This window comes from Sardina pilchardus, chromosome 9 (assembly GCF_963854185.1).
Source record: "Sardina pilchardus chromosome 9, fSarPil1.1, whole genome shotgun sequence".
In the NCBI taxonomy this organism is placed as follows: Eukaryota; Metazoa; Chordata; class Actinopteri; order Clupeiformes; family Clupeidae; genus Sardina; species Sardina pilchardus.
This window is the reverse complement of record NC_085002.1, coordinates 9,934,058-10,076,586: the sequence shown is the minus strand read 5'-3', so window position 1 is coordinate 10,076,586 and position 142,529 is coordinate 9,934,058. Positions and strand designations below refer to the sequence as shown.

General features: G+C 41.4%; 10 protein-coding genes across 16 annotated transcripts; 4 read left to right on the top strand and 6 right to left on the bottom strand.

Moving 5' to 3' along the window:
- Positions 1 to 3,302: 3,302 nt before the first annotated feature.
- On the bottom strand, positions 3,303 to 16,745 carry nr4a1 (nuclear receptor subfamily 4, group A, member 1). Of its 2 annotated transcripts, none has more exons than XM_062545670.1 (7): positions 16,540 to 16,745; positions 6,774 to 7,618; positions 6,455 to 6,584; positions 6,151 to 6,314; positions 5,841 to 6,043; positions 5,547 to 5,725; positions 3,303 to 5,385 (listed from the first exon to the last, which is right to left on the bottom strand). In XM_062545670.1, exons 1-7 carry the CDS (start codon positions 16,571 to 16,573, stop codon positions 5,123 to 5,125), a joined length of 1,818 nt encoding a protein of 605 aa, XP_062401654.1. In that variant the 5' UTR covers positions 16,574 to 16,745; the 3' UTR covers positions 3,303 to 5,122. The 2 variants fall into 2 exon arrangements, with proteins under 2 accessions (XP_062401654.1, XP_062401656.1); XM_062545672.1 differs by lacking the exon at positions 16,540 to 16,745 and adding an exon at positions 9,393 to 9,520.
- Positions 16,746 to 24,213: 7,468 nt separating this feature from the next.
- Positions 24,214 to 37,496, bottom strand: LOC134092646 (diacylglycerol kinase alpha-like). The gene is made up of 24 exons (XM_062545669.1): positions 37,435 to 37,496; positions 35,677 to 35,769; positions 35,278 to 35,354; positions 34,790 to 34,922; positions 34,304 to 34,378; positions 34,141 to 34,190; positions 33,859 to 33,933; positions 32,634 to 32,750; positions 32,303 to 32,420; positions 32,008 to 32,096; positions 31,765 to 31,875; positions 31,527 to 31,625; positions 31,102 to 31,173; positions 30,715 to 30,788; positions 30,177 to 30,251; positions 29,540 to 29,625; positions 29,132 to 29,221; positions 28,831 to 28,991; positions 28,100 to 28,164; positions 27,717 to 27,807; positions 27,153 to 27,333; positions 25,862 to 25,982; positions 25,689 to 25,749; positions 24,214 to 25,025 (listed from the first exon to the last, which is right to left on the bottom strand). Exons 2-24 carry the CDS (start codon positions 35,753 to 35,755, stop codon positions 24,945 to 24,947), a joined length of 2,181 nt encoding a protein of 726 aa, XP_062401653.1. The 5' UTR covers positions 35,756 to 35,769; positions 37,435 to 37,496; the 3' UTR covers positions 24,214 to 24,944.
- Positions 37,497 to 38,486: 990 nt separating this feature from the next.
- On the bottom strand, positions 38,487 to 45,255 carry LOC134092645 (E3 ubiquitin-protein ligase NRDP1-like). 2 transcript variants are annotated; one of them, XM_062545668.1, is made up of 6 exons: positions 44,980 to 45,255; positions 44,304 to 44,418; positions 42,078 to 42,349; positions 41,598 to 41,733; positions 41,219 to 41,322; positions 38,487 to 40,285 (listed from the first exon to the last, which is right to left on the bottom strand). In XM_062545668.1, exons 2-6 carry the CDS (start codon positions 44,391 to 44,393, stop codon positions 39,931 to 39,933), a joined length of 957 nt encoding a protein of 318 aa, XP_062401652.1. In that variant the 5' UTR covers positions 44,394 to 44,418; positions 44,980 to 45,255; the 3' UTR covers positions 38,487 to 39,930. The 2 variants fall into 2 exon arrangements, with proteins under 2 accessions (XP_062401652.1, XP_062401651.1); XM_062545667.1 differs by having other exon boundaries at positions 44,985 to 45,255.
- Positions 45,256 to 45,366: 111 nt separating this feature from the next.
- nabp2 (nucleic acid binding protein 2) lies at positions 45,367 to 50,223 on the top strand. 3 transcript variants are annotated; one of them, XM_062545664.1, is made up of 7 exons: positions 45,367 to 45,431; positions 45,969 to 46,109; positions 46,305 to 46,443; positions 46,671 to 46,742; positions 47,746 to 47,821; positions 48,251 to 48,299; positions 48,980 to 50,223. In XM_062545664.1, exons 2-7 carry the CDS (start codon positions 46,031 to 46,033, stop codon positions 49,150 to 49,152), a joined length of 588 nt encoding a protein of 195 aa, XP_062401648.1. In that variant the 5' UTR covers positions 45,367 to 45,431; positions 45,969 to 46,030; the 3' UTR covers positions 49,153 to 50,223. The 3 variants fall into 3 exon arrangements, with proteins under 3 accessions (XP_062401648.1, XP_062401647.1, XP_062401649.1); XM_062545663.1 differs by lacking the exon at positions 45,367 to 45,431 and adding an exon at positions 45,438 to 45,666; XM_062545665.1 differs by lacking the exon at positions 45,367 to 45,431 and adding an exon at positions 45,438 to 45,686.
- Positions 50,224 to 51,545: 1,322 nt separating this feature from the next.
- LOC134092641 (SAM pointed domain-containing Ets transcription factor-like) lies at positions 51,546 to 59,090 on the bottom strand. The gene is made up of 6 exons (XM_062545662.1): positions 58,980 to 59,090; positions 55,209 to 55,643; positions 53,959 to 54,156; positions 52,601 to 52,645; positions 52,316 to 52,453; positions 51,546 to 51,724 (listed from the first exon to the last, which is right to left on the bottom strand). The coding sequence occupies exons 2-6, from the start codon at positions 55,639 to 55,641 to the stop codon at positions 51,546 to 51,548; spliced, it is 993 nt and encodes a 330-aa protein (XP_062401646.1). The 5' UTR covers positions 55,642 to 55,643; positions 58,980 to 59,090.
- Positions 59,091 to 60,406: 1,316 nt separating this feature from the next.
- On the top strand, positions 60,407 to 64,221 carry snrpc (small nuclear ribonucleoprotein polypeptide C). Its single transcript, XM_062545661.1, has 6 exons — positions 60,407 to 60,519; positions 61,097 to 61,139; positions 62,340 to 62,448; positions 62,622 to 62,711; positions 63,109 to 63,210; positions 63,750 to 64,221. The coding sequence occupies exons 1-6, from the start codon at positions 60,512 to 60,514 to the stop codon at positions 63,872 to 63,874; spliced, it is 477 nt and encodes a 158-aa protein (XP_062401645.1). The 5' UTR covers positions 60,407 to 60,511; the 3' UTR covers positions 63,875 to 64,221.
- Positions 64,222 to 66,357: 2,136 nt separating this feature from the next.
- On the bottom strand, positions 66,358 to 101,439 carry ankrd52a (ankyrin repeat domain 52a). 2 transcript variants are annotated; one of them, XM_062545659.1, is made up of 28 exons: positions 101,288 to 101,439; positions 95,549 to 95,632; positions 92,166 to 92,244; positions 91,760 to 91,830; positions 91,230 to 91,430; positions 89,492 to 89,579; positions 89,065 to 89,309; positions 88,504 to 88,716; positions 87,489 to 87,567; positions 86,928 to 87,042; positions 85,505 to 85,587; positions 85,071 to 85,188; positions 83,984 to 84,052; positions 83,724 to 83,864; positions 83,314 to 83,373; positions 83,044 to 83,155; positions 82,602 to 82,673; positions 82,258 to 82,459; positions 81,995 to 82,082; positions 81,758 to 81,875; positions 81,111 to 81,330; positions 80,317 to 80,404; positions 80,124 to 80,207; positions 79,828 to 79,973; positions 79,544 to 79,626; positions 79,260 to 79,342; positions 78,714 to 78,805; positions 66,358 to 78,485 (listed from the first exon to the last, which is right to left on the bottom strand). In XM_062545659.1, exons 1-28 carry the CDS (start codon positions 101,312 to 101,314, stop codon positions 78,268 to 78,270), a joined length of 3,279 nt encoding a protein of 1,092 aa, XP_062401643.1. In that variant the 5' UTR covers positions 101,315 to 101,439; the 3' UTR covers positions 66,358 to 78,267. The 2 variants fall into 2 exon arrangements, with proteins under 2 accessions (XP_062401643.1, XP_062401644.1); XM_062545660.1 differs by having other exon boundaries at positions 89,167 to 89,309.
- Positions 101,440 to 101,955: 516 nt separating this feature from the next.
- Positions 101,956 to 106,372, top strand: coq10a (coenzyme Q10A). The gene is made up of 6 exons (XM_062545657.1): positions 101,956 to 102,126; positions 102,547 to 102,689; positions 103,574 to 103,720; positions 104,216 to 104,408; positions 105,804 to 105,905; positions 106,133 to 106,372. The coding sequence occupies exons 2-6, from the start codon at positions 102,556 to 102,558 to the stop codon at positions 106,298 to 106,300; spliced, it is 744 nt and encodes a 247-aa protein (XP_062401641.1). The 5' UTR covers positions 101,956 to 102,126; positions 102,547 to 102,555; the 3' UTR covers positions 106,301 to 106,372.
- A 7,505-nt stretch (positions 106,373 to 113,877) lies between these two features.
- On the bottom strand, positions 113,878 to 117,020 carry asip1 (agouti signaling protein 1). The gene is made up of 4 exons (XM_062545140.1): positions 116,982 to 117,020; positions 115,744 to 115,920; positions 115,292 to 115,347; positions 113,878 to 114,572 (listed from the first exon to the last, which is right to left on the bottom strand). Exons 2-4 carry the CDS (start codon positions 115,907 to 115,909, stop codon positions 114,405 to 114,407), a joined length of 390 nt encoding a protein of 129 aa, XP_062401124.1. The 5' UTR covers positions 115,910 to 115,920; positions 116,982 to 117,020; the 3' UTR covers positions 113,878 to 114,404.
- Positions 117,021 to 127,028: 10,008 nt separating this feature from the next.
- Positions 127,029 to 140,499, top strand: LOC134092637 (eukaryotic translation initiation factor 2 subunit 2-like). 2 transcript variants are annotated; one of them, XM_062545656.1, is made up of 9 exons: positions 127,029 to 127,187; positions 127,939 to 128,113; positions 128,230 to 128,336; positions 133,913 to 134,030; positions 134,772 to 134,872; positions 135,450 to 135,598; positions 136,228 to 136,284; positions 136,471 to 136,556; positions 140,107 to 140,499. In XM_062545656.1, the coding sequence occupies exons 1-9, from the start codon at positions 127,173 to 127,175 to the stop codon at positions 140,280 to 140,282; spliced, it is 984 nt and encodes a 327-aa protein (XP_062401640.1). In that variant the 5' UTR covers positions 127,029 to 127,172; the 3' UTR covers positions 140,283 to 140,499. The 2 variants fall into 2 exon arrangements, with proteins under 2 accessions (XP_062401640.1, XP_062401639.1); XM_062545655.1 differs by lacking the exon at positions 127,029 to 127,187 and having other exon boundaries at positions 127,900 to 128,113.
- Positions 140,500 to 142,529: the final 2,030 nt, after the last annotated feature.

Sequence of the window (142,529 nt, the reverse complement as noted above, 5' to 3'; positions counted from 1 at the left end):
GGCAAGCCTGTTGAATAAAACCTCCTCAGTTTTACCGATCTGGACCAAGTGTCCACCCACGACTGAAGAGCGTAAACATCTGCTTTTATCCTGCAAGCTGCGACCTGGTACCAAAATGCCTAAGAAAAGCGACATGACTCCTCAAACAGGATTAAAAAAGGTGTGGTGGTGCTTCTACCTTTTGGCCTTTTAACCGAAGTATGAGATGTTTTTATCCAAGACCTCAAAAAACTTTTGGAATTGTGGGATAATGGGTCACATATGTGACCTTCCAACTGAAAAAACAAGACCATTAACCAATCAAGTGTAGTACTGCCAAAGCACATGTAAATTACTTTTGCATTAAACACAGAAGGTCTTGGCTGCTTTCTTTCTACACTTAACCATCTTTATCGTTGTTGACTTCAGACCTGTTACAGTAACATCTTGACCTCCCATACAGAGTATTCAGTGACATCAAAGAGCACAATATAGACCTATGTGCTAATACGTTGCAACCAACTTATTTAATCGTTATCAGTTTTGGAGACCCTGTTTGTCTGCATGCAGTGCGTAATGATATGCATGTAGAATGTTAACTATGACCGGGAGGCTGTTTCAAAGTTAGTGTACACACCGCAGGAGAGATGAAACTCGTGCCCTAGCTGGAACATTTGGAACTCTGAGATTCCCGTGTGCTTGTGCGTGGAACAGTAAGCACCCATGCGCTCACACTTGGTCTCTTCTCGTTCTGATGTCGGTCACTAGAATCGACACCCTGACACGCGACCCACTCCCATGTCATGTGTACTGTAGGTAGCAGCAGCTGCGGTCCTCTGTGTTTAGTGTCGGCTTTAAAGCCTAAGTGTTGCATGACAGGACATGGGGTTAAAGGCCAGACGGCTCGAGATGCTCGGGGCTGGTGCATCTCCAGATTTGGACCATAGGAATGGGAGGGAACGCATCACTAATGCCACAGCAAATCGGGGGGTCCCTTTCAAGCGAATTGTTTCCATTGCATTTTGACTAGTGAATTTATGACAGAAAGTACACTCCAGAACAGCATCCTGTTCTCATCACAGGGAAGTCGCATGTAGGCCTCTCAGGGAACGCTCATGTGACTGACACTAAGGAATATCCTGTTGGGAATGATTGCCTCGGGTTCTGGACACCGGTATCAGGGAAGCAACCATTCTGCATGGAAATCATTGAAAACAGCACAGAGATATTGCAGAGGAGAATCAGCATGTAGACAAGTTTATGATTTGCCATACTTACAGTATATACTGTATCAACGCACAGTGTAAAAGATCCTTCATTACTCCGCTTTAACCCTCTCTGGTGTAAATAAGGCATTGCCATGTTTGTGTTGTTTCAATTCTTCTTCAGTAGTCATATGCTTAAAAGGTGTTTCCTATATTTCCATGTGCACTACACATTTTGTTTCTCTGTTTCAGACTTTTGTTAATGTAATCTTTATGGTAACATGTTGGAACACACACACACACACACACACACACACACATAAATATGTTGGAACCCCCTAAACTGTCAACAACTACCAACAAAACACTGCAAACAAGGATGGTTTCCTGTACAGAAGACACAGGTGCAATTGTCACCTTTAATCCTTCAAGTCTTCGTCACACACTGACATAGGTCAAGGTCCACACTGACCTCAACTGACAGCACCTTTGAATTTAGTCCCAAGTGGAGCACTCATTTGCTTGTTGGTGCTGTTGGAGTGTAGAGGCATAGTTTGGCGGGCATACAGGCAGAATTACGTGTGATAGAGTTTGGTGTGTGTTACAGTGGGATACGGGTCTGGATAAGGCAGCATGGTGGTCAGGTGCTGGAGATGGGCAGAGAGAGAGTCTGACACCAGAGCTAGGCTCCTGTCTCAGGGTGTTTTGGGTCTGGCGGCTGCACCTGCCTCCGTATCGGCTTGCCCCCTCAGTCCAGCCCAGCCCTGCTCAGCGCAGCACACTGCAACTCTGCCGGCTGGCCTTTTCCACTGTCTCTGCCAGGGCCAAAGTCATTCACCTCTCCATATAACCCTTTTTTGTTAAAAAAAAAGATCTGTTTTGTTGTTATTTACTTTTTAAAAACAGACAAACACAAGAAACTGGCTTGATATTGTTGGGAGTCTCGCTCCAAAGAGTGTCACATTTGAATCGGTCATTGGCAAGTCAAATGCAGTATAGCGTTCATTCAAAGAGTATCAAAGAGAGAGTGAAGACAGGTATTGAAGTATTGAATGAGAAACAGAAGAGTTGTTAAGTACTGTACAACTCTACTCCTCCAAAGGTTAGTGATACAGTCTGCATTAGGCGTTTGATTTCATAATCAAAATGGCTTGCTCGCATGTTACCCCTAGTTTCAAACCATTTCACACCTACTGTACGAACTTGAAATTACAGCTGGTCTCTGACACTGCCAGAGTTAACACATTTGCAAGTTGTAGACTTCCAAAAATATTTGGCTCCGTAAACTCCAAACTATCAAGTTTCAGTTTGCTAACACACTCTACTGTATTGTGCTGTTCCACATGGAAAATTGTTCCACTAACCAGCAGCCAATATATTCCTAAATAATGACTCATACGTCACAAAGAACAGCATACGGGATAGAAGCTCCATCTTTGTTAAATCCTGCAGATGGCTGTGGTTTGACTGATGACTGATAAGAGAGAGCAGCTTATTTTAATTGAGCCATGCCGCATGCCCTATGACATCAACCCAAACTACAAAAATGTTCAAAGGTGCAGTCCATCGGATTTCAAGCCCATAATTTTTTTTTGTCAGTGATCCCCTCTTCACAATCCACTAGCAGTCCATCCTGCAAGTAGATTATAAAGGGGGAAAAAAATTGTGTGGGGTTTCATTGGAGATACTGAACATTGTGTGGGGTTTCTCTGGAGATACTGAAGGGAGCGGTGAGCTACCTCTCTGGTGTGTTTTGTTTGGTCCTTGATGAAATTATAATGCACGTTGTTTGGGACAAAAGAATCTGCTAAGAAATTTAAATATAAACATACGCATAAGGAAGCGCTAGATCATGCGCAATTGCTTACCCCACCTTTAACTCTGAATATGCAATGTTTTGCTATTGATACTCCGGTCTACTGTATTACTGTAACGCAATTGTCATGTGTAGCCTACATCATACCAAAAGCGCAATTATTATTATTGTTATTATTATATTATTATTATTATTATTATTATTAGACAGTGAGACAATGACAGTATTACAACCTTTTTTCATTTAAAGATGTGATAATGGATACTTGATGACTGAAGACATTGACAAGAGAGCACCAAATATTGCTTTTCCATCATTTTAATATTAAATACTCTAAACTCAGAATATAATATCTGCATATAACACATTACAAAACTCACAAATATAAAGTATTTCTATTATAAGTATACAAACGTACCAGACAAACACATAGAAAAGGGAGCAGGAATTGTCAGTCTAGGAACACAGTCAGAGTGTAATAGCAAAAAAAAAGAAAAGAAAAAATTCATACCTGCTCACATCTTCACATTTTACAGTGAAATCATTTGAGTAACCTTGCCTTTGAAACAAGAGTTTAACAAGATCCATAGTATGACGCAGTATATCCGCATGACCAAGGCAGATACAGTACTGTAAGGCAAACAGAGCATGTATACATGTATATACATGAGAGTGTGGCACTACCCTGTTCCCTCGCTGGAACAAACCACTTCATCAGTATTTCAGAACCAGTCAGTGGAGACTCCCTAAGGAATTCAGAAGTCCAACCAAACCATAATACAGCTGCAGTAAAATACAATGTCGAGCACCTGTCGAATGGAATAATATCACTGCCTTAAAGAAATGTGTTGGAAATGGCAAGTGATTCTGAACCATGCACATATTCCGTATATCCGCTAGGAGTTCATTTGTTAAACAGTTCTGGTGGATAATGCTCTGCATTTTAAAAATAAAAATAAAACACAAGTGTAAATGTAAGGACAAACATAAACACAACATAATGCAATGAAATACCAAAAAAAAAATGAGCCAAAAAACAATGTTGTGTTGTTAAAGGCACTTTACTGAGGGGGGCTGCCAAAAGTGTTCTGTCCAGATTGATATAGTAGAATGTGATTGTCTATGATTGAAACCACAGTTTTAGTGCAGTAACATCTGACTCATGGCTCAGTAGCTGCCAAATGGGAAGTCTGTGCCCTTTATTCTCAATTGATAATGCTGGCTAGGTAGCAGAGGCTCTGCCTAAGGCGCTTTGGTGCGTGCTGCACTCCGTCAGCATGTCAGGAGAACAATATACACGACAGAGTCACACGACATGACCAGCTCTCCTTTGGTCCGAGAACTTCGATGTTGTGTGACGCGTCATGCAACATACAATACCACACTGTGAAATAAGAGAGCAATGTTGTGTTTGTGTGGTGATTGAGGAGACCGCCTTTATTTTGGTCTTGAAATTATAATGCCTGCACGGGTAGTAAGTTGTAAGCCTCTGTTTTTGTAAGAAACAGCATTTTTTTGTAGGAGGTTTCTTTCTATCCCAATAACCTCCACAAAACCCAATGTACAAAAAGTATACTAAAAGACATTAGCAAATTTTGCATAGCAATTAAGCCACTCTAAAATTACAAACACACATTCATACAAAACAGACAAACAATGCAATTGAAATGCCCTTAGATGCGACTATCTGTTGTTGCGAATAGACTTCTGACAATAGACATCCTCTACACAAAAAAGGATGAATAACAGACAATTCACTCGAGGTGAACAGTGCGTGGAGGAAAATGAACTCATTTGTAAAAAAAAGAAAAGAAAAGAAAAAGTCTAAGTTCACACTTCTTCTTGTCTCTGGAACAGGAGGCATGATCAAACTGACCATCTGTCCATTCAATGTTCTGAAATAAACCGGAGAAGACACTAAAATACTCCATGACCTATTTGGCTGTGTTTGCTTTCTTTTTGGGATTTTCTTTCTTTTCTTGGCAACCAAGTCCAACATTAGTCCTTTCCCATCATAGGGAACATACTATATAATAATATCTCTTGTAAAAAAAACAGAGAACTTTCATGCCTTCTCCCTTTCCCCCTTTGAAATGTTTTTGTTCTATTGTCTGTCAGGCAATCAGAAAGGAAGGGTATCCATGAATATTTTGTCCACTATGGGTGGTGGGGGCACCAAGTCCTCCAGCTTCAGGTAGAAGATGCGCTGCAGACCCTGTATGCACAGAGTCCGCAGTTCCGGAAGCTTCCCTAACAGGCGCGACAGAGAACTGGGCTGGGCTTGGTTAGGGTCCGCATTGGTGGTAGAAACATGATCTCTGAAGCACGCAATCAGGCGGTTCTGAAACTCCTCCACGCGCTTAGGCTCTTTAAGACCATGGCGATCTGAGAAGAGACAAACAGATTTGTTACAATTTTACCAGTGTCTATGTGTATATATATATATATATGTGTATGTGTGTGTGTGTGTGTGTGTGTGTGTGTTTGTGTCTATACGTGTATGAATTTAAAGAACAGACCAATCAGGTAGGGGCTTTAGGACTCACCTGTGATAATGACGAGAGCAGCCAGACAGGAGAAGGAGGACACGTCCAGGTTCATGCGATGAAGGCTTTGGGAGAACTCCATGATGGAGTCGATCCAATCGCCAAAACCACGGACGCATTGCAAGCGATGTAACACCATCCCATTGCAGAAGATCAGCTTGTCTTTCTCGGGACTTGACCTAGTGGAATACATAGAAAGACATACCGTTAGTGCTCTTTTCAAGTAACGACCTTCAAAGATTTCTTCGAGGGTTTCACGTTAAATGTTAAATTAACATGTGACTTGTCGTATACCTGTATGCCAGACGGAGGATGAACAGCTCCACAAATGCTGACTCCAGCAGAAGCTCCTGGTCTTCCGGGCAGAATGCAGTGAACCCTGGGACTGTATCTGCCCATTTCCGTATCACATCCATAGTGCTTGTCAGCAGATCATAGAACTGCTGGATATCATTGGCGTCCTCTTTTTCTGTTAGTCCATCCACTGTCTCCTTGTACTGTCGAGGACAGAAACAAAAGTTTAGATTAAACCTATCCACCTGATCCTCATAATGGCTCATTCCATAATCAGCTAAGGTGATTTACAAACATGTTTGGCGCATACCTTTGAGTAATCCAGCTTGCTCAAGGCGGGGTTGGAGTCTATGTGCGCTCTGACCAACGATGCAATGATATTCACAGGAGGGGTTGAGGTGTTTGAATCTGGAACATTCTTTGGCTTTGAGGGTAAGCGTCCCCGACGACCTTTAAGACTGTCTGTGCGCACCACTGCGGGGAGAGACAGGGTGCTCAGTTTACACGAATATCCTTAACCAAGTCTTCCATCATCACAGTGGTCAAAAGCATGGCCATCTGTTCACTATGTGGGTGACTGTAAATGAGACTGAGACGCAGACAAATGTTCTCACCTTCCTTCACCATGCCAACAGCCAAGCACTTCTGGAAACGGCAGAACTGGCATCGGTTCCTCCGCCGCTTGTCCACTGGGCAGTCTTTGTTGGCTAGGCACACATATTTTGCATTTTTTTGTACCGTTCGCTGTAAATGAAAACACAAAATACATGTCAGTGCGATGCAAAAGAGAAACTGGCCACTGATGGCCGTAACTACTTTTAGATGTGGTATTGAATAAAAAAAAGTATCTTTAAATGTACTACAAATACAGTTAGAGTTTGGAGGATATAACAGAGGCTGACACTTTGGGCTTTAGAAAGGAAGAAGGCTCACTTTGAAAAAACCTTTGCATCCCTCACACGTCCGCACGCCGTAGTGCTGGCAGGAGGCGTTGTCGCCGCACACGGCGCACCGGCCCTCGCTGGACGCGGGACTCCTGGTCTTGGGCGAGGCGAGGGAGCCCTCCATCAGGAGCGAGTTGTCCAGGGATCCCTGCTCCAGCGCCAGGTGGCCGAAGGACTGGGACGGGGAGGCGTGCTGGTGCTGGTGCTGGTGCTGCGGAGGGGGCTGGGAGAAGGGGTCGTCGTCGCCCAGGGAAGCCTGTGCCGCGTCCAGCGGGGACGGCTGTTCCACGTGCGTGTTGAAGGTGAAAAAGGAGGGCGCCTGCGGCAGGCCCGGCTTGTCGGACACCCAGCATCCGGGGCCCGGCGAGTAGGAGTTGAAAGGCGAGTCCCAGGCGGACACGGGCTGCGCCTGGTAGCCGGGGGTGGGCGGCGAGGCCGCGGCCGACAGGGGGCTACCGTAGTAGTCGGAGCCGCAGGAGGAGAGAGTCTCGTCCAGATAACTGAGGGCAAACGTTCCTGGATAGCAGCCATAGACCTGGAGGTCGTCCAGCTTGAGGGGGGACTGCTGGTCGTGGGGGCTGGAGGCCTCCGCACCACCGTGGGCTGAGCTGGTGGTGGCAGCCGCCGGGATCTGGCAGGCGAAAGCGTCAAACTCCCCCGTGAAGTCTCCCACCAAGGTGTTGATACTGGGGAGCGAGGAGGCAGAGAGCTGCTCGGTTTGGCTGCTGAGGTCCATGACCAACTTAGCGGTGAGGTCTGGGTTCAAAAACTCAGAGTTGAAGTAGGTGTTTTCATAAGGCAAGGTTCCATACTGGGTTTGGACGCAGGGCATAGCTGGAATAAAACAACAGAGAGAGAATGAGCGGTCAATTTTTTTTTCCAGTATGTTGTCATTTCAGTTCAGCTATTTCAGCTTCGATCTTTTTCAGCAATGGTTATCTCTGTGATTTTTTCAAAAACATGATTAAACAGAGCGGATGTGAATGAGGTGTTTGTGCTTGAACACATCATGTTAACGCATTTATAAACTCATAAAAGTGAGATATGGGGGTGAGGCATGAGTAACAGCAGTAGCCATGGAACAGCAGATGGTATGAACATCCACTCGTCACATTTTTAATCTCTTGAATAAACAACACGTTCTGAAAATCATCGGCATCACATAAGTAGCCGTTTAGCACCTATGTCTAGCATCTCTCCCTCTCGTCCACCTGCTGTGCACCCCCCGTCCGCGCTCAACCACTTCCCTTGCCACTAACTATGGGCCTTTCTTCTTCAGCCCTCCGAGATTCTGAGAAAAGCTTAGAAAGCCGGCGGTCTGAGGGAGGATAGTCTTGCTGAGAGATATTGCATTACCGCCCCTTAATGCCATGAAAACCCCTTCAGTTATAAACACGGCGACCCAACCCCCCAAGGACTGACAGTACTAAGGAGTGGAAGGAGTTGGCTTTCATTGGTGGGCACGGTGCCAGCTAAAGTGGGGACTGAGGGTGTTAGACAGCACAAGGTGTGTGTGTGTGTGTGTGTGTGTGTGTGTGTGTGTGTGTGTGTGTGTGGCTATAAGGGAATCCTAAGACCAAATGTAGCAGGACTCTTTCAAGGATTACTTTGAAAACTTGGAGTAACTGTGGCACCAGTTCCATTCCGCGGGCAGCTTAATAGATTATATTAAATAAGAAATATCATTATTATTAAATATCAATATTATTATATTATTAAACAAAAGGTGTATGTAAGGAGGTTCTGCAAATAGAATAGTAAAAGCTCACTCCTTTTAATCAAGACTTAAAATGTGCACATTGCAACCACTGTTGTGTCATCTGTCTGATATTATTATGTTATGTTGTCTCTAACAGAACACGTGACTGCCATTTGCACATTCGTTTTTGGAGTGTTGACTTGTATATCTGAGCGAGGAATATGGGAACTGCTGCTGTCAAGACACCTGTTGCACACTCACTAAACTCCAAACTACCGACCATCCTTGACCTACGAGAAAGGCGCGAACATCATGAGGTCACGATTTATCCTCTGCACCCCCACATGGAACATAGTTGCGCACAAATATGTGAACACATAATAAGCTGAGGACAAGAAAGACACGCGAGAAGGAAATTCGATGCAGCAGTGTCCACCTAGCGAGCAGACAGAGAGCCGCCCCCTCGCACCACCTGTCTTCGTATAAGTAGCCTACAGGGGAAATATCTAAAGCTTCAGTGACTGAATGATGATACGACTTTGTTTATCTAATTCCCCACTGCATGTTTTCGGCATAATGATAACAATTCGAGTGCTGGTAATAGGCAAGCTATTACACATGCTGGTATAGGCAAGTTGTAAAAACTTCAGCAGCCAACCCCCGAAGCCAAACGCTATTAAAAGTAGGGTAATAACTTGTAATGGTAGCCTACTAATGATTAAGAGCAACAGATTTCCAGACATTTTGCTACATGATAAACAACATCCATGCTCAGCATGCAGACAACATAGCCTACTTGTGTGGACTAATCAATGCAAACACAAACTACACACGCCCTTCTGTCACGAACATTAACATATCAGTTGAAAACAAATAGACAGCGCTTTTTAAATAAATGCATTTACTAACCTGCTTCATGTATATCCAATTGGGCTTATCAATGTAACTTTCTTTTTAGTTTCCTAAATTCCACGAAGGCAGAGAACATGAATTGTATCACAGGCTTACTCTCATCTCCAAAAACAGTTTGAGCTCCCTGACTGAACTAACCAGTGAGATATATACAGGCGAATTTATTTTGCCGTGACGACACCAAGAGGCGTTTCTCCAACCATATAAGGTGACTGGGCGGAGACATCCGGCCTGTACCACGCTTTCACGTCCTCGTGTATGACGCACAGGGATTCCATTGACGCAAGCTTGTGCGGACTGTGTGATCTAAAAATAGGCACAGAATGACAACGCTACTCGTGGTGGGCTATTACTGCCTGGAATAGACTAAAAATAGTCACACAATGATGACATTTTATAGCTAAATCTAGGCAAGAATCCCACACAACAGACTAAGACATCATTTCTGCCATAAACAAAGAGAGAAATAGAAACTTTAAACTAAAATAGTCTAAATGGGTAATTTACATCTTCATTTTTTTCAGCAACATTTTGGTCTAAACTCGCACACAACCTGATTTGCAGATTAGCACTTTTCCCATTACATGTCTGTGTGTGTGTGTGTGTGTGTGTATATGTGTGATATTTCATGAGCAAGCATAAAATGACAGTGAAACATTACCACGTCAATGCACCAGACACAATGTTTTGCAATATAGGCTACCTCATGGAAACACCAATTGTGATGCAGGATCATCTATTCAGCCCTGACCGCTACATAGCCTACTTCCCTTTTAAAAGCGTATTACCATTTTCGGCTACCAGTAACTCTCTCTAATAATCCTTCATTACGTTGTGTAATTCTGACACCATGGTATGTACTAAGATCTCATCCTTCAGTGCAAAATCTCTGAGGTGTGACAAGGGTGTGGGAGCGCTGCCTCTCTCTTTCCCTCATTTACGGGTAGAGCTTACCAAACCCAGAATCCTGAGGCAGTGTCACGTGACGTTTAAGACTGAAATCTGCCAACACCTGACCTGACGTGACAGGACAAGTTGGCATACAATTATACACAGCAAAAAAAGAGGAGGGAACCTTGCAGAGATGGGACGCAAGTTCCCGCAAGAACAATTATACGTTTTCTAAGCGCCCATTTCCGAATTATATACTGGAAATTATCAAATAGCTTTCACTAGCCACACTTTTTGTATAAAGCACTTTAATAATACTAAAGGTGCTTAAATGGTTCTCTGGATGGTTCCATGGAGAGTCAAAACTCAGTGTTGAACCAGGCGAACTGTTGCCTCGATGGTTCTTTGAAGCACTGAAAAAGGTTCTTCTATGGCATTGCTCTGAAGAACCGGTATTGGCCCAACTATTTTTTAAAGTGCACCTCCGAACTATTCAAAGAACCAAACTACAACGGTATATGAAAGCCATCCATACTGTATGTCTGCCTATCATTGTTCAAACAAATAAAAGAATGCTGTAAAGTGTGTTTCACTGCTCATGCTCAGTACGAGAGATTATCTTGGTGGGAAATTACGCTGATGTTGCATTCAGATATGAACAAATGTGACACAAGAGAAGATAAGTGGGTACAAATCCCGCCAGAGGGAATTTGGCTGAGGGGTTGGAAACACACCTGCCAGGTGTGTCCGTGCAGGTACACCCTGAAGCCTCTAGAGAGAGATGTGGTTCAAGGCAGAAAATATTATATTAATCAATTTGGGCAAATCTGTGCAGGATTTTAAATTGTTTTGTGTGGTGCTTAGGCGTGGACTAACAAAAGGAGGAGGAACTTCACCCTCCCCGTCAACTGTCAGAAGCTCCCCATTATGCAGCAACATTACTGGTATATAAAGGGCCACTGAGAAACAGATTAATTTGCAGACTATATCCAAGTTGGTTGGGGCATAATACATACACACTTTCTGTCATAGCATTAGCATCTGCTCCACTGAGAGTTGTCAGAATGTCGAACAAACACATACTGAAATGTATCTGTCTTGTTTTTAGCTTGTGACAGTGAGGTGACTGCTCACTCCCTTCGCTACATAGCTGCACAGCTGAAGTGAGAAATCACCTCACTCAAAGTGCACACTTGCTCACTATTGTTACTGTCTGCACTCTACTCTCAATTCTTAATATGCCTCCCTGCCCAGGGATTAGTTTGCAAAACCAATTTGTCACGTGTTCACATATTTCTTGTCCTAAATACACAATTAAACTAAACACATTCAAAGGCTTAAACCAGTTGTGTGGTCTATGGCCTACCATCAGATCTCCGCTCTCAGGTTCAGAGTCTCTCACAGTCCTGCCTTAACATAAGATTTAGGCCTAAACAGCACAACAGGAACTGAGAGAAGTTTCAGGACCTTTTTTAAACAAACATTTTCACACATGTCTCATTACCATGTCCATTTTTATGAAACTCTATACATAGCGTGCTTTACAAACAAGCACCACAAGACTGCTTTGTTAATCAAAACAATTAACTAAACGGAAACAACCGGAATCATTGCAAAATAGATATGCTATGTATCGCTGTTTCTTCAGTGTTTCAAAAAGAACAAAAGATAGCATGACACTTTTTTTACACAACCATTGTAATACCAAACAAGTGCAGTAACCCTGAAATGCTATATGACATTATTATGGAAAAGTGTCTATGGTAAACTACATTACAACAAAAACTCTACAGATACTTATAATTTCAAGTAGGCCACAGGAAGTGAATCAATACAATACTACTAGAAGTCTGTAACCCTAATGTTGACCTATGGTGCCCTTTGTATTTTGATAAACTAGAACAGACCCACACACAAAAACGTTGCGCAGTGATTATGACCACATGAACCATATGTTTCGATTTGTTGGTTTGTCACTTTGAAGTGTGGTAAATTTACTTTAGTTGGCTTCTTGAGGCCATGAAATCTCAACTAATTGATATTTTGTATGCATATGTATACGACCAATCATAAATAAACAAATCAGCACATTTCTATCTAGTTCATTACAGTGGCTATTGATTGCATTATGTCACTGCAAAAGTAGTAACAGTTTAGTTGATGCTTGTGACCTCAAGAGACGGTGATCTATGTGAAAAATCGTGGATTTCTCCTCTAAATCAATACAGTGCACAATTTACTGACATTTCTCGTTTCTTCTCAACTTCTTATTTCTAACAGAAACTCAGACCTACAAAAGTGCAAGCTACAATGTGTGCAACATCTACAGTGAGGTTTCTGAGCCACAAAATGAACACCTCTGCATTTCCATGTGGGAGTAAGTTAACAATTGGAGGCTCGTGGCGCGACTGGCTGGGGCACCTGCACCGCACGCCGGCGACCCGGGTTCGATTCCCGCCCCGTGGTCCTTTCCGGATCCCACCCTACTCTCTCTCCCACTCGTTTCCTGTCACCCTACACTGTCCTATCTGATTAAAGGCATAAAAGCCCAAAAAAATATCTTTAAAAAAAAAAAAAAAAAAAGTTAACAATTGGCCATCTAGCCTACATGGCAAAGCCAGTGCTTTAGTTCGGCCTTTCTGAGCTAGAAAGATGTCAGAACAACATGACTGCATGGAGTGAGACCCGTCCCCGATTGATTATGGGCTCATTTTGTTTAATAATGAAAAATGAATAATTAATAATAGTTATGGTATGGTTATGGTTTACAGTTATGGTTGTGGTGTTTGGCAGACACTTTTGTCCAAAGCAAATAACGCAATGATTCTACAGGTAAATACTAATGAAAAAGCAGAACACTATATTTCTAATAATAGATCATGCTAAATCCTCTAGTGTAGCTTAAAATATGTAGCCAACGCACTGGCTGATTGACAGCAAAGGAGAGAAAAACACATACAGTAGTTAAGATACAGAAACCATGAAAGATTGAAAGATTGATATACGAGGGTGAACTGTACAATAACTCCCCTTCAAGCAGATTTCTTTTGTTTTCTTTCATTTCAGGTCCTTACATCTCAGTCAGTCGTCTGCTACTCTGCACCACTCAAGTGTCCTCCACACACCTGTTGCCTACAGTTTGTCAGCAGGTCAACCCTGCTGCTGCTTATGTAAGGGGCCACTTACTACCAATAGCAGGGGCACTAATTGCCACTTCACTCAAGAGAGGGTCCCCGCATGCTGAAGCTGAAGCTGGGTTTTATTTTTGTAGAATGAGGGTCAAGACATCTTACGTCCAAGGAGATGTTAAATATACACACGCAGCGCAAACACGCGCGGGCACACACGTCTCTGTGGTGTGTGGTCTGGTCAGCTGGTTGTTCCCCAGTGGCCAGTGAGGCAAGACACAGAGATAGCATAGCAGCCATGGCTCTGAGGTTGATCCCATCCGGCCGTGACCGTGGATACAGACGGCATTGTTTGCACTGGCCTGTCAGCACGCTAAGCGTAGACAAACACATAAACACACAGCTGCTATAGGACCAACCCTCTGAGGCTACTGAATATCTCTCTCTCTCTCTCTCTCTCTCTCTCTCTCTCTCTCTCTCTCTCTCTCTCTCACTCACACACTCACACACACACACACACACACACACACACACACACACGCGCACAGAACAAACATATACACTCACACACACACAAACACACACACACACACACACACACATGCTGACTCCCACAAACACCACCTGACTTAAATTCATTCCTCCTTGTAAATTTTACTGGAATTCATTCAGTGGTGCATCTAAAGGGCATACATATTGTAGATCCCTCCTGCTCATAATGCACCCAACATATTAATAACCACCAATGAAACATTCCGAAGTAAACTGAGTATGTCACACGTCATGTGACATGTCAAGACACTAAAATAATCACTTTTTTATATTGTATCATAAAAATCACTTTTTATTGATACAATAATCACCAGAGAGCTTATAGGCAGTAGACATATTCACCCTAACAAAAAACTGTAGCTAGACAGGCTACCTATTTTTAGCACAGCGCTTCAGCTATTTTATACGTAGACCAGCCCCTAAATTGTTTCTCATGTCTGCGCCCCTCTGGGATCTTTGTTTTATAATACACTTTCGCCAACGTCGAAGTAACAAATGCAGCGTTATTCCAAACCAGCGGAAGCTGTTAAGGGGGTTACCACCAACAGTCTGGTAGCACACTGCCTCTGCCGATAAACCTGAGCCGCCCACGGGGCCTAACAGTCACATGAAACTTTAAGAAACAAACACGAAGAGGAGATCAAGCCTTGGAGTTGACCCATACACTATGAGCTCACAGGCCTCCCTATGTGTCATCCGGGTGTGTGCCACAAGACAAGACAACCCAAGGCTGAGAATATCCTCTCAGCAACATAAATATGTATAGTGATGTTACAACAGTGTGAGATTGACAGTGTGGTATCCCCTTTTCAGGATTTGTCTATAGCTTGTCTAGAGGTTACCAATTTGAAATCACAAATTTAGAATGTTGGAAACTATGACATTCCAGTAGTTGGGGATGGTTTAGCATGATGTCCATATGATGGGCAAACATGTTGTTGTACACAGTACGATAACCATGGACTTGGGCTTAACCTCCTGGCTTTATGAGTCTAAAAAGAAGTCCTCTACTACTCAGGAGGTATAATGTTGTCATCATCCATCAACTTAATCATGATGAAAGCAAAAGGGTCAGTGAGCCTATTTTATGGCCATACTTCACCACTTTCCTGTGAGCACCTGCTGGGGATGTTTATCCAGCTGCTGCTTCCATACTGGCGCTGTAAATATGACCTTACCAAGGTGATTCATGTAATTTTTTTGATATAATTAGTAGACATTTGTCTGAGAATTACAAACTTTTTAACAACGGGCCTAGCATTTGCATCACACTTTCAGAGTTAACCTGTGGCGTGGCTGTCACAATTCAATAAGATAAAGTAGCCTAGTTGTCATTTTCTTTTTGAACTTTGATGACATCAGCAATAGGTTTGCATCAGTTCACGCACAGCCTTTCAGAGTTAACCTGCGGCTGTCATATAAAGTGGTTGTCATTTCCTTTGACGAAGCCTTGACGAAGTCACACTTCAAACATTTAAACCCAGTCACAATCTCCCACAAGGGGAACAGGGTAATTAAGATAACTTACTATAGCATTGTGATTAATGAGCTGCAGGACAGTGCTTTGTGCAAGTTAAAAGAAGCAAACCCATATTAATACCATATTAACAGCCCCCATATTAAGCTCATTGCTGAAGAAATTGTGCAAAAAAATGCAAAATGTATAAGCCACTGATAGAAGTTGGGAAATGATGGCAACCATCTTGGTACAATGGCACAGGTGGTATGAATATGTCCACTGACAGAGATTTCTACTTTCTTTAGTGTAAGGCAACTTAAGCTTAAGGCCCTCTTCAGTCTATTACATGGTTATATAGTCCTGTTTAAATGCTGCATTTCATCTATCATCTGTTTTTTTTCCCCCCAATTTCGATTGATTTAGCTATTTTTTTTTATTATTATTTAAAATGCAATCTAGCCTACTAGGCTATATATCATATAAGGAACAACTTCACTGTGCGCGATCACACACCTTTACCAAAGAACAGCATGAGAAAGACTTCAGTGAAATCTAATGTGTCACAAAAGCACCTCCACAGCAGTCTATCTGTCTTCAGGGAGAGAGCTGAGAAGCCATTAGTGGGACAAGACTCCCAGTCAGGCCAGCTCTCCTGGGACAGAGAGCAAAGCCTGCGGCGTGACTCAGGTTAGAGACGGCATTTATCCAGGAGGAATTAGTAATCTTTTACCTTAACTTTTTTTTTCCAAACCAAGTCAAATTACCAAAGCAGCTGGCAGAGATGTATGTAAAGAGAAGTGAAGAGAGAGTTATAAACCCCATCACTTTATCTCAAGCATCTTGTCACACCTTCGTATAGGTTACCTTCTTTATCTTATTTGCACCTTTAATATCGTTAATTGTGTAGTCTAAAAGGCGGTGAATGTCTAATGCTTACTGTTTTATATGCATAAACATGCTATATAGCCTACTACTGACACACGAGTGCATAAAACGTCGTTCCACAAACTACTATGCAAGATGGACTAAGATTGTTATTCTTGATGTCATCCATCATTCCACGATCATTCCACGATAATCCGTCATTATTAACAATATAGCCTAAACTACCTACCTGCGTTGGAGACACCTGTCGCACGTGCTTTCATCAGGAGGCTATCCCTTCACGCTCAGTGTTTTGGCTGTGCGCCGCTCGTTCTCAATGGCAGCGTTGTTCATCACCTCACTCCCGCACCATCTCATGCAAGTAAGTTCGACGTTGTGATAATGACCACGTCTTATATGTCTCTCCTTAAATTTCGAGGCCATGGCGATTGGAATCACGGGGAACCCAGCTTACTTACAGAAACAGAGTGGGCTTTTTCTTCCTAGAAGCCCTCTACGCAATGCGATACCCGTTTTCCAGCCAGATCTATCTCCCCCCTTGTTCCACTCGGCTATTCGCTTACCATAGAACAGCCGATGCTTGTCTCGCGCAGAACAACGGAGGCAGGTCCCTCCGATGACGTCAATCAGAGGTACCCATTGACGTAGGTGGAATCCCTGCCAGTGACGTCAGTTCAAAGCCAGAAAACAAAGAGGGAAAGTGGGCTTCTAAAAATAGAAAGCGGAACAAAGAAGAGATGAATGAGACCTGGCTAAAATAAGAAATGACTCTAGATTTTATATAGAGCAACTTTTACAAGTCTGTCCCTAAATCTAGGCCCGGTCGTTTCCGATAGTTGGAGGCTTTTGTCCTGAGCTTGTTACAAACGTGTAACACAATTTTGGTCTTGTAGCCTAACTCAATTTCTGAATGTTCTTTTACATGTAGAAGTTGCTATGGTATAGACACAACGCCTGGTTGTAGCCTACTTCAGTATCTGTCTGCCTTCTGTGAAACCATGCTCTGCCACTTTGAATCACTGTAGGTTCAGCCAGACTATCATAACTAAACCGTTAATTAGGCCTACATGAGATTATTATAATAGCCTCAGTTTGTAACATGCAAAATCCATTAGCCCTAAATGAAAACTAACACTAAATCCAGCATAAACATGTCAGTTATGCACAGCACATGGTATAACAAAGCGGCCTTCCTCTTTTGGTTCTCTCAATGCTTCTGGGCTATGCAAGCTCACCACAAAACAGTTTCATAAAGGATGTTGCTGTGGATGATACTATTGTTGTAGCCTACTCTTGGGGGAACTGAGTGAAGTAAACAACGTGACGGTGGTCTATAATGGAATAAAGTTGCGCTCGTGCTAACAACTACGCACATATAAGATTGTGGTATGGACATGATGTGAGACTGTGTAGAGATACAGTCTACAATTCAATTAAACTCAACTCAACTCAATTCAATTCAATTCAATTCTACATGCATATTCTCATATTGTCCAACTGCAGTGCATAGTCAACGCATCATCCATAATCTACCCTTCCACCAGCTGAATCTGTAAATGTCATACTTTACTCGTAGTCTCCTCCATCTGCCATCCAGATCTGGCCAAAAAAGATCCCTGTCAAAACTTTCAGCCTTTTTCACTTCTCCAATTACAAGACATTTGTACTTAAATCCTGGCACTCTCTGCACTTAAGCCTTGTGGATTGTTTGTGTAGCTGTCATGTGTGTCAGTGTCTCATTTGTTTCTCATCTCTACTGTGTTTTCTTGAATAGCCCAGAACAGACAAAACATAAGACTGGCTCAAAAGATTGCACTCTGTGCTTTCGTAGTAGCCTATCTAATGGCCACCGTAGACTATCCTACATGCCTGCAAAGGATTCAGTTGCAATCTGCAACCTTGTAGATGCCACTAAATCCAGCACTATGCACATTTAAGGTGACTTACCACTCTGAACACCACTTAAATAGAGACGCTGTGACTATAATCCAACAGAAATATTTAAATAAATGTTAAGTTACAAACAAATATTAAAATGTAAAATAACATAGACCTAAAACTTAAATGGACACATTTTGTTGAAGACCGTTTTTGACACAGTGACAGCGTCTTTAAATCAAAGTGCCATTACTACTGAAATGGTTGTGAGTAATGATTGTGTTTTTTTGTTCGATAACCCCTGTGTCTTTTTGACTAGACAAGCCATGATGACACTAGCCTTAAAAATATCCACCTATATTTGAATGCCACTAATAGCCAACCCCTGAAATGATGTTGATTTAACCTTTGCCCTGTCATCCCAGGAGGTCTTGATGGTCTGGTTATTTTAGTGCCATTTGTTGGTCAGCGCCACTTCTCAAATGAGACGTGTTCTTGCAACCAAACGTTCATTTTCTCGTATTTGAAAAAAATGCCCAGATCCATTCATTGGGCGCCACAAATGTCTATCAAATGCGTCTGTGCATAGCTCATCATCGTCTTGCTTTCCCCCCTGTTCTGTGATTGGTCCCCTATCTCAGGCAAAAATTAGGGCGGTATCTCCAGATTGCCTTAGCAGCGTGAATGAAATTGCACACAAGGCAGCATGGGAACACCCAGGCTAGTGAGCTCAGTGTAACATCTTCACAAGCAAATAACATGAATTCACCTGCACAGGCACAGCAGTGAGTGAGGAAAAAACAGCTGCGATTGCACAAATCAACCAGGGGGATATACACCCACAAAGACTGTGAGTTCTCGTGAGAGAACAATTTGAATTTGCTCAGCGAGTCACTCTGGCATGCTCATTACCCATGTCTTTGGAGCCGAGCTGCACGAATCACATCGGTGTATATTGGCAGGCCAGAGGCGAGCTAAACAGGTGACGACAGCGCTGATAGAAGTCCGGAATCAGTCATCAGTCAGTGATATTTTCAAATGCATGCTTGGTGCCGCCCCTCGACAAATAAATACATAAATAAATTGTTTTATATAATTCAATTATAATAATGACAAAGTAGTGTTGTTTTAAAATATGAATTCCATAAATATTGCTAATTTGATGCTGTTTATCTAATTAATAAACAGTGCACTGTCACTTTAAATTGTATCTAGATGTTCTTATAATGATCTTGCCAACTCAGCCTACAGCCAGTGCTGTGCTTGTGACTGTGCCCTCTCACAGTTAATAAATGGGAACTCTTGGGAGGAGCTACTGCTTCATGATTTCCTTTAAAAAGTTTCTGATATAAAAAAGGAGATATATCAACTAAGCACTTTCAAGGAAATACCAGTGTATGAAAATGCAAACATTGTTATGTAAAATATAATGTTTTAAACAGATAATGCAGAGATGGTTACTAAGGTGTTGACAGACATCGCTGTTGCATAGTTTAATGAAAGTTGATAATTTAAAAGAAGACCATTTAAAAGTTGCACAGAGATAGAGTTTAAAAGTTGTTGATAGACAGATCATTTAATGAATAGAAATAGACAGATAGAATAGAAATAGACGGATAGTTTAATGGATGTTGATACACATAGTTTAATAGTTGAATACATATATTTAAAAGTTAGTTTAAAAGTAGATAGTGTAAAAGTTGAATGTAGATAGTTCAAAAGTTGTTGATAGGTTGAATTAATGCATGTTGACTGGTAAATAGTTTAATGGATGTTGACTGGCAGATGGTTTAATGAATGTTGATGGAAAGAATGTTTAATGGATGTTGATAGGCAGATAATTCAATGGATGATGATAGGCAGATGGTTTAATGAATGTTGATAGACAGATAGTGTAATGGATGTGTCAGGTAGATAGTTAAATGACAAAAAATGGAAAAAGAAAATCACAAATATCTAGCATTTACTGAAAGGCACATCATTTGAAGTGACCCAGTGATGTCATATTATGAAAATTAAATGAGTACATTTGAATCCCTTCGTAAACTTTTGATAATACAAAGATTTTCACATTTACAATGTGACTTTATCCCGACCACTTTCAAGCCATGGCCTTTTGAAATGTTGATGTCAAAATCCAGTGTTGTTGTTTTTTTTATAACCCTGCAAGAAGATAGTTTAAAGGTTGAATATAGATAGTTTAATAGATGTTGATAAACAGAATGTTTAATCGATGTTGATAGTCAGATTGTTTAATGGATGTTGATAGATAGTTTAATGAGTGGGTTTGAAGAAGATGGATGTAGAGAAAGTTGGATGGAAGGTGCCTTATCCTTGTATGGAAAGAGAGAGTTGGCCTTGAGCAGCTGGCAGTTAAAGAGACCCTATGCAACATTTTCATATTCATAAAATCACATAGAAATCGTTGTTTTACTTGACTGACCAGTTTTATCGAAAACAGTATATTTCCTCCCACCCCCAGTGTCCCTATCCGCTATTGCAGCCTTGCAGTTTGTCCAGGAGGCGATTGCTCCTTGTTTACATCTGGAAGTCTGAGACGTGTAAGGAACAAGAAGAACCAAGCTTGCAATTTATATAAATAGTGACCACTTTTCTTTTAAATTAGCGTTTCGTATCAGGCTCCTATAGGGTTTCGCCTACAAATCAATATTTCAGACCAGGAAGAGAATGGTATTTAGTGAGTTTTGAAGCTAAATTATTGAAGTAACTTACACTATGTATGTGAAGAGCATTCACTCACCATCATTATCTCAGTTTTGACAAAAGTGGATTTAGAGGCTTTTGCATCTGAACTCTTCATATAGGCTATAGCGTATAAGAAAATGTATTTGATACCATGCTAAAGTTGCCTAAAAAAAGGAATATAAAATCATCATTTGACAATTGATCTTAATGGCTTAATTCAAAAAATGAGTAAAAATAAAACTGCTAAGCACACCAATGTTCTTTGTGATTGAAGAATGTATCGTAAATAAATAAATGTTCTTCCTAAATGCTAGGGGGAAGGAAGTATTTGACGCCCTATGTAACCCCATGGGAATTCAACACATAGGGTTAATAGGGGCAGGCAGATTTCTATTTTTAAAGGCCAGCTATTTCATGGATCCAGTATATTATGCATCCTGATAAAGTTCCCTTGGCCTTTGGAACTAAAAAAGCCCCACATCATCACATACCCTCCACCATAGCTAGAGATTGGCATGGTGCTTTTTCCATGGAGGCCTATTAGCCTGTTTGATGCTCATTGAGCGTTCAAGTTTGATCTGCTGCACGTGTGTTCATGTGGCTGGGAAGTGTGAAGGCCCCCACTTTGGAACTCCATGTAGTTACTCAAAGATAGGCCTACTGTGGGAAGTGCTGTTCCATTTTTTCCCCCAAACATTTTACTATCTTGAGTGACGTCAAAACATTCCCTGGGGGCCATCTCAAAGCTCCTAGGCTACTTCAAAGTCCAAGTTCAGGTAAGTACCCCTCCCCCAAACTAGGCTATTCGTGAGTTTCATCAGGTCCCTTTCCACAGGTGTATACAATCAAGCACCTAGATTATGAATGCAGGCTGCGTAGTGCTTGATTAACCCACCTGTGGAAAGGAACCTGATGAAACCCATGAATAGAATTCTCCCACTTCCAAAGTGCTCATCAACGCACCACCCATGAAGCATTAGATATAATATCTATGGAACCACCTATACTGTATTAGCGCATCGTCATAAAGAGAAATTCATCTGCTTTCTCAACGCCAAAGCCCTAGACTAATCTGTTAAACTGGAAAGAGCAAAAATTAGGACCGCAATGATCACCTTAATCCCATGAGCACACAGGTAGCCAACGCTTACTTACACCAACCTCATTTTGTGCCTTTTATTCACGTTTGCCCAAAGATTTAGTAAGCCCTTTTCGCTCCCCACTTCTTGAATTTCCTCTTGGAGATCAATGAAGTATCTATCTATTTAGCTGCCTATCAATGCTGCTCTATCCAGTCCACACGGTCAGGGGGGCGTGAACGTGCACGGTGCAGCACACACGTTCCATTCCATCCGTTTGTACATGCATGCGTAACGCAATTAATCTTTGTCAGAAGTAATTAACTTTTTTTCCAGATAGAAAACACGTTTCTCTTTCAACCCTCGTTTGATTAGCCCATATCAACCAGTAGAACCGGGTTTTCTGTCTTAACAGGGTAGGCTTATAAACTATGGCACAGGCGGGTTACTGATCGGCCAGCTGACTCTGTCAAGGAAGTCAACGAGATTAAACAACAACGAGCGCCCCCGCGAGGACAAGAGAGTTTATGTGGCATTACCTTGTACAGCAGTTTTTCTGAGGTAAAATGCAGGATTATGTTTTCATATCCATTTCTGCAGTGAAGTGCAAAGCTATAGTGCAATGCAGGTGTTTCATGTCCAGAATATGGCATTTCCTGCATATGAACTACAAGTCATTTCTCCATTTCTCATACTCAGAAAGCAAAAGTTTTGATAGCCTACTTGAAGTAGTCCAGCTGATGAGTATATTATTAAGCATGACATATAGTAATATTGTGGACTGTAACTTTATAACTAGCCTAGACCTAGTTATGTCCACTTTTTGGACACCTCAAGTTTATGAGAAAAACAGGTGACTGATCTAGTTTTAGCCCCCCCTGTAGGGTAGTTGACCTTAGAATAACCGGAGCCTAGATTTGAAATGGGGTCTTGAAAAAAAAAAAAATGAATGAGGAGCCTGACCTCTTTGCTGGATAATTTAAGTGTCAGCTGGTCCTTTGCATGGTGGGCACTGCAGGCAGGCGGTCAAAATCCTGCACACAGAAAGCATGCGAGAGGCAGGCATTGAGTTCATGTGGTACATGTGAGCATGAAGCTTGGGTTACACAACCGGGGGCATTTCCCTGTCTGTAGCCTCGCAAAGGCATGCCAGTGCTCGGCAGTGTGGGGACGGGGGTGGGGAGCGGGGTGGGCAGGGATATTGAGGGAGGTGGCAGGCAGCGGGTGGGGGGATTGAACAGTTGGTTCCACACCACATGATCCCATAAAAGCAGTCCTGGGAGTGTTGGAAACGTTAACCCCTCAGTCAAGCACCGCACTGCAAGATCTGCAAAGGAGTGCATAGGGGCTTATCGCTAGCACTGCAGCGATCATAAGAAACATGTTCCTGCCCTCTAAGAATTAGTTTCTAATAGCAGTACCTACCAGTAATTTCCTGTGTATAAGCTGCATTGTGAATAAACTGTAGTGTTTTATGCTAATTGAAAAAGATACATCTGTGTATTGACACAACTGTGTATTTATTGCAGTGCCCAATGAATCAGAATCAGTGCTTTAATCAGAAAGGAGAATAAAGAAATGTACTCCCAAGGTCTGCCCTGTGTATTAGCCTCATAGTGCCCTCTTAGAGTGTTGGAAGCAACACAAACTGTGTTCTATATCTGGATATGTATAGAGAAAAAAACAAAAACAAATCATCACGTTGTGTTATTTTCAACACTGTACACTCTTGAAAACAACACAAACTGTGCTGTCTCTATCGGGACAGAGATGGAAGAAATTTAGCAAAATCAATGTATAAACCGTTAATAGGCAGGAAATTATTAGGCTACACTGTCATAGCCACAGTATAAGTATACTGTATACACTTTTTGATCCCGTGAGGGATACTCTGTCTCTGCATTTATCCCAACATGTGAATGAATGAACACACACAGCATGGAATGAATACACACTAACCCAGAGCACTGCCCAACAGCGGTGCTCGGGGAGCAGTGAGGGGTTAGGTGCCTTGCTCAAGGGCACTTCAGCCGCGGACTGGTCGGCTTCGAACCGGCAACCCTCCGGTCACAAGCTCGAAGCCCTAACCAGTAGGCCACAGCTGCCTCCTATGTATAATACAAACTGGCACCAATCTTTGATCTGATCATGAACTAAAGAAGACTCCTTAAGTTCAGCGATTCAAAATGATCAGATTGTTTTTTTTTGTTGCAATAAACACCCATCTGTATGTCAAAATGTAATTATCAAAACCACTTCAATATCAATTTATTACAAATGATGAACACATTTCCAAACTGGAGATTAGAACAACACCGGTTAAAACAGAATAAAAATGTAAGTGTGCAAATACAAACAGCAAACACATCATTTTCATAATGTTACTATGTTAATAAATAATTTATAACCACACTGGAAAAAAGCTAGCCTACATTAGTAAAATGAAAACATTGATTTTGCAAATGGATTGTACCACAAAAGAGAGCGATGATGCTGCTTAAGCCATGAAAGCCTCATATGTTTACTAGTCCTAGAGAGAATCTGTTCCCTCCCATTCAATAAAAAATCATATGTGCCATTGCCAAAACGTAAACCACAAATTGTTAAATGCAATTCATCTGAAGGACTGAACACAAATATTTCTCCTTCTTTAGCACAACACAAAGTGGCATAATACAACACCTGTTACTGATAACCAACACAAACACATTTAAAAAGTACATCTGTCATCTGAAATGAACCATGTTCTGTGGAGGAATGAAACTTGTGCACATTTATAAAGTCAAGTCTGATCTGTTTGTCTGTGGTTATTAAGTGAACATGGAAATAGTGACTGATGTGATACTTCCTCTTTGAGAAGCAGTTGGATGGACAGACAGACACAGACAAGCACATGGGGGCAGAATAAGAAGCTAGATGGAAATCAAGCAAAGTTAGGTAGGAGACTTCACAGGGCATTCAAGTTCCGTCTTCATTTGAGGTGGAAGAAGCCAGTCGACTTGAAGGGAGATGCCATCATCATGTTTGCTTGGTTCTTGTGTGTAATTTGGATCTTGGAGAGGATTAGAGATATGAATTAACACAAAATATTTAAAAGAAAATATGTAATTGATCGAACTGATTGGAAAAATGTAATTAACAGTAGTGCAGTGCAGTTTTCTCCCGAAATACCCTTTCTAGACGGGGAACATTTTTGACTGATGCTACCTTTAAATTCACAATTTGACAGGTATGCTGTGCTTACTTCAGACAGTTGCAATGTTACTAAAGCAACACTACACAAGTTTTTTTCTTTCCCTCAGGGTTCCCACACTAAGTCAAATGTAAAAATCCATGACTTTTCCCTAACTTAAAACCTTAATTTCCATACAATAATGAATGGTATATCAATTATTTCAGAAAAGCTGAGTAGCATTTAAGAATCTTTTACCTTGTAAAAGAGGGAGATAGATAAATTGGCATTGAATAAACAAAGTTGGGCTACTCAAGCAAGCAGTAACAGCTAATAACCAGATATACACAAATTCTGCGTGGAGATATTTGCATTGAAGTTATGCAATAGACTTTCCAAAATTCCATGATATACCAAAGAAATGCATTTAGCACGCAAGCTAGCAAACTTCAGTCAGTGCCAACTAGGCTGTTAGTGGCTGGTTTGCCAGGTTTTCACATGCAGTGGTACAGTAGGTATTAAGAGACGCTTCCTTCAACTCACTGTGCATGGCGGCTGCATCCATGGCTCTCCGTCTATCTGCATGGGCAGAGCTTTTAATGTACTGTTGGGGAAATCAGAGACGGCAGAGAGTCAAAAGAGGAGCTTAAGTGAATCCTCAAAGGCAGACCTGCACCGTAGCTGGGAAACGAGCGCCTGCTCGTCTACACACGCACCTGATTGTGATCTGGGCCGTCTGGGCCAGTCTACGGCCCATGCTCTTCAGCCCAGAGTATATCTGGCCCATCTCCAGAGCCCCCATCAGACCAACCACCTCCAGGCGCTTATCACTCAAATCTGGAAAAAGAAATAGACTGTGTGTGTACAGTATGCCAGTATATACAGTAGTATCAGTATTGGGGTTGATAAGGAAATTATGTTCTGATCAAAAGGTCAAAGGTCAAATTCAGCGTGGCATTAGGCAAAACTCTCTTAGAATTCTGTTAGGAAAAAACAGGCAAATGTTCTTGACCATCCAAATCTGCTTTTACCCTTGTGAACTCAATGTTGAATCCAATTTGTTCATACATTGTTGCCACATGGCTGCTTGTTAAAAGTGCATTCTCATACCTGAATGGCCAAAGCATCTGACAGTACAGTATGTGAGCCATTCAGAGACTGAATGCACACAATATCATCCAAAGGATTTACTGTTTTAACTGGGATCACTGGATCAATAGTGTTAATTTATCCTACAAATGTAATAATAATACAATTACTAGAATACAATTATTGACATTACAATTACAGAACAATAATCTAAATTCAATTGTATATCTGAATTATATGAATTTTCTTTGTGTGGGTTGGACAATTTGTGGACTGTGATCTTTTCTCATCTCGTCCATTCATAAAATTGTCTGTTCTCTAAAAGAAGGGCGACAGAGAAGATTGGTGAATCCCATTAAGTGGTCCACTTAATGGGATTCACCAATCTTCTCTCATTGTCTTGAAGTAAAAACAAATAGTTGATCACAAATTTGATTTTATATTGCTTCCTAGATGATGACCGTTGAATTAAACAAGAGCAGTTAGGCAATTGCAGACTACCAGAAGGAAACCAAATTCAAGCATTTGCTTTCTAAGAAAGTTCCAGATGAATATGAAAAAAAAAACACGATATAAAAATGTGATGTCCATCGGACCAGCACTTATGTGGACACACACACACCCACAGATGGACAGACCCAATTACAATACCCCCCTCTACTGGGGGGTGAGGTTAATAAACTGGCAACAATAGGATGTCATGAATACAATAAGAATGGGTAGACTGAACGAGCTGTGGAGTATGATGTGTGCCACGGTCCCTATAGAACAGCCTGAATGCCTCTTGACATCTATTCAGTGACAACAAGTGGGATCTTGCATAAAGTCAAAATCAGATACAGTAGCTTTACTATGGTGACATTACAGATATGTATAATTTTAGAGAATCATCTCCTTTTGATATATTTTCCCGCATACCTTGGGACTTGGTCTTCAGAGTGTCATGATCTACAATGACGTCTGGCAAATCTGTGACACTCTCAGCCTCGTCCTTCCGCGTTTCTCCCCACAAGTTGGAGCCACCGTGCATGCTGGGAATGTTCAAAACAGCAATCCCTTGTAGGTCCATACTGCTCAGGTCCAGCGGTACCCCACAGCACTAATGAGGAACCAGCAGAAAGACATCTTATAGTCTTCGTCTTATAGTACAGTAAGACACTTGCAGTAACATTGGTTTATCAAAAGAAGAGTAAGGCGTGTTTTACTTTTTGTGCGATCAAGCAGAACATCACCTTCTAGAGACAGATATTACAATATAGATACAATGATACTTGCATCAGATAACTGGTTTAAGTTTGTCAAGGTATATCTGCCCTATCAAAGAAACCATAAATAAATTAATACAATGTCTATGGCCATATTTGGTTTGAGTATTCTCACTACAGTACCTGTCTGAACCTTGTGCCTCACAAGAGTATAACAGGCTTAATACAGTAGGGCCAACACTTATGGTTTCAGCATTTATAAACACCAGTTCCTCACCTCAATAGCAATATAATCCGACAGTTTCTTGCAAGAAGCAGACATGGTCTCAGATGTGGCCAGTTCAAAATAATACAGCTTGTTTTTTGCTCTTAAAGACAAAATGAAAACAACAACAATTTATTTAGAGGTCTACATGTAAATGTAATCAGACAATAGCTATTAACCATACTATAGCACCCTTCAAATGATCCCATGAAAAATATTTATCCCACAACTTGTATCTACCCCATTATTTCTGTCACTCTTATGGACCAAAAGTAGTAACATCTGAGACAGACTGAATATGTTTGCTGTATTTGGTGCATGACTTCACTCAATCCCACCCATGTCTTGATCCTCCATTTAGAAACAGGAACAGAATCACAAGCAGCAAGATTTACCTGCTATTGAACTTCTGTGGATTCTTCTCCCTCAAAGTGTGGAACCGATGAGCAATGGATGCATCCTAAACATAGTAATGCTGTATTATTTATACCACAGAACAAATGTAGTTTGTATGACACATCAATCAAGAGTCAAGGAATTAAAACATGATTCTACATCTAGTCTATGTAAATACAGCATGGGTGAAACTGGCAGAGGAGGCAAAAGAACTCAAGCAGAAATAGAGGAAGTCTACCATTTGTAAACAACAAAGTACTGTGAAGGAATATTTTGGCATTTCTTGTCAAAACATATATTCAAAAATATCTCAAATGTAGCTCATCTGTTGTTGTGACTGATCATTTATTGCATAATTGTCTTTTCTAAAGTTGTAAACAAGATCAAAACCTGGTTTAGTTATTTTACATGACAATAGCATCATACAGAACTGAAAGTATCCTTTGACATTTGAAGACTGGTATAGGTTTTGGTCCAAATGCTATTGGCAACTTGTGGCTGCTACAAGTACAAAACAATCCTTTGCTAAAGAATGCTAACGAATGCTGAGTTATTCCTTCAAGCATATGATGAAACGGTTCTTTTTTTAGAACGGTTTCCTACCGAAGGGCACTGGGGTTGGACTCAGCTCAGTGGAGCCGCTACGACTGGGAGGACCAAGCAAATCGTGTCACCTCTTTCAGCTCACTGACGTGTTTCTAGACTCCCTCCTCACTGGGCCTAAACTCACCACCCCAATGGAGAAGTAGTTGTTGATAATCTCGTAGGGCACAGGGTCCCCTTCCTCTTGGGGGTTGTTCTGGGTGACCTGCACACTCCAACGATCCATGGGAACCACAGACCCATGTTCCACCTCCTTTAAGATCTCTCTGAGGTCTGAGCCATCATATCCTTCACAAAGAGATTGAGAGAGAGAGAGATAGACTTTTATGTTATGAAAGACAACATATACCACATTACTGCAGGAGTTAATTGAGTGTAGCATTGGGCAAAAGTTAATACAACACATATAACTCATTGGCATGTCTCACCCCCTCCCCAGCGCAGACAACGGGCGAGGTCGTTCCCTGTGCCAAGGGGCAGAACAGCCACGGGTGGGTTCACTGGAAGTTCTGCTTTGTCTGCCAAAAAACACCCAGCAGTTAGGCATATTGTTGGTTTGCTTGAGGAATATTTGCTGTTCATATTAGCCTGGCCTTCACCACACAATTGTTCAACTGAATCTGCCAGAGCAAATGCAATGACCTCTCAGCAGTTAGTTGATATGGTTGAGGAATGTAAGTAGTTCATACTGTATGTACAGTATCAACAAAATGTTGGCTAGCATGAATTCTAATTCTAATACTAATCAGAGTACCCTCTCTTAACTGCAAGAGTCTGCAAGCTATTACAAGATTTCTGGAATTTTGTTCAGTTATGCTCCAGGAAATAATCCTTACCAATAGCATCTAAGATCCAGCCAACGGTGCCATCACCACCACAAACCAAGACTCTGTACTGCAGAAGGTTTCGGAAGAAGTGAAGCCTGATATTTAAGCACACAATACACAAACTGTAAGCATACATATTAGTGGTACAAATTATAACATATCCCTGTACCCTTTAATAATTGAATAAGAGTCAAATCATATGCATAATTAGTTATGTTCCGTACAGTGTCTGGATTTCTCTTGAGCTTAACAAGTGTAGCAATGATTAACTAAACTCTTGGTATTTGAAACCCTATGCTGCAAAGTGCCTCTGTGTTTTTCACAAAAATAGGAACATACACTATATGCTGGGTGTTAAGCTGTGACTCGTGTAATTAAAGAGTGAAATGACACTGTGATCAGTCGTTTAAATATGGACAAAGTGCAAAGTTGTGCAAAGAGCAAAGTGTCATAGGCGTGACAAAAAGCAATCATGTGGCATGTAGAAGCACTGCCCTGACCCACCCGTATTTGCACTTGATGATCTTGCTTATACTGAATTAGCATATATTTTGTTTGTTAAGCTTTAGTTCATTTTTGCTCATTGCTTGTCTTGGTACTATGCCTATTGGTTAAATGGGGGCCAGGGGGTGCCTTCATGCTTTACCCAGGGCTTGGTCCTCCATTGTTGAGGTTGAAGACTTGTCGTGGATTCAAGAAGTACTGCATCTTCCTCATTACCCTGATTTAACAGCAAGAAACAAACATCAGAACAACTCCGATAAGTGCAGAATTTTGTAATCTACAGCACCACCAATGAAAGAGCAGACACTGTGGTTTAACTATATCTGATATGTAGGTGAATGACGTTTTTTTTCTCTGTGCGTATCCTTTAAAAGGTCCCCAAAGAATGGGTTAATTTGATTGAACTTTGAGCACAGTGACAAGGAGATACAGATTTGAATTGCGTATAACACACATTTCCTGTAGGTGGGAAGGTAACGCTATCTTTATTGGACACAATGTTGTCACAATGTCAACACAGTCACGTTGTCCCAACAAAAAGATTATTTGTAATTTTCTTAAGGCCATGTTTGTTACTGGTAGTTCAACAACACCATGGTCCACAGTAGGGTAGGGTATGGTGTCCTATATGCTTTTGAATGGACACTGATGTGGAGGGTAAAAAAAACATAATTTCTCACCTCTCTCCTTGTTTCCCTCCACTTTTAGGATTCACAAAAACCAAAAGAGGATGTGTCTGTGGTGGAGGAGTGATCTGAAAGAGATAGATCAAGGGTCAATGTGCTTTCCTGGTCCTTGAAAGTCACAAATCAATAAAACACAGTGAGACATTACTAATCCCACAAAATTAGTCGATTTGAGTTCTACAAGAGAAGGCTGCAAGAAAGAAAGAGACATGCTGACAAACAGCCAACAAATAGAAAAGTCTCCAGAAGTACATGAACTGAGATGTAACTGCACATGTACACAAGGCCTCAAGTTGAACATAACTGCATCAGTTAGAGAGGTGAACTAACTAAACGTCTCAAGTCTGGCAAACTAATCAGCGACTGGAGAGGGAATCTTACGTGTAAGTGGGTTCCTTCTGATGTCATATGCATCAGGGGCTTCTCTGCGCATGAGCCGTGGCCCTCATCCTCCTGAAACACACAGACACACACACACACACACACACACACGACACGACACGACACGACACGCACGTACGCATGCACACACCCCCACACACGCACACACACACACACACACACACACACACACACACACACACACACACACACACAGACACGACACGACACGACACGCACGTACGCATGCACACACCCGCACACATGCACACACACACACACACACACACACAAGGTCACAGTTACTTATGTGGCACATGTAATACAATGATGTTGGATAAAGCCAGCCAGATAAAGACAGTCATTTCCTAAAATGCACAACACTGTCATGCGAGAGGATTAAAAGAACACTTATGAGGAATTACCTTGAGAAGGGGACTGATGCACCATGGGGGTAGAATATGATCTCTCAGAGGTCCACAGTCACACTCAGAAGAGCCCACATTCACACACTCATCATGGCGCTGTACAATAACACATGTAAATGCATGAATAAATCACAAGTATTGATCATTAAAGTAGATCATATTGATAAGTAGAATATGCGGTAGCACCAACATCATCATTGATATATTCGTACAAACAACAAGTCTGTTCTCTCACCTTGTGATGACACCACGCACAGCGTTTTCCTGTCAGAGTTTTAATCTTCTTTGGGCAGGAGTCACATTTACTGGCATCACTCTCTGTCCTGATCCAGTCATGCATGGGAACCTGATCACCAGACAGCCGAGCCAGACAGCCAGACACACAAACAATCACAAGGTCATGACCTCGTAAAACCTAAAGCCACCCCATTATTTATTTTTTGCTCTTTTCAACATAAATGAGCTCTTGCAGTCTCACCCCGATCTCAGCCTTGTTCTTGACGTACGTGCGCACACATGGGGCAGGATTCTTGTTGGCACAGCGACTGTGGACCATGTATTTGCAAACTTTTGCCATAAGAGAGAATGAAACACATTAAGACCATTTGGGTTCACCAGCAATAGACCGCAGTCTTCAGCCACTAAATGGAAACGCCATTATCGTAAATAGTTTATCGTAAGCGAATCAATTATTCAAATCAATTTAAATGATGTATAGTGTAGTGATGTTGTGTGGTGTATAGAGACCAAGCCCCCTGCTGGTGGAAACTCACCACTGCAGCAGAGGCCCTGTTTGCGAAGACCCATGAGCATCCCATCACACACGCAGCAGTAGGTGGGCTTGGTGAAGTTCTTCATCCGCCACGTGTGCTGGCTGTCCTGCTCCGCAATCTGACTCAGAGCCAAACAACATGTGGTCACATTAGAGCGCTGTAACGGCTGGCTGGAAGTCAAGACCGGGGCCTGCGGTTCGCTTTAGAAAAGAGCTGACACCACAAACGGCCGGCCGGAAATGCTGAGCTAGCCGCTTCTGGATCTCGAATTTCAATGCCATTTCCTGGCCATGAGAGAGCAGCGTATTAGTCACTTGGAGAGTAAACTTGCCTTTAAGCCAAGCAGCACCAGGAGAGCCACGTTGTTCATCCCTCCAACAATCCACTCCTGCTGGGTCACCGTCCCGCTGCTGTCCGCGTCTATAGCGGTCATTGTGTCCTCCAGCAGCTAGGGCAATAGCAGTCAGCTGTGAGCAACAGGCCTCATCACAAAACAAACAGAGGTCTGAAGAGAGGTCTGGCCAGTGTGACCTTACACGCCATACCACTGACTAATAACTATCTCTTCTCTAAGTGGGAACTCATTCATAGTTTCATGACCATGTTTTAAGGCACAAAACAAGTATATTGGGATGAGATGCATCTGAAGACAGTCTTAAAGTTAATACAATCACTGGTTGATAGAATATTTCACTCTCACTGCCCTACCGCAGGAGTAGAAGCATCTCTTGTAGAAGTATAACATGAAATAAATGTAGCAAACCTGTGAAAAAAAGACTTATATCATAGGTGTATGGAAAAAAACTCAAATGTGATCTGAAATGTGACCTGATGACTTTGTGAACATTAAGGGTACAGTCCAGTCCAGTGTGATGAGAATTTCATAATATCGTAACTTTAGATTCTAAAGGTATCCAACACAGTTTCAAGGTTTTTTTTCTACTGGGCTCGCAGTTGTGGAGTGTCCACACACAGTGTACAAACCACAAAAGCTACTGTAATCTCCAAACAGCCATGTTCACTGATAAGGTACTCTGACACAATTCCATAGTTGTGGAAGTTGTGGACTATTGCTCACTTGCAGTAAAGCAATTTCTGATTGTCTGGGTCGGAGGAGAGCAAGTTGCAAGGCTGGCTGGATTCATAAATGAATAGGCTAGGGCTGCAGAAGACGTGCCATTCTTCCTATTATTAGTAAGTTTACCGTCAAAATGATAGTGATAAGGTAAAAACTGGCAACAACCAATCAAATTACAATTATTTCTTTGTGCTTCTGAAGCAATGTGTTTATTGGTTTATGGCTTGTTCTGAGCCACTATTTAGCCATTTTCGGAGCCAGGACTCCATACAAACACCAGAGTTTATTCAAGACCAAATACTAGAGGACTGTGCACTTGAAATGTATATGGGATTATAACCCCAGACTGGACCTTTAAAATGAACCAATTGGCAACGTTTAAGAGAACTCAAAAGAGAGATAATGTTGCGAGTCACTTTTGAGTGTCTGCTTGGTAGCCATAAGCACAACCAAAAGTTGAAGGAAAGTAGTCCGTTACCGATCTAAGCTCTGTCACGTCCCAACCAAGATAATCTGCCGCGCGCATCATCTGGGTTATTATTGAGTCCACTTCCTGGAATAATTCACAGGTATTTCAAATCAGTGAATCAAATATCAGATAGGATTTGAATATCATTTGCAAAGGTAAATGTACAATCACAACATTAGCTTTAACTTAACTGACCTATTTGGGAGTCTATGTGATTCCAGTGACCAGTAGATGCTATACTGAGCAATATGTTTTGAGATATATTTCATAACATATCAAGATATTACTTACTGATTTATCCAGATAGCCATTGCTATCTTTGTCATACAGCTTGAAGGTAACTATATAAACACAGAAACGTCTGTTAGAAGATGTTACTGGTGCTATGGCCAAGTTCTATTTATTACCACTCAACGTCATATGAAATAGTCATTAACACAATATCAAGACTCACATTCCAGTTTATCCATGGGCTTTCCCTCCTCCAAAACAGAGAAGTAGCACGACATCGCCTTGAGACAAACACCATCTTAAAGAGACACAGAATATACATGCCAGTTAAGGCGTCAGCAACCACTGAACAGACATAAGAATTCTGCAAGATTTATGAAATATTTCAAATGTCCATTAGCTTTTCATTAGTCTGTTAATTTTTCATGCAGTTAATGTGGTAGAGGCTTGATTTTCGTTTACAAGCTAGAAGCACAAACCCATTATAAACCCAGATGTAATCTTTTGTATTGAATTACACAATCAATGCATCTTTTCTTCAATTAATGAATGAGAACAGTTCAGCCATGCCAACGACAAACAACCTTGGCCGCATGCCCAAGGTCTAAGGATTAGAACCCAATTATTGAGGAAAGGATGCATAAAGTGTGTTTTCAACGGATACCTTTCAGCAACTTGGTGGTCAAGTCAAAATGACTAGCTATTGTACCGTCTTTATGTTTTTGCTTGCACATCTCTGACTCCTGGAAATACTGATAGAGATGCTGGCAGAGCTCGCCGGGCAGGTTGTCTGCCTCCAGATAGGTCTTGAGGAAGAGTGAGAAACCCGTCCTGTTGATGCGCTACAGCAGAGTGGGTGAGTGGGAGGAAAGATGACAGACGGAGAACGAGGAGAGGAGATTGGCAGAGAAGGGGAGGAGAGGTGAGGAGGAGACGTCACCATAAATTGATCAGTGACTCAGACCCCAAAAACAGCTCCCCACGCAGCAATTACATTAACATAACCAACTGAGACGAAATAATGCCCGAGACAGAACACGGCAGTCTAGACCTAATCTGATGATTGTACCATGTAATACCCATTAAAACACAATGAACTCGATGCAGTTTCATGACAAGTCATGGGAGAACAGACCGAATCGCATTAAGCACAGATGTTGTTCAAAGTCAGACAGCAACGCTGTCTAATGTACTTACATCTCCAGACCTATGTTGCACCAGCTTGCCCCCAGCATTGAACTCCTTCACCACGTCCTTCACCCTCATGGTGCTGTCTGTTATTGAGACACAGCATAGATGGCATTAGACAGTTTCTTCAAGAGATGAAATCATACACGCGCAAATGCAAACAAACCAACTGTGTGTGGCATCAAATGACTGTAGACAAGCTTGTCACTGGAGGGTGGGGGCGGTTGGGGGGGGGCACTGCACTTTGAGTCATAGTCACCACTAACATACTTGTTAAGCAAACAGTAGGCTACATAACAGCATGCAGGCGTGAAGTGACACCTAGATGAGAGGCCCAACGCCCACAGTACATTCAAGAGTGGCGCAATTATTACAACACGTCTGCGACAGAGACTGTGAAGGACTCACACTCCATGTACTGCTGCAGCTGGATGAAATCAACAGGACTCAACTCGGCCCCGCAAGGCTCAGCTGCCGAAGACGTCATCTTGGATGTCCACTCTGACGGAGCGAAGATAAGAAGAATGTGAGAGACGGAGATGGGTAGAGAGAGAGATAGACAGAGTGTGAGAGACAAAAAATAATCACAGAAAGAAACAAACCCTACAATGACTACACTCCTATTTTACAATCCGACAAAGCAATTGAGAAGAAATGTGTGAGAAACTCAACTCTGGTTTAAAGACTCATGTTTATAGGGATGACTCTCAGTCCTTGACTGACACAATAGTCAGAAACCAGTTTTTCCCCATTCCAGAGGAGTCTAGCCGTCTAGTACCGTATACCATATAAGAGATAACACTTCTATAGAAATAGAATATAGTTTGTGGTTAAGGTCTTGTCCATAGTATTAAATTAAATGATACAGTTAGTCTTCTTAAGACTTTTCACTTTGCCCATTCAAATTAGGGCCCAAATGGGAAATGTCCTCCATAAATCAATGGTTTTGTTTACATTTCCAACAGAAAGAATGAAATTGGGTTTTGCATTGTCAGCTACTGTAAAATGTTAGGGGATAATACCTTAACTGAAGAGGTGTAGCCCACATATGGTCTGTTGGTAAAGCCTACCTAAAAATCTACTTTGAACATTTTATCTGAACATCAGAGGAATCCAATAAGAGATTAGCATCATGACTTTAATTTAAAAACAAGAATTTAAAGTAGTCTATTTGGCATCTCAACATACCACTCTGGTTAAATAGAATAAAATGCAATGTTTTTCATCAGGGACTGACCCGTCATGTTGATTACATTTATCCTATCTCCCAACTGCACAGGTCATCTCTGCGCGCAATGCGCACACACATATAAAATAGTCTTAAAACCAATACCCGTACGTGGTAGTCCTGCTTGTTTGAAGGAGAAAATAGAATTGGGTAAACAGTGTTCAATTGTTCTTCAATCTGTGTAGCCTATTGCGTAGCCAGAACAAATCCTTTTTTACAGTGAAAAGGGTGACTTTCTGAGCCAAAGACTCTGGCGCTAAGCCGCGGCTCGATCATCAAGAATCAGTGGCTGCCTGGGTAGGCCCAGTCGTCAGGGGATTATTGACAGCAATTGACTGCTATTCTCCGACTACATTATGTCAATTAGTATACTAATATTTGTCTTTCAGGCTATAGGCTACCCATTATGGTTCAGGTTTCACAACTAAGAATGAATTGAATCTCACACGCAACCCCCGCGATCTTATCATCAAGAAGTATGCCACCTGATACCTTCCGTGAGCTCTTTGTCAGTGCCCTTTGAAATTGTTATGCATGGACATTTGTCTTACCTCATTAGAATGAATGTAAAAGACCGAAAAGACGCGCATGATTTCACTTGCTACAAGACTGAGTGAAATCAACCGATTCACAAGTTGATGCAAACAAGTTCACGATGCCGAGTAGCCCAACACTTTAAAGTTTGACTCAAACCCTCGGTTTCCATCAACCTTTCTCAATCACTCCGATAATTAGAAGCTTAGTGAATCACTTCAAAAAGCGAAATTCTTACAAGAGTCAACAAGGCGTTAAAGTGACAGCAAAATCAACTTGTTGCAACCGCGTAAAGATGTTGCGCATGGTCGAGCTGAAACACGTTTAGTTTTACGAAACGTTTTCCTTTTCCTTAAAATGAGTTAGAGGCTATTCGAGATAAGCGAAAAATATAAACAACTTACGGACACCGTTGAGCTCCGACGTTCAACGCTGACAGCACTGGCCTAGCCCTAGCGTAGGAGGGTGGAAGTGGATTAACCAAGCATTAAATGGGCGGAGAGAAATAGCAGCAGAGGATCGTCACAGTGAGGAGAGGCGCCCTCCTTCACTAATCCAATTCATTTTAGAAGACTTTGAGATAGCCCACTATAATGAATTGTGTTGAATTTTCAATTAAGTGCGTTGTTTAGAAAAACGACATAATGTGATTGGATTAATCAGAAGTAATGACATAATCCCGTGAACATTATGCTCTGCGCGTTGAAACGGAATAATCGATGGGTGTCTGTCAGAGGTCCATTAACCCACTTTCAGATTGAGACCTGTTTTTCTATACTCACCAGCTGTCACTCACAACAGATGTATAGGCCTGCAAAGCCATATTTGAAGGGACTGTGAATTCAAAGATAAAAATGGGAGTAGGCCTATATTGACTGCTCATAGTTTACAGCACTCAAATCAAAAAGGAATTCTTGACACTGTTATGTCTGGATGGACTGTCACACAAATGTTCTTAAAACATTCCTCTCCTCTAAAACTAAGTCTAGCCAGAGATCAGCTTTGAAATAGATCAGTGTCTTTCCAAAAAAGTGAAAGATATACTTTCAGCATATCTTGGCCTATCAAGCTCCTGATTAAGGATGCTAAAAAAATCTACACTGAAACACCTTCTGAGGGTGAGGTGAAATATTCCACTCTGTGAATACGTCTGGCTCAGAGTAGCCTACTCTGGAGCCTTACACAAGAACAAGGTATGTCTCAAGCCTTAGCATGTAATAACAGTTATTATTAACTCTAAGTGAGCTTGCGAAAAGAAGATGGCTCCCCTTCTCAGTTGCTGAGTTTCTTCCACTATAGCTTCAATCCACATGCTTTGAGAAGTGTAGTAGCAGGACACACAGCAAAAATTAGATTTGAGCCAAGGCCAAACAGGTTAATACAACACCCTACATGCCCATCAAATGCTGCACAGACGCACAATAGTAATTACTATGACTGTCCTTACACAAAGAGATCAGAGACAATAAATATAATTCATATTGGAGTGTTTACAGGGGATATCTTCTTCAATGCGTACACAGACATTATATTCTGCATACAACTTGCAACACGGTCACAAGCAAAAAAATACTGAATGCAAATCACAACACTCAAAAAAAGTAAACAAAATCTTGGATGAGTGACTCACCACTTCCTGAGAGCCATTTTTAAAAAAAACACATTCATGAATCATGCATTAAACATTTACGATCAAATTCTTTAGAACACTTAAAACAGAAACAATACAATTTCAAATCCATTTACAAATAACCCATTAAGAAATTAGACCAAAAACAGCCTTGAACATTCTACTGCTCTCAGTCAAAACCGCTTTACTGTGTATAAGGGTATGAAAGTTCATATATTAATATTGCTTTGATGTTTTGGTTTCATTGGCTCTGAATGTGTAGAAGAATTTTCTTTACTAAAATTATTACAGTACATTGTTCTGTCAAATGAAGGAAATGTGTTGGAAAATATTAAAAATGAAGATTCAGACACTGAAAGGAATGGGGAAAAGCAGATATGGTCAAGCTTATCAGAAGCGGTGTCCAAGGAACTATCATTATAACTATGCTGCCAAGGGATTAGGGCTAAAATGAGTTCAGATTTCTGGGCAAATCCATTCTCCGAAAAAATTGAAAGACACTGCAAAAATGTAGTGTGCCAGCTCCTGCCTCTACTTTCGTAGATGACGAACTGTCCAACAATGACCCGAGGCTATTGTAAAGAAAGTCATAAAACCATGGATTGCATTGTCCACTCAAAACTGCACATTATTTTGACAAACCACACAAAATAATAAATGAGGAATATGTGAGGTATTCTAAAGCAGTGCTGTATTTGTTGTTAGGAGCCAGGCTATTTTATAGATAAACATGACCATAGTCACAGCAGCTTAAAATTCTCAAACCCACCTGCTTTCTTCACAGCACAGCAGAGTTCTGTCAGTCTTGTGTTAATGTCATTAGGGAACCTTACACAAATACAGAAAAGTTGCTGGGGCTATTTATGCGTCTGTGTGTTTTGTGCGTGTGAATGTGTGAGTGTTCGTGTTAGTGATATGTGAACTTCAGTTCAGACACTTCCACCACAACATTTCTGCATTTCATGCTAGCATGGTCGACCAAGTTCTCACCCCATGCAACATAAACTGTTTTCTATACGTCCCCAGTCTATATAAGGTAAAACAACATGAGCATTTACTCTGAGTCAGTCGTTTCGTCTGGTGTTGAAATGGAGAGACAAAGTTAACTGCAAATGCCTCTGCACCACAAAGTTGCAGCATAATCACATAATCAACTGAGTGACTAGAACGTCAGACTGTCCTCCAGTATCTTCCAACACCTGTTAAACTAATACCTTATTCAGTTTTATTCAATGTCCAAGTGATGGCCTACATTACTATTGCACCCAGACTACAAAATGTCCTCCACTCCATGGGCAAAGATCATGACGAGACCAGGCTCAAGGATCATGTCTTCAGCCATGTGTTGGTTCTCACAGGCCAACACCACCACGGCCTGTTTCCCAGGGATGCGCTTAGCCACGTAGAGTTCGTAGTAGCGGCGATTCATCTGCCGTGTTTCCAGCGTGGCCAGTCCCCCGGGCCAGTTCCGCTCGTGGGCGTTCTCGATCAGATCGCCGACGATGGACGGAGGGCAGCCGCTGTCCACCAGTGAGCGTCGGATGACTGCCTGTAGAACAGCGTCGGGCGTGGAGATCATGCCTCCCCATCGGGTCACACGAGCTGGCTGCAATGAACCCACCCACCTGCAGGGGCCAGTGTTGCGGGACAAGTTATTACAAGTCCAATTACACTCATCACAATTCACTAGCCTGGTTTCATTTCATTTTGTGAAGAGAGTCTGGGTACTCTCTCCTTTGGGAAATGTTTGGTAATGGGCATAGACTTTACTTTAACTTTGAGATCATTGGTTCAGTCTAACCAAGCACATTGATCAGAGATTCTTAAAGCCCCCCTTGGTAGTATTAGCTATATTTCCCCCTCTGCTGGAGAAAGTGTCCATGCTATTTCTTATTAACTGTGGAAAAAAGTAACGATAAAGCACATGGACTTGTTTACAAGTCAGCAAAACGGTTGTCATGAGTTCAGCAGAACAATGTGGATGTTGCAAGGTAAGAAACACGATTTCAAATGAGTTTCGGCCTGGGGACGCTAGAGGGTGTGGGGAAAGTCACCATTTTCTAAACCACCAAATGATTTCTAAACGGGTTCAATACGTTGAAATAGTTGCCCAGTCCCCTTTAATGTTACCCCTTCTTCACTTAACCTTTACAAACTGATTGTAAATTGTATCTCCAGTCAGGAAACAATGCATTTACATTTTGTGCATGAATGTATACATTCTTCTAACTGCAATTATTGAGGTTTGCAGACGTTACTACTACAGTTTACCACAGCCACTTTAGATTTCAAAACTAACGTAATCCCATTTCATCACGGACTTGTCCTACAGCGAAACGGAAACACATTGCAAGGAGCCAGACTAGTAACTAGGGCTACACTCAAGTCACTACACTAGGGTCAGAGGGGATCTATTAACTATTTAATCTGATTAAATGAATACTAATGAATGTTGCAATGAATACAACAAAATAAAAATAAAACTGAAAACAGCCCCCCCCCACACACACACACACAGACACACACCTTAAAAAAAATAAAATAAAAGTGATACTCACTCTAGAATCTCATTGTACTCAATGGTCTCCTCCAGGTTCTGTAAGCTGGGGTTGGTCGTGCGAAGAGCTCGCATGTAGGCCTTCAGTAGCTGGATATCACGTTTCTAAAACATAACAGTAAAAGTCCTGATTTAGGTGAAAGGGCATAAGCTGCACATTTCTAGCTGGGCTGTTAGCGGGTCATACGCTCCCCAGCTCTACATGCACCTATCCAAAATACACACACACATTTTTTAAATGCCATTCGAGGTTAATAAAGAAGCAGATAGGACTGTTCTATAACTAACTGCCCCATACTCATGTTTTTATAGTGATGCCACACCGATGATGCGATTAAGAGAAGATGATTTGGCCAGCAGCACAGGCCGTAGGACCAGACCTGCTCAGCCAGTTGGTGTTTGTGTTCTGAGGCCGTTTTCTCCAGCTCTGCGATCTTGCCTTGCTGCTTCTGAACCAAAGTGCGGAGGTGCCCCACGCAGTTGTGTTGGGCCAACTCATCCTTGGGAATTTCCAGCCTGCAAAAAGGTTATGGAAAGAAAACCGATAACACATAAGAACTAAATGGGATGGGTCTCCTTCAAAAGTAGGATAACTGTGTTATCTTGAAGAGAACTACGTAGGCCTTTAAAAAAAGACTCAAGAACGTACCCAACAAAAGGCACCTAAATTACATTAACATCTAATCTTGATCTACTCAAATGTCAACTCCATTCAAATGTCAATACCAGCAAACAGTTAGGGGAGTCCTCCTTGTATGAGGAAATATGAGGGGACTATTTGAGGATCTGCTCACTAATCCTTAAAAAGGTCTTTAAAACACAAAATTGAAAACCCACCCACACACACGCTCACTACTCACCCACAGCCTCGCTCGCACATGACCGGTTTCTTGGGGTTGTGCTCGCACTCCCTGAGATGTGACTGCAGCTGGCTGAGTCGCAGCACGGCCGTGCAGCCGAAGGCACTGTTGTCACAGCTCAGCTGCAGCTTGGACAGCATGTTGCGCATGATGCGGGGCACCGGCTGCAGCTGGGCCAGCGTGACCTGGGAGCGATCCACGGGGCAGGTGCTCTGCTGGGAGATCCATTGGGTGATGCAGGCATTGCAGAAGGCGTGCTCGCAGTCCGTGGCCTGCGGGGGGTGACACCAGAGTCAGCCGTTTGTGTGGACAGAGTCAGCCATTTGTGGGACATTTACGGCAACACCGGCAGTTGGTTTGAAATGCAAGTGCTCCACAGTAAACCTGCAGCAGAAGCAACTCTGGGTGTTTACGCTGTTGCAGTTCTACGTGATAAAGCCTGTCAGTCTTGACTCTTTTAGCAGACAGGGTCTCCATCCAAGCACTCTGCCAATCAATCATCAGAGAACTGCTGTGCTGCGGGTGATCACATCAGGGATGGATAACATCTAGCATTAGCATTACAACTGTCAACATGCTAACCCCTTGCAAAGGTCAGAAGGACGTTTGCACGCAGGCACGCGCCCGCACACACACACACACACACAGACACCCATGTGTAGTACACACTCACACAGTGTACAAATGCGCACACACACATGCAATCACATAGAGACACAAGGTCAGGTGAGGCGCACTGGAGCGGTGAGCGATCTGTATGCGCGTCTCAGTTTCAGCCCATCGCTGCACAGTGCCTCTCCGTCTCTGGAGACTTGAGCATTATCGACTGGAGGTCGGTGGCTGATGCCAAACCCATATATTACGCTCAGCATGTGCACGTGTGCATAAACGGACTCTTTCCTCTTTATTAACTTAAGTGCAGCTATAAAGTGCAGACTGGCCCATTACTTTCTCAGGGAAATGCGACTGTGCTCTGCATTCAGACTCCTGTATGGCTGCCAACCCACTGCGCAAGTCCCCATACAGATTGAACCACAGGGAGACCATGCACACACACACACACACACACACCGTCAATGCTGCTGAAATAACTTCTTGACCTATGCTGACATGACACATTACCAGGCGCGCGTGCACAAAAACAGACTAAAAAAAGAACATAGTCACTCACCTCTCTCTTAACTTATCTCATACCTGTCCACCATCAGGATGTAGAAATATTTCGGAGCAAACATTTCTTGCATCCAGATAGCTCATCGTCACGTCTCATCAAGCTGCTCAAGGACGACTTAGCCTTGCACTCAAATGTGCAAGGGAAAAGTCATCCCCCTACCACTTCTTCTCATCCTCTTCCCTCTCTCTGCAACTCTCCTCTCCTCTCCTCTCCTTTCCTTTCCTCTCCTCTCCCCTCCTTCCCCGTGTTACTGCATCTCTACGAAAGCTGATCTGTCTCCCTCCTGTCCTTCTCGCTCCCTCTTCATGTGGATTCTACTCATCTGTCGGACGACCCGGACATTCTGTTCAAAGCTTAGATACACAGTTATGCCCATTCTGATATGACCGGCATTAAACCCACGAAAGGAGAGCATCTCTGTGTGACAGTGGGACAGAGACACAACTACAGCCGGTATCTAGCTTAAGATATGCTGAGTCACATCAACCCCCCCCCTTCCCATGCACACACACACACCACTTCCTGCAAGCAGGTGTCTGTGTTTAAAGGGGAATTAATATCAATCTGATTTATCTACACAAGATATCACAACACAACGGAAACTGATCAAATGGTTATATTTTAAGGTGTAAGTATAAGTGTATCTGTATAATCAGCTCCTATTAACTCACCACTCAAAATTATGTTGAAATACATTAACTGACATTCTCCTGAAAACACCACCTACACCTGTCTGTACATTTAAGACCAGAGTGTAAATCTGGCTTCAATAAAGATTGAAGCAAAAATCCATCTGTGCAATATTGAAAAAACAAAATCAGATTACGCAAAGTGCAGGCTTTTTTTGGCTTTCATTACTTGAATAAACACTTCATAGTAGTAGTAGTAGTAGTAGTAGTAGTAGTAGTATTAGTAATAGTAAGAGTAGTATCAGCATGGTTCTATGGTTAGACAATGGCAAAACGGCATCAAAAGTCCCAGAATTGGGTTTCACTACACCGAAATCAGCCTCTGCAGAGGAACAGAACATGAGAGTGGATAGAAGGCTATACCTGTACAGGCTCCTCCAGCACACCACTGCATATGGGGCACAACAGGTCTTCATCCACGTGCCCCTGGAAGCGGTTAGTGTCGTACCCCATGGCACATCACTTGGGCTGCCACAGCCTAGGACAGATTCCAGCCATTCATTATTTTAGTGGCGAAGAAAAAAAAAAAAAATCAGGAGGCTGTTCACATTGGTGGCACTAGCACTACTACATCACTATGAGTGGATAGTAAGCATGCAATCAGACACTTCTGTGGCACATGTTACAGCAGATTCAGTAAAACAGAAAGTTTCAATCTTTAAGCTGATCTTTAACACCTCATGAGTGATTATGTCCAAATAAGAATATCTTATTCACGGATTTTCTATTATACATTTGCAATACTGGTAGGCCGAACACTGCATCCACAGTGCTTGCTGTAATTATGAAAACAATGTCATTTCGACATCGTTGCAGGTGTAGAGCTATTCAAGAACACTAATCTCAACCGCAATCAAACCTTATTTCATGATAAGTCACAGAAAGGTGACATTTTAAGTCAGAATACAGATAGGATTAGCCAGGTCATGTCATGTCATGTTAACGTTTGTTACATTAACCGCTGCTGTAATCAGCGGAGATGGGTAAGTCTGGCCATCTGATTATGCAATTTGTAGGCAAAGTTTGAACCATTTCTTACCTTACCTCGTGTAGTAGGTCTTTTGAGTTTGCCACAGACTGTATCAAAAATGCTCTCATCTGCATACTTGGAGGAGGCAGTATTTTTTTTAATGTCATAAACAAAGTAGTGGGGCGACGGCGTTATAAAGACATGGTTAGGGATTACAACCCCTTTGTGAATGTTGTTCACAATTTATGTTGACTGAAATCCCAAGCGTTGAGAGCTCAAACGCGGTTATAATTTCACGTTACTCGCCTGTTTCCAAAGTTATCCCGTTGTGCGCGTATCCTTCCTGTTTGCTGACCACTTATGCACACGTCCCTAAACACATGATCACACTGCACCACTACGGTTGGGTAATAACGTTGATATACATTTCGTTTGACCAATAGGGTGTCTTCTGCCAAATGTTTCCGGTAGTGTATGATGCTATGGAAAAAATAAACAAGATTACATCAACGTAAAATAAGGTTTGCTTTTCATTTCTTCCACACACTGCGCGAGTTGGTAATAAAATAGCCATTAGCCTTATTTAAGTGACTGCAATTTTACCCGTACGCCTAAAAGTTTTAGCATCATAAACAGCTTCAGCTCTTCTGTTGGTGCCCTCCTTGCTGGCTTGCTAGCTAGCTAGCTATCGCTAACTGGTTCCTGATAGAAGATCCCAGTTAGCAAACATTAAGCTGCAAGATGTAGAGCGCGCTGGTAACGTTATTCTTTAACATGTATACTTTCAATACTTACTATAAACGTGAATCAATATCATTACTGCAATATGCATGTGTGTACTTAACCAGAAATGTGATATTGGCAAAAGCATTTGCTAAGTTAATACAGCCAGTCAACGTTAGCTAAACCAGTTGTCCTGCCAATTACATTGATAGCCCCCAACAAGTCAGTTCTGTCAAAGTTGTACTAGCTTATTAGAATGCAATTACTAGGCTATAATAACCATTTAATGCGTTGCAAGATACAGTAAATATTGTTTCCATAATTTATTCCTCAAGGTTTGGCGGGAACTTGATCAACCTCTGTCATTTCAAGCCTGTAATTTAGATGTTCTGCAAACATGACAACCGAGACCTTCGTCAAAGACATCAAGCCAGGACTAAAAAACCTGAACGTATTATTTATTGTCTTGGAAACAGGTACTTGCTTGGGTTATTGCCTCTGCATATTGTGGCATTTTATTATTATTATTATTTTTATTTTTTTTTAAACACATCCATTGTGTTCCCATTTTGATTATTTTGCATGCTGTAACACTCACTCTTGCTGTTGTCCATGCCTGACATGCAGATAGTGTGCCTATGTCAAATTCTGTCTTACCTCTGATTTTAAAGGACGCGTAACCAAAACTAAGGATGGCCATGAAGTGCGTACATGTAAAGTGGCAGATAAGACCGGCAGCATCAGCATCTCTGTCTGGGATGAGGTGGGAGGACTCATTCAGACAGGAGACATCATCAAACTTACAAAAGGGTGAGAAGAAGACGGCCGTCATCTCTTTATCTAGAAGAGTATAAACATGGATCTGTTTCATAACTGATGCACTGTTTGAAATGCTATGCCAAATTTAATCTCAGTCCTCTTTGTGCTGACATCTGAAGTGATGTGAGGGTTTTGTGTGTGTGTGTGTGTGTGTGTGTGTGTGTGTGTGTGTGTGTGTGTGTGTGTGTGTGTGTGTGTGTGTGTGTGTGTGTTTCCAGTTATGCCTCTGTTTTCAAAGGCTGCCTCACTCTCTACACTGGAAGAGGAGGAGAGCTGCAGAAGATTGGAGAGTAAGTTGATCATCTCATGGAATCCCTGAAATGCCATATGTAAATCATACTGTAGTAGACTGTATACATAAAGTATAGTTCTATCTATGATGCAAACATAATGCAACACATGTAAGACAGACACTGGTGCTAGTGTTAAAGGGTCACTGCACCCTAAAATAGGTTTTTTGAGCTGTTGATTGATTGAAAATACTCATAAGTGGTGAACTGTACTATTACCAGGGTTAATATTGACAAAAATCGTGTTTCTCGACAAAAGTAACATTTCGTCTGATTTTGTATTGGAGATATTGCTCTCTCGCGCATACTACCGTTTGAAAACATGCCATGGCATGTTGGTCCAAAATACTATTGGAATGCTGACGTTGTCCTGTACTTCTAGTCCGACACTACGTCACCGGGTCGTTACAAATTAGGACTGAAACGCCCCAACACCTGCTGCCCTGATTAGCCTACCTGTGATAAGCCATGTCTGCAGCACTCATTCCCAGATTGACACGAAATCACCATGGTTGATTGGTTGCAGCAGTGATGCACTCTCTCTCCAAATTTCAGAACGTCTCGCCCATTTTGAAAGCCGTTTTCAGAAATGTGAAGTAGGTGGAGTTATGGGGTGAAGTGACTCTTTAAGACAAACACTGATGCAAGGGCTCAAAATAGCTGGCAGTGGTTACACACCAGGGAAACCACATAGGGAATTTAAAGCAGATTGCTAAGAGGATGACTAACATAACTCTACAAAGCAATCGAAATCGGAGATCTATAACTGAACAAAGAATCATTCACACTCACTCGGACTTGCACGGCATTATAGGCACATTAGTGTTACACACACAATGCCAAACACAACAGGCTCACTGCTCCTTACAATGTATTAAGCATGTACAGTAATTCAACATGTATGCCATTGCCCAGTTACACCAGAAAGGATATAGAAAAAATGACTGGGATTATTGCTTCAACTTTGGTCTGAGGTTGTTAACATGCTGCTGGGCTATTTCAGGTTCTGCATGGTTTACTCAGAGGTGCCAAACTTCAGTGAACCCAATCCAGAATACCTTTCCCAAAGCAACAAAGTGGTAAGAGATAGACCACAGCTGTGTGTGTGTGTGTGTGTGTGTGTGTGTGTGTGTGTGTGTGTGTGTGTGTGTGTGTGTGTGTGTGTGTGTGTGTGCGTGCGTGCGTGCGTGCGTGCGTGCGTGCGTGCGTGCGTGCGTGCGTGCGTGCGTGCGTGCGTGCGTGCGTGCGTGCGTGCGTGCGTGCGTGCGTGCGTGCGTGCGTGCGTGCGTGCGTGCGTGCGTGCGTGCGTGCGTGCGTGCGTGCGTGCGTGCGTGCGTGCGTGCGTGCGTGCGTGCGTGCGTGCGTGCGTGCGTGCGTGCGTGTGTCGGTGGTTTGTGTGTGTGTCTTGATCTAAAACTTCTCTGTAATGTGCGCAGACAGTGTTTGCTATGTTCAATTAGTGTGACCCTCAGTCTCATGGTCTCTCTCCATCCTGTTCTTGTTGCCAGAGCTTGAATGACAATGGAAACAACAGTGCAACCTCTGGTTCCTCCAGTGGTGAGTTGAGTTGCTTGTGAATGCTGTATAGGTCGCTTCATCATTGCACTGTACAATTCATATACTTAACCCTGCTTCAACAACCTCCACATGAGCAGTGTTCATTACAGACCAGTCAGATACTGTACATGGCTCAGATTGTAAGGAACCATATTAGTCAACTTTATGGAGCTTAAAGAGGAGGTTATATGATGCCACTGAGAAGACAACAGTTTTTGTATCCCTTCAGTTCTCAGATACTTTTTAAATCAGCATCCACCTTCACATTCTTCGAAAGACAGTTGAGCTTCATTAAAAAGAAAATTCAAGGCCCCAGCTGTGGTGCAATTGGCTGGGGCACCTGCATCGTATGCTGGCGACCCGGGTTCAATTCCCGCCCTGTGGTCTTTTTCAGATCCTGTCCCTGTTCTCTTTCCCATTCACTTCCTGTCTCTCTAAACTGTCCTATCAATAAAGGTATAAAAGAGTAAAACATATACCAAAAGAAATTCAAGTAAAAATTCAAGAAAATGAGTGGTATGACTAAAAGATTTGTCTCATACAATTATATATGGTACAGAAATGAATTATAATAAACAGTTACTTGACATGTTATAGCTGTGGAAGGTTAGGAAGCTGTGATAACATGCGTTGCCAGGTGATTTCTTTCAAGCTTTTCTGACTTGCTCCTCTTGTTAAAGGGAACGAGACAACAAATGGAAATGGAGTAACTTCTCAGACAGCTGGCAGCTCTACCAACTCCCAGACCGGAGGCCGGGCAGGTGGAAGTAACGGTAATAAGGTGGTCAGCACTGGAGGTGGGGGCAACTCCATCAGCAATGGGAAGGAGACCCGCCGCACAGGCAAAAGATGATCGTCCTGCTAAAGAGACTCATCAAAGCCACAGACTGTAAAAACAAAGCCATCCCAACAGGTTTTAGTTTCTGTTCACCCCATGGATTGGCTTGTACAAAAGCGCTGCTGAACATGTGGAAGGTTTGACTTTGCACATTCAGAACTAAAATGAAATCAGATACCTTCTGAGCAGCTTATAAGATGACCCCAACCATTGTCTTTGGTTCCCTTGGTTACAGTGGATTGACTTTGGCTCGTAGTCCTGGCTATTCAGTCACCATTTTGGCTTGATCTGGCAGATGACTTTGGGAAATTGTGCTCTAGAGCTTCCTTCCAGCTATCTCTTCCCCACTCTTTCCATGGAAAGCATTACACCAGGAGACAAGCACCGCTAAGAGAAAAATACATGCTGTAGCAAGCATGCTAAGGTAAAAGTCATTCAATGTTATCTCACTGGAATGAGATTTCTCTCCTTTTTATATTTGTCCAGATATGTTCTAATGTGTTCACCCGGTCCATAATATGCATATTGAGTATGGTTTGTTTTCATGTTATATGAAGTACCTACTGGCACCAGGTAAGAGTATAATGTGTATAATGTAAACAGTTTGGTACATCCATGTCATATGAAATATTTGTTAAATGTAAATATAACTATGAATCGGAGGAATTTCCTGTATTCTGCTGTATGAATTAAGAGAAGGATGTTTACTTATCCCGTAAAAAATAACAAAACAGCAGACCAATTTATTTTTATATCCTGTTCCAAAAGAGGCTTTTGTCATTTGTCATTTATTCAAACAGTAATTATGTCTGTAAAATATAAACCACTTTAAATTCAAATTGAATGTGATTTGTTTGTTTGTTATATAATGTTATATTAAACCCCTAAGGCAGTATTAGTTCTGCTTATAGTGTAAACCACGAGAAATGTGTAAACCAGCCTAAACATTATGTGGCCAAGTTAATTGGTTGAACACAAAAGAATTCAATGATATATTACTATCTTCACTCACTTTGGAATATCATATTTTCCTCATGTAGCTTGTGTTTGATCTAGGCAGCTAATACAAAGATCCTTGATTACGAACCCTCTCTGACTAATACTTTGTAGGAGGCACAAAACAATACACCCTAAATGCGCTGTGTATGCTACGAGTGGAAATTTCCCAGGGTAGAGCCAGAGTAGACACTTGATACAGTGGTCTATTCAGCTGATGTCCTTTTAATATCAGATACTTGTATGACCGTCATTCATTGTGGCCTTAATTTCACTGCACCAATGGGAACATGAGCCAGTTGATTTGCACCAGTGGTCAGAGCTTAACCACTCTGGATGACCTAGCAAAGATCCTCCACTTCAACCCTCTCTGGGCCTATTGTGGTCTGGTCAAAAGTAAACAAACATGGCGCATTTGCAAACCTCGCAGGTGTATAGCATAGACTGGTTTTCCAAAGCCATTTACTTTTTTCCCCCTTTATTGGAGAAATGTACAAAATGAAGAAAAGCATTTTGATAATTTTGATATTTTCATTTTCTGCTCTTATTCTCAGAAGTAAGCAAACTGCATCTAGTACTCAAGGTATTTAAATACACAAGATTCTACCTAGAACAAGATTATTCATGAAATTGCTTCATAGATCTACTGCACTGCTACTGCAGATTAGGCAATTGTTGTACAAAGTCATACAGTTGGAATGTGAGTCAAACAGGCTAAGGCACGGGCTTTTTTTCTGCCCTCCCAATATAGTTTAATAGTGTATTCAGCTATGTTGAGTTGACTTGCGAACACACGAAAACAACTGTATCAGACGTTATTGCAGCTATGGTGTGTATCTGCATTAGACTAGTGCTCGCTACCATCAAAGACTGGACATTAGGTAATCTCCTCTGTCATCATCTTCTGTCACTATATCAAAATATCATCATAAAACCTTGTTTTCTGCTGCTTGTTTTAAAAAGGGTAACTTGTCATTTGACTACGATATCAAAAAAAATAAATATTTTTTTAGAAAAAACAGATCCAGGGTAGATCCGCCTCAAAATACAAAGAAGAAGAAGAAGAAAAAAAATCAGCGGTCAGTGCCAGTGCAGGCTGAGTGTATTTTCCTGTGGCTCATATAGTCAGTCTCTCAGGAATGGACTCAGACTCAGGGTTCAGTGGCTGTATCATCTCCTCCAACACCCCCACACAGGGGGTGCCTCTCAACATCTCTCCTCTATCCTCGATGCTCGATCCTCGAGGGGCGTTCCCACTGATCTATAACTAACACTGGATAGACTATCTCATTGTTGCCGCCCCATCATTCTTTATGTAGATCAGTGAGGATCGAGGGCCGAGAAGGGAGGGAGGATGCATAAAAGCCCAAATGAGAGGCACCCAGGGAGAGAGCCTGCTGCCTGTGATACTCTCACACCTGGTTGACGAACTGATAGACCAGTCTTTGGGACATGTCCGGCTTGCGTATGATGCCCTTCTTGTAGTACTGCCTGATGGAGCGACTGAGCTTGTCGTAGTTCATGGCTGGCCGGTTCTTCCTCTGGCCCCACAGGCGAGCCACCTGTGCCGAGTCTTCGATTTTGAAGATTCCTGGTGGTGCCAGAGAGGAGAGGTAACAACATCACACATGTTTACTGAATACACCAATCATTCCACAAAGAAGGCATTCCACTATGTTCTATAAATGTTGAACGATTATTTTATTATATTATTATTTCTTAAGTATATTTTTGGGGCTTTTATGCCTTTAATCAGATTGGACAGTATAGAGAGACAGGAAGAGAGTAGGAGAGAGACTTGGGATGGGATACAGGAAAAGGACCGTGGGACGGGAATCGGACCTGGGTCGCCGGCGTGTGGTGCAGGTGCCCCAGCCTGTCGTGCCACGGCTGGGGCCTAAAACATGCCATCTTAACACTTAACTGGGACATTATCAGTGAAATGAGTAGAAACTGCATCCATAACACTGTGGGGCAATGTTTTTGAACAATGTTGCTGGGCAACCACATAATGTGTTTTTGGATTGGATAATACTGATAATTTGCCTGTTGGGGATTACGATTCTCAAGGAATAAGAAGTTGTCCAAAATGGGAACGTACCAGAACATCAAGGAACATTTCTCAGCAACAGTGCCTTGTGTATGTATCATCAGCGTAGTAGCCAGGCGCTGGGCTGCTTACCTTTGTCCTTATTGAGCCAGCGGATGTAGCGGCTGTAGTTGTGGGGCTTGAGCAGCAGCTCCCGGAGAAACTGCCACAGGTGCACAGGCTGGCCTGAGCAGGAAGAGTCCGCCTCCGGCCACGCGTCCTGACCTCCTGCTGCACAGCACAGACAAGGCCTTCAAGACTCTCCATCGGGCTACACAATGTTACTATCGATATTCATTATGGAGCTGAATTAATGAGTCAGAATTATCATGCTGTGAGTGATGCGAAAATGTGAATGGATGGTAGAAAAGAGCCTACCTGTTGGTCTCTCAGTCACTGAACATCTTCCATGCATCCAAGCAGCTGGAAGAGAAAAAAGATGAGAGCTATTTAACAATGACTGGAAAGTGAAAATCTAAATATGTTTAGGCCTAGACGACATGGCCTGAAAGTGATGCTTCCATGAGGAGCAAATACAATGCACATGCATGCTGTGGTCGATGAGACTTGATAAACTACACCACCTCTGGAGGAAGTATTACAGTTTTTCCTCGATCGCTTTGATGATTGTGCCAACTCTGACATCACGTTTTCAAAACAGTTAACACCCATGTCTGAACAAAAGCGCTCTCTGGCCAAAATGACACATTTTGCTTGCAAAAGGCTGTTACTCTCAAAACATCCTGATATCAAATCAATGTGTCATTTCAATCAATAATTACAATCTGTAACTATAATCTCTATACAGTAGTTCTCAAAATTTGTATTTTTGCTACATCTTATCAGTTCCATCTTTTTCTCTGGTATCAGAAAAAAACGGGAAAGACAAAATGTACCGAATAAAAAATAATTGTATTCATTCCTCTCAAGATGTACAGTAAGCACCTAGACATGAAAAATTTCATGTCATTGTCATTTTTAATTGAAATAGACCTACAGTGAACACTTTCTGTACTGTTTTCTTCACCAAATAGGCAATGGAGTACTCTCTAAATGTGCCTTATTCATGACTTGCAAATAGAAACAAAGAACAGACATGGTATCTCTTATGAATAATGAATGATTGCTGATTGAAGAATTGTGTAAAGGAGTTTCACACAGGTATATCAGAGATTCAGACTTGCAAGGAATCTCTACCACCTGTGTGAACACATTAACAAGAGAGGACTTCTGCTGTGCACAAGAGAGGAGTTTTGCTGTGCTCATTAAGTCCTAGTGGATCCTAGCTTCTTCAAGCAAATCAAGAAATACTGTAATTAACAGCCGTGGTGTACTTCCATAAACGAGATGACTGCACATATTCAAAGGCTTTACTAACAATGATGTTGACACAGCACTCCCTCATGCATGTTCCATACATATATTTAGAGCTTGAACAGCACACATTAACTCAAAGATACGGTAAGCCAGGCAGATTAAGCTAATGTGTCGATACACCACAACAACTTTTGATAAATGATACAAGGTATGCAATCAATGCAGTTGCTGGAAACTGCATTGTGTGCATGTTGTAAGTGGGACACAAATTAAAGCCTGTAAATGGATTCATTCAGCAGTCACACACACACACACACACACACACACACACACACACACACACACACACACACACACACACACACACACACACACACACACACACACACACACACACACACACCTCTGCTGTGCCGTACCTGATTTCCATATGTCCAGGTGGGCGTGCAGCGTGCCGCTGTACTCGGGGCTGAGTTTATGGAAGTCCTCCTGGCTCATGGCACACAGGTCCTTGCCGTCCAGCTGCTGGAAGGCCTTGCCCACGGAGGGCAGCTTGTACAGGTGCTCCGTCCACAGCAGCCACTTCTGGACGTTCCCCGTGTTCCAGTCCACTGGATCTGAGGAGGGGACAGACCAGATTGGGTCTTTTACAATCTTCTAATGCTAATTAACAGACTGAGTTCGTGTGTGTGTGTGTGTTTGTGCTCAGTTCACGTGTCACTTCCAAGACATTTTGGCAACGTTTAATAAACACCGTGATTGTTTAGAAAATATCTGAGTAAATAGAGTAAAAAGGGAACAGGGTTAATTACGTTCAGAACCAGATCATTTTTTATGGCCACAAGGCTGTATTTTCTTTTGTTGAATTTCTTAATAATCTATTCAATTACATTTTTTACCTGTACAGTCAATAAAATCAAGAAAATAAACAATTAAATAAAGAGGTTAATTCACTGTTTCGTAAAATTGTTGTGGCGTGATTAATGTTCATACTGTATATATCCGCAGTCCACCACCGATGTAGGCTACTTAAGATTACAGTATTTAAACAGTGTATGCTTCTTTCAGTGTATGTACTTTCAGTCATAACTTTGCTTATAGAGCAGGTTATACAAGGTGAAAAGAGTAGGCACAGAAACATTTGTTTGCGCAAGGCGGCGTGGCACACACTGGTCTTCACCAAGGGCAATTTGCCATAACACACACACACACACACAGGCACAGAAACACATGGAGCATATGCTTAGCGTGAGGCATGGCTTGCTCAGTGTTTACCCTCTTGAGTTATGGCGCATCACAGGCCCAGCTATCAGTTCAGCTTAATACACAACCAATAGTCAAATGTGTATTCATACAGCTTTTTACCTGTCTTGAATTTACTGTGTGTAGGCCTATACATCTCAGTATATTAGTGGGTGTTAACATTTTTGGTTAACCACAACTCTATGTCTCTTTGTGGCAAATGGTGACAAGAAGGAGCGGCATAAAATATATATATTTTTTATCTAAAATGAAAAATGTAGGCCTATATTAACTCAATATTTCGCCTTAGGGATTAGTGAGTATTCAGTAAGTAGTATTAGTTATACTTTCACAGATGCGAGAGATATGGGAGTATACGAGAGATTATGGTAACTGCAGATAAAGTTGAGTGAACGTAATTTCTCACCTGGTGTGATGTTGAGCAACTTGCAGGCCGTCTCAATGTCCTTCAACACTTCCTCCACGACCAGGGTCTGCATCTGCTCCAGGGAGCGCTCCTCGTCCGGCCCTGATGGCATAGCTGGAGCCCCCAGGGCTGAGCTGTGGACCTGGGGACACTGCTCTGGTTCCACTGCACAACGTGTCGGGGAGGCTGAAGCAACCTCAGGGCTTGGGGTGGGGGTGGGGGAAGGTTCCCTGACCCGTCCCAGCCAGGTGGTCTCATCGATAGACAGAATGTCAAAGCTGGGGAGATAGAGGACCTGAAGGCCGCTCCAGGTCTCAGTGATGTCAGGCGACCCGCTCTCTGCCTTCACGCTGATGGTCTCGGTGCTCCCTGCGAGGGTCACCTCAGTCGGGCACTCGGTGCTCTCTGCCTGGCTTTCCCTGGGGCTTGCCATGTCTACATCCCCCGACAGCCAGCGATTGAAGAAAAAAAGAAAAAAAAAAACATTCAATCATATTCAATCAATTTGTTTAATTCTGTCTGCAGTTAGGTCAAGCAATTACAGTCTGTGAGCAATAACTTCAAAATTTAGATTAAGATTTGGTTAGTGTGTGTTACAATGATTAGTACCTTAACCTTGTAAAACAAATGTGAGAGTACTACGATGAGTCCCTCCTACTAAATGTCAGATAAAGATGTTCAGCAGCTGTAATGTAAAAGAATCCAGGTCAACATTGCTTGAAGATAAAGATGATAAATGGATTACACCCTGTATGATCTCAGTGTTTGTCTGTCTACTGTGTAAAAGTTAATTATCCAACATTTTTACCACCCATTCAGTTTGACCTGATACTCAACACTTAGTATTCCTAAAACTGTTCATGCTCAAGAAAGTTCACAATAACTTATATCACTGTATTCTACTGATGGGAACTTTCACAATGCAGTTTAAAAAAAATAAATAAAAAAAAACAATTTTATGATCACCACCAATATCTATAGGAGCACATTTAGTAAAGCAATAGACTGAGAAAAAAAGTATTTACACTACCTTTTACACAACCTGCACTGATGCTGAGCTGACACATACCATACGAGAGTTCAGCAGGACCAGTATAGTCGTGTCCATGCTACGGTGAGCACTGGTCTAAAGCGTTTTGGACAGGGCTGTATATTTGAGGGATCTGTGGGTGTGAATCTGGGGTTTGTGGGTCTGACCAAGAGGAGTCTGAGGGAGTCACGGTGCAACAGTGGCTGGCATGAGGCAAACTGGATTTCCCTGAGTCACTTACTTGTGGGTCAGCACTCCAGAATAGGGTGTGACGCAGAGGTAAGTGACAACCCGACGCCTCGCTCGGGCTTTTGAAAGAGCCGCCTCTCCCCTGGTCTTTGTCAGCGTGAGTTTTTAATAATGGAGGTGAGCGTGATGATGGCGCTCAACTCAAACGCAGCTTGACATCGCCACCTTTGGAGGACAGTCCACCACAGACGAGGAAAAAAAAAAACGTTTGGACTTTTCCATTCAATCTCCCATGAGATGGGCCAGGCCAACACAGGTGACATTATAGTTAAACACTTAGATCTGATCTACTGAAATGGGATAAAGATAATCTCCTCCATTTTTGCTTTTACAGACAATCTTCTAATACGAATTAACAGACAATGTGTGAGTGTGTGTGTGTGTGTGTGTGTGTGTGTGTGTATATGCGTGCGTGCGTGTGTGTGTGCGCGCGCGCGCGTGTACTGTACATGTACGTGTGTGTGTGTGAATACATGTGTGTGTTGACTGGCTGATTGCAGTCCTCCTGGGGTATGGACACACACAGATGGAGAACGATGGAGGCTGTGTAGAGTCATCGCATTGCACATGTTCAGGAAGAGATTCTGGGACTTGTTTGACCACAGCAAGCATCCCTGCCATTCATAAAATCTTACAACAGCACCACACCTTGAGAGAGCAGCTGAAAGGTATAGCACTATCATGCATCACTATTTAATTGCTGATTCGGGCTGGAACACAACACAGGGTGTACCTTTCCGATTATTGTCAGTGTGGCGTGGATCTCTTCCTCATAACATAGTGAAAGGCAAAGGGCTTTGAGGGGTCTACTGTGTGGCCATGAGCAAAGCAAATGAAGTTATCCATACAGACTGACTCCCAGAAAGTCTGAAAGAGGCTCATGGCCTCATGTTATGTTTGTCCTCCCTCCCTCCAGCAGTCTCTTCCACATTCTCACTTTCATCTCCTGATTCCCCATGAAAGGTCCTGGGCCATCCACGGCCTCTGCATTTACCGGGGGTCAGATTAGAGGAGATGTGTGTCCAGTCACACCCCCAACCCCACACACCCCCTGCAACAGCTTGCGCTAAGTCCATTACCCTGGCAAATTTAGTTTATTTCCAGCAGAGAGGAGGCTTTAGAGCAGGGCGCAAACATGCCCCCTTAGCGAAAGGATTTAAAGCTCCACTGATCTCCAAATGAGTTTGTTGAAGACTTCAGGGCTCATTTCAGGAGAATTAGGAAACGGCAACATTTACGGGACTGTTCATCTCATTCATTGAGTAAGAATGTTCCAGAAACTCCCCCTATTTAAAAAAAGAGGTGGCACCAAAAGGTCTGGCTACTCATAAGTGAGGATATCCCTGTTGTCTGAAATTATATTTGTAAAAATCATATAAGGGAAACAAAATGGACTGTATAGTTTTACAGAAAAAAAGCAGGAATTAAATGGTTCAAAGAACAAAAATGAACACCAAAAATGAACAAAACATTTTGGATGAACTCACCCCATTCTCAAATTATTTTTTTGTGCTTTGATTTAAGCGTTATGACTGTTGTGCAGAAAAAGCTTAGGCTATTGTGCCACCTTCCATAAACCCATTTGTAAAGGAAATGCTTGCAAAGGTAATTTTAAAGGGACATTATTCTGTTCTTCTAAAACTCTCAGGCCTTGGAATTCTGGAACGGGAATAATGTTTTGGCTCAGAACGAACGGAAATAAAATTATTATGTTTTCAGTCCATGGAAAAAATGCTTTGCAAATACTCAATGCCTCACAATGCAGGTTTAGCAGCCTTTCTGAACGGCCCGTTTGTAACTGATGTACTGCTCATTAATCAGTCTATTACTAAACAAACATGACAATACGGGTCACCGTGTCTAATCTCCTAAAACTTTCATGCAGTAAAGAGAGTTTAGAGCTCAAGAAAGTGGCTAAAGATTAAGGCTTGAGAGTAAAAAAAAAGTCGGTCAGGTCTAAGTAGTCGATTAATACTGTGAAGCGTAGGCCTACAGTACAAAACTTCAGTGCACCTATGTTACGTCATACCGTAGAGAAAGAAAGGTATCCAGTAAGCCCATGCCGTCTGAAATATTGAGTAATTCCACTTGGATCAATTCCCATTTTAAGTCTCGATTCCTTGAAATTTATGTTTGCTAAGCCACATCTTTGATGATGCAATTTTCCTGTTTGCTTATAAAGAGCTAAACAGATTTTGGGGATATATCTGAGTTCAGTAGGCTTGATGTGTTTGACCTACAACATGAGATGATTTTATAGAAGGATAACATGGGCAGAAGACACCACTCCAACCTTATTTTTCCTCATACTTATTTCAAATGTTAAAAAACCGAGGCATATATTAATTATATTAGCATGGTATGACATAATGCATATCATGCTTAATAATAATAAAGAGAGAGAGAGAGAGAGAGAGAGAGAGAGAGAGACAGAGATAGAGACAGAGAGAGACATTTGTTATTGAGAAATCATAACTGATGTGGGCCCATACCTCACTGGTGACTTGTGGATCCAGTGCTGATTAGTCTCCAATGGCTACAGGACCTCGTCCACCGTAGACTGGCAGTGAAGACCCTCCACGAGCTCTTCCCAGATTAATCACACACAGCTAAGGAAGAAGCAAGCTGCTATTTGTGCTGCCAAGCTTCCTTGAGTAATTTCCTGAAATTCAAGACATTTACAAACCAGTATCCCAGAATTGATCTCTGTCAAAACTCTCTATAGAGGTGACAGGGTTTCTGTCCTAATACACCTGCTCTGGGTGTGTACCAGTACCCAAGTGACTGTGTGTGAAGGAATGTCTGCTCCATTGACCGTGGCGTTATATTTATAAGAAGCTCTCATTTACTTAAGTAAATATTGGGCTGCTGTGTGACCAGGTTATACAGCCTTTGTTTATCGTGCCCACTTAACAACCACTACAGATGCCAATTTTCTGGAACAGGAAACAAATGAAAAGAAATCTATTATTTTGTATTAAGACCAAACATTTTGATTGAATAACGGAATGGTTCCAAAGCCCAAACCTAAACAATGTGCTTGCTTACTGGAAGTCATGAATATCCTACAAGGCAAATAATGACCGAATACATAATAATAGTACAATATAGGCCTAGTCTTTTTGACTGTATAAGAGCACACACTGATAGTGTATAATTACTGACAAAGGCTACTTTCGTCAGTTTTCCAAATGAAGAGAGTTTTCCTGTCTAGTTTTTTATATGCTAATATGCAAAACATGCTATGACAACACAATGTTTATTTGTCATGTCAATAAAGCCATTGAATTGAATTTAATTGAATTGAGAGTGAGAGAGAGAGAGAGAGAGAGAGAGAAAGAGAGAGAGGCTTTTATTCCCCACTTGAGAAAAATAAATGCCTCCTCCTTGATGCTCAATGTAGGCCTACATGTATATTCCTGCCATGAAAGGGCCTGCTGAGTTTTAACTTATACTTTACCTAAATATGAACATACATGATGCCCCCCCCCCCACCACACACACACACACACACACACACACACACACACACACACACACACACACACACACACACACACACACACACACACACACACACACACACACACACACACACACACACAATTTCCCACTGCCATAGTTCATAATTGTAGGCTACAATTATCATTATTCAGTTTTATTTGTGTGTTGCCCCCCTCTCCCCTCCCCATTTGACCCAAATGCTTTAGCAATACTAACGTTATGGTCATGCTGATGAAGCTCTTTTTGAATTTGAGAGAGACGCAGATAGCCTATCTGAAATGGGAATGAAACATACTCAGAGGATGTAGGGCTACATGTTAATTTAGTTACACAGGTATTAGTGACTAGTGTTGCATTATCCAAGATCTCTAATCTAGTACACTCCACCTTGGTAGGCGGCGCTAATATGCCTATCTATTGTTGTCACATTACAGAACAAGAGGGAGGAGAAGGAGAACATTACAACCGGTTATTCATTTAGCTAGCTAGCTAGCTGTGGCAACGTGTGGAGGTGTGGAAAATGCCCAAGTATGTATCTTTCAGTTTATTTAACATACATGAGTGTTCATGAACAAGTGTATATGTTTCATTATGTTACACATTTTTTATGGAGACATAGAGAACATTGTAAGCGGCCAAGACGAGACGTGAATGTTATGTTACTTAGCTAGCGTTTGGTCTGTAACATTGGACTAACACAGATGATGTTTGCTAACGTTAGCGAACTAATTGAGCAAAAATGTTTCTTTGTACAATGGATAGATAAATTCGATCAAATTATGTGTTTCACCTCAGCCGTTTGAAATTCTAATATAAGGTTAATACAAGTGCACTGGGATCAGGGTGGTTGTTAGCATAGTTTTTAGCTGGATTAGCTATTGCTAACAGTTTGTTGCAGTTATTTTACTGACCTATGGCTGCAGGGCGGCTACGTTTAGTTGTAAACACTCGTTTTCATTTGTTTCGTGATTAAAATGTTGTAGTTATGGAAATACCGAAGTATTTTCTACCTATTTAACACATACTTGCAGTGCACATACCCCAATTCAACGATGTTAGCCGATTAACTAACTAGTCTTTGGTGCTTATCTTCTTTTTATCCAAGGTTTTACTGTGACTACTGCGATACATATCTCACCCACGATTCGGTAAGTAGTTAAGTTATGGTCTTCTGCTTTTACCCTTAATGTAGTCGCCTACACCGACTTGTCTGTTGACGAGTGTGAAGTTTGGCTTGGTTTCTTTTCTGATCAATTGTTTTATTGACTAAATTTAGTGATCTATGGTCAGGGTTGGGTCAGATTACTTTGAAATGTAATGGATTACTGACTACAGAATGCATGGCAAATTTTGTAATCAGTAACGTAATCTGTTGGATTACCCAAAACATGTAACGTAATCTGATTCCTTTAGGATTACTTTTTACACAACTTGTAGGCTACACAACATACACAATCTTATTTTCCACTGTCTTTAATTCATAGTGGCGAAGTGTTGAATGTTTTTTTTCCCCCGACTGGAATGGGTCTATTCCCAGATAGCAAGAGACTGGCGGACCACTGTCTGTCAGCCCACCGGGGGTAGACCTGGCACTCCGCTGGCATTTTGCTCATCGGTTCTCTGGCGGTCCACTAGCGAGTTGCCTCAATATTTTTTCACTATTGGTTTTCATTTATTCAGTTAGGCTATAGGCTACTCCATCCATCATTTTCATAACACTTAATGTCTTTTCTTAATATTCATGATAAGTTAATTTCAAGAGATGGTGGTCCAACGGTGAACCACAATTGGCATGCAACTATAGCGGTGCACTATTTGCCAATCTGATTTTGCTATCTGGGTTGGCTGATGTTGACTGTTCCTCCAAGAAACTACACAGGCAATTGGATGATAATGACATCTAGTGCAAACGAATGAGCTGTTTTTGTCAAATTATAACACTGGCTAGGCTATCATTAAAAAAGTTGAATTGATTGCATGATGAAATGTAATCAGGTAATCCCCAACAATGTAACTGTATTCTGATTACACATTTTTGTATTGTATTCTGGGCTGATTACAGTTACTTGTTTGTTGTACTCTGATTACGTAATCTTGATTACATGTATTCGATTACTACCCAACCCTGTCTATGGTTATAGTTCTACTGATGCAATGGCATGGAAAGCTGGAAAGCTTTTATTACTGAAATTGTAGCTCACAGGAGTGAAGTGTTGGTGGTCAAGATAGTTATGCAAAAAAAAATATAATTGTGATCAAGCATGCATACATGTTCCACATAGGAAAAAATCTTTAACATATACATTATGTAGTATGTATGGATAAACTGATGATCTTGCCTTTGACAGCCGTCAGTGCGGAAGACTCACTGCAGCGGACGCAAACATAAAGAAAATGTGAAGGACTACTATCAGAAATGGATGGAGGAGCAAGCACAGAGTCTTATTGATAAAACAAGTGAGTAGGGTTCACGAAAAGGAGTTGGGTTCATTATTCAACTGATATCTCTTCCCCCAGTGGGGAAAAAAAAGAATTGCTGATTGCTGTTGACTATGTATTCTGATAAAGGCTATTGAAAGGCTTTGCAATTCTGTCTCATGTTGATGATGATGAACTGCTTTCGTCTTCAGCTGCTGCGTTTCAACAAGGGAAGATCCCACCCACGCCGTTCCCAGGAGCACCTCCGCCCGGTGGCTCGCTGCTTCCTCATCCAAATATTAGTGAGTTCCCTCATCTGCCCTTTCTGAGAAGTCCAGTGTATTTATATTAGCATTGTTGAACCAGACGTGAAGATGTGGTCACATCATAGTGAACGTTAGTTAGTGGCGTTAATGAAGCATAAGGACAGGGTGCCTACACAGGTCTGGGAAATGGTGGAATTTTGAGTTGCTGTTTTTCAGTCCTGGTAAAGTATGGAAGTTTTGCTTAGAGTAATACACACACTAATTTGACACTGCTCAAAAAATACCGAAGTTTCAAAACCCTAACAAAATTACACTTCTTTAGAATAATGATTGGTTTGGAAAAAAAAAAAATGTTTGGAAAAAGAAAAGCACTGTGAAGGACACTGAAGTGACATCGTCAAACTAACCCCCCTCCCTCCCTCCCCCCTCTCAGGTGGACCCCCTCGACCTGGCATGCTACCCGCTCCCCCGATGGGTGGGCCTCCCATGATGCCCATGATGGGTCCGCCTCCTCACGGAATGATGCCGGGACCAGGTCAGTGGCCAGATGGCAGATTTGTGGAAATGAAGGCCTAGTCAGATCAGTACTTTGCTCAGTAAAAGAGGCTTCTACAAGGTGGGGTGGGCTGGGCTGGGCTGGGCTGGCTGTTGGATTCAGTGCAGAATAGAAGTAGCAACAGCGTGCCATGGTAAAAGTTTAACAACACAAGCTCACTGAGTGGTGAATAATTGGGTTCAGAGCGCCACGGTGCTGTTTTCGGTGCATATGGCAGAGCTGTTGTACCAAGTTAAATTGATGGATGTGGTTCTTTGTAGCTAATGTTTGTTGTGTTTTATTTTGTCTAATAATATTCATATATGGTAATTGTATTACAGATTTACTATAGGCCTTTTATCCTAATTCTATATGATTTTTTATCTCTGAATGTCTTGAATGATGAGGTTCAGCGAAACAGCTAGAAGCTGTTGCAACTCACATTTCACTGCTATTGTACCTTTTACAATTGTGTGTATGACAAATAATACGTTCAGAATCTTGTCTTTAACAAATCTACTGCACTGCCTGTTTAACAGGTCCTGGTATGCGCCCCCCCATGGGTGGACACATGCAGATGATGCCTGGGCCTCATATGATGCGTCCTCCTGCCCGCCCCATGATGCTTCAAGTCAGACCGGGCATGGTGCGGCCAGACAGATAAGAACAAACTTCAACTCTTTGTGGACACATCTTTGCCCCTCTACACCCCCCCTCCTTTTCAGATAATGCCATTGCTCAAAGTCATGCATGGGGAATTACGGATCAAAAAAAAAAAAATGTTGGTGGGCTGTGAGATTTTGGAGGACTGCTTTTCCCCCATTTTGTTTTTATTTCGATTTGTTGATTTTAATTCACAGTTGGCCAAACATTTTTTCTCTCTGTGTATTGATGGCACTGGTGCTTATGAGGATTTGCACCTGTAGATTTTTGTTTTTCCCATTTGTGTTTTTTTCTTTTTGTAAACTATTGTATGTTGACATTTTATGAAATAAAATTTTAGAGAAAACAGTTTGTATATTTGTCGAATGGTGTCTAGTCCTAGTAGTCTAGGCAAACATACAATAAATCACAATCCATAGGGTTTAATATGACGTTGGTCCACCCTTCGCAGCAACAACCTCAACTCTTCTGGGAAGGCTTTCCACAAAGGCAGTGTGTTTATGGCTGTTTATGACCATTTTTGGCCTTTCTTCCAAAAGCACATTTGTGAGATTACACATGTTGGACGAGGAGACTGGCTCTCAGTCTCTGCTCTAATTCGTCCCAAAGGTGTTCTATTGGGTTGAGGTCAAGACTGTGCAGGCCAGTCAAGTTCAACCACACCAAACTCTCATCCATGTCTTTGCGGACCTTGCTTTTGCACTGGTGCACAGTCATGTTGGAACAGGAAGGGGCTTTTGAGATGAATTAGAGCAACATCATCACAAATGTGCTTCTGGAAGAATGGTCAAAAATTCACAAACACACTCCTAAACCTTGTGGAAAGCCTTGCCAGAAGAGTTGAAGCTGTTATAGCTGCAAAGGGTGGACCAATATCATATTAAACCCTATGGATTAAGCATGGGATGTCACTTAAGTTCATATGTGAGTCAAGGCAGGTGACCCAATAGTTTTGGCAATATAATGTATAGACCAGGTATAACCAAGACCTCAAGTCTTATCAAGTAACAATTGAAAGATTTATATATATTTATATATGAATATCTTTTGCATTCTGAACAATTTTGTTTCCATGTTGATTGAGTGGTGGTGGTGGATGTAAATGAGTCTTTCAGTCGCCAACATGCTTTTGTCTAAATGGCAAAACAGCAACGCCTGAAATGCTACATTAAAAAGGTTGATAAGCATTTTTGAAAAAAAGAAATCATTGACACATTTAGAAAGTATCAAATTTGTGCAAGGGGCACACACATCCCAAAAGTTAAAGATAGGTGCTGGACCCAATCAGACTTAAATGAGCATGAATAAGTCTCCACACTGTTCATGTCTGAGGAAGGGCAAGTTGGCCCAAAACGTCACACCTGTGGTGATAAAAACATTGCACATTGGAGCTCCAATGTGCAGACTTTTTTTTAAATTCATGCACAGACTTCTTTATGCACATTTAGAAAGTATGAAATAAACCAACCACAGCTGATTCCATATGTGAAAGTTTTGTGGATCCCTGCTATCATTTAATTTCATGAAAGACCATTTTACAGTACAATTCTCATAGATGTTTTTAAATAGCTCAGGAGACCTAGATGATCTCACTGATCTCATTGTTTCATTCATGTATCTCTAACCACTGATATTTCAATTTGATGGAACAAAATGAGGCTAGATCTACCACAATTAGAAAAAAAAAACACAGGCTAGTTACAGCACAGTAAACACACTCTTGAGAATGTATACAGAATCTAGGGTTGTCGAGAGATGAAGAAATTATCTACGGTAATAGAGATATCCTAAACATTTAGGCTACATTTAAAAATGCCATGATTTGTGACCCTGCTGATATCTATCCATTCCTGGCTGTATTTTGAAAGTTGCTGTGCTACATAATCGACTACATGGATCAAGAACCTGCTAGTGTTTTCACAGAATGACTTGATTTTGAGCCATCTTTGGTCTTGGTAGAGTTAAGGCCACCGCTCACTGGTGACAACGTTTGCGTCCGGATTTGACCGTCTCCGAGAACAATTTTCTAACCTTTTGTGTCATCGCACATCAGGCACCGCCAGTGGCGCCATCAAAAGAGATGAGAGTTCTAAACTCTGGTGTCACTTGCCGCCAGTGAGCGTTGGCCATAAGTGTATGGACAGAAATGTTGTTGTATTTTGAAATACATTACATTAGTTTTCTTTTCAAAATCACATTTTGTTCAGTAAATACCAACTCTGCCTAGAGTTGCTGTGTTAAGAAAGTTTAGAAATTACATTTTAAGTATACTGTAGGCAAATGCTTGCTAGCATTATAAGTGAAAAGTTGCTGGGCCATCATTACAACTTGAATGACTCAATGTATTAAGGCAATATTCTTTCATATTCTTAATTATATAAAACTGTAGACCAAAACTATAGCCCAAATAGCAATTTCATATATAAATTCTAGCCCCAGTGAGGAAGAAAAGAAAGTTCACAATCAAACACAACAGGACACAAATAGATATTAAGCGATAGCACTTTATTTAAACATAACCAATTCTAAGCCACAATACTGAATAACAAGACTCAATGGCTGCAGCATACATTGTAAAAAAATCGATCAGATTTGAATGCCTTAGTTAATGAAGTTTCACTTGTCCTGTACTTGGAGGTCAATGCAAATTTGAATAATTTTTAAATGTCTTAATTCATCAAATTATAGTTCCTCTTAGATTTTTTTTTCTCTTTAAAAACACAAATGTAACATTTTGCAACATATAACCATTCACTAGCACACGTTAGGATTTTAACAAGGCAAAGTGCTTTCAGAGATTGCATTGTCACAGAAAATCATGTACGGCTTTTCTCTTTTCCCATTTCTTTTAGGTGGGCTGAGACTTGGGAGGGGAGGGGGGGGCGGGGAATGGGGAGGGGTCTGTAGAGGTCCTCTGGTGTAGTGGGAGCCCTGCCTAACAGCTGACCTCTGTGGTGGGATGCATCTGGCGATTTAAGGCTGGATACGATAAATGTGTTTCCTTCAGACGGAGCGCAGCATGCACCCTAACTCAGCCTGAATTGAACCAGAGCTTCTGTCGGTTTGTTGCTTTTGGAGTTACATTAGTTTTAAGACGCAGACACATGGACACACCATCTCCACACAGTCGAGAATATTTTCCTATCAACACGACAGCTGTAAACGTGGTATAACATATGGCTTGATGCACACAAACACACAACATACACAAACACACTGTCAGGATGTGGAAAAAGGTGACGTCTGCTCACTGAGTAAAGGGTGCTTTTGAGAGGGGCTCATTGAAGCGGATCTGTTCTCAATAAAAATTCAAAGAAACTGCTGCGCTAGGACCCAGGAGATTTTGTTGGTCTACCGACAGCTTGGCTTAGACATTCCTGTCGTTGGTTACAACTATAATCCTCAACACTTGAATATGACAGACACAATCACTCAATTTTTTTGTGAAGATAGAAAAAACAAATATTTTTCCATCTTTTTTTTCTTTCTTTTAACCTACAGAAATAGGTGGCTATGCGCTTAGCAGACAAAGATGACCTGTACATAATGGAGGTAGGCACAACAGAAAAACGATACTCAGTATTTGTAATACTAATAACTTTTTTTTCAACAATTTCCCCAAAATAGCATGAATTTGTGTATTACAAATGAAGTGTAAATCCACTTGAAGATGAAAAATGTGGTCAATTCTGTATTCATTTCTGTCACTGACATTTTGAGGTAATTAGGGTTTCATATTGGATCTACTACATCGCTGCTTTTGTCCTCTAAGCCTTAATAAACACCTGCTTTCTCTGACACCAACCACACACATGCATACACGCACACACACTCACTCTCTATCAGGTGGCAGTAGTGGAACGCCAGTGTGGGTGGGGAATAGGGCAGAGTTACTGCCAGGCTTCAGGTGTGCCCTGTAGGCTAACGCTAACCAGTTCAGCTCTCCCAGGTCTCCACAGACCGCAGAGAAGAGGGATAGGGGAGGCCGGTGGGAGAGCTCTAAAGCTCACTTTCCACGGCTCTTTTTAGAGGACTTTTGAGAATGGGTATTTAAGGCAACCAACAGCCTTATATTCCAGATACAGATTTTGGAAAAGAATTCAAGCGTTCACTCAAAACAGTGTTGAGATATCCTCTTCAAAGGGTTAAAGTTCACAAACATCTTAGACATCAAAACAGTCTATCAAACTAAATACAAAAAGCCCACACACTTTTAAAGACTAGAAGTACCATGATCTTACCATCACTAGAAGGGAATGTATTTTTTTTTTTTTAAGGATTGACTAATTGGAGAGCAGAATCCTTGGGCTTCTGGTTGTGTAAACTAGTCGAGTGTAAAGTATGCCAAGACATGGAAAAATACAAATTTCTTTACAAAATATTCAGCGCCACGCAGTGAGGAGCAACACATCCTCAATCTTCAAATGGGAAATGCTTGAGTACATCAACTCATTCACGCTCACACACACACAAACTCACATAGCACATAGATACGGATGTTCTAGTACCATAAGGTAGTGATTGCAAGGTGGTTTCCCTTCATCCTGCATTATGGTATTCCACTGCAAGACTTCTCTAGCAGATTCAATACCAACACATCGAAGTCCAGACACATCCGCAAACATATGAAGCTATGCCAACTGCATCAAACATCTCCCACTTGTGATTATCATAATTCACTTTACTTTGCTGTTAATTCAAGTTTAGTTTCCAGGTTTAAGGGAAGTAGCAGGCTGCAAAAAATGTCTTAAAAACAATGTTAAACTCCCTTCGCTAGTCACAGTTAATCAGTCAAATTTCTGGTTAAGATCAGATTTAATCCAGATAAACCCTGCGTTAAATTAAACAAACATGCCATTCCACTAACATGCAACAATCCACACCTAGGAGAGCTACTCTTGATAAATCAATAAAATCTATAACACCCTTCCAGTAGAATGCATAATGTTTCTTTATTGGTGAGTTGAAACAAAATATCTTTTCTTTATGCTACTTACTACATTCGAAATTAGTCATTGTTTTTGATTTTGGGATACTGTAATGTTGCCAGTTCTTTAGTTGTAATAGGATATGTTTCCAAAGCTGTGCACGATCTTAGGGGCAATCTTAATTACAGCACACAGCTTTCTTTCTTTCTTTCTTTTTTTAAATATATATTTGTGCTTTGAACGAGTCAAGGTGCACTCACAAATGGAAATATTGCTTAACTGAATGAACTACTGATTATTTGGCCATGGATGAACTTCTGTCTCCACACAAGGTTGTTTACCCAATTGGAAATCACCTTGAAAACCAGTCCATATTCAAGCCAGGAGGGCTGGCATGTCATCATAGAAGGTCACTGTGAACACAACTGGCATAACAGAATTTGGGGACTTGGTGTCAAGAACTTCCTCTTTGGACTTGTGCTTTGAAAAATCTGTCAACACAAACTCTGTACACAGCTTTGACAATCATGTCCACAGACATTGCTGTGGCGACACAAAATTAACTAGCAGGTAAACAAAATGGCTTCCAGTTCCTTGGGATTAATGGAATTTGCGAAAGCCTAATGCTACAGGTGGATGGACCCATTACGGACCCTGTGAAACGGGACTACTCAGCGGTAATTCGTAAGGCTTCAGATTGGCTTGAATGGAAGACCATTTACAGAGACTAAATAAATGACTAAATATTTTGATTCAATTTAGTAGCTCTTCAGAAATTATGTGACCATCTCTCATGAACTAAGACACTACAATTACCTGTAGAAATGAACAAAATCACCAGCAAATTTCTAAACTCTAATGCATAATCAATATTCTTGGTGAGTAATGCCACCATGCCATAACCTCTTCTACAATTCAATGGCGTCTAACTCATCTCAGTGTGGTTACAACTGAGAACACCACATTTCTATGGGGCAAGAATGCTCAGTAGAGTCTATGGTTTGAAATGAATCTAAAAAGAAGTTGCAAAAACTAGGCAAATCATTTAAAATAGGTCATACAGGTTTTAACATTCCAACTGCACAGCAATGCTCTCACCCCATAACTCCATCATGCATAACATGAATTCCATAAAACATGGGTATTTGCATAAGTTGCCATACATGACCTCAGCGTCCAGTTGGGTCCATCTGAGAGAAATTATTTTGACACCTTCAGCCCTGAATATGCAGCAACTGTCCCTTCCAAGTACAGAAGACCACAGAAAGATCACAAGCGTTCAGAGGTCCCCACTGGTGTCAAAGAAACCTCAGTTGGAAAGTGCTCTGACCAAACACAACAATGAACTGTGGGTAGATTGGGTGAAAGGCATTGGATGTTCAACTGGGCTGAAATCCTCTCTAAGACTCCAAAGGATACTGTGGCACACGGACAAACATCTCTCAGGTCTTAAGGACGCTAACCACACCACCTTGAATGGCTTCTTCTCTCAATCTCCACTTCGCATCCTAAAAACCCAGAGAGGTACCACAGAGTAGTGATCTCTAATCACTGAGAATAGCCTTAAACATTATCAGAGGACATGAGTTATCAAATGAGAGAAGGTCACTAATATTACTTCCATGACACAACTGCGATATATAACCATGAGGCCAGAGGGCACAGTACTATGGAGGCAACCTCAGGCTAGTGACAGACATCAGTCTACTTTCCATTTGTCTAGAGCTGCTAAGGAAGGAGGAGGGGAGGTGCATGCAAAGGGTAGGATCTTCAGATGGATTTGTCACAGACAGCTCATTCACATGGGTCGGTACATTTAAAATGACAAGATGTACAGCTATCAGAGTCCTGGGGTTAGCGGAGTCCCTGCTATGCCCATTTAGAATCTGAGGGTTGACAAAAACTTGAAAAACACTTTTTTTTTTCTTACATAGATGCATTATTGTTTTTACAATATCAACATAGACTTTGTTATATATTAAACAAGGTTATCTTCTATAACTGCAGCCACTATTGATATGAAAACCTGTACACCAATTATCACCAGTAAGGTAACAAAGACGTTTTTTTTTTCTCCACTTTTACGTTGAGGGAATTCACGTGGTGTACCCTTAAGTTTAAGGCATGCTTTCTATGGGGGGCAGGGGGGAAGGTGAAAACATAAAAGATTCTCTATTGCCTTTCACCGATGCTTCAAGTAAAGAGGGACACTGGTGTCCTTGGAGGTAAGGCTCAGGGGAGATGTTGCTGCACAGATGCTGACCTGGGACCAGCCTCTCTCCCCTCTATCGCAGTCTGAGCAGTAGAATAGAACAGGTCCACAGTCAGCACTTATCAGGAGCAACTTCTACCAACACCGGAGGTAAGTGGGAGATTTCCCAGTAGACCGTGCTGTGGACAGTATCACTGTAGTTAATGTGACACGACAGCTATGATGACTATAATATAAACTAACTTTAAAAAAAAAAAAAAAAAAAAAAAAATCCAGCTTTCCTACAAACCTTCTCAAATAATCACCAACATATATTTTACAAAAAAACAAATACTATCATTCTCACAAAGAGAGCTGTGATTGCTCACCAACAAAACTCATGAGGCGCTACATGAGAAGTGAATCACCACTCCTGTCAAAATACAGATGGACTTCCTGTACGAGTTCAGATGAAGAGCCAAGTCCACAACTAGTATTTCAGTACCCTGAAGAAACAACAAATGAAAACAAAACTCACAAATGTACAAAATCACTAGTCATGCCCATTTTCTTCAATGCTTGTGTGTGTGATTTATTTATCCCACTGGTGCTCCGATGTTTTGTATGTCTGAGTCTGTCCACTGCTACCATCTCCACAAGTTTGTGCAAGTCTATCTCTCCTCCCTTCTTCTCAAACTGGCCGACTGCAATATTGCTTTTCAAAAACTCAAAACATATCTTACAACAACAGAGATCTGTCTGACAAAATGCACATTCGCTATGGGTTTGATGCTATACAGATGAGCAGAGGCAAAACAACCCCTTCAATCTTTCTTCTAGGATACTCAATCATTCTGGGAAACATAGTCTTACCCAACATTTGAGCCAGTTAAGGATCTTATTTTTGTGAGGAAATATTTCATTTCACCACCTTGAGGAGTGTAATGAACTGGGTTTTTTTTCATGAATCCTAGCTGTCTAACGGATACAACTTGCGCTATTTCCCTTTCAGTGAGAACAAAACGAGACTAGTTATTTGCATCTTAGCGATGGTCTTAGGAGAACAGCACTAGTAAAGAGTTTCACTTGTGATAAGGACTTTGGGAATCAAGCACTCTGGAAAAAAAACAGAGATGGCCTTTGATGAGACAAAGGCAAATGAAAAGGTGAGAATCACTCTTTGAATCCCTTTCCCCTTCTTTTGTGCTGACCTCCACTGGAGAAAGGATGCCCAACGGCCCAGTTGCTCTCTCAAATAACCATCAAGGACAAACAAGAGAGACGGATATTGCTACGGCACTTACGGGTCTAGGTAACAGCATGGGGCGTCATTAAGGTTGAATGCTTTTTGATATGCTATCAATATGAAAGAAAGATGTACACATTCCAAACAAGTACAAGAGTCGATGTAGGCTTGTGCATCACAACACAGGAAGAACATTAGGAGGTAACTGTAAGGCAATCGCAGTAGAGATTATGGCTGCCATTTTGAATGAACAACCACTTGAGTTAGGTTGCTTCACAGGACAGTGCTGAATGGAGGGGCCCTGAAGACAGGACCACACGAGCAGTGCTATAGATTACATTGGTGTGGAATTTGTGCTGAGAACATAAGGCATATGCACTGGCTAAACCTATAACCCGCTTCTCTGCCAAAAATAATATCCAAACACTGGCTCAAATGATTAGACTGTGTTTCAAACCGTATCCATTTGTTCTGCAGATGGAGGCAGTGGTGGGAAAAAATGAACAGCTCCCAAAAAGGGTGTCAGACTTGCATTAATTAATCTATTACTTTTTGTCATTTTGTCTAGAGACAGTGCAGAAATGTCAGCTTCACGACTCTTATCTCCTCAAAATTTAGACCTTACATTCACTTTTAGTCAGCAAATTACTGTACTATGGCTCAGCAGAGATGTCTGTATATCTACGTATAGCTATACATAGTTTGTGTTCTTCATCAAATGTCAGTTTTTGTCCTCAATTTTATTTTTTTTACATCCTTGCTCTTTTTGGCAACTGGTTGAATAAAGGCAGTGCAAATAGTTTTTTTTCTGTTTGAAATGGACTTTGTGCTACACATGTGTGCACATACAGGTGCAAGCTTTTCTTTCACTGCTACCAAATAGTGATCCCGACAAGAGAAACCATCCCTCCTCATATACCGCTGCTCATACGTAGACACAAACACACACACACACACACAAACAAACACACACACAGCACACCTGCTCACTAGTGAACAGTGAGACACCCTTTCACCTCTTTTGCTGAAGTAAAACAACTGTAACCCCTAATGTTAATATCTACATAGGTAACATGTATACATAAATACACACATACATATAGATATTTTAAATATACAAAAGTGCGTATTCATTCGATAAGTGCTTTGGGTCTGGACTGAGCCATGTCTTATACAATGAGCCAACGCTTGACAGGGGGAATGGGGTTGGGGTGGGAGGAGGGCCTTCAAAACCAAAAGCCAGGCTTTTGTTTTGTTTTTGTTTTTGTTGTCTAAGCAAGCCTGTTTCCTCCATCACGGGCCCAACTCTCAAACCCTCTCACAGGACTGAAAGTCTGGCCAGGGGGCGGGAGGAGGGTTTGGGCTGTCAGTACTTCGTACAGCTCTTGACAAGACAAGATGGTTCACATGGGGAGCGAGTCCCCGCACTCAGGCCAGCCAATCTGTGGCAATATATCACTTGCACTCATCCCCAATATCCAAAATAAATGTAGTATGGTAGTCCAATTTTGAGAATCTAAAAAAAAAAAAAAAAAAAAAAAACCCAAACAAACAAAACAAAAAAAAAGTTTTGCGGGTGTTAGAGCAGGATGTGGTTCTCTCTTGCTCACTTTCCCACTCTTTAGTTTGAACAAAATGTACAATTTCAAATAAAAATCCCTTCTCCTATTCAGCTGAATTAGATTATTATTAAATGGCTTATTTGTTGATGTGATATCTCCGCACCAGCAACACCCTTGTCTGACATCATAGAAAAAGGCCTATGTAAAATGCCACAAAAAGTTCAGGTAGCTTAATACAATCATTTCTTTCAGCATACTAGTACAAATATGAGAAATAGCAACTACACTGGTTTTGGCATTTGCTATTCCTGCATATAGTAAAGGATATTGACTTTTTTTTCTTAAAGGCTTTAAAATGAAATACCTTGTGGAACACCAGTACTGGCCACATCAGGGTGCAAGATTAGCATTTGCTTTTTTTTCCAACTTTCCTTTTTTTGTTCTTTTTTCCTTTTCCATTTTTTTTTTTTAAATATGATACCTTCTTATCCCTATTTTAATGCACCATAGACCTGACAATAAAATCTCAGTCTGCAATGAACTTTGAATTTGATGCATAAAAGTATGTTAATATATATATGTATATATGTATATAGATAGATATATGTAACTACCAATACCCCAGGAACATTTGTGGTAAGTTTTCTATATTCTATTAAAAGAGAACAATTGTAGGTATTGTGGAATTATTTAAAGAGCAGCAACTAATAGTTCTGAAGTTACAATCTGAAAGGGATTTTTACACTGTAAATTTTGCTAAAGTGACTGGGAAGCACAACATAATTATTTTCCTCCCCCCCAAAAAACAGTAAGCACACATACCAAGCAAGTGCACACTCTGGCCATGACAGCATGCATATGCCGGTTTTTAAAAGGAAACTTGTTTGGATGTCAAGATATTTGCACAAGTCCCCATAAAAGTGTTTCCTTACAAATAAAAAGCCCTTAGTAGACTGATTGTCATTTCAAAATGAAAAACAAACATAACAAACAAAACAAAAAACAAACACAAGAAAAAAGCGAACACAAAGAAACATAGCAGTCTCCCTCTTCAGCTGCTCTTTGAGAATTTCTATCCTCTGCCACCAATCCTCACCAGTACTCCCCCAGAGTTACACAGAACAGAACAAGGTTTGAAGTGAATTGTGTTGCCTGATCACCTGGAGTGCAAAAGTCAGTCAATAATACACTTTTAAACTTAGGCTTCATACATTGCTGTTTGTTTCACGACGCAAGCCATAAGGCAGAACCCTATGGTACTCATTCCTGCTTAAATGGTCAAGTAAAATTGTGCAAATCAAAAATTTAAATAAAAATGCAAACACACCAAATGCTAGTTTGGATTTCACTATGTCTCCCGGTAACTACACAAACAGTTAAGGCCAAGGCAGCTGGCACTAACACTCAAGATTTTCTAGCAACAAACTGACAACACACTACATAAAAACTACCTTACACAAAAAAAGCTTAACTGACTGATATAGCATTTAACACTTTTAACTATGGAATAGATGGCCAGCTGTGCAAAAAAGCATGGAAGATTAAACGCCTACACAAACTGTTTGCAAACTAATATGTGTAAAGGAAAAAAAAAAAAAAAAAATCAGATTTCTTGTTTCATAGCACCACGCGGCCTCTTTCACCATCATTCAGGAGCACCTTATTGAGTGTCTTACTTAGCAGAGCCCAAATTGGTTAAAGAAATGAAATCAAACCCAGCCTGTGTACTATCAACAGCTACAGTAAGGCCAGGAGGTAAAGAGAGGAAGAGCAGCAGCTACCGAGGCTGCATCCTACTAGCCAACAGACAGGAGAAGTGGAGCACAAAGCAAGTACATTCAGGGAGAGGCAACAGCGTTTTAAAGGTTGATATGAAACAGGTCGAGGACGTGCTCCAACAGTTAGCTAGCGAGCTCGATAAGAGATTAGCAAGAACATGGAGATGATTATCCAGGTCCAAAGGAATCATTAGGGCACAGTGTGAAATGCTGGCAATTGGCTGGATGAGATTACAAGGGAGATAAAACCATCACTGTGATGCTCTGTGTGACACCAGGGATGCGGGCCTAATTGTCTGCTGTTGTTTTCTTGTAGCAGAGCAATCGTCATTTTGCATGCAATGGACTTGGGAAGCTGTGGCCAACACCTGTACTCAGGGACGAACCTGAATGACCAGGACTGGAGGCCACAGCCCAGGAAAATATTTGGCCGAGCCCACAAACCCTGGTTACTGGACAAGTCTACAGTGATGCCGTATATGAGGTCATTATGTTGTAGTTTATATGTTTTTAAAGCTTCAAGTGCATTGGACCTGTAGATGCATTCAATTTTTTTAAAATATTATTATTACTTTTTTTTTTTTTGGTGAGCTATGATTTGGTGGCAGTTGAATACATCTAGCATGCAGAAATGATATGTAATCTTCATAGCAGGTGATGGGCAACATGTAATACCAGGCAACGGTAACGGGGGTTCTTAGCATTCTGTGTGGCTCTGAGGGAGTAAATATCTTCGCATGAAACATGTAACACCTTTGGTGGTAGCTTTCTTACAACAGTGCATATTTCAGTAAAAGTGTAAATATATTTTAGCCTTGAACTGGATAACCGTGCTAATTTCTTAAAACCAACTGCTTTCTTGGCAGCATTCTAAGGAAAGTAAATCAGAGGAGTATTAACATCCAAAGCCTTGCAGGATCAAGCGAAATGTGAGGTAAGACATTTTGAAGGCTCTCTGAGTATTGCTCTTAAATAAGAATGAAGGGAAACAAAACAAAACAAAAAAAGACCCGCTTTTAAATACCATTAATACAATCTACTAAAAACAAAGGCAATTATATTTTAGCAGCTATATTGAAAACATTTTTTTTTTAAGTCCTTGACACCCTATTGTGCAAACATCAACTTACTCACATAATGGATCATCCAGACAGTTGTCTGTACTGGAAAGCAATGGGAGGTGGAGAGAGGAGCAACATTTGAAAAGTCCTCGCTTTGGTATGGGTGCTTGTTGTTTTTTTTTTCTTTTGTAAGAAAATTGCATTGAAAAATGTTCCTATTTTTGTGTGAAACTCCTAGAATTGTTCTCTTTTTGAAGTCTCGAAAAAATCATTCCACATAGTTTGGGGAGGAGTGCGGGATCAAGGTGGTGGGTATATATCACTGAAGGGGGTACTTAAGGTGGGTCAGGTGGTGAGTACATCACTGAAAGGGGTACTTAAGGTGGGTCAGGGGGGATCTTTCCCACGCTGTGATTAGCATGATCAGCATCATTAGCTGTTTGAGAGATTTAGGCACAGCACTGTAAGACATCTGGATATTTCCAGAAAGAGAAGCCCAAAAGATGGCCATATATTTCTTGCACTCAATCGCACATATTTTTTTCCTTCATCTTCCACTTCTGTTAGTGGAAAGGCTGACAATTCCTTCATGTCTGAGCTTACTGTGGGGCAGGGGACCGGTGCAGACAAACCCTAAATGCTTCTCTTGGTCAACTTTACTCTGTAACTTTCTTTTGTTTGGGTGAAAAAATATTTTCTTTTCTTTTGCAACATCCACTTGACGGGTAAACTTTGTCAAAAACAACAGCAAATTGCTCTGACATAATTTATCAGGGGAGAAGCAAAGCGATCAATGTGGCTATTACTGTGACTGTTCAAGCATGTAAATAACTGGAGTGGTTGGGTAGAGTGTTATCATAAATGGGCCCCTTCATGTGAATGCATCATGTGAGGTTTGTCTGCACGGGAAACGGTACCCCCACCCCACTCCATCCTGTGGCTATGCAGTCAAACCTGTTGGTTCCTCTCCTCTGCAAGTCTCCCATGTGGCCCAGACTGGATAACTGTGCCTGCCACTTGACGCCAAATTTTGAGGCAACCGTTTCATAGCTCTTAACTTCGGATACCAATTTCATTGGGCCAATGAAATTGTTCAATGTTTTTTTTTTTTCATACACCGTTTGCTTGTTTGTTTTTAGGCATTGTGGGAAATGAGAGAGAGAGAGACAATGGAGACCTGGAGACAGAGAGAAGGGAGTGGGACAGGAATATAGATTTCGAGTGACAGATTTGCATATAGGTTTGACTGCATCCATCAGGCTAAATTCTGCGCACTCTCACACGCACACACAATTGTAAGCATACACACACACACACACACACTAATTAGTATATTCCTGCGTGTCTACAGTGTGAGGTGAAGGGGCTGGGGGTGAGGTGGGGTGGGGTGGGTATGGGGCATGGTTGTCAAGGTGAGAGTACTGGGCTAAGGAGGGAGGGGGTTCAGAGCTAAACAGGGAGGCATGACTGAGACTTCCTGTGTGTGTGTGTTAGAGCAAGGGGGTTGGTCGGTGTGCACACACGCATGTATGTATGTGTGTGTGTGTGTGTGTGTGTGTGTGTGTGTGTTTGCTTGTGTTTGAGTGTGTGTTTGCTTGTGTTTGTGTCTGTGTCTGTGTGCGTGTGTCTCACTCGGTGAGGCAGCTGTCCTTGGCATAACCATGGCGCAGACTGCCGTTGGCAAGTGGTCGGTGGGCGGCGGCGATGCCGCAGTGCTTGAGCAGGTTGAGGCCGAAGTGGGCATTGCTGGACTCTTTGGGGGGAAAAGGCTTCATGGTGGACAGTATCAGAGCCAGGCAGTCAGCCACGTCCTTGTTGGGCGCACACGCCAGGGCTGGGGTGTGGCCTGAGGGAAGAAAACAAAGAAAAACAAACAAACAAACAAACAAGCACACACACACACACACACACACACACACACACAATTAATCTACCAGTCAAGTACCATGTGAATGCTTCTGTAAACAACACTTTCAAAAGATTGGTTGGGTTGAATTAGATTGTCTAGTGCGAAAACTATTTAGTTCTAACCAGTTTGATTATAGCCTAGGCACTGTGATCCGACTGGCCTTACCCTCTTCATCCACTGCCAACACTGTGGCTCCACGACTCAGAAGCACCTCCACCACTGTGGCCAGGCCATTGCGAGCAGCTATATGGAGGGGCCTGCAAGAAGTGGTACAAGGCTGGTTAGCAACACTGAAGGATGGTGGCTGATTAGATACACAACACGACTACCGGTATGTGCAGAGACATGTATGTCTTAATTAATGGGCTAGTTAGCAATGGAGCAAGTAATATGAAGAGGGATGAATGACTTCATATAGGATTATGACAGAGCGCACCGCTCGTACACTTACTCTACTACAAGGATTAGTTAGCAAATTAGAAACCGAACAGTCAAACAACCACACATTACTTTCAATCAATGTTCTGTAAACATTCTGGTGTGCCAATTTGGCTGTGGCAAATCAAGCAGATCTCCTAAAGACATCCAAAATCCTCCTAGATGTAAGAGTTTTGCCAAATATGACCATGTGAGGTGCAAGACCAAGCGTTCTGACTTGACATTGACTGCGCTTCCTCTCACAATAAAGGACAGAAGAGAAAGAAGACTCACATTTGTAGTGCGCTGTTGGTGGCGTTGATGAGGGAGGGGTCGTCTATCTCAGCCAGGATCAGGAGGGCACACATCTCATGGCCCTGGAGGAAACACACACACTCCGTGTAAGCAGAGAAACAACTCATACAGACACTGCTCTTCTGATGCAGATCATTTCAGTGTGTGTCTGTATAAATAAGCATGCACACTAGCTTTCTCCCTCTCTCTCGATATCCGCACGCGCGCACACACACACACACACACACACACACACACACACACACACACACACTCACACACACCTTGCTGCAGGCCAGGTGAAGCGCAGTGTTGTTGTTGACGTCCAGCAGCGTGAGGTCTGCTTTGGCCTGGTGCAGCAGGATCTCTGTAGGGTATACGAGAGCAGAGAAACAGAAGCCTTACAACACATACCTTTACTGTATTGTTACTTTATGTCTATGTAGTAAAGCCCACCGACTAAAACCAATGTGCAATATAGATGAATTTGAACTTTAATATCATTTAAATCCATTTGAACACGGACGGAAAGGGTACACAACATAGTTCTATCCAGAAGACAACGCACCAACGTGGGAAGTGTGTCCATTATCGGCGGCAACCATGAGGGGCGAGTGTCCGGCGTGATCAACGGCGTTGACCTCTGGCCCCTGCACCAGGACCAGCTGTAGCCCGGCAACACTCTCGGCATGAGCCGCGGCATGCAACGGAGTTCTACGCACACGGGGACAGGCGACAGGTTAGGTCACACACTGGGTCAAGGTTCAAAGGTGACAGTACAACCAGAAGAGCTGTACATTTGAAATGCTTTTTTACTGAGTTTTGTCTACTGAGACACAGCATGTCCTTGTTCAGCGCCCTCACCTTCCTTTAGCGTCTCTAATGTTAACCAGCTGTGTTCCCAAGGTCTCCACCAGCAGTTCAGCAGCACCATCATGGCCATTGATTCTGATGGGGACAAGCGACATGGTCAGCATCATCATAGACACACACACACACACACACTAAATGTTGATATCAAGGTCACTGTGGAGGTCATGGTGGTGGGGATACTCACAGAGCACAGTGCAAAGGGCTGAAGGGGTTTCCCTCCTGGATACTAAACGGTTTGTGTTCAAGTAAAACTTCCAAACAGTCCTCATGCCCTAAACACAGACACAAACAGAGACCAAACAAAGCAAATATTCAATGACAGGGCAGATAGCTACAAAAAAGGGGCCAATAACAACTATTTAGTCAGTATTCCAGTGTTCTGTTCAAGCATAAAGAGCTCATTAAATCAGGGTTATGTTTTTCTGTGATGACCAGACTCACTCATTAGTCACAGGCTTGTAGAATGTGTTGTGTGAGTGTGAGCGCATGTGCACACACGAGTGAGTGAGTGCATGTGCAAATGATGCCGCGCATGCGTGCCTTTTCTGGTCACCCCTATTGTACACCTTGTGTGTTTTGTGTGCTTACCGTGGCAGGCAGGCCAGTGTGTGGGCATGTAGGATGTGCTGTGTGAGTGTGGGAGCATACACTGATGGAGGAGTCTGAGGAGTAGGCATATACAACACACACATGTTGTGTACTGACAGATAAAAGGACCTTTTGTTATTTTTTTTATCCAGTCTCTCTCTTTCGCTCTCGCTCCCTCCCTCCCTCCATCCATCCCTCCCTCGCTCCCCCCTCCTTGTGTTCTATATGTGTTTCTGTGTAATACCGTATTGTATTGTTATTAACATTTTTTGAGTGTGCCGTTACAGCAACATAAGTTTCCATAAACTTAAAGACATTTAATTAACATTTAATAATTGTTTTTTTAAAATGGCGTTACTGCCATGGCAGCTGTTGGCTGGGCGCGCTCACCGTGGTAGGCTGCCCAGTGGGAGGGCGTGTAGCCGCTGTAGTCCAGCATGGAGTCGAGCGGGTCGCCGTGCACCGCGGCGGCCATCATGAGGCCCAGCAGCTCGCGGTGGCCACGGGCGGCCGCCAGGTGCAGCGGGGTGCGGCCCCGCACGTCACGGCACAGCGCCAGCGCGCCGTGCTCCAGCAGTGCACACACACACTCCTCAGCGCCCACCGCCGCCTGGTGGAGAGGGGGGGAAGTGCGCGTCAGTAGATGTCCGCCAAAGCCGTAAAGCCAAAGCCGCATACAGTTCAGGCTACATCCACATTCATGTGTTTTTGTGTAGTAATAGATGTCTTTCCATGTAATGTCCACTGACATTTAGGAAATGAGAGTTTTGTGTTTTTGGCATCCTTATTCAACACACACACGCATACGTTTGGTTTCCAAGGCTACAAGGAAGTAAGACATTCCACATATACCTCAAATGTCACCCCACCACATAAGTTAATGTCAAATCAATCTCTTCAAAAACATAATAAAACACTGACTGTCTTCATTCAGTTTCAAGAATATTAGAGGACAGGACCCTGAAACACATTCAAGTATTGAGATGTTAACACACATGCACACACACACACACACACACACACACACAAACACTTACGGCTCGGTGCAATGCGGTGCGACTCCACTTGTCGCCGATGTCAGGATTGGCTCCTCTCTCCAGCAGCAGGTGCACGGAATCAGTGTGACAGCCCAGCGCCGCCAACATCAGAGGTGTCCTACACGCACAAACATGCCATTTTAGGCAATCACCAACAACAACAACGACAACAACAACAGAGTACTCCGGGCCACTGAGCCCGACTGTGTAAATCCACAAAGGAAGAGAAGCACTTACTGCCCCTTCGCATCTGTGACGTCGATGATGTCAGCGGAGTTGGCGCGGTTGACCAGCATCAGTAGGCAGTCAGAGTGACCGTTGACCGCTGAGGACAAACAGAGCACAGGTCAGATCAAATACCTATTACTGGTTACCGTATGGTCTCGTTTGTGAGCGATTGCTCATATATTTCAACTCAAGCAGGAAATAGCACTGAAAGAACATACACACACACACACACACAAACAGACACAGACAGACAGACACACACACACACACACCTGCCACGTGCAGTGGGGTCCACTTGCGTCCGCGGTCCTTGAGCAGGCTGGAGGCCCCGTGGGCCAGCAGCACCTCCAGGCAGGCTGCGTGGCCCCTGAGGGCCGCCAGGTAGAGCGCCGAGCGCCCCATGGTGTCCCGCACGTCCAGACTCACCAGCGTCTCAGCCAGAACCCACAGGGCTTCACAGTGACCATAATACGCCTGCAGGACCAAGGACACACACACAGGCGTTAAGATCCAGGACTTACCGGGTCTTCTGCGTTCCCAATGGACGTTATTGGTTTGACTACCAAAACCAGATCTAGACAAACTAGATAGAATGTGAATGGAAGTTCACACTCACAGATAAGTGCAAAGGGCTGACAGGGACACTACTCTCCACATCTCCCAAACAGTTGAAAGACATCTCTAACAGCTGAGGGAGGGAATCAAAAACAGAGGTCAGTCTGAAAATGTGTCCACTTGATGGGTTTAATGGCAACAACAGACAGGCTAGTGGATGGTGTGGTGATGGGCATCATTCTGCAGCATAGTGAATGGCACTGACATTGGAAGCATTTTACTGATTTCAACTTGCGGTTTCTCGTCTGTGTGTGTCCATGTGTGGCTGTGTGTGTGTGTGTGTGTGTGTGTGTGTGTGTGTGTGTGTGTGTGTGTGTGTGTGTGTGTGTGTGTGTGTGTGTGTGTGTGTGTGTGTGTGTGTGTGTGTGTGTGTGTGTGTGTGTGTGTGTGTGTGTGTGTGTGTGTGTGTGTGTGTGTGTGTGTGTGTGCTTTTGCTCACTCACCAACTCCAGATTCTGCTTGTTTCCATAGGCAGCTGCATAGTGGACTGGGCTGTAGCCTCTGCTGTTGCGCAGGGATGGGTCAGCCCCATTGTCTAGCAGGTACTCAAGACACCTGCACAGCATAGCACAGAACAGAACATTAGCTCATACTACACTCCACGCTGACACTCAGAGATAAAAACGTACACATGAGCCACTAGGCTAGGGTTAGGCTTAGAAATTATCTCCTGAATAACTATGCTTGTTCTACTTCCTAAAGGGGACACTCACAGCAGGCCTTCTTTATCCCTCTCTTCAGTCTGGTTCTCAGCAGAGTAATGACGGTCCACTCTGAAATTCAGAACACATTCATCAAGGAAAGCTGTAGAGCTTTTAACAGTAAGGTGTGCACACACGCATGCACGCACACACCAATTATACTTTCTCTTGAATACATTTTTCAACGCTCAAAAATGATAAATGATCAATATACGGAGTTCGAGCTCTGGTTCATATAACAACACTCTCAGTGACTTCATCATGACACAAGTGAAGACTACATTATCCAATGCATGGTCAGGGAGCACCTGCAATGCCTTCATGGACCACCAGTGGGCCGAAGACACATTGGTCAAAAATCCCCGTCGAAGAGTGTGTGTGTGCAGGAAGTCAAAAGTGACGACGTCTGACTAAGTGCGTACCTGCGGAAGGTCTGGGATGCAGCAGCAAAGTGCAAAGGGCCACAGCCTTTCAGGTCCAGCTCATTGACCTCTGCCCCTGCACTCACTAGCGCCACCACACACTGGTAGTTGCCATTAGCAGCCGCATAGTGCAAAGGAGTCCTGGGGGAGGGGGTGGGGGTGGGGGTGGTGGAGAGGAAGGAGATGACTGGGTGTACCGGCAATGCAGGGATCAGTGTGAACATCTTTATTGCAGGAAATCAAATAGGATTGGATCTTACCTTCCCAATTTGTCCTTTTTACTCAAGTCAGCACCACTGCTCAACAGCAAATTAAGACATTCAACATTCCTGTGAAGAGAAGGCGCATCATTTCAAATATTCTAGAACACAAATCAGATGCATTCTAGAGAGCATCAGATATGATTTCTGATTCAGGCCTACGCATATATGCATAACCATTTTTAAAAATCATACAAACATGGCATGATGCGGGTTTAAGACTAACAGACTGACTTTCCAAAATCTTTTATTTTGACGTAACTAACAATTGAAACACTATGAAACAGCCATTTCTTTCTTTGCAACAAGCCAATATATTTTTAGTTGCGGAAAAGATCAGTTGCAGACTCAGATGTAGCAGGGTGACATGAGTAGACAGCTAAAGTAACAGATTCTCAAAGTTTAAGCGAACTGGCTTTGTGAGATTAAAATCTGATTTGAAGTGGATAATCCAAAATTCCACACAATTTGTGGTGGATAATCCAAATTCCACACAAAATTCCATCCATATTTTTGAGTTTAGGTAGAATGTGCACACACTGGGGCAGCCTGCTAATGGCTCCTGCTCGAAGAGGGGAGGGGGGGGGGGGTTAAAGGGGGTATAAGGTCAGGGGTGAGGTGTGAACGCTGGGGTAAGTATGTTATGCTCTGGGACAAAAATACCCAAGACAAGTGAGGAGTGGGGCTTACTTTACCCCCCAGGCTTAGCAGCTTGTAGGCACGTCCTATGGTCACATGAGCAACACGGGAGGGTGACATAGCTCCTACTGTAGCTTGTGGTTACCAAGTTACCAGAACAAAACAAGCAGGTTAGACACGGCCGCTCATTTGTCTTAGCAATGCATCTCGCACTGCCATCTCTAAATGGTACAGTCAGCGGGTCACATTGCTTAGTATTGGCATAAAATAAACCTGTAGCTGTAACCCTTGTAGCTGCCAATCGACAAGTAACAAAGCATTTGACTTCATTTTCCAATTCGAATTGGCGATGAATGGAAATTGCTTGTTTCTTTCTAGCCTCTCTCCCTCCTCTCCCATGTGACCGCGAGGATGAGCTCTGGGGCAGAAGGCGGTGAAGTCTCCTTACCCCCCAGACGCAGCAGCGTGTAGGCAGGTCCTCCCCAGGCTGTCTGGGGTGTTTATATCGAACCCCGCTGACAGCACATGCTCGTTACTCAGCGACGACACAATGCTGTACAGTTGACCTGAGGAACAGGATATATGACAATGTTAAAAATGAGATCACCAAGAGATCCAGAGCAATTCCTTAATGGTCAGAGAACGCACACATTCCACAAACTGGTTTCTGTTTCGGTTCTGTTTCTTTTACATTTACACACTATTCCGCTGACGCTTTTTAACCACAGCGACTTACAACATGGATAAAAACATTTCAATTCTAACAACAATTTTACAACAATAAACATTCCTGTGAAGAAAACACTCGACAATTGCAAATATTCTTGAACACAAATCAGATGCATTCTAGAGAGCATCTATTTCTGTAATGACGTGTCTCACCTGAGGAAAGTAACTTTCGACAACAGTCTGAGAACCCGTAGAGCACAGCCAGGTGTAGAGGAAACATACCATGGATCCCTTGCCTGCAGGCCCAGAGGAAGACACATGAACAAGGAAGCACACAGTGTACACATTCAATACCGGCTATCTATTGATGTGGGTAGACAACTGATTGCCATCCGCTCATTCTCTCTCTATTACTAACAGACGCAGTGACGCACACTATACGCATGTAAGCGTTGGGTGTCGTTTTGGCTTTATCCGATACCGATGCTATATTGATACTTTTACAGTGCCTGATACTTAAAAATGTGATTGCTCAAACCATAAGTTGACAACATTAAATTGTTCTGTTTAATAGATAGTTGCATTGTTCCTAGGAATAATTGTATGTAGTCTACTTGAAATTGCTGTTTTACCTGGGGGCTTGCCATAACTTAAGTTTAACTATTAAAATGGCTTCCTGTACACAATGCCAGCTCATGGGCAAGCACAAGTAATCAGACAGATGCCTTCCTCTGCTTTCAAGTTTACCTCATGTGTTCCTAAAGGCCTTTGATGTTTTTAAATCATGCTACACACCCCAGTGTAGGAATGTTTTGGATCACAGCCAAAACATATTGACCTATAAGCTTCAGGCTGTTTAACAGTGTTTGCCTGCAGGCTACCTCCTGACAGAACAGGTTAATTAACCACAGCATATATAGTGATGCTTCTGTTGCCTGTAGTGGTCTCTGACTGCTAAGGGAATATCTTTATGCAAAGTATGTACTACTTTTAGTGTGATCTTCATGTTTGTGATGCTACATGGGCCTCATGTGAATAAAACATAAACGCACTTCACTAGTTATTACACAGTTTGATACTCACTGTGAAAATGCAAAAGAAAAGTGTTCACACTGCGGACAACATTTCCACTAGAGGCAAGTTAGCTTTTAGTCTAAACTGGGCAGCTTATGATGTTTGTATACAGTATACGGTATGTATACTGTATGTGGATAGTAGTGATAGATTTATACTTTTCTAGACAAGTTCGGTATTGTTCTAACGTGGCATAAGGTCACACAACTTGTCAAACACAATCTACACGGTGCATCCCATTGCTACTTTAGGCAACCTTAAGTGTTCATGATAGCCAACTGTAGGCTCTGGTGCTATCACAGCTAGAGACAGAGATGGCACATGACATGGGATGACGCCTCTCTTGCATGCAATGTCAAGGACATCAAAGGGAGGTTTTTTTCCCAACTAAATGGCTCGGGCCACTGAAATCTGCCTCGTCATTCGGTCAGGTGACTACCGTTAGCACTGTCCGCACTGCTACCATATTAGGTCCACAAGCAAGCACGCAAGACACACACACACACACACACACACACACACACACACACACACACACACACACACACACACACACACTCACCTGGCCGTGTCAGCCCCGTTGGTCATGAGAGTGCTGATGAGGAGCTCGTGGCCATGCTTAGCAGCTACATGAAGAGGAGTATTGCCATATTTGTCCACACAGTCTATCTCCCCACCTGCACCAGGAGAAGAGGAGAGGAGAGGAGAGGAGCGGTGTGAGTAGACAGAGAAACAAATACGCAGGCATTTGAAGAGCCGTCTACAACTCATGCGGTCAGTTTCTCATACATGGATTTAGCCTAGTCCGGAAGTGAAAGGTTTTTAAAATGGATATTTGATGGATAGTTTCATTCTAGAAATAGGTTTTAATCCATGTACAAGAAACCAGTCGTCAGAGTCTAATTATGATGTGGAGACATAATACCGTGTATGACTTCAGGATCAATTAATTAATGGAAATAAATGTTATATTTTGGCCCATATGCCAGAAACGTGCACACTAATTTGCAATTTGTCTGGTTAGTGTAATGATGTATTGGCAGCGCCGTTGTAAAATGGGACCAGAGATTGCTGGTCATGAATTGCTCAATAAGCTCAAGATTGTGTGGCTGCATTATCTTACCATTTTGAATAAGGATCTGGGAGCGTGTGAATCGCCCATGGATGGCAGCCATGTGCAAGGGGCTCTTCCCTTCTTTGCTCTAAGAAAGAACAGCAGAAAAAGAGTGGACTTGTTCACAACACACTTGTTATTCACATGGCAAAATCGGCCTGCACGGAAGGCAATCAAAAACATCAGGTTCCCACACCATTCGCGAGAGAAAACACCTTTTCAAGGCTCCTTAAGAGGACTTCAGTTTAACACTTCTGTCTCTGAACACACAAATACCCTTGCCCAATGACCTCTCTGTTCTTGGTAGGAGCTGATGCTAACCAGCACTAGGCCAGTCACAATAACCATTTTACTGTCCGCGAAAAAATCGTGATAAAATTATATTATAGTAATGTTTGACCATTTTATTCTATCCACATGCTACTGTAATTGCAAGCACTCTCACCACCCTCAACTGCATTTCTTTGTTCCCAGCTCAGAAACAAGTTTGTTCACTTAAGATAGTTATATTGCTATGCTTCCTTGCTCTTATCAGAGACAGAAAACACACAGGCTACTTATGCAAACTATTTATGAGGCTATTTATGTATGTGTAGGCAAGTTTTCAACCACTAGCACCAGTCAAAAGACCTAATCGATGCTAATTATTCTTTTAACAGAGATTTGCATGCACAGGGATACATATACATCCCTGGAACTATGGCAAAACACTGAAAAATAAACAGGCAATTGGATTATAGCAATAAGCCAGGTAGCGATTACTATTTAGATTGAGAAGTAAACCAGTTATGAAGAGGTACAAAGAAAAATATTAAGATTCACACAGAAACGGTCTTTGCCGTAGATTTGCGGGACACAGATGTAGAATTTTAATCAGTAATGGGTGTTGCGGCTTGTGTTGCTGGGAGATATATCCGCAAAAAAACATACAAAAGAAAAAAAAAACAGGGAGACCATTCTGGCTTTGACTAATATTGCTTCATTCATATTATTCAATTGTTTGGCTGCACGAAAGGCAACTGACCTGCATGTTGACGTCGGCTCCGTTGTTGACGAGCAGCTCGAGGCACAATGCCCCATTGGTCGAGACGGCAGCAAGGTGCAGGGGCGTGCAGCCACGGTGGTTGGGCTGGTTGACGTTGGCGCCGCGGTTCACCAGCTCGTTGGCCACCGCCTCCTGACCCGTGTAGCATGCCATGTGCAGTGCTGTGTTGCCAAAGGTGTTTGGCTCGTCAATCTGCCACAGAGAGCAAAAGAGGAGAGACCGTCAGAAAGGAGAGAGTGTGGCACACAGCAGTGAAAGATGGGAAACATAGTTAACAATTAACAATCTCCATCTGAAAAAATTGCATGAGATCACTGATTATTCAGTCAAGAAATGTACAGTTATCATATATGTATTTAATTTAAACTAATGTACAAGATACCGTGTACGAATCACAAGTGTGAGCATGTACATGCTATTGGGCTGTACAGATGTGTTCTGAGCAAGCTATCCACTCTAGTGTAGTTTGCTGCATCATTATTCATGCCACAATTTCACTGCAAGAGCCCAGCTCAATCAACTGCAGTGCAGAGTACAAACCGCAACAGAGACGTCCAGCAGAAATGATTTGATCTTTGACACTATGTGGGAACAGGAGGGTGAGGATGAAGACCGTGATAAGGAGGACCGCTTGTGTCCTACCTCTGCCCCGAGCCGCAGCAGGTACTTGACCACGTCGATGTGTCCGCTGGCCGACGCCGCATGCAGAGGGGTGTAGCCCCGCTTGTCCCGGCAAGCAACATCGGCGCTACGAGACACCAGCAGCTTGACAACCTCCAGATGCCCTGGATGGATGAGGACATGGAAAGTATTAGTTTCAAATTCCAAAGCGATGGACCGTTCCGTATGTGTTGGCCGACATATTCAATTGAACGGATCCCTCAATGGAGCGGACACGATCGCAGCGCCACAAACACACCACACTGACTATGCCATGTGGCAGAGGGCAGCGTGTTGGCCAACTCACCCAGGTAGGCGGCCCAGTGGACGGCCTGACGCTCCTTCTTGTCACTGGCACTCAGATTGGCCCCGTGGTTCAGGAGCAAATTCACCATCTAACCAAAACAAAGCACATGGCATTCATTACCATGATACACTGATGTTGTTCACATTTTGCAATGGAAAAGCTATGGCAATTTTGCTGTAGAGAGGCAATAAGGAAAGAGACTACAATACTGAAAGCAAAAGTAACGGAGTAAAACACTGTGGCTAGGCTCATAGTCATATGTGGTCTGGCCAAAGTTCTGACATCGACAGAGAGCAAATGTGTCCACTGCCTTTTTGTAAAACAGCCACCACTACAAAAACGAGTTCAAGATAAACCACAAAATATACTTCACTCAGTTCTTGCTTTGTGGCCTTGTATTATGTCTGGCCTTATGTAGAGAAGATCAGCAAAAAGGAAAGGTTGGGAAAGTGGTAGATGTGTTCACGTTATAGGCTATGGATTCAAAATCCAACACACTGCACAAAACCTAAAAGTTCTGGAATCTGGAGGCAAGGTTACATCCAAGAATCAGAAGTGATGCACCTATCTCACTTTTTCGGTCTTGATATCGATAGCTGGGCTTTTGGCATCAACCAATACCGAGTAGCAATCCAGTTACAGCATATAATGAGCATTTAACACCCCTCCGAACATTGCCTTTGCAGAAGTAGCCGTGGAACTTGGCGCCGCGAGTGTGAAATACCTCTTAACTGCTGACCCTTTGTTTTAAGCTCCTTGACCTAATGCTATGCTAGAGTCTACGGCACACTGCTGACACAGGTAGTGTGTGCACATAAAGATATGCGCTAAACAACATGGAATTGCTTTAGGTGCTGTGTCCACCAAACGCGTTTTTTACAGCCAGAGCGCCCTCAACCTCCTTTTCTCGGCGCTTCGATAAGTGTTTATTGTTGCTAAGTTACTAAAACCAGAGACGGTTTATAACGAGAAGTGACATTGACGAGCCCGGCGCTGTTCTAAAAGTTGAACAGATTTCAACTTGAGCGCTCTGAGCGCTGCGGTAAAAAACGGTCAGCGCTGAGAGCTTTTTTCCACCGAGGGCGCTCAGCGCTGTGAACGCTGAGCTACATAGACTTTATATTGAAAATTGTCGCCGTCGGCGCAAAAAACGCGTTTGGTGGACACAGCACCTTAAGCTGTACACAGCTGTTTGAGCCAGAATCAGACTCCCATCAGTGTCGGTATCAGACTGGTGGAATCCCTAAATTGTTTCGTAAAAACACATTTTGTGAATTGATTGTTAACCTATGATCCTCGTGGATCATCTGAGAACACCAAGAACACTTTAATGGTAGACTCGTATAATTAACATTAACTTTAAAGCTACCAATGCGCACTGCTGTTGTAGAATGCATTATAAAGTTAGCATAATTGCACAGGTTGTGGTGTATAATGATCAATTTCATCATAGACGATTTTAGCAATAAAGGGTGCTGGTGCAACAACATAAAGAGCTACCATAAATAAACAAAAGTTCCATGAAAACAGAGCAAAGAAAAACAAATAACAAGGAAAACAGCTGTGCCTGACGTTATCAGAAATGATCAAAGTCATATATGTATAATGATCTATTTTCAAATCCTACAAGGCCTAGTCCACCGCTGGATTCTGGCACAGTGCTCGGGAACTCGAAGGCCTGTAAAAAACACTACTTTTATGTGGGCAGAGCGTTACGGGTCACGTGCTGTTGTCTGACCTCAGAGTGTCCACTGTGTACGGCGTGGTGCAGGGCGGTGCGTCCGGAGCGGTCGGCCACGTTCAAGCTGCTGAGCTGCGGCAGCAGCATCTCGGCGCAGCGCGTGGCCTTGTTGGCAGCCGCCACATGCAGTGGTGTCTGCCACAGCTTGTCCCGTGCATTCACTTCTGCTCCCTGCCGCAGCAGCACCCCCACGGCCCTCTGGGAAATGGAGGCACAAGAGAGACTTGCTTGGCAACACACTCAAACAAAGACATAATATAGAACACTCAGAGTGTTTGATCTTTTCATAGGAATTCTAAACCTAAAACTAAAACTAAATTCTATAGACCTCCACTTGTGTATTTTTTGTTGGGAATTTGACTGTTGATTCATTGTGCATTATTGACTTTTTTACGCATTAATTAGTATAAACAAGACTCATGGTTCTCAAGACTTTCACCCAAAGTTCTGTACTTCTCAATGTGTGGAAAACAATCATTTGTAATTTTGTACTGCTCCTGTTCCCTGAAGGTACTGGTGACACTTACTTCATTTCTGGCGGCAGATGCCCGGTGCAGAGGGGTCAGCCAGCCTTGGTCCTTTGCGTTGACACTAGCACCTGGGAGAGAATGATCACGAAAGAAGCCCAGTGTTAGTCATACTGAACACAATGGAATCGAAAGCACAGTTATCAACCCATAATTATTCCTAGAATCGGCAAATTTGGATTTAATCAAATGTCTTATTTAACCAAGAAAAGACAGACGTAGTTTTTACATTTACATCTCCAGCATAATGTATTGCATTTTGTCTTGAATTTATTTTCAAACCGAGGAAGGCTATTGGTCAAACAAAAGATCAAAATAAATCAAAATTTCGCATGGGCATGAATCATTTGGGGCTTAACTGTATAGTGGCATCACCATTGTGAACACAGTCAGTGCATCAGCCTACCTGACTTGATGAGGAGGTCCAGGATGTGAACATCTCCCATACAGGCAGCAGCATGCAGGGGGGTGCGGCGCTCTTGGTCCTGCACAAACAGAGAGCACAGCCATTTCAGTCCCGGGGCTTTCATTTGTGGCCCTACTGTCCACTTTAAACGCTGCCTTTCAACTGCCATCTACTACTTTTGATTCATTTTGGATGGGTGAAATGGTGGCGTAGTGACTAACGTTAACTAGCATTGTTCTCTAAAGGGAGAGAGATGAGATCAGTACAAAGCTCTGATTTTCCCTTTTTTTTAATCCTGGGAATACACAATGGACCCCAATTCAAATGATGAACAGTGAGATCAGTCAGACAACTGATGACCTTCACCCTGGCCCTGACACCCAGAGTTAAACCAAATTCCAACATTTGCATTCTGAGCTGGATCCAGATGGCCGTGTAAAAGAACCAAAATGTAGTACATACAAATTCAGTGCGCTAGCACTTTCTACATTGTGTGAGCAGACACGTACACACAGAGGGGTGGATGGACCCGATTACAGAACCACCCATTATAATATGAACTAAATGTTACAGCAGCCTTTCTTTGCTCTTCCACCCCTCTTTCTGTTGCTCCATCCAGGCTGCGCTACACCTGGCTGCCAGGTGAGGTGCACCTGACTGGTTGGCAAGGCAACAGCTCAATTCTCCAGGCTCCTGTGGCAGAGGGAGAGGCTTCTGGCTTGGGGGAACTACTGGTCTTTCTGGCTCTAATACAGCATCTCTGTAGCCTTTTGACGACTGTTTGTCATCTAGATTTAGGGTTTCAGTTGATTTATATGTCATTAAGCTAATAAATTCCCATAGATTTGGTGGATTTAAAGCTGTTTTATGTCACTGATGTTGACAGTGGGGGACTGTTCTCCCCAAAGAGCTGCCTAAGGGTGGGGCAGAACAATTGGCAAAATAAATTTGTACAATGAGCAAGGTCCTACAGCACAAACCTCTTTATCTCATGCACAGAACACGTACTGCCTGACTTTGCTCTCTGACAATCTTTTAGGGCCTTTGAATCCTTTCCAAGATGCAACAGAGTGCCAAAGTGTGACGTACAGTTTCCATGACTGCAGTTTCACTGGATCTAAACAAACCTTCGAATTGGCGTCGACAGCATTACATGTAGACGTGTGGCATCATTTTGGCCTCAACATTTTTCTAATTGTAGGATATAGCGGTTTAAACACGTGTTACCTGCTAGGAAGCAACTTAGCCACATGATACAGATTTCATGTCAGGTGTAATACTAATATTTCACATCTCATCAAATACTAGCAGCTGTTAGCTGTTAGATGAGTGAAGTTTTACCACAAAAGTAAAGGCAAGTCACATCAGTGAATTTAAGGATTTTAAACGCACATAGTGAAGTTGAACGCAGGAGGAAAACCATGCTAAAATAAAACTCCCTAGTCACAAGTTTGATTGTGTTGGTATGAATGTGATGAAGTATATGATTCCTACAGTGTAAAAAAATACACTACTGCCATAGTAATATTATTAAGAAATCCACAGCTATGGTCATCACTACATTGATTTGTTTGGACCCAGTGAAATTGCTACGTATGGCAATGCCACGTCATGGCATCGGTACTTGCATTCAATACATATGAATATAAACATACAATGCATAAAACCAAATAGGCCTAAAGGAAACTTCAGCATCATGAATACCTGACGTCAGGTTGAAGAAGTGGCTTTCGCATTCCAGGCACTGTCAGCCTGAAACTATTTGCTGCCAAAAGACCAATCTCATTAAGCTACTTAGTCTGGCTACTGGTCAGTGTGAGAGTGCTACTCAGAATAGGGGAGGGACAGTTTCGGGATACGGTGTCACACGATCAGGGCGCAATCTCCTCACAATGTCCGACTTCAGGAAACTCTCCTGAAGCACGTGTTACACTAATTGACTCGCACTGACTTTTAAATGGACTAGATGTCAAATCCTGTCATTACACCACTACCCAGTAACAAAGTCATTCAGTGGCGACTAGTTTGTCAAATAGGCAACCTCACAATTTATCATGGCACAATAATATGTGCAGAATATGGTCCATTGAGGTTATTTTAATACTTAAATTTAACATTTAGAAATGACACGCAATTGAAAAAACATGACAAAAAAGATCTACATGGTCTTGTCACCCATACAAGAATAGTCAGTTTCTTTGCCTCAGTTGGGATTAATTTGTGTGTGCATCTTGCGGTGTCTGTATCTGTGTGAGTGAAACAGGTGAGAGTGAGTGTAATTAGCAGAGGGATGTATGAAAACACAGAATGCAAGAGCGGATCTGCTAATCCTGTCAGCGAGCAGTTGGGCAGATTAGAGAGTTAAGAGATCAGAGAGGCAAGAGGTCAGGAGAGACAGAGCTTTGGAAATGTGAACATATTGGACTACCATCCCTATTTGGCAACATGCCTGCAGTTGTAAATGCTCGCTGGCTGGCTAGCTAGCTAGTCGGCCCGCTCCCTTCAGGTCCCACACAACGTGCAGGTAAGCTTCTTAAAGGGATAGTCTGGTGTATGCACAATTTAGGGTCAATTTATGGATGATATAACGGGTTCAAACTTTCGTTTGGAGCAAAATTATGCTATTCAGTGGAGTTTTGAGCTGAATCGTGGACTGAATTAGCAACTAAATGGCTTATAGCCTGTAGCAGCAGGTTTAAAGCCATGTCAAAATAAATCGCTATTTTCAAACCACGGTCAAGGCTTAAAATAGCCATACACTTTGATGGCAGTGTGGAGGGTCCCTATAAAGAAGTTGAAGTATTGTAAACTTACAATACAGAGATGTTATAAAGGACTGTTTTTGAAGGCAGCGCATTGCCCTGGGTCATGTTCCGGAAGTGTCAAATCAGTGGGCCCATCTGATTTTTGCAGTGTTGAGGAGATCTGAATGTGATGCATGTTTGCATTGTGACATTCACCCAAATCTACAAAGCACTGCAAGAAGGCACAACAGCGTGGCTCAAAACTCCTGCCATTAACATCATTTTGCTGCCAAAACAAAGTTTGAACTTGTTATCATCCATAAATAGGCCCTGGGCTGTAAGTTCACTAGACCATTGCTTTAAGAGCACCATGTTGTGGCTTAGACATCATATGGGCTTTGAGTCCTATGAAAATGGCTAGTTATGAAAAGGGCGAAAGATGTGGATGAAAAAGCAGCAACAAGCACCCAGGGCCCTAAGCTCAATAAACACTCACAGAAGGAGCCTGCAATTGTTAGAAATCAGTCCTGCTTGCCAAATGCAGCATCTGAGGCACTTAACAACATTCAGCAGCTCTTCAAACACAACCACACACCGTCAGCCACAAAAGGCAGAAAAATACCAAGATCATTCTCTTACCAGTGCATTGACTTCTTCTTTCTTGTGCAACAAAAACTTCACTTCTTCTACATTTCGGCTAAATATAGCCTGGACCAGAGGTGTCTGAAAGAAACAAGAGCAGAATTAACATTGAGCCGTTTGTACATCGGAAGCTACCTGTTAGCCAGGTACCTATTAGCCAGGTGAGAAATCTAGAACAACTCAGCTGGAACTCTTTTCAGGCCACAGCATGGATGACCAGACTGTACCGGTACATGATTTTCATATTTTATTTAAATCACTGACATCACTAGAAGACCATTTAACATGCCTCTCACCCTAATAATGGCAATTTTACACTGTAAATGCACTGTAAATGTAAATGCAACTGATGTGGGAAGTCCATTCATTTACACAGGCCTAGAGAGAAAGGAGCTATCCCAGTATTCAGCTCTTGAGATACAGAGGGGACAGGCTGCTTAAACCAGACTGAAAGAAGGGATGCATTCATGGAGGCAGGGTTGTGGTTATCCATGTCCTTACCAACACTGCTAACACCATGTTCACACTGTCCACGTCCGTCAACGGATCTCATTGACTTTGCATGGGGCGGACTCAAAATGAATTGTGGGTCCGTCCGTTCCTTCAGCTCCGCTGCCTCCGTCAAAAAAAGTTGAGAAATTTTCAACTTTTCCGGCAGCGACGGATCCATCAGCCAATCAGATAGCGTGTATGCAAATATACATACGGCAGACAGGCATTCCGAGATCCGTTGACGGACGTAGACAGTGAACGCGGTGTAAGGGAACGAGCTTGAGATTTGCATGGCTAAAATAAAAAGCCTGGTCAGAGTGCTGGGCTTTACAACTTCACCATTCAGATTTTTACAAAACACTGGTTTGGTTCAAAACATTCTGCTTATGCTATACTCAATCTACATCTCCTTTAATTGATAACTTAATGAGCAAACATTGTACACACTAACAGAGATAGACAATAGGGCGATACAGATGATATGATGATACATCACATGATATTTGGTCATGGTTTTGTGTGTAACTCTATAAATGAGTGTGAATCATACCATTCACCACTATTGCTTTGGCCACAGGTCACGTAACAGTCTTCAGAGCCATGCACAAACACTGACCCAAAAGTAAAAATAAATCTAATTATTAGCAATTAACTCTAATTAAATGTTTTTGTTTATTCTGTGTTCTGGTGAGCCAAAGACAACTTTCCACCCAGGTGGACAATTAAAGACTTATTCTATTATTCTATTCTCATCCTCCCGGCCTACAATTTGAACTCTGACTTCTGTCATGCTTGTTTTTATTCCACATGAGCAGACCACGTCGTATGTACACGTAATCAACTTTATTATTAACATCAAAGAATGACAAATCCTTGTCATGGGAAATAATTCGGGAAATAAATCGGTTTATCGCAAACAATACAATACAATATGGCACATATCATCAACTAAACTTTTCTACAAGCAGTACTTTAAATACTGGCTGCCCCATTTGATATCAGATTTTCATATGCATATCACACAATTGTACAATTTATTTTAAGTTTGCATGTAAGCTACATGCATGCTAATATGCTTATCTTTCATTTTGCGGAGGAGTAATTTTTGTGATTTTAATTATATTTCCAGCAATAATATGTACACATATTTTCATAAGGCCTAATGCTTTGCTCAGTGCTATCATTTGTCTGTCTGTCAAGATTATGCAAAAACAAACTAGCTTAACAACTAGCTTTCATGAAACTTTGTGGAGGACATAGGTTTTGGGATTCCCCCGCTTTCTTTAAAATTGAGCTCAATGCAAATCAAACCAGCTAGTAGGTTAGCTAAAAAAAACATACAAAAAAAGGCCAAGGATGCATAGTATCCTGGATCCATGACATGCCTCAATGGGAATTTAACATAGGGGTAGGTATACTTGTGGCCACTGTATTTTAAGGAAGAACATTTATTGAAACAATATTCACAAAGAAAATGTGTGTCCTTAAAAGGTTGGAGCTTTCCCCATTTAAAAAAAAATAAAAATACACATAACACAAACACATAAAGATCAATTTCCAAAATATTATTTTTTATACCTCTTTTTAGTCAACTTTAGCATGTGTATGTAAACATATGACCACAACTGTATGATTGATTGACAACAATGCAATAAAGAGCACACAACTTTATGATGGCAATTTCATTCAATCATTTGCTGGTATGGGAGACTTCTGATGTAGGCTAGCTTAGCTATGATACTAGGCCATAATAACCAGGAGAGACATTCCCCCCCATGTGCTGGAGGCCTCATTAACATGTCTTTAGCTACCAATTGCAATTGCTTGTATCTGATGCTTGCAAATGTATCATTTCAGAGGGTTAAGGGGACAGGAAGGACGACGACGTGTAATTTTCATGCAGTCTATCTTCCTTTCTTTTCTGAACTTTGCTAAATCTACATGATGCACATCGCATCCTGAATTTCCCCTTATATAATAGCCATCATCAGGGTTCAATTCATTGTTTCAATCCTGATGAATGACGGTTATTGCTGTGGCTATTCAACCCGTGTGATAATGGCCATAGGGTTAGTGCCTATATTAGCCTACTTTACTTGCAAATGTATCATTTCAGAGGGTTAAGGGGACAGGAAGGACGACGACGTGTAATTTTCATGCAGTCTATCTTCCTTTCTTTTCTGAACTTTGCTTTTTCAAGTGCACATGCTAGATGCATATGTAAAGTTTAGAAGAGAACATAAAAAAGACTAAAGCGCATTAAACTGACGGTGAACTAGTAGGTTACACGCCCAGGTAATCATAAATTCTGCTCGAACTAACGGTGTATCTGAACGAACAAGGGTACATAACTCAGTTGCTGTTAAATCGTGCAATAAATTAAAGGGGAAAATGTCAACCGGCGATAACAGTCACTCGTTCAGTATTGTTAGTTACCTGCAGCTAGCTACACTCAGCAACCATTGTCATGTTGGCGACACACTATGCTGGTGTGCATATTATTTACACCAGTATACATTAACGCCAAGGTGGTAATGTCGCTAACCTTAATACTGCGTGACATTATAAAATAGCTCGTACGCCTGGAATAGCCCATCAACGAAGCCAAATTATGTAGCTAGCTAAAGCGATATCGCTACCACTAGACAAGGTAGAACTAGTGTACGGTAACGTTAACGCTGAAATGTACCAGCATTCGTCCAGTATGTCCAGTATGAGCCTCAAAATATCAGCAGGCAATCTCTTAGCAACATTTCAAATAACCAATTCGTCAACGCCAGCCGTGCAAATAAACGTTGAAGCCACTGATCTACAAAAATCTACGTTTGCTGTTCTAGCCGTAGGGAAATCTTGCTACAAGATGTGTTTAGATTGCTTCATATTCTGTGTTAGCTATCTAAGTTAGCTGCATCTACTGGCAAAAACTGAAACGGGCGCTAATGTTAGCTGACGTTGTTGAGCGTCGCAGATTCATTCACTCTGCAATCCACATAATAAAAACCTTAATTAGAGCATTTTCATTAGAACCTTTTGCAGAAATGAAGTGGATGTGAGAATAACTGTGTGTTTATGAGTCCAAGTATCTAAGTATGCAGTTAAGCTAGGTAGCAAGCTCATCGGGGCGTGCTACGAAGCACGGTAACATTAGCACCATCCCAGCTAACAATTTCTGGTTAGGAGAACGTTTTTAGAACGTTTTTTTCCTGGTTAGGAAAACGTTGCCTGAAAGTTGCGAAAGTTGCCACAAGGTTCCCCAGGAAAGTTTTCTTGACGAAAATACTACGTTTTTTTCTGGTTGTTTATTTTGGTTAGCAGAACGTTCTCCTACCCTTTAGGGAACTTTACTATATTTGGTTGCATTAACGTTCCCCTAACCTCCCAGCAACAAAGTGTAAAGGGGGAAAAAATATGTAGAATTATCATGACATCGAGGCATGGCTCCGCTGTACACTTGCCGACTGCGGCGACATATTTGCAAGCTGGGAGAGCGAACGTCTCTGAGGACTAAGGCAATGACATCATAGGTTAGGCTACTACACACATGAAAATCACTTACCAGGAGATGCTTGCTGAACTACGACGAATTCGGCTTGTTCTCTTAATTGAGTGTCAGCTAAGTATTTAAATGCGGTTAGGTCTAATACTTTCTTGTCTACGGTGTCTTTTCCTATAATAAACGATTAGTCAGATCAAAACATAAGCAGAGCAGGCGCTAGCCTAACACACTGTTTCAACATTCAAAACAGGCTGTTTTTATTGCATCGTATGCCATTAAAAGTCCTCGGTTCAGAATTATGATGGATTTTGGTTTATTTTGTTTTAAATTGGGACTGGGAATTGTGGGATAGGCTGAGTGAACAGCACAGTAACATAGGCTATAACTTGGACTACGTGTTAATATAAAACAATTCTCCCCCGGGAACATTGTGCTGTTTAAGATGCAGTCTCAACGTTTGAGAAAGAATTCATTGGAGTCCTCATCATCATATTTTCATAACAAATAAAGCTTTAAAAACATGAATGCATTTCAGGTGCCACTCTAATCGATTATGGATTAATTCAAAACTATTCGTCAGATTAGTTAGCATGAAATCGTTGTGTGCCTGCCTGGGACTATGGCTAGCTAGCTCTTCCACCCGGTTTACCCTGTACAGTGTTTTTAAAAGGCTGTTGGACTTAATGGAACAAGTGCATGGAGAACGATGTGAAGAATGTGATCGATACCATACAGCCAGCCTACGTGAGTAACTTTATCTCTGTGTTATCCAAATGTCTTAAAGTTAGCGAGGTTGAGTCTGCTTAAACACCAACACCCCAGTACGGACCCGAGATGGAAGTTTCTCAACCTAGCTTCTCGCGCTGGCCCCTTTAGCTGGGCTGGCTTTGGTCGGCCGAATATCAATCCAACAGAGGGGGGAAGAATAGAATACGGCTATATGTCGATTTTGCAACAAATTATTCCGACTTTGCAGTGTGGCTGCTGGCCGTGTTCAATTGGAAACTCATAGAAACTCTGGGGCGATTTTCATCAATCAACCCCACGCACATAACCAGAGAATACCGATGGTTATACAAATAAGATACCTAAAAACAACTAAGTAGCAACGATGTGTGAAAAGAGAAATGCAACCAGAATATAACGTTTTTTTCTTTAGTTGTAATAACGTTCGGGAAACTTTGATAACCTGGAGCTAACGTTCTCTCCAGGGTATTAGAAGGTTACTGATAAACTAACCACAGGAGAACCAGCGGCTAACGTTATTTGCTTGCTGGGATTCAACCAGAATATAACGTTTTTTTCTTTAGTTGTAAAAACGTTAGGGGAACGTTATTTGTTTTGACAACCTGGAGATAACGTTCTCTAAACGTTATTAGTAGGTTGCTGAAAAACGAACCATAGGGGAACCAAAAGCTAACGTTAGTGAAAGTTAGCAGAACGTTAATTGTTTGCTGGGATGTCGTAGTTCAATACGACACTACAATGCAAATTATAGCTGTCCATCCAAGATACCAAGTTGTTCTGCAATGTATGCCTTCTTCGCCATTAGACTTGCACTGCTAAACAGAATCATGGTAGGTTGTTCAAAATGCATTGCTTTATACACGGATCATGAGGCCAGTTAGCTAGATTAGGCCCTGTAACGCTATGGTAGCTAGCAATCAAACCCGCCCTCATTTGGAAAACAGGATAAAGAAAGCAGCGATATGTAACCTTAGCTTGCTAACATTAGCTATTTGACCTACCTGGTCGGTTATATTTAGTATTCCCATCTCCCTTGGTCAGTCAGGGCGAAGCTCCTTCATTAGGATTGGGTAGAGAGGTAACAGGGATATTTTTGTTTGATTATGATAATTTTAGGGGAAGGGATAGCTCTGTGTCCGTGTGTGGTTCGGCGTTGTTTATTGCTCTGATAGACAGGCAGTGCGTTGAGCTGTATCCACCTACAGGAACGGCGGCAGTACGGCATTGAAAGGATGAGGAAACAGCGGCACGTGGTGGTTGCGGGGTGACGCCGCAAGATCATACAAATAAGCACACGCCACGGATTTAGATTTTTCTACATGACTGGCACAATTTGTAATCAAGGTTTTGTCTGGTTTTTGTGTGTGTGTGTGTGTGTGTGTCTGTGTGTGTGTGTGTGTGTGGGGGGGTGTAAGTGTAGGATTTTGCCGACCGAAATATGTCATGAAGATTTCCGTCCAGGCAAACATACAGCATTTGCCGTTATTGTGCAATTTTATGATTGGACAATTTTATAACTGTACAATGTTACAATACTATACGATTTTTAAAAAAAAAAATAAAATAGAATTCTTGCAGAATTCTGATACTTATTTTCTCGCGATAGTTCGATATGACGTGTGGCGCTCCTTCAGCCACGACCCTGCCAGTGCTATCTGCTAAGCTAAGCTACATTCCCTGCAATGACAGGAACGGCAATACACTAACGTTAAACACATAAGAACCAGCACTGTGCGTTCGAGTTGACCTGTTACATAATACAACTTCACTTGCAAATCCTTTGGACTAGCAGGTGGTCTTGTTTGGATTACAAAACCATAGGATGGAGAAATGATGTCTGGTAACCTCTTTTATAACCAGAGACGGTTGATGGATCTTTGTTAACGTGAAATGAGCTATGTCAGTTGGCTAAATGGTAGCTAACTAGCTGGTCGGCGTTAGTTTATCGAACCTGTTTTAAGTGTGCATGCTGCTTGGCAGTTACTTTCAGACAGGCTTAATAGATGCACATGTCGAACAAATGCTTTCCTAGTCAAATATGTGGCTAGTTTATTTAACGTGACGAATCGCAGTGTAATGCTAGCTAGATAACAGTTGCTTGTTAACCACCACCCATTGACCCCGAAGGCGGCTGGAGCTAGCTAGCGACAACTAGCTAAGGTATCACCAGAGTTTGGCCAACTTGTCAAGCTAGCTGTACGTTAACGTTACAGCAAGCTAATTTTACTTGAAACATTACTAGACATTATTGTTGGGTCAGGTCAGCTCGATGGCTGTTTCTCTAGCCGCTCGTCGGCTACCGATGGGAGTACGAACATTCAGTGATTTTATTGAAATTGTGACACTTGGCTCGACCCATTCCACATCTGCAAGCTCAAGGGTACTACGGAAACAACCAATCAGGTGAGCAAGTAATGGTCGAAAACTTAGAAACAACCTTGTTGTTTGACCCTCATTTGTAAATGTTAACCATCCTAAACGGTACACAACCATGACGTTAGCGAATGTTATGAAAGTAGCACTAACGGTAAGGTTAACTAATCTGTTAGGCTGACTGCATAGCCTACTATTCAGGTAACATTAACTTCAACTTTAATTGTTGTAAACAGAGCTGTAGTGTTGCTTGGCTTTGTGAAAGAATCATAAATGATTTTATGTTGTAAATGGTTTTATGTTGTTTGTTCTGTTCTGTGTAGTTTAGTTTTCTTGTGCACCAACAACCTACGTTTCGACATGTCAAGGGACTCAACCATAGACATAATAATATACATATGGACTAAACCTGTCTATGAACTCAATGGTCTAGTTAGTGAGATTTGATATAGGCCTACTGAAACTATTCCTAAATCGCTCCAAACTTCTTTTACATAATGGGTTGTATTTGTTTTTTGGAGAGTATCAGGTAATTCTCAGTTTGCCTAAATATGGTCACTTAAACGTTGATGAATAGGGTGGCAATGTCATTAATCACCCAAATCCTGATAACTGTTATGGGTTTGGTTAGTCTATGTATTTGTCTGCATTTGCAAAACACATCCTAGACAATGGAATGATCCCAAGCTCAATTCAACAAAGAGAGAAGAGGGGTTGCTCTACATAACAGTGTGCTACTCCCCTGAAAACTTCTAGAGACAATGTTTGGATGCATGGGGTGATTATTTGGATTCATCTATTCCAAACACACCTCACCAATTCATTATTTTCTATTTAGGGCTAAACTTGGTCTAATGCCTATGTCTCCTGTACAGTATAGTCGTTTAACTTAAAGCCATGGTCTCCTCCCTCAGGTACCTAGCATCATGCGGCATCCTTATGACAAGACACCCCAGATTGTGGTACCATTTTGACAGAAACCCAGTACCCATACCTTCAAGCCGAACCTTATTCAGTCTGACCAATAAAAGGAAACAGTACTCAGAGCGCAGAATTATTGGGTAAGTAGGCTACTACTTAAATGTACTCCAGGAGCTCCGTAGCCCTCAATGTGTTCTTTGTATCTCTGCGTCAACTATTACCGATTAGGGGTGTTATATGCAGAGCATTCCTTTATGGATTTGATAGTAGATCTGAAGTTTATTTTTGCACCATTTACTTGTAGTCTTCCTACATTCACTTTTAAGGAGTTTAACCCTTGGGTTATGGTGACATGGTGGTTTTTGTAATGGGGCTATGTCATCCATAGTATTCGTAGTACTCTTTGTTGCATTGTTTGCCTGTTTTTTGTATTCTCATTGTTGTATTTTCTTGTGTCTTCTTTGTTTGTACTGTTTTCTCCTTACTATGTAAAGCGACCTTGGATTTGAGAAAGGCGCTATATAAAATAAACGTATTACTATTCTGAAGCGTCAGTTACCATGACCCTAAAATGAAGGCAAAAAAAAAGACATCTTACAAGTGTTGATTTAAGTGTTTTCCTTCATTTTCCCCAGTTACTCCATGCAGGAGATGTATGAAGTGGTGTCCAATGTGGATGACTATAAGCACTTTGTCCCCTGGTGCAAGAAGTCCCAGACCATTATGAAGAGGGCCAGTCACGCCAAGGCCCAGCTGGAAGTGGGGTTCCCTCCTGTAGTGGAGAGATACACATCCATGATCACTAACGTCCGGCCTCACCTGGTCAAGGTACGCATTGCGCATGCTGAGAGTTTTTCAGCAACTACCACTATGAACACTGTTCCTGACATATTTAGGGTTCACAATTTAAACTAAAGGGCATTTGATTGATATCCTGTGTCCTATCCACGATAAACAAATATTCGGGTTAAATTTTGGATGTCACGTTTTCGATTAATTCGACAGTATACAGTCTACACACTTTCAAATCTTGAACACATTTCACAGAAAAACGTAAGTTTAGACTCTTAAACTCGGTGAGGATTCAACACGTTATCAATCATTCCCGTTGTCCACACTGCTGAAAAAGGTGATTTTTCTCCTCTTCTGGAATGTCGTAACAGGAGAACCATGCCAACTTTGAGTACAGTTATCTATTTTATGATAACATTTGATGAATTCATAAAATTCGTATCATTCTTATTCATAATATGAACTATGAACTACGCACAGACGCATTTGATAGACATCCGCAGCCCCCAATAAACAGATCTGGGCATTCGTAAACCATGCCTCAAATATGAGAAAATAAACGTTTGGTTCCCAGACCACATCTCCTTGAGATATGGTTCCGTTAGCCAGGCTACATTAAAATCATGATACTACCAAATTTCTAGGAGGATTTGCATTCCAAAGAGGTTCTAAGGTCCACTTCCCAGACAACAGTATTGTGGCGAGCCTCATCCACCACAATAAAAAGATATGTTCTCTGCCTATTAAACCTGTTGAGGGGTACGGTCAGAGAGGGTTGGTTAAAGCGGATCTTTGGTAATGAAGGATCTTTGGTACGGTCACAAATATGTGATTAGAATGTTCGGTGAACTGAGAGTTCCGCATTATGATGAGACAATTACCCTCCGAGATTTTCCCCACAGACTGTATACAGAACACTGAAACTTGCATTGAATTCTAGAAGGAACTTGGAAAATAATTCATTCCTCAACAGGTTAAAGCAGCACTAAAGAAGATCTGCTTTCGGAGGGGTCCCCCCACACTTGAGAAGCGCGAATAAACAAACTTTATGCGTCTTTTGTAACAAAGTAAAACATAACTCCGATACAGTATAGAGGGAATGCACCAACAGTCTGTGTAGACAGAGATCTCTGAATTCCTGTTGCATAGCAGCTCTTTTCCATTTTGATTCCAAAGGGGGAATAGCGTTCCTACCCCGAACAGCAACTTCCTATGGCTGTTTTACAAGCGATTAGACCTGCTCAGAGTGCCACAGAAGCGCTGTTCACCTTATGAAGAGTTTTATGTGCCATTAAAATGATTTTGATTGGAATAAAACTGCTGATCCGATTAGAATAGATCAGAATAGTTTAATACGAATGAGAAAAAAACAGTGCATGTACTGTAAACCCTGTATAAATAATGTGCACATTTCTTTTGTTCCCCCTATAGGCTATATGTTCAGATGGCAGACTCTTTAACCACCTGGAGACGATATGGAGATTCAGCCCGGGTATTCCTGGGTATCCCCGAACATGCACAGTTGACTTTTCTGTAAGTGCAGGCCTGTGTCATTAAAGCACAAGCAAGCAGGGATATTTTTGTAGAGATGTTTTCTGCATTGTATAATCAGAATTATGTTCATTTGGCCAAGTGAGTCGGCACAGCACAGTCATTGTGTGCACTCACTTGTGCAAATATACCTGATTCTGCTTTCTATATCAGATCATTCCATTCTGTGTTCTACCCTGCTAGTCTGACCTTGTACTCTTGTTGCCTAGATCTCCTTCGAGTTCCGCTCCTTGATTCACTCGCAGCTGTCTACCATGTTCTTTGACGAAGTCGTCAAGCAGATGGTGGCCGCCTTCGAGCACCGCTGTGGCAAGATCTACGGCCCCGAGACACGCATCCCCCGAGAACTCATGTTCCACGAGATCCACCAAACGTGAGCTCTGCATTGGGACCTACAGCAGGATGAGCACTGTCATGTGCTGATGTGTGTATGTGTGTGTGTGTGGGGGGGGGGGGGGGTGAGTATGTGTGTGTGAGGAGGTTGGGGGTTCTGTGAATGGTTCTTGCCTATCTGCATCACGCCACCGGTCGACAGCAGCTGCAGCTGTGAACACTAGCGAAGTGACTGGATCACGGTTTTGGCTTTGGAGATACTGCAAGCTCGGTGCTGACTACCTGGTCTGACAAGGTCCATCACCCTTCAGGGGTGCCATACTGTAGCTTCCACACACGCTTGTAATTTAGCTGTTCTATTTATTGAAGCAGACAAAAACTTTTGAGACACATTTAAAGAGGTGTGAATATATAATGTATATATAACCTTTTTTTTAGTCACACACACATTTTTGGGGTGTTTGCTGGGTTTCAGTTTTGGGCATGCATTGAACAATGGACATTTTTGGACACTTTGTGTTCAGTGTGGGCTTTTAAATTTTAACATTAAACTTAATGTCATAGGTAATGTGCCTATTTCTACTTGGACTTGAAGGAAGTAGAGAGAAGATGCGTATAAAGACAAAAGTGCAATAACTTCACCTAAGCTGAAACACTCTCTTTTCCACACATATTGCTCTGATATAGTTAATTCATGAATATTCTGTTCTACCTTGTGGCCTAATTCTTTGTTGCACAATTCAGTGTAAGCTGTGAAGAACTTATGCCTAAAAGGATTCACAAGCATTGAGTATGAATACATAACAGATTAAGTATACAATTAAAAAGAACATTTCACAAATATTACACTGTTTTTTTTTTAAGTCTTTGTTTTAATTTAGATCATCATAATATATTATTTAACAGAAATATAACACTTTGTAAAAGGTGAAAGATTCTGTATTTTTATTCAACTTGTAAAAAGTCTCAACATGTCATGAAGACTGTTCAACCTGCTTGTTCAAAAGGTCACATAATTATTTTTTTCCCACACAATCAAGTTACAAGCAGAGAGCAGTAGTGTGAACATGTGCTTCTGGTTGCTTTTATTGTTCTGCATGGCCAAAGAGTGTCAACAATTTGAGAGAATTTAAAAATCTGCTTCTATTTTTGCCAGTTTTGCTGCAGAAAGGCCGTGTGTGTGTGTGTGTGTGTGTACGTGTGTTTGTGTTTATGTTCTTGTATTTGTGTCTGTGTGTATGTATGTATGTATGTATGTGTGTGTGTGTGTGTGTGTGTGTGTGTGTGCACGTGCATGTATGTGTGTGAGAGAAAAAGTGAGAAAACATATATTTTATCTTAAGTCACTGTTCTCTGTGTGTCCTCCTGTGGTACTCTAAAGGAAATGGTGTAATATGTATGCTGTATGAGTCTCGGATGTTTTGTCTGTTGTTTCTGAGGTTGAAAAGGTAACTCACTATCTGATCTATTATCAGGTGTGAGCAATGTGACGTGACGGATGCCATGAGTGGTGATGATGCGCTGCTAATAAAGATGATTGTGTTTCATGAGTTGGTCATTGCATAGCCGTGAAGGTCACGTGACGAATGAGAGATATTGGAGCACGTTTCATGCCCTGTGCATTACAGGCTTGCTAAGGTAGACGTTTCCTTATATGGATGAGCATTCTTTTTTTTCTTTTTTGGGGGGGGCTTTTTATGCCTTTAACTGGACAGGACAGTAGAGTATGACGGGAAGCGAGTGGGAGAGAGAATCGGGGCGGGATCCGGAAAGGACCACGGGACGGGAATCGAACCCGGGTCGCCGGCGTGCGGTGCAGGTGCCCCAACCAGTCACCCAACGGCTGGGGCCTGGATGAGCATTCTTAATCCTGGGCATGGACGTTGGTTGTCCTCTGTATCTTTATTTATGCTCCTGTCTACAGCTTGTCTCATTCAACTATGACAATGTTAAACAGCTAAATCAACAAGTTGTTCCAAGAGTGTTATTGACAGATTCAGGGACTCCTGTATTTTGTGCTTGTACAGTCTATGGTATTCTCTTGGATTCAAGTTCGGTTCACTCTTGACATCGTCACACTCTGTTCAGGTTTTGAAAATGACTTGATTGCGATGATTTAGGATACATGCCAAAACATTATTAATGTATTGTCTTGTTATTGGAATTAGAATAACATGACCTGTTCTGTTGAGCTGCCTTATCTTTTTAGTCTGTAAACTGCAGGCAATGAGTTGTGTTTTTACCACTATGTTCAACCTCTTTCTATGTTTTTATGTCATTCAATCTGGCCTGTCCTTGATTGAATATACCAGACAGGTGTCGATTTGAAACATCAGATTGCTCTTTGCTGCAATGTGTATTCATGCTCTTCTTTCACCTGCGGCACACATTAGAATATCATGTAGCAGCCAAGCTATGTGTAAGCCTATTTAAAGAGTTTGAAAGTAACTAGATTCTACTGGAAGCATGACGAGACCTATTTATAGCAATAGAGGGAGCGTGGAAGAGAGCAATGGCAATACGCGTTGTCAAACACTGGGAACCGTTCACGCCATTCATGCTTTTTAAGAGCAGTAAACCAGCTTAACGACTCACTGTCCCAGTTGTAAACATGTCAGAGGTGTTGACAGGAAACACTTCAAGCTCTTCATTTGTTTCCTATATATCTACAAACAGTTTTAACCCTTAAGCCGGTAAGAAATATTAGAAATTGAACGTTCTAAGGAATATCTGGGTTCATTGAATTCAACAGAGAATTTCAGAACCTTGTTGCGTAACAGAATCTTCTGTTCAAAACTCCCCTGCGGGTTAACGAGAGAAGTTAGAACCAAGCAGCGGGTGTGAACTGTTTGTCTGTCTCTGATAAATTTGGTTGAAAGAGAGAGAAAGAGTAGGATGTATTGGACAGATTTTAAAGTCTTGAAAAAATGGCTTCCTGGTAAGAATCGACGGACTAAAATGTGATAACTATTAGGCTGACAGATGTCATTCAGAGGCAAACTTGAAATGCTCAATCTGATGCACAGTACCTTGTCAGATATATCTGAAAAGGGTTTGTAACGTGTAACAAATGTTAGTTTATATTAATGCACATGTTAACATTACATCAACTAACCTATCTGAGAGAAATTTACATGTAGATCAGAAATGATACTGTGTTCCTGCAGAACTCAAAATCATTACATCACACATTACATTACTGAGTTTAATTTTTTTTTTCAGAACCCGATGATGTAATAATTTTCCAATATTATAATAAGTTGCCAGCAATAACTGGGCCATGCAGAGACTCAGAGTTGATCATCATTGTTCCTTCCTTTTCTTTTTGGGGACCAAGCAATTGCCGTGTTTCAATATGTACTACTGTATTTGGGCCAGGAATTAAAGTTATAGGGAACCAATTATGTTTCTACTTATTCTTATTAGGGAAGCAGCTGTGATGCTGCAAAGGCACCTATTGTGGGGGCCAAACAGCCAAGCTGAGTGGGAACCCATGGCGTGTCTTCCTTTTAATATTAGCCTTATCTTATTATGCATCTTCTTAACTCTTCTACCACTGGAGTCAGCCTATTAAACAACTTTGTAAAAATGTTCTGAAATTTAGCACACCTATAGACATACCAGGATAACATCAAGTGTCCTCACCCTGACATGGATGATTTTACATCAGACTTTGGATTTTTCACATAACACAGATTTTGACTATAGATAATTAAACCAATCCTCTAATCTAGATGTATTTTAGATTTTAAGAATTAGTAGCAAAACATGAATTTCAGAATGTGTTTGAATGAAATAAAACAGTTTATAATTACCTGACCCACTTGGGCCAAACAGGTAATGAAGGGCTGATTTTAGCATTAAACTTGGTCCTAGTACTTATTGGCCCACATGGCACTATGCCCTGCTGGACTGCCTCCTCCGTTCTGTTTGCACTTGTTTGGCACGCAAATATCCAACATTCTACATCCACATGTAGACATGAAGTGGTGAAGACACTATTTGCAATGTGTTTCTGTAGAATTCAATGGCAGAAGATAAAAAGGGGCATACAAAGAAGATAAGGCAGAAAAGAAAAAGTATCTTCCCGCCTGGCCCCCAATAGCTAATATGAGATTCTATGGGTGCCTACGTAACTTCTCCACTTGGCCCTCATGAGAAAAGATAGACATACAACTGAAACAAACATTTATTATAGTATTGGGAAGTAGAATACGATATTTTTTTTTATTAGGCTACATTATTTGGAGTCATTACATTATTGGGATATTTTTTAGTTCTACATGCCTTCAGGTATCCATCTCTCTTCTTTGGTGAGAATTTCGGACATGCCGTTCCTGATAAAGGCCAGCAGATGGAAGCACTAATGTGCAGAGGTGATTCACTCGCTCAGAAGGCCAGTTTGGTTGCCTACATGTGTTGGATACAGCCATAGATGAAAAGAAGAATATGTCAAATATTGAGTATTTTCTAAACAGCTAAAATCAAACACGAGACATATGCTTACCAAATAACGAGTTACTATTTAGAAAACAACACACAATTTGGTGTATAAATGATAAAAAATATATGAATGAAATTCCTTGCAAAGTGGCTAAAATGTCATTTGTATTTTAAAAAGCTATCTACAGAAATGTATTTTTATAGTCATCCTTTGCAAAAAAATGAAAAATAAAATAAAAATATGTAGTAAAAGGTGTTTAAAAGTTTCAACATTTGATGTGGGAACCCCTGGTAGACTTGACATGGGCTAACTCATATGCATGCATTTGGCAATCTGGTCGACCAAAAACAAAATTTGAAAAAGAAAAAAAAAAAGAACACTGAATGTTGTACACTCACAGAGACAGCTAGACGAGAATTGAATCTAAATTTAAGCAAATTAGTACCCATGAACATACAAAACAGCTGTTCAAGCCATACAGTTATGGTGTGAGGAAGGCAGCCATTAATTAGTAACCATGGTGATGTGTTTGAGTGAGCTGCAAAGGTTTCCAATAGTTCGGCCAAAGATTGTTTAGATCTAGTTACTTGCTTTATAAACCGTCTCTGGTTTGGCTCTGCACCTAATACCTTTGGAAAAAGAGTGCCCCCCACCCGGCTTCATGGTGACATTCTGCCATGACACTGAATATTTGGTCCAGTAGGCCTATTCAACGAGGTCTTAATCTAGATTATGGCTGTTGACTATTTTTCCTAAAGGCTCTGTCAGTTTGCCACAATGTTTGTACAGGATTAGTCAATAAGATCTTGGCATACAGCCAATGTATAATTGTTCAAGACCAGAAAGGAATTCTGTAAGCAACTGATCCAATAAATGAAACAACACATTATCACTGATTTGAAGCAGTGCATTTTATGTTAAATAATACAAAATAAATAATAATAAAAAAGTCAACTAAAATAAAGCAAGGTCTCAAAATAACTGGGGCAATGTTGATAGTTAGTAGTCTATACATAAAACGTAAAACATGTAGATGATATTATTGTATCCTTCATTAATTAATTTATTAATGTTCAATTGTTAATAGAGGTATATGCACATGTGGCTTTTAACACTTGCTGCCAGGATTAGCTTGTAGGATTATTAAGAACATGTTGTATCATTAAAAAGTGGTATTAATGAAAATAACACAGTAATTAATTACCATTAATTGAAAGGTTCAGATGAGGGAGCTGGACTTTAAGCACAGGGAGTTTTAACTTCCCAGTGAGTACATACGGCTTCCTAGTTGTGTCACAGGTCCATGAGATGGGACATTGCATTCAGTATTGCCTGTGGACAATTAAACACAGCGGAACTTTAAAGTGTGAGCCAGAAACCCTCTCCTGAGACACTATAACTACTCAATTTACGTTTTGATTGTTGTTTTTTTCTCTCTGAACTCTGAATAGAAACCAGCTGTAACATCTGGTCCCTAATGTGTCACCGTGTTTCTGTGAATTCTGTATGCGCCACGGCCAGGTTTATTGGCCATGTTGAACGAAGCTTGACCCATGCTTAGTGCCTCCTCATTACCAGATCTCCGGTTCTGAGTACTCTTTCTGGAAGGAATGAGACAGTTTTCAATCTAACCATTAACAGAGGGTCCTATAGTTCAGTCTAGACCTCACTTCTGTCTTCTTGTGCACATCTAAAATTGAATGTAAGTGTGCTGGATGATCCACTGCCTTGGATCAAGAGCCATGCTCTTGTGTAGGGAAATCATCATAGCAACACATTTGTGTCATTGCGTGTATTAATGTAGCCTACTCTTACAGTATCTCAGAGTGTACATATCCACTCTCATATGTTTTCTCAACAGTTTATGCGGGTGAAGCGAGGACAATAACTCTCATTAGATCATTAACAGCTCATTGAAATAACATGGCAGATAATGAAAGTATAAAACAGACCAGTAAAATCACAGAAATAAAATATTGGGCCGTAATTTAAACGGTGGGCAAATTGCAAAATATAAAAGTGTAACTAATGCTCATTTAATGACAATAACATTTAATAAAATGTTTTTGCTCAATGCGCCCACACGCCACACAACAGCTTTAGTTCATTAAACGACTTCTATTTGCCTGTCAAATAAAAAATATTCGGAACTGTCTCCACTGAGAACCTTGACTCGCTGACCTCAATGATCATTATTATCGTATATAACCAATACTATTGTATACATAACACACTCAACTGTGCTTTAAATAACTCAATTTACTGAAATTGACCGATTGCTTGTTCATAAATACATTTGTAGAAGACTTGCTAACTGATTAACAAAAGTTCACAGACACTTATGTGGGCTTTTCTTACTCTTCTGTCTTATGTGGAACTCAAGGCCTCCTACACTTAAGCCAAATTCACTCACAACAACAAAATTGCAATGGATTTTGCTACAGGCAGTTTCAGAGCAGCACTCGTGGAAAGCAACATCTGTGGAGGTACATCCACTCGAGGAGATGCTATTATTGAAGGGATGCTGCTTTAAAATGTTTTCCCCACAGTGCCAAGAGAGCACAGCAGCGGCTAGCGTTGATATCAGAGGCCAGGAAGCCATAGCTTGGGGCTTCATACACTCTGTCATTTTTACAACACACAGTTGGCCTCATTCATGGCGAGGACACAAAAAAGAAAGGAAAACATTTTGAAAAAAATTCAGAACAGTTCAAAAACACCCTTCACTCTCACAACACGAGGTGCAGTATAAAATAATAATATACTTGGCTCTCTGAATCATTAATTGAAAGAATATGTACATTTATGGACATGTACATTATGAATAGTTACAAATGCAAACAAATGGTGGTCAGCACACCTCATTTCAACTGCCAATCAATCCACTTTTGGGATTTTCTTCAGCAGGAATGTCTACTAAACAAACATATGGATGTGTGTGTGTGACATGTATATGAGAGGAAAATCATCTTGACTGTGTGGGATAGATCTAAAGAATGTTAAGCTTTCTTTCCTGTACATTTCATGACACCTTCATTTGTGGTATATCAATCACATCAGGCTAAGACTGAGGAATGTGCGATGTATTTCAGATGTCACATAATTTAGATCAACCTATAATAATGAACAGATAATTTAATTAAATAACATTTTCCAAAACTATTTCAGTTGGGATCATGCAAAAACAGTTAATTGTTTTCATTATTTAGTAATAGATTGCCCAAATGATCTCAGTGCTTTAGCATACTGTATGTGACATAAAACATGGCTGCCATGTTATAGTTTACTCATGGTTAAACCTACTCTAAACCAACCAAATCCTGCAAGTTTATCACATGACCTGACATTCCTTTCACATACTTCGCAACATCTATTTTCATACGGAACATAGTGTTGCATATGGATTCTTATGAATAGTGCTTTGTTGATTAAAACGCTGCAATGAGATTGATAATAAATAAAACATATAATAAATCTAGTTTTGTGCAGGGGAAATAAAGTCTCTGTTATCATGTGCAATTCTTTTTTCTTAAATAAAAAAGCCTTTTTATGTCAACTGTCGATCCATCAGAGGTCCACGTAATCCTTCACTTCAGTTGATTCCAAGCGGGCATTCCACTTGTATGTATACTGTAGAGCCACTCAGTCTTGTCTCTGTCGAAAAACACACACGTTTCTGTGCTGTTGAGTTTGTTCGGTTCTGTTCAGCAGCCTGGGTAACCCATGCGACAGTAGCAGACGGTCTTGAAGATGCGACAGTGGCAGTGGGCGCAGTATTCGCAGCAGACGGCGTTGGGCGTCTTGCAGCTGCCCCATAAAGGCACACAGTTGGCCGGGGGAGTGGGCCGTTTGCTCTTGGAGCTGAACTTGTTCTGTTCAGAGGAAGACACCGTGTCTGAGGTTTGTCCAGCAAAAAATATCCAAAGTCGCATATGCTTTCAAGGATGTATGCTATAGGATAAGGTACATCTCATCTTCAAAAATGGAGGTAAAATGGAATTCTACATAGACTACTGATATAATCAAGTGTCAATTGCAGATGCTAAATAAATTACAATTGGACCAAATGGCCAAGACAACAAGCAATTTTTGATATATTTCAGATGCCACAGCATTTAAATCCACCTATAATCATGGAATACTGTCCAAAAGCCATTTTAGTTAAGATTATGCCAAAATGGCCATCTGCTTAAATTATTAATTTGGGAGTTATCCATGCAAACTCAAAAGTACCAGAATGATCAGATACATGATCATATTAAGTCAAAACAACCCTAAACCAACCAAATCCTGTACGTTTATCATATTCCATTCACAATCTTTACAACGTCTATTTTCATGGGACATAGTATATCTTACACATGGATTCTTACAAATGGTGCTTTGTTAATTAGAATAATAGTAAACATTTCAGATGTAAAGTTGGATTTTTTACAGGCTGATGATATAATCAAACTAATTGAACAATAACATATTTCTATGCTTAAAAATACATAAGATCAAGGATCTTTGTGCTTAGTGGCCTACAACATCTGCACAATTACCGACAATCCGCTAAGCAACATGAGAATGAAAGTACAGTGCAAATTACCTTCTTTGGTCTCTTCTCTGTTTTTGTTTTGTTTTTCTTTGCATTTTTTGGTAATTCTGAAAGAGACAGACACATGTTTTCAGAACATCCTTAGTGTGTGGACTGGCCCTAAAAAAAAGCAGCACTGGGCTCGCTCGCAAGCGGACGCACGCCTAATACGAAGAATATGAGTGTTGACCCGATAGGTCGCTCTGAGCTCACTAATAAGAAAAACTCCTCTCTGAGTGCATACTCCCCTCTTCCTGTGTGTGCACGGTAAAGCTAGTGTCTGATTCAGTTGCTACAAACGAAAGGGGTTACAATGGATCAACGCCGTACTTTTTGCTCAACCTAACCACACAGCAGTACCTACTGTATCTATTTTTTTTTTTCACAACAAATTAAGCGTATCTGTGAAAATAATGAAATGTGGAGCCACGGCTGGAATTTGAATGGACATTAGCCAGGATTACCGACGATGAGGACTGGGGGAGTGTGGGACTGAGCGTGCTCCTGCAGGGCGTCCATGGGAGACTCGTTGGTGTTCCTGACCCGCTCCTCCAGCACCATGTGTGCGTACACCACCACGCAGCCCGTCGAGCTCAGGACCAGGCAGCACAGCAGAAATCTGGAGTCCATTTTAACAGAGTCTGTGGGGCAGATGGAGAATTATTACAATGATTACTATATATGTGAAATATAAATGTCACCAAACGACTCAGTTTGAAATTGTGCATGTTTGAAAATATAAGACTTAACTAAAGGCAGATTTAAGAAGAGGTAGGTGGCAGAAAATGGTTGCTGGTGATTTTCTGGCGGAGGATTTCGACATCCACACTTTACTTATGTTTTGTTCCACACATATCAACATTTTCATATATAATTATGATGTGAATTTTGACAAAGGCAGATTCTTCCCACATGTGTTGTGCTTTAGCGAAATAGGTATTTTGAAAACAAGAGACTATTTATTTGAAAATTTGAAAGCTATATTTTGAAAATATAGTAGACTATTCTATGATCGCCAGCTTGCTAAAACCATATTTTTTCTGTTTATGTCGGGTTGTTTTTTATCATTTATAATATGGTGTCCTTTACATTTAACAGTTTGGAAAGAATCTATTTATGATTACATTTTCTAATTTCTTAATAGATATGATTTCAACTTTTGCCTTGTACTGTATATGAACAACATCAGCAGTTTTATTTTTTAAAGTAAACCTATTAAAACTTTCCACATTAATCAGTGAATATTGAGACTATGAACATGCTGAGATAGTGTCACTTTGTAGCCTATACATTTCCTTCGATTTTTCAAGTTTCAAATCTTCTGAATAAAAGAATTCAGTTAAAGATGATAAAAACGAAACGCACAAGGCCAGAACAAAAAACAATTATTGGAAAACATTTTCTCAGATTGAAAACATAACATTAAGGCTCTTGAAGTTGGGAATATGACAGAAAATACAATGAAAAAAGAACAGATATATATGATTTCACATATATTTGACACACAACCATTAATCAAATAATATACTACATGGTTATAGAAACATTCATGCAAATGTAAATCCAGCATTTCAGAGGTTTTGTATCTTAACAAACAGCATACAAACAGCATTTATAACACACGTATACCACTAGACATGAAGAACGTTCCTAGCACAAACTGAAAAGCAAGCATCAAGATAGATATTTCTTTCACAGGTACCTGTGGCACAGATGTCAAGCCAGTTCCTCAACTGCTTTCTCCCCAGTGTTATAATCAGACGCTCCCACCACTGAAAGGAGACAAAAATGTCAAAGAGACAATATAACCCAGTGATTCAAGACAAGAATCAGCTTCATCAGAATGGGCGGAGAGAGAAAAAAAAATGTTGAGTTGTTTCGGGAAGAACAGATTTTCATCTCTCTCCAGACTCCCACAGCCTGAAAAGGAGTCCTGTAAATTTGTGGGAGAGATACTGAGTTTGTTTAACAAGGGGGCAGATACAGAATTGCCCAAGAAGAAATTCTGATCTGAAGTTTTCAAATTAATGTGACTCTGAAATGTTTATGTTTATTGGTTTATTTGGTAGGGACCAGGCATATTTATGAACATTGTTGTATACAAAATACACCCATGTAAATATGCCAGAATTAGTCAAATGACTACTTTTCATCTGTGGTCCCCTACAGCTTTGACATTTCCTGCAAACTTCTCTCTATCCGATGCCAGAAGAAGACATCTTAAAACAGTATTTTAGGCATCATTGCTCTACCTTATCTTCTATTTTGCTCAATACAAAATAGCCATAGATACTATGTTCATGTACACTACATGTTGAGTATAAACAACAAGGTCTCCTACCTGGTGAGGTCAGAACAATGATGACACTATGATTTTGTTAAAAAGCAGTTTACCACGAAGGAAAGGAAAAGGTGTTGCTTTGAAGGAAGTCATTTGAACTCCCACATGATTAATTAATACTAAGACATTCAGCTTCTTAAATTTGAACATGTTCTGGTTTACCTAATGCTCTATGACAAAATGGAGCATGTTTGGTGAGTAGACAAATGAGGCATTTGAGGACATCATTTTAGGCTTTAAGAAACACCAATTTTCCAATGCACAATTTCCTGACATTTAGAACAACTAACCGATCTATTACTCGAGAAAATACAGATTATCATAATAATTGTCAACAGTAGCCTGCGCATGGACACACGCCATCATTGTGCACACCCACTCATAGTTACACTTGTGTTAGCGAACATGTTAGCGAACCATGATTTTGCCATGAACCATGAAGTTTTCGAATTTGCTTAAGGTCATGTGTGGCGGACTTTGCATGTTGTTAGCCACATTGTCCATCAATAATATAAGGGGCCCTTGTTGTTCATTTTGATATCAGTTTCCCTTTGAGGCAATAAAAACTTCAGCCTATCCAGCTATAAAGCAGAGGTGAACAGAAGAATACGGGTGAAGAAATGACCAATGATTGCGACTTTGTTGAATGATTCATCAAGATTCATGATGAAATGAGGCAAAGAGTACTTTGTACGAATCAAGAGTAAGGGCGTGTGAACTTCAAACTAGTTTGGATGGCCATTGCATCCCACGGGTTGTTACAATTAAGTCCCATCATGTTTCATATGATTTACTACCATCAGCCAGCCTTTCATCATCACTCATAACAAAACCACCGCCCTGATCTCTGAACCAACCAAAGCAGGGACTGCCCTCTTTGCTAGTACTCGGATAGGAGACTGCCTTGGAATACTACGGTCTGTAAGCTTTTTTAAGAAAAATGGATGAAGATCCCAAGTTGGCAGAACTCTTGAAAGCCTTGTTAAGTCCAAAATAGTAGTCAGTTTGAGAAAACTCTCCAAAAGTCTTGCACCTGATCAGATCACAACTGAATAAACTCTGACATTGTTTATCCGAAGACCTTTATAAGGAACTTGTCTGTGCCTTGACTACAAACTGTTTTGTCTTAAGTTTGAACACAAAGTTCATAGCAGTGCTTGAAGAAAAAGTTAATTAGCTCATGTGTGCATTTACATCCAATAATTAAAAAATGGATGCGAGCAAGGCTGTATATTTCATTTACTGATGTCAGTTGTATTATAACATGAATGTGAATTTATGTGCATGGGTGGATTAGGAGGCATGTAAAGACCCCGCCCTCCCCTAGCTGGGCAGGTATACAGGTTGATCGCGATGCATATACAGCGTCACTTACAAAGGGACTTACAGTATGCATCACTTGATTCAGTTACCCTTTATGGACAACCCTGGCAAGCAGGGCATCATTCTTTTGATCTTACTCAGAAGATAATGAGGGCATCAAGCAGTACTTGACTAGTGCCCTAGCAAAGCTCTGGAAAAATCTTGAATGTTCTTGCGCCTGAGGAATGGGATATGGTTTTAAAAAGACACATGGATAAGATTAGACGGGGCGGCGTGTGTGTTGAGGGGGGGGGGGGGGGGGGGTCATGAGAGATGTGAAGCTGTCCTAAGTTAGTGAGTGTTGGCATGGCACATGGCCTATCTCCACCATAGGATGAGCGCAAAGAGCAGAGCTTTGATGTAAGCACACCCCATGCTGGGAGTGGACGGGGCCCAAGACAAATTGCTTCATGCTGTGAAGGGGGAAAAAAATTGAACCTGAACGACTGAAGACCCTTCCCCTTATTTTCGGAATCTCTCTCATTTGCTTTTATTCAGCAACTCATAAAATTGGGAATGTGTGTGTCTGGGAGTGAGTTTTTGTTTGGTTTTTAAGAAGGTCACAACTCAGTGATGTTCAATATCACTTCATAATCATCTCAAATAGTTTGTATTTCTATGCTAACACGGATAACATAGATCAAGTTAAGCTAATATTGATTTTATAGTCCATAAAATGATGACAAAAATGTCAGTATTACATTTGCGAGCACTGTTGGCACCAACCTCAAACAAGTGTGAAACGCTTTCCCAGACCTGTCAACATGGTAAGAAGTCTCCATGCTGGGAGGAGAGGAGAGTGCTTCCTATGGTTTGGGGCCTTCTGTTAGCATACACTGTAGAGCACAGCTGCAGAGAGCAGCGCAAAGAATTTATGTGAGATTTCGATGACCTCACAGGTTGCTGACAGACAGGAGCAGGTCCAACACAGCGAGCTTCCGCCCTCCTGTTGTGACAAAGGATGTGCAGTAGCACATTTGCAGCCAACATGTAGCCTTCCCTCTCCTCCACTGCTTGTCTACTCGGTACAAATCAATCTCACGCTCTTGTCATAATAACAGAACTCCTACGGTTGTAAAACTATACCGAAGGCCGACACAGGACAAAAAGCTTTCGTCTTGTATGGGACAATAATAGTCCACTGTGTTTATTTTGAGAACTAGAACTACAGTAGTTAGTTTACTAGTCTACCGTAGTCCAAATAAAATTAGCTTCAACAGTAACAGTGGTTCTTAAACTTCATTCTCCATTCCATTCTGTGTGCTTTGAGAGATGGCCGAGTATAGTATGGAATTAGTCATATTCATGATGATTTACATAATCATATGCAACAGTATGCTTTGGAAATGTCTTGTGAAACAAGGTCAGAGCACCACTCAACATGCTCTTTTGACTGAGCAGTTAACATGACCACAAGCTTAGTGAGGAATATGTTCAAGTAGAAGTGTGCGCAGTAAACAGGCAGTCTGCAGCTAATGGAAACATTTGCCATGTGGAGAGAGAGAGTCACATAACTGATCCTAATCAACATCTAACATCTGCAGTTTTCCGATTTTCTGCATCCAGTTAAGATTATCAGAAGTTATCTTTAAAACCTCTTAGGCTATCAGTGCATCATAAGATGAAATTCCAAGAAAAACTATAGGGTTTAGCTGGAAGCAAATGAGACTTTTATTGGGGTTAAAGAGAGTTGACAACCACACACTAACAGTAGTCTTACAAAGCATACCTTAAACGCAATTCATAATATTGGCAGATTTTCCCTTTTGTCTGGCTTGTATCAACACTTAACCTCTGTTTTGCATTTATGCTCGACCAGTGTCACAGTTACGTAAGTTGTAGCGATTTACACGGTTCAGTCAAAAGGATAATTATTTATCTATTGTCTGCAACAACCACATTCAGATTTCATGTCTTATTTGGTCTCATTGAATAAGTATGGTTTTAGTTTTCCATGCCATCCAATGCATCACTGAGAAGGTTGTCTCCTTTAAGAATTCTTCTCATTTTTTTGCTGGATTTGTTTGTCAGAACAAATGCACAGGGATCACGACTGAAATATAAATGTTTCCACTCCAGGCATTCAAATACTACAGTTAAAAAAATGGACACGGAGAAAAAAGAAACAGTGCATATGTTTCCGTTTTAAGTAAATAGGTGAAGCCCATTATGTAGTTTTCCTTTCATACACTTTCAGAGAAGAAGCCTACGCTCACAATATGTTTTGAGAGTTTGGTTTCAAGCCCAATGCATTATCAAGTTTCAGGCTCACAGATAATTGACTAATTCAAAGATAGTCCATGGGAAAAAAACACATTCATCTCAAGTATAACTTCCTGAGTATAAAATCATTTTCCACCAACTGTTTTCAGCTGTTATTGACACAGGCACCATTTTGAAACCCAAGATACTGCTTAGTGGAATGGATTACTGATTTATATTCTGTGGTTTGATGATTACTGTTTTTGAAACACTATACAGCCAGGAAATGAAAAACAGAGTGGACAGAGCGATTGTTTATGAGCAATTGCAGATACATTGTGATGGTGGTGGGGGGTACAGCTTTCTGACGGCCAGTAGGACAGCTTAAAGGCCGATAGTCTGCGCAAGCTACACGGAGACGCTTAACAATGCAAGACTAACACACATATTGAAGAGCCCTCTCAGCTATACAGATGATGGCACTCACGCTTCTGTCATGCTACAAAAACCTGTACATCAAATTTTGCATGCAAGTATACAGTATACAACCCTCCTTGCGTTGCTTGATGCATTTGTGTAGACTATGAAACAGCCCTCAAAGGAGACTTTGCTGCAGGCATTGGCCTCAGATCAATGTAAGGGACACCATGCATGCCTGACCCTCCAATTCCATGAGAAAAAGTTACACCCATTACGTTTTCTCAATTAACAAACTCGAAGCAGGATGCAATTCAGATAAAGATTTGAAGTCACCAAATACGCAACCAGACACGACCATACATGACACAGCTGCCTTTGCGAGGCTGAAATTCGTTGCGCAACACAGATTTCGGCATCATTTTGTCGTCGCGCGACAGGTCAGTACCAGTGACTGTAAATACCCCATTACAGTGTCCTGATTGATGTCTACCCTGTGCTTGTCTGATGTTAGCATTCAGAAGCGGGTCGCAGCTGCACCCTTGGAGAGTGTGAGCATTATGTTGTTGCCTATCCAACCCCTAAGGGCTGACACTGGGGGCTGAGGCTGGGGGGCCACAGGCCGCTTATAGAGATTGACCTATGCCTGGGTAGCGTACTCGAGCACAGCTATGCAGTGGACCGCTCAACTGGGTCCACCTTGCATGCACTGAGCGACTGTAAAGCTGTCGCATCCATCATAGCGCTCAGAAAATACTCAACATGAAAAGGTCGTCAGGGCAACACCTGGAGTGTTGGGTTGGAGTGAGCGTTTGCCACATTTGCCCACTTGCATTTAGCAAGGCTTAAAGCAAGATAAAGCAAAACATCGTGCCCAGAGCACTAGATCTTGTGAGTGAACTCCAGGAAGCCCAGGGGTGGATGCTCATGCTTCGAGGTGCGATCCCCGAAGAATCGGCTATTGATCTACAGGCAGTAGTGCTTTACTATATACTGTATGTCTGATTTGAGTCTGCAGATTTCAATTCCAAACCATATTTCAAACCTGTTGAGGAGTACTCTTAAAAAATTTCACTCCTCAACAGGTTAAAGGCTGTATCCATAAAATTAGCTTTTCCACACATTCTGCATTTACCTATCAAACTCATCAGATGTATTCCTAGGCCTATCTAATTTATATTGAAGGCTTTTACACCAGGTTTTGTTTATGTCATAGCTTAATAATACATTTAATACTATGCTAACATAGAACTACTGACAGCATTTTTTGATTTGATGAATGATGAAAAGAGATATCCAAAATTATCCTTGTAAAATGTTTGTATCTAATGTCAACAAAACAAAACATTCATTTTGAAGTTGTTCAGATTTCAGTTTTTGTAAATGTATGCAAATTAGTGCATATACTGTACATAGATAATGACACCTTTCCATATATGAACATAACATTTCAGAAAACTTCTGAAAACTTACTTGCGTTAATGTAAGTAACAAACTAGGAAAGTTTTGGTATTAGCTATAAGTTTAAAAAGTTACCCTATTCACCTGTAGTGTCTCACAGTACACATATTGTTTCAACAGTGAAGCCTTATTTCATTGCTACTGTGGATTCATATTCAGAAGACATTGAACTTTCAAAATATCATGTATGAAGGTGTTCCCATACATGCTGAGCAGCACTTATTTGCTGCTTTTGATTGATTGATGCAAAGCAGTCATGATAAACAGAGGCTGAGATATAGAATCTGATTCATGAAACATAGTTTTCATCTGTTAAAAAACATGCTTAATGTATCAGATTTTTCAAAATAGCCTCCATTCACCTTCATGACTGTTGGCATCATCAAAAAAAGCTTTGTGAAAGAGTAACCTGGAACGCTTTTAGATGAATAGGATTTTTTTATTTTTTTCACTTTTTAGTCTGATGCCAAAAATGTAATCATTTAACATGGTCCACTTTTTCGTGGGATGAAAAATATCCTCTTATTTCACTGAATTCTTACTCTCTTTCGATATGTAAGCCTCATAGTGTTGCACCCTATATGGTCTGTATAGTTCTGTAATGGTTCATGTACATTTAAAAATGTAATATTATCAGTGAGGAAGATCCCACTGTAGGATCGAAACGTTGCCTTAATAAAAAGTGTATTTTTGGAGCTTACCCAGTGTGCGGACCAATCAATTACAATATTATCAGTGAGACATGAAAAACCAAGCTATGCATCTGCTTTATATTAAGCCAAAATAGTAACTGTGTTCACCTGCACATTCCCCCATTTCACTGAAAGAGGACAAATACACCGCAATCAGACTATGAGATTATGAGAGTAAGACAATGATTCAATTAGGTAGGCTTACCTGCTTAATTGAAGAATGGTGATACCTTCGCTGTTCTCCACTTTCAGAAAAGAGTGCAAAAACGACAGCGTCCAGTCAGCATGCAGCCGTCAGCAAGTTTGTCTGCAGACAAGGATTAGCCTACTGATTCGGTTGCATTATAGCAATGGGCTTCATCCTCTTCTGATCAGAAAGCCCTCAGTCCATCTAGAAGCAATTGAATGATATTACACAGAGCAATAGTGCTTCTTGCCAGATAACTCCCCCTTAAAATAATCTACTGCAATATTTTGCCAAAAAATAAAATAAAAAGCCAATGAATTGAAAGTGTTGCTGCCTCTGAACTCTGACAAATAATTGGATCACTGCAGAGTTTTAAAACCAACAAAAATCATAGATATGGACTCCTGCATAAACCATTTAAAGCAAACTAACACCTCACGCAATGCATAAAAGAGAAAAACAGCAATGTTACCAACACATCCATAGCCTGATGACTAACAGACCAAAGCAGATGCACCCTGACAAAACCAAGAGCAACGGAAATGGTGGATTCCAAGATTTACTTGAGGAGCCGGTTGTCTGCGGACCAAAAATCCCTCTGCAATTTTGAACAGATTAATGGCTCCATGAGGCCAGGCAAAACAGCAATATTATGACGGGAACATAGGGAAAACATGCAATAGCACTGAGCCATAAAGAAATTCTTCATTTATATGAGGGCCAACTGGATATTAATCCTCACACTATAGTTCTTACCCTACCAGTTATTATTACTATTATAATTATGATTATCAATAATAATAATAATAACAATAATAATAATAACTCAATGTACCACAAAGCGGTACAAAATCTGACTACCGCGTAACACTGTGACAGTGTGTATGTGTGTGTGTTTTTTTATGTGTGTGTGTGCAGGTGCATGTGTGTGTTTATGTGTGTGTGTGTGTGTGTGTGTGTGTGTGTGTGTGTGTGTTCACTTGTATCTTTATATGTGTTAGTGCATGCATGTGCTTAGTCACTAACTGTACACATATATTCATTTATTGTATGGTCCCGCATGCATGTGCGTAGTGTACAGTCACTAAATGTACACATATATTAATTTATTGTATGGTCCCCCATGAACCAAATTACACAAAACTTGGCATATATTCAGAGGGTGTCATAATGATAATCACAATGAGTTTTGAATCTGTCGACCAAAGATGTCCTGCGATTATAATGCCTCATTTTTGCTTTTTAATTTTTGACTAGGTGATTACATGAGTGGTTATGGGAAGGGTTGACATGGCCCCTAGGCCCTACGGTTCACGAAATATTCACATAAAACGGTCTGGCCCTCTAAAGGCCAGTTGGTGCAGTAAACCTAAATTAATTTACTGTATGGCCCCCCATGAACAGAGTTCCACGAAACTTGGCAAGCATTCAGGGGGTGTCATAATGATCCTGCACTTCCAATTTCGTGCAGTTCCGACCATGTCAGACAGAGATACCTGCGACACTTTTGCTTTTTCATTTTTAACGTGGCACTATACAGTACATGACATGAGTGGTTATGGGATGGTTTGACATGGCCCCTTAAGACCAACATAGTAATGAGGTGGTCCTCCTAGGCCCTACTGTTTTCGAAAACTGTGTCCGCCCTACCCTCCTTTCGGGGGTCCAGTCCGGCGGGGGGGTGACGGATCAAAACGAAAAACAATGGTTCCATGCTATCCTTGTGGGGCCACATGCCCACCAAGTTTCCTGCACCCCAGTCTTTCGGTGTCCTGGGAATCCTTCACGGCCAAATGCACATGCAAGAAAAAAATGTCATAAATGTCATAATAATAAATTATATTTGTAATGCACTCAACATTAAGCCCAACATTTCCCAACCTTTTTTCCTTGAAGGCCCCCTTGCCTGTGTCAAAGACAAGCCATGGCCTCCTACCAGAACTCCTACCCGCATACACACACAAGACATTGTTTTATTCAACAATCGGGGTCCGGGGATGAATTACTAATGCCTAGCCTATAGCCAGACCAGAAGGTTGCTTACACAAATTCAGAGGTTGAGGGAATAAATAGCTGCATGAATTGAAATGTGGAACCAAGATATGTTTTAATTTGGATTATACAGAGTTTTGATTATCCAACTGGGTGTGCTATTGGGATTTTTGTGCGCAAATATGATTTTGGTAATCTCATAACCTCAGCCCAGACAACACTGTGCGGAGCTTTCTTTTAGGTCTATGGGGCGGACCCCCTGCAATCTCTGGTGGCCCCTATGGGGTCCCTGGACCATAGAGGTCAGTTGGATGGAAGATTGGAATTTCCAAACATGATTGAAGTTAACATGAATGGAGAAGTGATCTTCAAGTAACGTGAAGTGCAGTTACTTAGCCTATTAATCATTTAGATAAATTAAGGGTATCGGCACACAGAAGTATGACTTTTAAAAGATATAAAATCAAAACACACAGAGAGACTAATCTGCAGCCTGATGCGCACCTAGGGTACACGGTTAGCAGTAGCCTGCAGTAGTTTAATGGTCGAAAAAAAGCAATCTAACTGCAAAAATACAAACGCCCTGAAAAGAAGGTTGCTAGCATGCTAAGTCCATTATCCATCGAGCACGTTTTAGATCTAATGTACAATGAGAGGAGTCAGTGGTGTGAGTGTCAACATCATTGAAAGTGGATCATGATCTTCTTAAACTGTTTTCAAACTGTGTCAGAGACAAAAAGCCACACTCATCAGTCATCTTAAACTGAACCACAGTGGATCATCAGGTAAGGAAACTGAAGTATCCCTTACTCACCGACTGACAACCACACATTTTATGCCTTAGCCCCTGCCTGCACAGCTCACCTGATCCAAAAGCTGTTTAGCCAGTGAGGCTTCAAACATAAAGTATTAATGAACATCTTGTTTAAACATTTTCACTTGCAAGAAGTTACGACTTGCATTATCATCCTACTGATAAAGCAAACGTATTAATTGTATTCTCAATTATTAATCCCATCATAGGTGTCTTGGGTCCTCGGGTCCTCCTCCTTCTTGGTTCACGTGGGAGTGGACCACGCCACACCGGAAGATTTCTACGCATGCGTGAAAGAATTGCCGGGTGGCATCATTCTTCTAGCGAAACTCGTAAGGATAGCTAAAGCAAAATAGAACGAGGCATCTATCAAGCTAGATATAAGAAAATTCCTGGATTAGAGTGTTACACCACAACCTATAAAGATGTCGGACGATGAGGTATGTTTCTTTTTGGTCTGAATGAATATGCTTTGATTGTAATTTGAATTGAAACAATTGTAAGGCCTAGTAGCCACTAAACTGGTTCACACGTGAGCCGCTATCGAGTAGCTGTTACGATGAATACGGCTAATGCTAGCTTGCCGTGAAAGCTAGCTACAGGTCATTGTCATTACATTAAGTGCCATTGCCAACGCCTTCACGCATAAATGTTGTTGTCCAACACTGTGATTTGTGTGACTACAAATCGCTAGGCATTGCTAGGAGTGAATGTCACACACTAAGTTGACTAGTTGTTGCTATGTTGCCTGTTATCTTACATCAGCTTGCTAGCCAGCTAATTGCTAAATTCACGTTAAATTGCATCAGCCGACACTAGCCCCGTCTCTAACTCAGCCAGTGGACCAGCAAATTATTGATATTCAAAGGATTATTTTTATAGAGCCGTGCACTACTACTGATTACTGTATATGCCGTTACTAGAATAGTGATATTATTGGTCTGTCTAGTTGTTCCGTATTTTTGAATGTTGGGACATTTTATTGAATCAAATAACTCTATACGTTATGTACTGATTCATAACCAGCCTCTAGTTTAAACACTTAAATATTTTTTCCTGATGGGGCTAGTGATTATCAGTAGTTAACTTTGTGTGTGCTCCTCACTATAGACCTCACTTCTACGAAAATAACTGTTTTTAACACTTTTAACTGTTTTTGACAGTAAAATGTATATGCTTTGTGATACACAGATGATATTTGACCCAGCAATGAGTAAGAAGAAGAAAAAGAAGAAGAGGCAACCCTTCCAGGAAGAGGGAGGAGATGGAGCAACTGATGAGCTCCAGCCTGAGACCAATGCGACCGAGGGAGATGGTGGTGATGAGAAAGACCTGGACCTAGATGAGGATGAGGGGAGGAAGAAAGGTGAGCTGAAGATGTGGGGAATGAAAAGATGCGACTATTCAACAACCTTCTGTTTTATATTCCTGCTGGAAATCCTCTTGACCAACTTCAGCAACTGCCTTCTCTTTTGATTAAAGATATGTCTGATGACCTCGATGACCTCAATTTCTTCAACCAGAAGAAGAAGAAAAAGAAACAAAGGAAAGACAAGATATTTGATAATGAGGTGGAGGAGGGAATGAAGGTAAGAACTGTGGGATGTTCTGGAACCTTGTAGGGTAATTTATTCATATAGGCTAGGGATGCACCGATCCGACTTTTTCAGTCTCTACCGATGCCTGGGCTCTGCGTATCGGTCGATATCCGATACCGATCCGGTAATTAATAAACCGTATACCTCACCATGTGGAAAAGACTAAAGGCATCAGGCTTGACTTAAACATTCTTTCCCTAACTAAACATTGCTTTCCTAAGAAAAAATCTAGCAAAAGAACACTTAGATATAAAGGTTATGTATTATTATTATTGTTACTATCATCATTATTGATTATATTACTAGTATTAAAAATAAACAGTTGTGCACCAGCAGCAACTTGGAACAGCATTCAAATTCAAGTTCAGTTGTTACTAAATAATAAATCTAACTAGCTGACATGAAACTCAACAAATGCATAATTGTCTCCCATCAAAACAATTTTACAGATAAAAATGCCATATTAGTGACATACATTGAAACACCCCTGCCAAAATGGTGTCACCCGTGAATTCCCTCTATTTACTCATAGTGGTATGGTCCCTCAGTCAGAGGCGATTCTATAGCCTGTGGGGGCCCTAAGCAAAAAATCCTAGGGGGCCCTACTTATGAACGTGCCTTGCCATAGAGAAACACATGATGCAGTTGGATTATGAACAGCTATTATGGCACACAAAGACATAGGGTAAGTGGAGGTAAATGAAGTTATTATTTTGCTGTCACTTGGTCTGTTTTATAACTTAGAAGTAGTGCTGGGCGGTATGGGCAAAAATTTATATCACGGTATTTTTCAAAATTCTGACGGTTTCACGGTATATGACGGTATTTTTTTCCCCATGCATAATCAGGTGTTCACAACATTTTGTACTGGTTGAGAGAGGAATTACTGTAGTAGACTTAGGATGGTCTATTTTACTGTCATGAGTGAATATTGTAGAATAATTCCACACTAGTAGTAATACAGGTTTGCATAGCCCCAATGGACAATGATGCTGTTTACAAAGAGGCACTCATGATTCTACTGGGCAATTGCAGTCAAAATACAGAACTTGTATTATGCAAATTTCACTAACGTACTTTAAACCTACACAAAAAGTAGTGCAACTTGCAATAATTATACTTTTGCTTCAAGTTCAAGCCCAGGTACATTACAGTTTTCAAGTAAATATAAAACAAGTGTGACTTAGTGAAGGGACTACTCCGCTAATGCTTCCTCTGTCAAATAGGGCCATCAGAATCATGCCGTATTGTTATTGTGTGGTAGACTAACGTCAACAGGATGTCTGGTTAGCCTAGGCTACCAAGCTAGGCAAAACGTTAGCAAAAAAGTTCGTTTTAGTGCACTGATGACTGTCAAGATCATGACTAACTGGCCAGCTAGTATTGTTCAGTTCATGTTTGTAACATGCTTTGCTACTTGGATAATTTCAGCGAATATTACTAAGGTAAGATTAATTATAAGATCATTAAGCTTCCCGTGTTCGGTGAGTTCACCTCCTAGCCAGCTAGTTACAGCTGTTGAACAATCTTTTTTAGCTTACTGGAAAATCCCCTCCAATGTAGGCTATTAAGTCCTATAATGCTTTTCCTTAACTAAGGGAACAATTTAAGGTATTCTGTGTAACACCTGTAAATAAATCCCTTATCAAAGGAAAAAATTAAGCCTTAAGCGTCATACTTAAAGGGAAAAACGTGAGGTGTCTTGTGCCACAGGCTCCACTGTTTACTTTTTCCATGCGTGTTTAGAGGTGCAACATTGAACAGGGTCCCGTCCGAAACAATGTCGCGCGACGCAGCATTCCACCCACAGTGTAATCAAATACACCGGTATGGCGGTATATTAAAAATTCATATCATAACGAAAATATACACCGGTATTCGGTGTGAACCGGTATACCGCCCAGCACTACTTAGAAGGTTGCATTTGGTATCTGTGGATAGCTCTAGCTCTCCTCTTTCATCTGACATGCGTGTCAGGCTATCTTTCTGATCGCGGTTTCATGAGTAAATCAAACGAGAGTAGTAGCCTAAGCTATATGACATTATTATTTGTTTGTCACTTCGTCTGTTTTTATAACACAAAAGGATCGATGTATTTGGTATCAATGGAAAGCTCTGTTTCCCCTCTGATATACGTAGCATCTCTGTGCGATGCCGGGTTTGCGAGTAATTCAAGCGAGACTGGATATGCGGGTGAACACAGCAATATAGACTGTAAATATGATATACTTTGATTTAACTTCATGATTTTCATTTGATCGTACAGACAAGTGCCTAGTCTCGTTGGAAAGCCCCACTTCTGCTCTTTCGTGCAATATAGGTCTCATATTGCTGCGACTAATAATCCCGGTTGTAATGTAACAGAGAAGAATGGGTGTGTTTTTTGATGCACTTTGCGTCAGTCGGGCTCAATATGTGTGGATTGTTTGAACTCTTTTGGACACAGATCCACTCTTTATAAGCCGATAGCATACATGTAGGCTACTATTTGTAAGACAGGACAGGACAGGAACACACAAAATCACGTAACCCATCATTATAACCCATCACGTAACCCTCTATTGACGAAATTCTCGCTTGTCCCACCGGTAAACACTCTGAGGTCTCGGGGCCCCCTAGCGGCTCGGGGCTCCAAGCAGTTGTCTGCCTTGCCTGTTGACAAGGTGCGCCCCTGCCCTCAGTTTCCCCACGATAAACTAATTAGTTCACACGGAGTTTGAATGGTGGTAAACGGTACTTTAAGTTGTACGTTTTATTTAATAAATGAGTTTTTAACAGCCAATTTGAACATTGCATATCTTGATACCAAGAACAGTTTATACAGATATGAGATGAAAATGACAATGAGTTTGAGTAGCCTATTTTGTGTTGACTTGCACATTAAACGTGTTGCCTAAATGCAACAAAATGCATTGATCGTAATTAATCTATGACAAATGGTGGTTAGTAGTGATGCGCGGTTCAGCCCATTACCCGCGGATATCCACGGGTTTACCCGCGGGTCGGGCGGATTTGGGTAGGCCTAGTAGTTTTTTCTAAACATTGCGGGTGGGTCGGGTCAAAACAGTAAAAATGGACATTTCTCACTTGGGAACTTATTACATATTAGGTGCATCGAATTAGGCTAACATTTTGCATTACAGACTTTCTCAATGGCATGCACAACGCAGGAGATGTGGTCAAGCGCAAAACATAATTTCTCCTAAATTCAGCATCCAATTGCGCTATACGTGACTGACTGAAAAAAGTCAATCGCGCATACGTGGCTATTTTATGGACATGTAGCCTATTGATCTGGGATATGGAAGGTTGTGCACAATGCGAGAACACCTTGCTTCTGTCATATGCACAAATAAACAGCTGTGCTCATGCAAAATGTGTTTATGCTTGGCAGCGTTTCACGCAAAAGTAGCCTATGAAGTTGCAAGGGGAAATATTAATGGACAATCGCTATGTCCATGAAGATGATTTAACACTATGTCAAGGCTGCAGATTCCAATGAATGGCGTGGACGAGCGCAGATTGTAAAAATGACAGATCATTTTAACTGCTGTCCTCACATGGGAGAATTAGACTAATTAGGCTACGAAAGACGTTAGGTGCGTTTTTTCTCTCCTCGGGTCGGGTCGGGTCGGATTTGGGTCACGATTCGAACATATTTTTGCGGGTTGGGCGGGGCGGTTTGGATCTCCTGAAGAGTCGGGTTGGGTGCGGGTTTTAAAAAAAGCCCACCCGCGCAACACTAGTGGTTAGTATAGATATTCTTTCGATCCTATGACATACATTTGGTATCTGTATTTATCCGTGTATCCGTGAATTTAAACACTCAGAGCACACAGTGAGGTGAGGCACACTAACCCGCAGCAGTGAGCTGTCTGCTACAGCGGTGCTAAATGGCTGGTTGCGCGTCATGGCAGTGTTAACAACCAAGGCGGATTTGATGCGACTTTAAGCCAATCTACGTCGACGTTTGGCACAATTATGCGCCGGTAGGAGTTCACTGATGCCATTGTTATTGTCCTGTTGTGCATGCGGGTCAGTTCACAGCTCACAAACAGTTCACACTGGAATCATATATATGCCACATTTTAAAAGGTAATGTGAACAGCTAAACAAGAAATCAGATCTGGGCAAAAATAAATCAGAATTGCCTCTGCCTCCAATGTCTCATTGTATGAGTACTGTGCAGACCCTATTTGTACACTGTAGCAGTTTGGAACCATTCCGGGCATTATGTAAGGGATAATGTATAGAACGCCGGTCATTATCGGAAAATAATTCCCGACAGGATGAACAGAACCCCGACGCGCAGCGGAGGGGTTTTGCTTCGTCCTGAAGGGAATTATTTTCCGATAATGACCGGCGTTCTATACATTATCCCGCTTATTATATGGCTACTTGCCAAAAAGAGAAATGAAACTTAACTCAATGTGTCTTTAGCAATGACTTTGCTACCGTTTGGTGGCTTCCGCTAACTTCTAGAAAATAAATAGTTCGCCACAGTTGACAGTTGTTAGGTGTTGCCTGGCAACATACTCGGTAACTTTCAATGAAATTCCATTGCAACCAGCGAACGGCTTTGTTGCGGATTGATATGAAAGACGTGAATTAGAAGCACAAAACCCGTTGCCATTGACAGCGGTCATTATATACTTTCACCGGTGATTATACATATTAATCACCGGTAGAACGTTGGGGAGGCCCATTCAAAGTGTATGGGAGCTCTCTCAACATTCTAGAGAGCCATATAATAACTAAGGAATAATCTATAGAACGCTGGTCATTATCGGGTTTTAAGTCCCGTCGGGATGGATACATTGTTTCCAGGTTTTTTGCAAGATAAAAAGAATTTTAGTTTGGCTATGATTCTGAGTTGGTAAAGGCTGCCCTTTAACACACTACTAACCTGTTTATTATTATTATTATTTTGATTGCTATTCTCATTTCACTGTTTTATTTCTCATTAGGTTAGTGCTTAAAATTATTGTTTTACTGATAATATTACTATTCTCCCTAGTTTGTAATTGTTCACTGTTAATTTAATTTGTATTGTTATTTATTTGTATGTCGCTTTGGACAAAGGCGTCTGCTAAATAACCATAGCCATAGCCATAGCCATAGCCATATTAAATGTCAAGGAAGTATCAAGAAACACACCAATATAATTAACTATTCTGTGAAAATATGAAGACATGACCAAGTGTGTTTTTTAGGTCTCACCAACCACAGACCGGGTGAGGCTGTGTCAAGGCTCTCATCCTGAAGTCAAAATACAAGACTTTAATTTAAATTTAGATGACTTGTTCAAAACAAATACTTTTATTACTATTTTTTTTTAAATTCTGGCCTCTTGGTGCAAAGAGGTCCTCAGCAGAAGTTTATTTTTTACTTTACAATCAGAAACAGTCCTGAGTCTTGAACAGTAATTGATACGTTTAGTATGATTACTGAGAGTCAGTGGTCCCTGTGCATCTTGTCTGGTGGTTCATTATACTTTTGGTGGCACTGTCCTTTTGAGTGGTCTTTTTTTTTTTAACTCTTGTGTGTGCGTGTGTGTACACTGACAGGAACTGAAAATTGAGGAGGAGCCTTCTGAGGCGCTAGATGATGATGACCTGTTGCTGCTGGGAAAGAAGAAAAAGTCAAGGAAGGTGGAATTTCTGGACGACATAGACATAGAGAATGGTGAGTGAAGCTACGACCCCATCCCCATGCCCTCTCCTTAGCCGCATTCAGACAGGAAGAGGCTAGCAGCAATGTAATGTCGAAAGCATGCAACTGTGATGCCATGTGTTGTAATGATTATAGTTGAAATAACTATCATGGGCAATTCCACCGCTAAATCTGTGGCATGTGCGTTCCATCGCTGCTGTAGCACATGTGTGTATTCACACCAACAGCGTCTACAATGCGGGACTGCAGAGGAGTTGCTGCTATCTTTCATGGTAACAGGACATGCTTGCTTTGTGTGTGAGAAGCAAGCTAGGGGACTCGCAGTTGCAGCATGTCTCAAGCTGTCCGTCTCAGAGGCAGTATAAATGCTCTAACCCTTTAACATGAAAATCGACAGGTAACAGAGCTGACTTGCACGCATCTGGTGTGATGGACAGCTTAGGTTTCGAGTTAACGATGACTTCATTTCTCAGAAATAAAACTTCAAACATTTTCTGCTTCACTTAATCCTTTATGACCGTGATATCTGTGAATCAGTGAATATCTTTCCTGTGTACAATAAGGAATTTGGCAATGTGAGAAAACACGGCTTAATATTTTCAAGTTTTCTTTTCTTTTTTTTTTTTACATTTTATAGACCAAAAAACTACTCTGTTAATCGATAAAACAATTGACCGATCAATTGATAGTTGTAGCCCTAATATCATAGCCTGCTATGGTCCTTGTTGAACTTCTTTTGTCTAATGTTCTCAGGCCAGGAAGATGAGGAGAGCAAAACCAACGACGACATCATGTTCAGCACACAGACGGGTCCAGATTGGGCCGGTTCAGAGAGGGACTACACGTATGATGAGGTACACGCATTCATGTTGGAGATCTGTTTGAAATAATCCAAAACAAATGGAACACATTTGCATGGCATATAATATAGGGCTGTCCCAAACGGATTATTTACCTCCGCCAAGGAGGTATATGTTTTCATCGGGGACCGCCGTTTGTCTGTCTGTCTGTTTGTTTGTTTGTTTGTTTGTCGGTCTGTTTGTTAGCAAGATAACTCAAAAAGCAATGGATGGATTTCAATGAAATTTTCAGGGCAGGTCGGTCATGTCTAAGGGTCATTATTTTCTGATAGAGGACCTCTGAAAAAAAATAATGACCGCTGTCAATGGCCTCTGCTTCGCGTCGGGGTCCGGTTCGCCCTGTCGGTACTTATTTTCCAGATAATGACCAGTGTTCTATATTATCCCTTACTTAGAATTTGTCCTTTGCTCCTGGACCTGATGCCGGCGTGGATTCACTCGTAATGCCTGATTAGGATTCAACTACTGAACATGATGCTAATGACTGACCCGTAATGTCTGATTTGTCCTCAGCTGCTGAACATGATGCCAATGTGCCTTCCTTGACTTGTAATGCTTGATGTGTCCTCAGCTCCTGAACCGGGTCTTTAACATCATGCGTGAGAAGAATCCAGACATGGTTGCTGGGGAGAAAAGGAAGTTCGTCATGAAGCCGCCTCAGGTAGTCCGGGTGGGCACGAAGAAAACCTCCTTCGTCAATTTCACAGACATCTGCAAATTGTAAGTGGCCACAGTTGTACAGTATGTGACTTGTGTTTTTTGTTATTGCATTATTGGTGTGATGATTTAACACTTTCTCTCCAAAACTGAGCTTCTGGGACTCCCAGATAATACATCTATGCCCCAACAGATCCGTTTGGCCCATCTTAACTGACCCCAGCTAAAATGGCTTGTAACTTAGTATAGGTGTCACAGTTGATTACATACTAAGTTTCTCTGATAATTTAGCTCCAGTCTAAAAGACATGTTGGTTTAAAAGAATATTGTCTGTTTCCGGAACTTACTTTTATATTGCAATTCATGGATAGCTGGTCTACCTGATTATTGGCCTCCCATCAACACTAAGAGGTCACTGTCAAGACTTGTTTTATGATCCGGCGATGGTGGAATGATTTACCTGCTGACATTCTTTCTAGTGATGGTTAAATACTAATCTATTTACCTTGTGTCTAACTACAACAAATAATGAATAAATAGATAAATATATTTATATATATATATATATATATATATAACTGATTTATTTAATACGTGTGACTTTTTAATGTTAATGTAATTTTAATGTTGGTTGATGTTATGAAGTCATTTGGACAAAGTGTCTTCTAAAGATAATTTCATTTTCATTCCAGATTGCATCGGCAGCCTAAACATTTATTGGCGTTTTTACTGGCTGAGTTGGGAACATGGTAATTATCTCTGTTTTTTTACATTCTAAGCTTGGTGCAGTGATTCGTCATGCTTTCAGACAGCACAGCTTTGCAATATGCTAGGGTTCTCTCATATTGTTTTGTTGAGTGAAATTGTTGAGTATTGTCTCATTGTGTTGTTATGGTGGTTGTTTTTGACTCACTCGAGTTTGTGTCTCCTTTCAGTGGATCTATAGACGGAAATAATCAGCTTGTCATCAAGGGCAGATTCCAACAGAAACAGATAGAGAATGTCTTAAGAAGATATATAAGTAAGTGTCTTACCTTTTTTCCCTGATAAAATGTATTAAAATAAGTAAAATTCTTATCAAATAATTTTAGGAGGTACTATTATATTAAAAAACAATATCAATTAGAATGTTTTTCTTAATATGAGATTAATAACTCTTGGTCAGACAGGCCTCTGCAAGACTCATTTACTCTTTTTGCAAAACTTTTGCACATTTTCACTCACTAAAAATATTTTGCAATGTTATACTTGTACGTAATGAGTAGCAGAAGTAAAGTTTGGCTCATACAGTCAGTCTCTGTCAGCGTATGTCCTAAATTCACAGTTAAACAACCAGTCATGGCACTATAATTGCTACCAGTAAGCTGTGGGTAGTTCGCTAGCTTGCCTTTGTAAGTTAGCTAATATATAAAACTAGGGATGCACCGATCCGACTTTTTCAGTCTCGATACCGATGCCTGGGCTCTGCGTATCGGTCGATATCCGATACCGATCCGATACCATTGTTAATTTAAAAAAACACTTCACCATTTTTTCATATTAAACTATGTTATTCCCTTAATTAAGACAAATTGATACATAGCTCTCATGTTTCAATGCGTGCACTCACTGGCTCTGGCGCGCGGCGCAACTTTGATAGCATTTAGCATTCATTAGGATCCAAACAGAGATGAAGTTAGAAGCGACCAAACACCTCCATGTTTTCCCTATTAAAATACAGTTACACGACTAGTCACAGAGGCCAAGTATGGTGAGACAAAATAAAACGTGGTGCATTTGTAAGCAAGTAAGAGGGATAACTATGTAATAATTTGAAATAGATTCACGGTTGGATACACAACTGATTATGGTTTGAATTAAACGATGCAGGTAAATAGCTGGCTGAACTAGTAAGGCACCAGAAGTAATATTAGAATTAACAAAGCCTGGCTGCACATGACAAATCATCACGGCAGCTGATATAGCATTGCTTTTTAAAGCCAAGTCTAGGCTCAATCCCATTTGTGCCCCTTGCCCCTTCCCCTTCATTGTGCTCGTTCATGTGGGGAAGGGATATCCCTTCTCTTTTGGATGGAGAAGTAAGGTTAAGCGGTAGGGCTACATAGCCCCTCAAACTAAGATTTATCAGGACCACCCTTCAAACTGAAGGGAAAGAGAAATTTCCCAGCACTGGATATGACAATGACCGCAGAAACACCCCGAGAGACTCATCAATGTACAATTTTGGCATTTATAAGAATTTAATGAAAACATTTTTTTTTATGATACATTCCATCTTGTGGGCATATATGTAGCATCCTGTTCTTCATAAGAAAGTTTGAATGTTAATGTCACATCATTATCGCTGATTTGCAGATCTAGGTTACTCGTGACAAAATATTAGCTTTCAGTGATGTAACGATGTCTTTGTAAAGTAACTAGTGGTGTCTCATTTCCAAGGGGAATACTTACACCCCTATGCCTCGCCACTGTTTCAAGGGTCAAGGGGTGGGCGTAGACAAGGGAATAGGGGTTAGAATGAGATATGACTTGGTTTAAATGCAATTGTGATAATGAAAAAAAGATTAATCTATTTGCTTAAGATATCAAGATATTAAGTTAAATTTGCATAATAGATTACTGGGATGTAACCATGTTAAGAGCGAACCACATCCGCGTCATTGCAAACCATGCCTTTTGATCCAATATTTTTGCTGCCTTTTAGAAGTGTATTCTGCTTTTTCTGGTGTGTGTGTGTGTAGCTCTACCACTGCTGCTTTTAAAATACTTTTATATAATTTATATTGGTGGCAAAGGCCAGCATCACTACCCTTTTTAATGCATTTACAGTAATTTCCCGTATATAAGCCGCATTGTGTATAAGCCGCAGGACAGTGTTTTATGCAAGTTAAAAGAAAGAAAACCATATTAACACCATATTAACTGCCCCCCTGTATTAACCTCATAGCTGAAGAAATTTTGCAAAATCAATGTATAAGCCGCGGCTAATAGTCGGGAAATTACGGTAGTAATTTACACTATAAATACTTTATGATATTTATGATCTGAACTGGCGGTCTCACTTTCTGCCACATGCACAGTACTTTTAAATGAAGAAAACTGGGCTTTGCCAAGTTCAAAGTAAAGACATCCACTTTCACAAAACTTAAATGAAAGATCCAATAAATACACAGCCAGATGAACACAAAAAGGCCTGAGCCGGGTTTCCCAGACTCGTTAAGAAGCTCTTAAGTGCTAAGAACTTCTTAGAAGCGCTATCAGAACGTGCTAACAACGCTCCTAAGAAGTTCTTAGCACTTAAGAGCTTCTTAACGAATCTGGGAAACCCGACCCTGGTCTATAATTCTCTCTCCCCTCTGTGTTGGCTGAAGAGCAGCTAGAGCATAGAGAAAGCTGCAGTTTTGACCAGGTCTTGTCAGGGGAAAGTTACAATCGCACATGATGACTTATTATTATATTATCGATTCCACAACAGTGATGAACTTGAACTGCAAGTAATTTTCGGAAATAATCTACATCATATAGCATTTCAAAATGTTATGACAAAGCAGTTAGAATTCAACAAAATTTTGTCAGTGTCAGTGTTATTATGAAAGGTGTTTTTTTTTTTTTTTGTGCGTGTCTGTCTGCATGTGCTTGTGAGTTGTGGTCTAATCCAGATTAAAAATGGCTAATATCCATGCAAGGGTCAGTGATAATATACACATTCTATCAGGAAACCACAGTGGATTGTAAACATGTTTTTAATTTGGTGAAATGCCACTGCTTTCGAGGCATTCTGTGCTTTTAAAAGTTTCAAAACGTGATCATTCTAGCACATAATTAGCAGTAATAGTAAAACTCCTGGATGTGGTCCTGCTGTGTTTTGCTGTCGAGTGGACACGCTGCGCTGTGCCCTTTTTTTCCCATCGCCTGAGAGTGTGAACAGTTTGAGTGAGTGGTGACCACAGCACTGCAGTAATAGCTTTTCTGCTGTCACACAAGCGTATGCCTTCCAGCCCCTCGTCAACAAACAACTGCAGAGTGTCATTAACATAATATTCAGTCTTTTTCTGTAATTTTCCCTTCTCTGGGGATATGAGCTTATTGGCTGAATTGAAGTTAACTTCAACGTTGACAGTGATAAATCTCCTGTTCTTTTGGGGCTACTGGGGGAGATTTCAGTGATTGACACATCTACTTTTACAGATCTAGTGTATATTATCAGTGTACAACCAAGTTAGGTTTGTGGTCCAACAGGGTCAGGGTCATGGCCATGGCCAGTATGTTTTGTCTTATGAAACATATTGTTGTCTTTTAGAATGTATAGATATAGATATACTCCATTCTCAGAAATGTATACTTCATTCCCTATATAGGAATTCAGTATTTCCATGATTGTTTTTTTTTTTTTTTGAAAAACGTTGAATAAATCCAATTGGCACCAAGCTATATAAATGTTTTGTACAGTAGAAAATGGCTGCTCCTCTCAACTCAATATACAGTATACTTTTCCAAACTTTGACGAGTGTTGTTTTTAATAGTGTGTGTGTGTTTGTGTGTTTGTTTTGTTTTGTGTGTGTGTGTTGCAGAGGAGTATGTGACGTGCCATACATGTCGCTCTCCCGACACCATCTTGCAGAAGGACACTCGGCTGTACTTTCTGCAGTGTGAGACGTGCCACTCCCGCTGCTCGGTGGCCAGCATCAAGACCGGCTTCCAGGCAGTCACTGGCAAACGGGCACAGCTCCGGGCCAAAGCCAACTAACCCACCCATCCCCCGTGCCCGTGCCCCTACTCCCACCCCCTCCCCTGGCCGCCTCTTTTCCCTCCATTACCTCCAGGTGTGGAGGAGAGCATGTGGCAGGGCTCTGGGATTTTTATGGACTGTTGATGGATTCATTACCACTGCCTTGCCTACAACAACAGCAAAATAATGCTTAAAAAGAGAGAAAGCGGAATCAATAAAATGCTTATAAATTGGACACATGTTCTCTTTTGTGCCAGTTTGTTCTGTCCACAATAGCCTCCTTGTTTTGGTTCATCCGACGTTATAAAAAAACGTCCCTTTTGGTTGGGGTTGTGCATTCCTGTGAGCCTCTCCCATCAGCCATCTCAAATGCACATGCTGAGAAAGTTGCACATCTGCGCATAGTATACATTCTGTCTCAGAGTCTCTGGGAACTGTTAGTTTTAGGGAAGTGGAGTCTTAGGAAAATACACTTACTGTCCCCTTGGTAAATGCAGTGTTTCTTGAGGTGTTGGGGGACTGACCGCCACCCCCACAATGTTCAAAGCCCATGCTGATCAAGCATGGAGAATTGACCGTTTTGGTTAGCCAGACAAAATATCTATGTTGTTACACATGGAAATGGGTTCTGCACTTGGGTGACAAGTCTTTGAAGTAGATGCAACAAACACAGCGGCTTAGGAAAAGCAGAGTCAACTTTAACCAAATTGTAATTGTGAAGATGTGCTGGTAGATTGCTGTGGAACAAGGATGACCAACAGAATATATTTGAGCAAAGTGATTGTGTTGATCTAATTCACCACATGAGGGTGTCATTAAATGGCCCGCTGAAAATCAAATGGGCATTTTTTTCAAATATGAGAAACTGAATGTTTGGTTCAGACCACTCCTCACTGAGAAGTGGTGGCGCTAGCCAGGCTAATGGTTATTACAATATGCAGGAGTGCATTGTTGAGAAGACTGTATAATTTGTGTAAAATAATTTTATATTCATATAATTATATTCAGGAATCCAATAGCCATACAGATTAGCCAAAGCGAGTCGCTAACGAGAGAACCAGCCAAGAATAGTCGACCCTAATATTGTCTTGTCAGTAGATGTAGCTCTTTGGAGACAGTTTTTGACTGTTGTTAATCCTTCGCCACCACAACAAAAGCATTTTCATTATGTACAGGGGGAGCAAGGCTATTTACAACGGCAGAGAAAAACACCTGATAAAATATGTTTGTCTGCCAGTGTGTTAAGCAAATTTAGTTCATTTATCTTAAGACTTCTTGAAAGAAGTCAAACTCTTCTTCAATTAAGTCAATGTAGTTGTTTTTCGAGAAAACAGTCTCGTCATACTTAAAATAATAGCAAATAGATATGTTGTTCTTAGTATAAGATGATAACACTTGGTTAGATTTAATTTGTGTTTTTAAGTGTATTTTTACTTAGCCTGGCTAACGCCTACCACTTCTCAAATGAGACGTGGTCTGGCAACCAGACGTTCATTTTCTCGTATTTGAAAAAATGCCCAGATCCGTTCATTGGACGCCACGGATGTCTATCAAATACGCATAGCTCACCCAACTCGTTCGTATGCAACGCTAAGGGCTGCCGTAAATCCTTTGGCGTCGAATGTAGACGCAAGAAGGCAACGGAAACTTCTCGGATGTTCTGTGATTGGTTCGCCAACATCAGGCGAACATTTGGGCGTTAGTTTCCAGACTGGCTTAGCAGCGGGATTGAAATCACCGCGCAAGGCAGTATGGGAAAACGCTGGTTACGAATGTAACCGTGGTTCTATGAATAGTGGAAGACCGCCAGAGGCGATAAACATAGTGGAAGAGATCATGCGCTCGCGCATGGTTACGAGAACTTATTGATTGGTTGTCATCTCGTGACATCATGACGCTTCGATGTACAGTATATAAGCCAACAGGTTCGTCATGATCTGTCTCCAAGGTCATTCTCGCAATCCGAGTGACCAAGGACTCTGGCGGTCTTCCACTATTCATAGAACCACGGTTACATTCGTAACCAGCGTTCTATTTCATAGTTACAGACCGCCAGAGGCGATAAACATAGTGGAAGACTTATACCACCAAGTCACGAGGAAAAACTCCAGACACCATAGTTAAAGTTCAACAACTTTATTGAAAGCACACAGGTAAACACAACAATCCTAGCTCTCACTAGGAAGTACTGCTGCAGAGACCGGAGGAAGCGGAACCACGTTCAACCGGTAAAACCTTGAAAAAGTGCAGGGCGTAGACCAGGTA

Bases quoted from the DNA above. Each gene is read 5' to 3' on its own strand.
- nr4a1 (XM_062545670.1), bottom strand. From the start codon at position 16,573: ATGAAAGCACGTGCGACAGGTGTCTCCAACGCAG. The intron at 6,315-6,454 runs GTGAGAACATTT...CTCTCCCCGCAG, and splicing joins TGTTGGCATGGTGAAGGAAG to TGGTGCGCACAGACAGTCTT. The intron at 5,386-5,546 runs GTGAGTCCTAAA...GTCTCTTCTCAG, and splicing joins TGCTCTCGTCATTATCACAG to ATCGCCATGGTCTTAAAGAG.
- LOC134092646 (XM_062545669.1), bottom strand. From the start codon at position 35,755: ATGACGTCTTCGGCAGCTGAGCCTTGCGGGGCCGAGTTGAGTCCTGTT. The intron at 34,379-34,789 runs GTACAATAGCTA...TGTCTCTTTAAG, and splicing joins CAAGCAAAAACATAAAGACG to ATGGTGTTTGTCTCAAGGCG. The intron at 29,222-29,539 runs GTAAGGATTATT...GTTTTTTGGCAG, and splicing joins CTGGATCTTAGATGCTATTG to ACAAAGCAGAACTTCCAGTG.
- LOC134092645 (XM_062545668.1), bottom strand. From the start codon at position 44,393: ATGGGGTACGACACTAACCGCTTCCAGGGGCACGTGGATGAAGACCTG. The intron at 41,734-42,077 runs GTGAGTAGTGAG...ACCTTTTTGCAG, and splicing joins ATGTGCGAGCGAGGCTGTGG to GCTGGAAATTCCCAAGGATG. The intron at 41,323-41,597 runs GTCTGGTCCTAC...GTTATGTTTTAG, and splicing joins AACACCAACTGGCTGAGCAG to AAACGTGATATCCAGCTACT.
- nabp2 (XM_062545664.1), top strand. From the start codon at position 46,031: ATGACAACCGAGACCTTCGTCAAAGACATCAAGCCAGGACTAAAAAAC. The intron at 46,110-46,304 runs GTACTTGCTTGG...CTGATTTTAAAG, and splicing joins ATTTATTGTCTTGGAAACAG to GACGCGTAACCAAAACTAAG. The intron at 46,444-46,670 runs GTGAGAAGAAGA...GTGTGTTTCCAG, and splicing joins ATCATCAAACTTACAAAAGG to TTATGCCTCTGTTTTCAAAG.
- LOC134092641 (XM_062545662.1), bottom strand. From the start codon at position 55,641: ATGGCAAGCCCCAGGGAAAGCCAGGCAGAGAGCACCGAGTGCCCGACT. The intron at 52,646-53,958 runs GTACGGCACAGC...TTTCTCTTCCAG, and splicing joins CCTGGACATATGGAAATCAG to CTGCTTGGATGCATGGAAGA. The intron at 52,454-52,600 runs GTAGGCTCTTTT...TGTGCTGTGCAG, and splicing joins AGTGACTGAGAGACCAACAG to CAGGAGGTCAGGACGCGTGG.
- snrpc (XM_062545661.1), top strand. The intron at 62,449-62,621 runs GTGAGTAGGGTT...TTTCGTCTTCAG, and splicing joins GAGTCTTATTGATAAAACAA to CTGCTGCGTTTCAACAAGGG. The intron at 62,712-63,108 runs GTGAGTTCCCTC...CCCCCCTCTCAG, and splicing joins GCTTCCTCATCCAAATATTA to GTGGACCCCCTCGACCTGGC.
- ankrd52a (XM_062545659.1), bottom strand. From the start codon at position 101,314: ATGGGAATACTAAATATAACCGACCAG. The intron at 85,588-86,927 runs GTGAGTGTGTGT...CTGGGCCTGCAG, and splicing joins AACGGGGCTGACACGGCCAG to GCAAGGGATCCATGGTATGT. The intron at 82,460-82,601 runs GTGAGTGTGAAC...TTGGTCCTGCAG, and splicing joins TCAGCCCTTTGCACTTATCT to GCGTATTATGGTCACTGTGA.
- coq10a (XM_062545657.1), top strand. From the start codon at position 102,556: ATGGCTGTTTCTCTAGCCGCTCGTCGGCTACCGATGGGAGTACGAACA. The intron at 102,690-103,573 runs GTGAGCAAGTAA...CTCCTCCCTCAG, and splicing joins CTACGGAAACAACCAATCAG to GTACCTAGCATCATGCGGCA. The intron at 105,906-106,132 runs GTAAGTGCAGGC...CTTGTTGCCTAG, and splicing joins CATGCACAGTTGACTTTTCT to ATCTCCTTCGAGTTCCGCTC.
- asip1 (XM_062545140.1), bottom strand. From the start codon at position 115,909: ATGGACTCCAGATTTCTGCTGTGCTGCCTGGTCCTGAGCTCGACGGGC. The intron at 115,348-115,743 runs GTAATCCTGGCT...TGTCTCTTTCAG, and splicing joins TCCCCCAGTCCTCATCGTCG to AATTACCAAAAAATGCAAAG. The intron at 114,573-115,291 runs GTAATTTGCACT...TCCTCTGAACAG, and splicing joins CAGAGAAGAGACCAAAGAAG to AACAAGTTCAGCTCCAAGAG.
- LOC134092637 (XM_062545655.1), top strand. From the start codon at position 127,915: ATGTATATGCTTTGTGATACACAGATGATATTTGACCCAGCAATGAGT. The intron at 134,031-134,771 runs GTGAGTGAAGCT...TAATGTTCTCAG, and splicing joins CGACATAGACATAGAGAATG to GCCAGGAAGATGAGGAGAGC. The intron at 136,557-140,106 runs GTAAGTGTCTTA...TGTGTGTTGCAG, and splicing joins TGTCTTAAGAAGATATATAA to AGGAGTATGTGACGTGCCAT.